This window comes from Schistocerca cancellata, chromosome 2 (genome assembly GCF_023864275.1).
Source record: "Schistocerca cancellata isolate TAMUIC-IGC-003103 chromosome 2, iqSchCanc2.1, whole genome shotgun sequence".
NCBI classification, from domain to species: domain Eukaryota; kingdom Metazoa; phylum Arthropoda; class Insecta; order Orthoptera; family Acrididae; genus Schistocerca; species Schistocerca cancellata.
The window spans coordinates 552,595,775-552,701,295 of NC_064627.1; the positions used below are offsets into that span (position 1 = coordinate 552,595,775).

Consider the following 105,521-nt stretch of genomic DNA (forward strand, 5'->3'; position numbering starts at 1 on the left):
GGTTCCATAAATGTATAGGAAGCATGAGTAAAATACTGTTTCCTGCAAAAGATGTCTGCTCTAGACAATATATGCAGATGGAATTTTCACGAAAAAAAATAAAAATGTATACATACTGTGAATATGTTTGTACTATATAACCTTGATAAAACCTTACACTCACATATAGAGGAGCCTTTTCAAGCCTACTGGTAAAGACAGAGGGTGATGGTTGACCACATTTCTATAACGCTAATGTATTTTAAAAACTTATTTATTTGTTACCAAACTTAAAAATAAATTTACACTATGTGAAGCACACATAAAACGTTTGACTCACTATTTTCTTCTTCATACTTCTTCTAAAGCCACTGGACTGATGGGTACCCATATGATTCTGGGTTAACAATTGAAGCAAAATTGCTAGTATCATGTTTCCATGAAGCTTTTTTGCCACCTTTCATGCACATGATTGTATCTGTATGATTTTGCGAAGTGATGTCAGCATATATTCATACCCTAACCCAGATTCATCCAGAGTATTCCATAGTAATGATGCCATACCCATAATGTACTTTTTTATATCTCTGTATGCTTTCAGTAATGCAACATTTGTGGAGAACACTGTAAGAACACGTCCAACATTTGTGAATGCAATAAAAGCAATATCCTAAAGTAATATTGATCCAAATTCGTTGTACAAGATAATGAAGATTGCCCTTTTAGGTGTCATTGTGAAATGCTTTAATGTGATATAGCAAATATTATACAACTCATTACATATTCCCTATGAGTGGTGAATAATTAATCACATAGTTGTGCAGCATTAATGTGTGTGTTGGAGTGTCCTTGGGAAAATTTTCCGAAGATTAAGATTCTATGCGAACATGTATCATCCCTCAATTCACAATTTCGTTTTGACTTCAGCAATCCATCATCATAATGGGTACGAATTCTTTAAATTTCTGTAGGCAGAGCATGTATCCGAAGTCATCTTCTCTAAACACCCACACTGCAAGAAGAACCAAACCTCCCAAACATGTCAAACAGTAGTCTGCAGATGTCATTACCCCAGCCTAGGTGTAAAGTATCACATGGGTAGAAAGCTAAATTAATAAATTATGGTAAACTTCAGTAGTTGTTACTTGTTGCTGAATTCAGTTGAATCACATTTCAGGGGCTCCCTGTCTTCTCGATTTGCAGAACTATAATATTTAATTGAGGTGCTTCTACAACATCAAAAAAAGTTTTGCATCACCTCGGTTCCAAGAGTTCCGGAGCCTGTACAGAAAAATGGAATAGAGGTCAACGTAAACATCATTTCCGCTCTTTTTATCGCTCATGAAAACCACACATTGTGTGCTGTACTACCATACAACGAGACCTTCAGAGGTGGTGGTCCACACTGCTGTACACATCGGTGCCTCTAATACCAAGTGCCCGTTTCGTTGTGGCATGCTAACCACGAGTTCATCAAGGCACTGTTGGTTCAGATTATCTCACTCCTCAACGGCGACTCGGAGTAAATTCTTCAGAGTGGTTGGTGGGCCACGTCGTCCATAAACAGCCCTTTTCAATCAATCCTACACATGTTCGACAGGCTTCATGTCTGGAGAACATGCTGGCCACTCTAGTCGAGCGGTGTCGTTATCTTGAAGGAAGTCATTCACAAGATGTGCACGATGGGGGCGACAATTGTTGTCCATGAAGACGAATGCCTCGCCAACATGCTGCCGATAAGGTTGCACTAACGGTCGGAGAATGGCATTCACGTATCGTACAGCCGTTACGGTACCTTCCATGAGCACCAGCGGCGTACGTCGGCCCCACATAATGCCACCCCCAAAACAGCAGGGAACCTCCACCTATCTGCACTCGCTGGATAGTGTGTCTAAGGCGTTAAGTCGGCTGGGTTGCCTCCAAACACGTCTCCTATGATAGTCTGATTGGAGGCATATGCGATACTCATCGGTGAATAGAACGTGTTGCCAAACCTTAGCTGTCCATTGGCATGTTGCTGGGTCAATATGTACCGCGTTGCAAACTGTCGTCAAAGATGGACCTCGCCATGAACGTCGAGAATGAAGTTGCGCACGGTTTGAGTCATAATACGACGTCCAGTGGCTGCACGAAAATTATTTAGCATGGTGGATTTGCTGTCAAGGTTCCTCAGAGACATAATCCGTAGGTAGCGGTCATCCACTGCAGTAGTAGCTCTTGGGCGGCCTGAGCGAGGCATATCCATATCATCAACAGTACTGTCTCTTTGTATTTCATCCATGTCCTTTCAACATCGCTTTGGTTCACTGGACGCCTGCACACTTCCCTTGTTGAGAGCCCTTCCTGGCTCAAAGTAACAACGCGGACGCTATCGAACCGCGGTATTGACCGTCTAGGCATGGTTGAACTAAAGACACAACACGAGCTGTGTACCTCTTTCCTGGTGGAATGGCTGGAACTGATCGGGTGTCGGACCCCCTCCGTGTGTTTGGCCTGTTCATGTATGGTTGTTCACATCTTTCGCCGGGTTTAGTGAGATCTCCGAACAGTCAAAGGGGCTGTGTCTGTAATACAATATCCACAGTCAACGTCAATTTTCAGGAGCTCTGAGAACCTTTTTCTAATGTGTGTAGTTGAACAGCTGTTTTAATGGGCGATGTTTATCTGTTTGTGATCGGTAACATGGGATATTCAAACAGTTCCTATGGAAAATCAATAGCAGTTGAATAACAGGATTCACTGCCTTTAAAAATTTTGATTTCCCCTCATCGCTTGCAGAAATACACTATGTGATCGAACGTATCCGGAACCTGACTGAAAATGACTTACAAATTCGTGGCGCCCTCCATCGCTAATGCTGGAATTCAATATGCTGTTGGCCCACCCTTAGCCTTGATGACAGCTTCCACTCTCGCAGGCATTGGGTCAATCAGCTGATGGAAGGTTTCTTGCGAAATGGTAGCCCATTCTTCACACAATACCGCACTGTGGAGAGGTATCGATGTCGGTCTGTGAGGCCTGGCACAAAGTCGCCGTTCCAGACATGCCAAAGGTATTCTGTAGGATTCAGGTCAGGGTTCTGTGCAGGCCACACCATTACAGGGCTGTTATCAAATGGTTCAAATGGCTCTGAGCACTATGGGACTCAACTGCTGTGGTCATAAGTCCCCTAGAACTTAGAACTACTTAAACCTAACTAACCTAAGGACAGCACACAACACCCAGCCATCACGAGGCAGAGAAAATCCCTGACCCCGCCGGGAATCGAACCCGGGAACCCGGGCGTGGGAAGCGAGAACGCTACCGCACGACCACGAGATGCGGGCGGGCTGTTATCGTCGTGAACCACTCCGCCACAAGTAGTGCATTATGAACAGGTGCTCGATCGTGTTGAAAGATGCAATCGCCATCTCCGAATTGCTCTCCAACAGTGGGAAGCATGAAGGTACTTAAAACATCAATGTAGGCCTGTGATGTGATAGTGCCATGCAAAACCACAAGGAGTGCAAGCCCCCTCTATGAGAAACACGATCACACTCCGAAATTTACTTTTGGCAATACACACACTGGCAGATGGCGTTCATCGGGCATTCGCCATGCCCACACTCTACCATCGGATCGCCACAATGTGTACCGTTATTCATCACTCTACTCACCGTTTTTCCACTGTTCGGTGGTGCAATGTGTACTCTCCTTACACCAAGCGAGGCGTCGTTTGGCATTTACCGGCGTGAAGTGTGGCTTATGAACAGGCGCTCGACCATGAAATTCAAGTTTTCTCACCTTCCTTCTAACAGTCATATTACTTGCAGTGGATCCTGATGCAGTTTGGAATTCCTGTGTGATGGTCTGGATAGATATCTGCCTGTTACACATTACGACCTTCTTCAATCGTCGGCGGTCTCTGTCAGACAACAGCCGAAGTCGGCCTGTACGCTTTTGTACTGAACGTGACCCATCACGTTTCCACTTCACTATCACATCGGAAACAGCGGTTCAAGGGATGTTTAGGAGTGTGGAAATATCGCGTACAGACGTATGACGTAAGTGACACCCAGTCACCTGACCACGTTCGAAGTCTGTGAGTTCCTCGGAGCGTCCCATTCTGCTCTCTCACGATGTCTACTGAGGTCGCTAAAATGGGGTACCTAGCAGTAGGTGTCAGCACAATGCACCTAATATGAAAAAGATGTCCGGATACTTTTGATTACTTAGTGTATAAATCATTTTCCATACTATTTTGTCATATACAGTTTTATTCTCTTCCTGATCACCTTGCTGTCCCTGTATGTAGGAGTTTTTATCATTGAATTTCGTGCGAGAATTAGTTGTTCCTTTGCGTTCATGTTAATACATCCTATTTTCCTGAAGTATCCCACTAACATCTTGAGTGGTATACATGTGATAAAATGCTTTCGGTCAACTGTGGATCTGTTTATGAACCATTCTACATGTTGTAGGTAATTCAGTGATGCTGAAACTTATGTATGAAGGATCGATGCGATGCTGACATTTCTTGTGTGGTCAGATTAAACATCTTTTAGTTCATATCTTATTTGTTGTAACAGAAAGACTAAAGCATTATGTGTAAGTTGCTAAGTCGCTGTAGGCTCTCCATCTTTTTCAGAAATTTTCTTAAAAAATAGAGTAAGCTGGTGCTTGGAATTATTAAACTATACTGATGCTGGATTGAATTCTAATCTCATTATTACAACACATCGCTGAAATGAAAGGTTTGTGGGAGAAGTTTTTCTGACGTATCATCCACTCATCATATTGGACTCTGGTTGTTATGTTGCATGAATGGTTTTTGTACCTTAAAAGTTTACTGCTCCTATTTCAGTTGTAGATGTATGAAGATTTCTTCACACTGAAAGTCGAATAGATGTGCATTTTGGTCTAGGGTCTGAACAGCCACCCGCAAGGTATATGCTGTTGTCAGACATTTCAACGATATTTTATCTTGGGCCGTTTGTAGGGAAGAACTTGCAGACTGTATGAATCAGTTTATCCTTAAGATGTGTACTCATTCCAGTATTACAGTCCGTGTTGATTGTGATAACTGGTAGTACATCATAGTACATCGACAGATTGAGTGGACCTGTCAAGTTCATCACTATTATTCTGCAAAACCTGGCTACTTGAGAGACCTAGTTGTGGTCTTATTGAATGTTTTTATCGAAAGTCTATTGTCTGTTCTGGTATTTTTTCCATTTTAAACTGTTATCATCATCGGGTGGTCTGACTTGCCGCGGGTTTTGACTGCACAGCCCTCCATGCTTCTCTGTCTTCTGCGTTCCTCTTCATTCGTTGGTACCCTCCTTGTGACCTGCTGACATCATCCAGCATCACGAACCTTCTTCTGCCCTTCCCTCTCTTTCTCGGAACTAAACCTTCAATTTTCTCTACTAGAAAGCAATCTCTCCTTACACTGTGGCCTATCCAGTTTAGTTTCCAGTTCTTCAACGTCAGCAGCGCCCTCCGTTCTTCTCCAACTCTCCTCAGTACTTTTTCATTCCCGACTTTATCAGTCCAGCTGATCTTCTCCATTCTACACCATATCCACATTTCACAAGCTTCAATTCTCTTCTCAACCTGCTTTCTCAAAGCCCACGTTTCTGCTCCATAGAAGGGCATGCTCAATACTAAGCACTTAACCAGTCGCTTCCTTAATTCCTTGTTTAAACAACTAGTTAGGAGTCTTCTCTGCTTTTGAAATGCCTCTTTCGCCAGAACCATTCTCACTTTGATATCTTGTTGGCAATCTATATCTTCGTTAATCCAACTTCCCATACATTTGAATGCTCTTACATGTTCTATGATTTCTGACACCAACTTAATTTTCACTGTTCTTTACTTTAGGCCTATGAACATACTTTTGATTTTCTTTTTGTTAATATTCATACCATGTGCTGCACAGGCTTCAGTCAGGTCATTTAGCATTGGACTTCTGAGAACCATCGGTGAAAGATACATAGAAAAGGGCAAAGAAGTGTGTGTTGTCTTGATTGTCCTCGAAAATGCCTTTGATAGAGTGCAGTAGGATAAGCTGTTCGATATCTTGAAAAAGAAGGGAGTAAAGTGGAAGGAGAGGAGCTTGATCGCAAATCTGTACCTGAATCAGAAAGCTCGGGTACGAATATGTAATGGGATCTCTCAAGACAGCACGATTGGGAGAGGTGGTAGGCAGGGCTGTTGTCTCTCGCCCATCCTATTTAACATCTGTCTGGAGGAAGTACTGGAAATCTGTTTCGATGGGATAAGAGGCCTCAGGATAGGTGGGCGGAAAATTTATGTATAAGATTTGCAGATGACATGGCGATCCTCGCAGAAAATCCAGAGACGCTGCTTCAAACGCTAAATGACATGAATGAAGATTGTGCAGCATATGGTATAAACTATCATCGTTTATACATAACTCAAACCCATTTAGATATTGTTTTATAAATGCATTTAAATCATCAATATCATATGAGCCGGGGGATAATACTACAACTGTACCATTTCCTACATTCAGTTCATTATTTGCCTTGATGGTATTAGGAATGCTGTTGTATGTTTCCAGCCTTACTTATGCACTACTCCTTTTTACAGCACTTAAATCAACTGGTGGAAAGTGTTTCACATGTATAACTGTCAACCTCTCTTTTAAAGTCAGGGCATACATCACCACTCCCAAACCTCAACTGATGCATAGATATGCATTGTGCTTGTGTTTATACAGCTTACAGGAGGAGTATGAAGTATAAATGCCCATATCGATATCAAAGTTTTTGTGATGTCGATAATTATGAAAGATATTACTGTTGGTAACGTAATGGCACAATTCTTCTGCGGACTGTAAGTCTCTCAATGAATCAAAGTAGTAGACATCCTTGGTTTTTTTTCTTTTTTCTTTTACACACGTCAGCCAAGTGGTTCCAGGTCCAACTCCGGCATGTAAATTTACAATCCTGCATTCTTCAAATTTCCACATACTCCTCAGTGCCATATTCTGCGTTAACACTCTACGAAACTGTGGTATGTGGAATTTTTTGCGTAATGTTATTACAACTTTCTGCGTCATAAACCTGCATTTTTCACTATTGGGGCAATGGCCTATGCTCCTCCAGCTAATGAACCAATAACTGAGAGCCCCAAAAGTGTGGAAATTAGGAATGAGATAATAATAATGATAGATCCCAAGGTGCTTTAACCAGTCCTTCTCCTTCTTATCCCTTTCTGTTTCAGGATACTTCTAGTCACTGACACTAATGACTGGATGCAGTTACTTAAACACCCTTCAGTTTCCTTCTTCTTACGTGGGTGACAAGTGGTGCTCATACATTATTGGAAACTTATCCTAGCACCCAGTTTAAGATTGCTACACATTGCTCTATCAACTGCAAATTCAATGTTGTCCTATACCAGTGTCCCTTCTCGCACGTATTTGTATGGTTTTATCAGCTAGATTTCCGTTTTCAGGATGACATTCTGCCAAATATTTATTTGCAGCGTGTGTGATATCGTGCTGTTTGTATGCCTGATCCAAGAGATTAATTCCCTTATCGCCATGTACTAGCCACTTTTATAGCTTTATTCCAGGTTACTAACGGCTATGTTGAGTGAATGCGTAATTTTACCGCTCATGCAGTCACCAAAGATACCACTGAAAATGAATAAAGTTATGATACGCGACACCAAATCCGAGAAGAGGAGGGTGATAATGCTAGATTTTAATGTAAGTGATGGCAACGAATATGTACTACATGATCTGAGCATTGAAGCACCTTTCAGTGCAGTGACTCAAATTAAAATCACCTTAAATCAGTGTTAACAGTGAATGATGGCTGTAAGACATTTTTGTTCTCACAACATCTACTACTCATTAGACTGTTCATTCTATTCAGCAGATCCTGTAATTCTTCTTCTGGGCGCCTTGCCACGGTTCGCGCGGCTACCGCCGTCGGAGGTTCGAGTCATCCCGCGGGCATGGGTATATGTGTTGTCATCAGCCTAAGTCAGTTTGAGTCAGATTACGTAGTGTGTAAGCGTAGTGACCGATGACTATTGCAATTTGGTTCCATAGGAACTTACCACAATTTTCCAATTTGTAATTCTTCTTCACTTTCAATGAAGACAGCAATGTCATCAGTGAATCTCACCAGCTTCCACCTTGAATTTTAATTCTACTCTTGAATCCCTCTTTTATTTCCTTATTTGCCTTCCACTCTGAATTTTAATTCCACTCTTTAGCCTTCCTTCCATTTCCATTATTGCCTCTTCGATGTACAGATTGAGCAGTAAGTGCGAAAGAGAACGTCCCTGCCTTGTTGTTGTTGTTGTGGTCTTCAGTCCAGAGACTGGTTTGATGCAGCTCTCCATACTACTCTATCCTGTGCAAGCTTCTTCATCTCCCAGTACCTACTGCAACCTACATCCTTCTGAATCTGTTTAGTGTATTCATCTCTTGGTCTCCCTCTACGATTTCTATCCTCCACGCTGCCCTCCAATTCTAAATTGGTGATTCCTTGATGCCTCAGAACATGTCCTACTTACCGATCCCATCTTCTAGTCAAGTTGTGGCTCAAATTTCTCTTCTCCCCAATTCTATTCAATTCCTCCTCATTAGTTATGTTATCTACCCATCTAATTTTCAGCATTCTTCTGTAGCACCACATTTAGAAAGTTTCTATTCTCTTCTTGTCCAAACTATTTATCGTCCATGTTCCACTTCCAAACATGGTTACACTCCATACAAATACTTTCAGAAACGACTTTCTGACACATAAATCTATACTCGATGTTAACAAACTTCTCTTCTTCAGAAACGCTTTCCTTGCCATTGCCAGTCTACATTTTATATCCTCTCTACTTTGACTATCATCCGCTGTTTTGCTCCCCAAATAGCAAAACTTATTTACTACTTTAAGTGTGTTATTTCCTAATGTAATTCCCTCCGTAACACCCGAGTTAAATCAACTACATTCCATTATCCTAGTTTTGCTTTTCTTTATGTTCATCTTATACCCTTCTTTCAAGACACTGTGCACTCCGTTCAACTGCTCTCCCAAGTCCTTTACTGTCTCTGACAGAATTAACAATGTCATCGGCGAACCTCAATGTTTTTATTTCTTCTCCATGGATTTTAATGCATACTCGAAATTTTTCTTTTGTTTCCTTCACTGCTTGCTCAATATACAGATTAAATAACATCGGGGATACACTACAGCCCTGTCTCACTCCCTTCCCAACCACAGCTTCCCTTTCATGCCCCTCGACTCTTATAACTGCCATCTGGTTTCTGTACAAATTGTAAATAGCATTTCTCTCCCTTTATTTTACCCCTGGTACCTTCAGAATTTGAAAGAGAGTATTCCAGTCAACATTGTCAAAAGTTTTCTCTAAGTCTTCAAGTGCTAGGAACGTAGGTTTGCCTTTCCTTAATCTTTCTTCTCTAGTCGTAGGGTGAATATTGCCTCACGTGTTCCAGTATTTCTACGGAATCCAAACCGATCTTCCCCGAGGTCGGCTTCAACTAGTTTTTCCATTCTTCTGTAAAGAATTCGCGTAAGTATTTTGCAGCCGTGACTTATTAAACTTATAGTTCGGTAATTTTCACAGCTGTCAACACCCGCTTTCTTTGGGATTGGAATTACTATATTCTTCTTGAAGTCCGAGGCTATTTCGCCTCTCTCATACATCTTGCTCACCAAATGGTAGAGTTTTGTCAGAGCTGACTCTCCCAAGGCCGTCAGTAGTTATAATGGAATTATGTCTACTCCCGGGGCCTTGTTTCGACTAAGGTCTTTCAGTGTCCTGTCAAACTCTTCACGCAGTATCGTATCTCCTATTTCATCTTCATCTGCATTCTCTTCCATTTCCATAATATTGTCCTCAAGTACATCGCCCTTGTATAGACCCTCATATACTCCTTCCAGCTTTCTGATTTGCCTTCTTTGCTTAAACTGGGTTTCCATCTGAGCTCTTGATATTCATACAAGTGGTTCTCTTTTCTCCAAAGGTCTCTTTAATTTTCCTAAAGGTAGTATCTATCTTACCCCTAGTAATATATGCCTCTACATCTTTACATTTTTCCTCTGACCATCCCTGCTTAGCCTTTTTTTGCTCTTCCTGTCGATCTCATTTTTGATACGTTTGTATTCCTTTTTGCCTGCCTCATGTACTGCATTTTTATATTTTCTCCTTTCATCAATTAAATTCAATATATCTTCTATTACGCAAGGTTTTTTACTAGCCCTCGTCTTTTTACTTACTTGATCCTCTGCTGCCTTTACTATTTCATCTCTCAAAGCTACCCATTCCTCTTCTAATGTATTTCTTTCCCCCATTCCTGACAATCGTTCCGTTAAGCTCTACCTGAAAGTCTCCACAACCTCTGGTTCTGTCAGTTTATGCAGGTCCCATCTCCTTAAATTCCCACCTTTTTGCAATTTCTTCAGTTTTAATCTACAGTTCATAACCAAAAGATTGTGGTCAGAGTCCACGTCAACCCCTGTTAGTGTCTTACAATTTAAAACCTAGTTCCTAAATCTCTGTCACCGTTATATAATCTATCCAGGCCTCTTCCATGTATACAACCTTCTTTCATGAGACTTGAACCAAGTGTTAGCTATGGTTAAGTTATGATCTGTGCAAAATTCTACCAGGCGGCTGACTCTTTCATTTCTTGCACCCATTCCATATTCACCAACTTCGTTTCCTTCTCATCCTTTTCCTACTATCGAATTCCAGTCATCCATGACTATTAAATTTTCGTCTCCCTGTCTTACTCCCTTTTTAATCCGAACATTTCAGCTTTGGTCTTCCACTCTTATGATTCCCTCTTAGCTCTTGTACAAATTGTATATTACCAGTCTCATCTTATAGTTTACTCCTATTTTCCTCAGAATTTCGAACATCTTGAACCATATGATACTGTCGAACGCTTTTCCAAGACTCATAGATTATACACATCATAAATAAACCAGAATCTCTTTGGATTTTCTACCAGGTATCGAGACAAAATTTTCGTTGTGGAAGCTATTATAAGCAACTTGCAGCGAAATCCGCTCTAAATTTCGAGTTTTTGTAGAAGATCGCCAGTCTTGGAGATTCTGGGTTCGTATAAATTTGGCATGCATTTTTCGTTGTTTCTGCAACAACGTTCTGACCTATTTTGTGTACCATGGGTGATCAGTTCCGTCGTTTGTTAATTTATGTGGCACAAATCTCTCAATTGCTGTCGATTCTGTTTCTCTGAGTTCAAGCCTCATGTGGTCTACGTTTACAATGCTAACGTCGAAGGAGTGCAGATTGCCTCTCAGGAAGGCATCAAGCGAATGTTTATCTACTTTTTCGAATAGATGTGTATTTCGTTTATTTTCGGTGGATTTGGGAGTTACGTTATTGAGTCTCGCTACGACTACTTGGTCTTCACTAACGCCGCTATGAATTTGATGTTCGTTATTAGCTCAGGATTTTTTGTATCTAAGATGTCAAGCGTGTTTTCACAACTGTATACTATTCGAGAACTAATTGCTCGAAAGAGTTTTCATAGAATGCGTTTGGCAAAATTTCTTATGTTTTATGCGTAAGTCGGGATCTAAACATGTATTTTTGCGAACATATTGAGGGTAAACTAAAGTCACCACCAACTATAATAGTATGAGTCGGGTACGTGTTTGAAATTAAACTCAAGTTTTCTTTGAACCTTTGAGCAATTGTATCATCTGCTTTGGGAGGTCGGTAAAGGGATCTATCTATTGTTTTCTTCCGGTTGCCGAGAATGACCTCTACCCATACTAACAGGTACTATCTTATCTACAAGATAACTACTTCTAACAGCAACAAACACGGCACCGCCAACTGTGTGAAGCCTATACCTTCCGGCAGACCCAGGACTGAAAAGAATATGGTCTGGCATTTCATGTACCACGGTTGCACTATTGTTTCACATTTTTACCTGTTTTAACATTAGTTAAGCATCCTTGTGGTCTCACATTTTAATATGCTCCTGAAGGTGAGACATGTCCTGAAACCGGGCAGTGTTTTCCTTTTTAGATATTAATAATTTGTACAGCTGTAGCAGATTTTATCATTTACAATGAATAACAGTTGTGGAAGTCCCGTGAAGAGAAAAAACAAACAGTATCGTTGTTTCATTGTACTGTTTCATTAATGTGTAAACAATCAGATGGTTCACTTTGCCCATCTCCACTCACAGACCTTTTACATCTACATCCATACTCCGCAAGCCATCTGACGGTGTGTAATCTCTCTGATTTTATCCTCATGGTCTCTTCGCAAGATATACTTAGGAAGGAGCAATATACTGTCTGACTCCTCGGTGAAGGTATGTTCTCGAAACTTCAACAAAAGCCGTACCGAGCTACTGAGCGTCTCTCCTGCAGAGTCTTCCACTGGAGTTTATCTATCATCTCCATAACGCCTTCGCGATTACTAAATGATCCTGTAACGAAGCGCGCTGCTCTCCGTTGGATCTTCTCTATCTCTTCTATCAACCCTATCTGGTACAGATCCCACACTGGTGAGCAGTATTCAAGCAGTGGGTGAACAAGTGTACTGTAACCTACTTCCGTTGTTTTCGGATTGCATTTCCTTAGCATTCTTCCAATAAATCTCAGTCTGGCATCTGCTCTACCGACGATCAACTTTATATGATCATTCCATTTTAAATCACTCCTAATTTTTGTTTGTCTGCAAGGCTTTGACTATGTTTATGTTTGCTGTGAAGTTCCTTTTGCTTCCGTAGCAGTTTTCTAACTCTGTTGTTGTACCATGATGGCTCTTATCCATCTCTTACGATCTTGCTTGGCACATACTCATCTAATGCATACTGTACGATGGTTTTGAACTTTGTCCACTGATCCCCAACACTATCTGTACTTGAGACATAACTTTTGTGTTGAGACGTTAAGTACTCTGAAATCTGCTTTTTGTCACTTTTGTTAAACAGAAAAATGTTTCTACCTTTTTAATATTTCTATTTACGGCTGAAATCATCGATGCAGTAAACGCTTTATGATCGCTGATTCCCTGTCCGGCGGTAACTGTTTCAAACAGTTCGGGTCTGTTTGTCACCAGAAGGTCTAAACATGTTATCGCCACGAGTCGTTTCTCTGTTTAACTGCTCAAGGTAGTTTTCCGATAATGCACTTAAAAAATGTCACTGGATTCTTTGTCCCTGGCACCTTGTGTTGTCTTGAGCAGAGGCGCAGTTTATTGTTCACACTTCGAGCGAGGTGAACGGCCGGGATATCCCCGCTCAGCTCCAGTGGTCGAGCGGGTGATGGGGGGGATTGGGAAGGGATAAGGGGAGGGGGAGGGGAGACCACCAGTGGGTCAGCGAGGCAGTGGTGCCGGCCTTGGCGCGGGCGTTGCTATCAGCTGGGCGGGTACCGCCTGCCGGCTGGCGGCTTGGTGGGGGGTGGGGGGGGGGGCATGCGGCGTAGCTACTTGTAGCCGTGTCTCCTCACTCGCTGCGCAGGTGCAGCCAGAGCGGAGGAAGCGGCGCGCTGGCGGCTCCACACGGGTGAGTTCCGCTGGCGCTCAGCTCGCGCTCACACACTACAGTCATGGAAAAAAGGGTTCATACGCTGTTGCTCATGTAGAATAACTAACTACAGATCACCACCAGATGTGTTATTTTCAAAACTAACGATAACCGAGTTTTGCTTCCTAATCTGTAACCTACAGGGTGAACATTAATTAAACTGGAAAACTGCAGGGACGGACACTAGACTGGAATTGGAAGAGAAAATGTCATGTGAACATGTATCCGGAAACTGACAGTGTGCGTGCAAGGATGATAATTCGTCCGCGAACACAATGCAGAGCTTCATCGCATCCATATCACAACCGATATTCAAAGCGTCCTTCATGGGACGCAATGCACGCGGTTGACGTGCAGAATACATGTAAACCTATATGCGAGTGCAGGCTTTCTCGGCGAATTTCATATATGAAGTCTTCACGGTTTGTCAGCCGAGTAGCATCGTCGTCTCGTAGCAACGTTTCGATGGAATGCGTCTCCATCATCTTCAGGCGGTGACTTCGCCTGAAGATGATGGAGAAGCATTCCATCGAAACGTTGCTACGATACGACGATGCTAATCGGTTGACAAGCCGTGAAGACTTCATATATAACATGTAAACCTACTTTGGCTTACACTGTGTTGGTGGGCAACTTGCCTGGAGCTTGTACTGAGCTTTGTCTCAGTATCTTGTAGACTCTGGTGTTCAAATCTGGTGTACTCACAGTCCGCCACCTCCTTGTACGTTAATCTATCTGAAAGGACACGTGATCACAGAGGACACATGATCACCCAAATGACCAAGAAGAAAAGGCTTGAAATGTGGTGTGATGTAGCTGGTATCCGTGAGAGTACTTGTTTTGGTATAATAGTGCTGCCTCTCGATTCTTTTCATCTGTTGGCCGTACACAAACAACATCTCGGCTTGTGTCCGACTTGAACACAGGACCATTCTGCTGCGTACTGTACCGTGCGTCAGTCACACAGCCTGCAACACGCAAAGAGCATACGGCACGTGGTCGAGGAACTCCCATTCGTCAGCGCCATCTACAGTGGCAAAGATGCATTTCCGGATACATGTATACCAGACCTTTTCTCTTTCATTTCCAGGCAGAAATCTGTCACTGAGCTTTGTCGGTTTTATTAATGTTTACCCTGTATAAAAGGATTAAATAATTATCCTTCTGCATAAAGTAAATAAAAATTCTGTACCAGATGGCTTCACATACAGCGGAGAAAACTATTCATACATTCTAGCTTTTTTTTCATGCTGCACATCGAAATTTTTATTTTTATTTATGCACCCAGACGCGTTTCGCCTTTTTTACAAAGCATCTTCAGTGGTGTCAGGTAACGTCTAATTCACAGCACATAAGCGAACTGCCTTTTTTCATCTGGGTAACTGATGGACACCTTACAGTTCACTTTCAGTTCACTGTTTACGTTACACATCACTGAACAGTGGTTTTCCTTTATTACATTGGACGCCCGCTTGTATGTTATGCATAAAATATAGCTTTTGTTCATAACCTCTTCCTACGTAATATATGCCTCTACCATTTTGGTAACTGACATACTATTTCGTTTTTTATCCTTGATCGTGGTTTCCATAGCTGCGGAAACTCACGATACAGTGAAATAACTTATAATAAAACAATTTTTCACTAAACATATGCGGCAAAATGAAATGATCGTGTGGAACTGCTGGCCCGGAGTGCCCTTACGGCGAGATCGGTCGCCCGTTGCAAGTCTTATTTCACGTGACGTCAAGTTGAGCGATTTCTGTGTCGGTGATAATGATGCTGACAACACAACTCCCAGTCCACTGGCGGAGGAAATCTCAGACGCCGCCGGGAATCGAACCCGCGCCACTGTATCGTAGGCGAACCCGTTACCACTCAGATAAACAGTCGGACAACATATGCAGTGTATCATTGACACAAACCATGTCCACCATCTTATCAAACTCTGTCAATTAAAATTTCTCACAAACTCCTCAAGCAAAATCTATGCTGGACAAATACGTCAAACAGCACTGTACACGTCAACTATTTGGCAAGCATAGTTAAGTTTGAGAAAATTTTTGATCGTTTACGGGGGCCTTAACAGCTAACTGACAACGACGACCCTATCCGTTATAACAGTCAATCACTTTGTTATTCTGATTCAGGTGTAGCTGCCGGACTTCCTCTTCCAGAAACGGTTGTTTTCACTCCCACCCAAACGCAATCTGTTTTTGAAATGTGCTTGGGTTATCAGGTTTTGTCTTGCTCCTAAAAATGTTCGGCTAGTTGGGACGCAGTGACTCTTCGTGCAGTGAAGAACAAGTTAAATTATTACAGCGAGCATAAAGCTGTCTACCAATAATATCTAACTGAAGAGGAACCGAAATTGTCCTTACTAAATCAGGAATCGGAGCGACCAAATTTCCAGACCCCGTTGTGCAAAATAATTGACGATCGGAAAACTGATGTTTGATCCATCCAGAAAAACCACTTTAATCCTTAACCTGTAAACACAACAATCAAAAATATTTTCAAAATTCTGGTTTCCTCTTCTGGTGGTTGCGACACACGCAAACGCAGCGACAGAGAAATACTAGTACAACTACCGTGTTCTTTTACAGCTCACCTATCTGTCACTTCGTGGATAGAGTAACAATGAACAGCTTGAAGACCGGTGACTATTTAGTAAAAACTTTCTAAGGCCAAGATAGGATGAATAATTCTTTATTTACAACAGGTTTCGACAGACTTCGCTGTATTTTCAGGTCTTTAACAAATGTCAATATAAATGTGTTCATTTTGAATTGGAACCTCAAGCCAATCGTAAAATGTGGCACATTATGCAAAAGTTACCTTTAAATTAAACATTTAAAATCAAAAAGCGCCTTGTCCCCGTAGCCATGTCCACATATGTAGCGCTCATTGATGATTGTTGCGTCGTAAAAATCGCAGCAGACAATAAAATGTATAGTAGCACAACTGTTTACATTAACTGGATATGCTCTAATCATTGTAAGGTACATGAGTTACAGTATATCGTATACGCCGTCTAAGGTGGATCGTTAATGATTAGAGCTACTATGCATTTTATTGTGTGCTATGATTTTTGCGACGTAACAATCATCTGTGAGCGCTACATACACTGAAGCACCAAAGAAACTGGTATAGGTATGCGTATTCAAATGCAGAGATATGTAAACAGGCAGAATACGGCGCTCCAGTCGCCAAAGCCTATATGAGACAGCAAGTGTCTAGCGCAGTTGTTAGATCGGTTACTGCTGCTACAATATCAGGTTATCAACATTTCTAAGTCCACATCTACACCTACGTGATTACTCTGCTATTCACAATAAAGTGCCTGGCAGCGGGTTCAATGAATCTCGTTCAAGCTGTCTCTTTACCGTTCGACTATCGAACGGCGCGCGGGTAAAACGAGCACTTAAAATTTTTAGTGGGAGCCCTGATTTCTCTTATTTTATCGTGATGATCATTTCTCCCTATTTGGGTGGGTGCCAACAGAATGTTTTCGCAAGCGGAGGAGAAAACTGGTGATTGAAATTTCGTGAGAAGATCCTGTCGCAACGAAAAACGCCTTTGTCTTCAATGATTGCCACTCCAATTCGCGTATCATGTCTGTGGCACTATCTCCCCTACTTCGCGATAATGCAAACCTAGCTGCCCTTCTTTGTACTCTTCCGATATCATCCGCCAGTCCCATCTGATGCGGATCCCACATCGCAGAGGAATACTTCAGAATAGGGCGGACAAGTGTGGTGTGAGCAGTCTCTTCAGTACACCTGTTGTACATTTGAAGTGTTCTGCCAATGAATCGCAGTCTTTGGTTGGCTCTACCCACAACATTATCTATGTGATCGTTCCAATTTAGATTATTTGTAATTGCAATCCCTAAGTATTTAATTGAATTTACAGCCTTCAGATTTGTGTGACTTATCGCGTAATCGAAATTTAGCAATTTTAGTACTCATGTGAATAACTTCACACTTTTCCTTATTCAGGGTCAATTGCCACTTTTCGCACCATAGATATATCTTATCTAAATCATTCGTTTTGGTCATCTGATGACTTTACAAGACGGTACATGACAGCATCATCCGCAAACAGTCTAAGACGACTACTGAGATCGTATCCTACGTCGTTAATATAGATCAGGAACAATAGAAGGCCTATAACACTTCCTTGCGGAACACCGGATATTATTTCTGTTTTACTCGATGCCTTTCCGTCTATTACTACGAACTGTGACCTTTCTGACAGGAAATCACGAATCCAGTAGCACAAATGAGGCGATATCCCATAGGCACGCAGTTTGGTTAGAAGACGCTTGTGAGGAACGGTGTCGAAAGCCTTCCGGAAATCTAGTAATATGGAATCAATTTGACACCCCCTTTCGATCCTGTCGATAGCATTCATTACTTCATGAGTATAAAGAGCCAGTTGTGTTTCGCAAGAACGATATTTTCTGAATCCGTGATGACTACGTGGCAATAAATCGCTTTCTTCGAGGTACTTCATAATGTTAGGATACAGTATATGTTCCAAAACCCTCATGTAAATCTACGTTAGTGATGTGGGCCTGTAATTCAACGGTTTACTCCTACTTCTCTTTTTGGGTGTCGGTGTAGCCTGAACAATTTTACAGTCTTTAGGTACGGATCTTTCCGTGAGCGAGCGGTGGTATAAAACTGCTAAATATGGAGCTACTGTATCAGCATACTCTTAGAGGAACCTGACTGGTATACAATCTGGACGGGAAGCCTTGCTTTTATTAGATGATTTAAGCTGCTTTTCGACACCGAGGATATCTTTTTCTATGTTTCTCATTTTGGCAGTTGTTCTTGATTGGAATTCAGGAATATTTACTTCGTCTTCTTTGATGAAGGAGTTTCGGAAAATCGTGTTTAATAACTCTGCTTTAGTGACACTGTCATCAATTACTTCACCGTTGTTATCGCGCAGTAAAGGTATTGATTGCGTCTTGCCACTGGTGTACTTTATGTATGACCAGAATCTCTTTGGGTTTTCTGCCAGATTTCGTGACGGTGTTTTGTTGTGGAAATCATTGAAAGCATCTCGCATTGGAGTACGCGATCTATTTCAAACTTCTGCAAAACTATGCCGGTCTTGGGGATTTTGCGTTCTTTTAAAATTGGCATGCTTTTTCCGCTGCTTCCGCAACAGCGATCTGACCCGTTTTGTGAGCCATAGGGGATCAGTACCATCCCTTAGTAATTTATGTGGTATATACCTCTCAATTGCTGTCTATACTATCTCTTTGAAATCATTCCACAACTTTTGTACGCTTACATGATCAGATAGGAAGGAGTGCAGACTGACTCTTAAAAAGGCGTTGAGAGCATTTTTATAAGATTTTTTAAACAGATAGATATAAGTGACTTTGAACGTGGAGCTATAGTCGGCGCTCGAGCAATGGGACACAGCATTTCCGAGGTAGCTATGGCGTGGGTATTCGCCTGTAGGACCATTTCACGAGTGTACTCTGAATATCAGGAATCCGGTAAAATATCAAATCTCCGACATCTCCGGAAGAAGTTCATGCAGCAAAGGGGCCAACGACGACTGAAGAGAATCGTTCATCGCGACAGAAGTGTAACCCTTCCGCAAATTGCAGCAGATTTCAGTGCTGGGCCATCAACAAGTGTCAGTGTGCGAACCATTCAACGAAACATCATAGATATGTGCTTTCGAAGCCGAAAGCCCACTCGTGTACCCTTGATGACCGCAATACACAAATATTTACGCCTCCCTTGGGCCCGTCAACACCGACTTGGACAGTTCATAACTAGAAACATGTTGCCTGGTCGGACGAGTCTCGTTTCAAGTTGTATCAAGCGAATGGACGTGTTCGGGTATGGAGACAACCTCATGAATCAATGGACCATGCACGTCCTCAGGCGACTGTTCAACCTGATGTAGGCTCTGTAACGGTGTGGAGCGCGTGCAGTTGGAATGACAAGTGACCCCTGATACGTCCAGATACGACTCTGGCAGGTGACATGTACGTAAGCACCCTGTCTGATCATCTGCATCCATTCATTCCATTGTGCATTCCGACGGACTTGGGAAATTCCAGTAGGACAATGCGACACCCCACACATCCAGAATTCCTACAGAGTGGCTCCAGGAACACGCTTCTGAATTTAAACACTTGCGCTGGCCAACAAACTACCCAGACATGAACATTACTGAGCGTATCTGGGACGCCTTGCAATGTGCTGTTCAGAAGAGATCTCCACCCTCTCGTACTCTTACGGATTTATGAACAGCTCTGCGGGATAACGGCCGCGGTGGTCTCGCGGTTCTAGGCGCGCAGTCCGGAACCGCGCGACTGCTACGGTCGCAGGTTCGAATCCTGCCTCGGGCATGGATGTGTGTGATGTCCTTAGGTTAGTTAGGTTTAAGTAGTTCTAAGTTCTAGGGGACTGATGACCACAGCTGTTAAGTCCCATAGTGCTCAGAGCCATTTGAACCATTTGAACTCTGCGGGATTCATCATGTCATTTCCCTCCAGCACTACTTCAGACATTAATCGAGTCCATGCCACGTCATGCTGCGGCACTTCTGGTTGCTCGCGTGGGCACGACACGATATTAGCAAGGACACGATATTAGCAAGGTGCACCAGTTTCGTTGGCTCCTCAGTGTGTGTGGACATGACCATGTGTACAAGATGCTTTTTGATTTTAAATGTTTTATTTATGAATAACCTTTGTATAACGTGTTTCATTTCATCCACTAACATGAATGTGGCCGTGAGTTTCCACCTCGAAATGAACACGTTTCACAGCAACAGTTTTTAAATACCTGAAGATGACAGCAAAATGTCGAAACCGGTCGTGTGAATAAAGAAATATTTATACGATCTTGGCTTTTGAAAGTTTCTACTAATGCTGAGAAAGTTTCTTTCTCAGCATCAGAAAATTCAGTCACCTGGTGAGTGTTATTAAATTTCTCGTTAGCGCAGACTCGACACGGCGTCTCCGAAAGACACTGTGCACTCTCGTTATACCTACCGGTAGTGGTAAAAAATATGGAGACACCAAAGACACAACTAATTACTATGTCTAATACGGTGTAGGAAAACGGTTGAAGTTCAAAACAGCTTCCATTCACCTGGCAATGGATAAATACCGGTCCTGCACGCTTGCCAAGTGGATCCCATACCCTGAGGGTATTTTCGTTCTGTCATTGCAACTACTTAAAATAGCATTTTTTTTTTCGCCAGACGCGACTTGGCTTTATTGAGGTAAAGCATCATCAGCGGTCTGTAATTAAATATATTTACAATTTGATTTGTTTTAAGATCGAAAAACAGTTCGTTATTAATATGTTGCTTTTAACTTACAGTGATTTTCGCTTGGTTTCTCACCTACATCGAAAAATGCCCACTGCTTTTTTGTCGTGTTGTCTGTGTTAGACACTGATACTTGTAGTCTAATTTTTAGTTGCTGTGCAGAACTAGGCGTTTCTTACGTTTTACACAGCACACTTTCTTGTGCAGCACTGTTTTCTGTTTATTTTTATGCTTCTAAGTATGTATTGTGATTTGTGTTTTGTAGTTTTGCCAACGTAACACTGCCACTGGTTTGTCTTTGACGTATACTCTTTTTTTCTTTATTTGTTAATTGTATGTGTGGAAGTTTATTTAACTATGTTGCTGCGAATCTATATACTGTGTAAAAGTAGTGATGTGCGAGAAAGGATGCTGTGTAAAACGTAAGAAATGCCTACTTCTGCATATCAACTGAAAATTAGACTACATGTATCAGTGTCTAACGAAGAAAAACACCAAAGATGTGCTAGCAGACGGTATTTCCCTATGTAGGAGAGAAAACAAGCGGAAATCACTCTAAGTAAAAACAAACATATTTTTAAAGAACTGTTTGTCGATCTTAAAAACAAATCAGATTGTAAATGTCATTAATTACAGACCACTGATGATCCTTTACCTCAGTAAAGCGAAACTTTACTGCTGAGGAAAGGACGCTATTTCTTGTAGTTGCAACGACAGAACGAAAATACCCTCAGGAATTGCAAAGCAACTACGGACAATATGGCCACACAAATGAAGAATCCTACATCATTCATCCTGCAAAATAGTGACCAGTTCAGATAACGATGGTGAAAGTGGATAGCGATCACCCATCTTTTCTCCAAAGTAGACCACAAAGGCTGTATAATACTGAGAGCTGGTGACTGGAAACTCACAATTCATTGCGATGCTCAGAAAATTGCTCCTCAACAACATGAGCTGTGTGGACAGAGGCGCTGTCAGCAAGGAACACAGCATCTCCACTGGGGATCTAACATGGTACCATTGGAGGGATCTGATCTGCCAAAATGGTCTCATAATCTTAGGCAGCAATGGGATCTCGCAGAATAAGGATCGGGTCCATGAAATACCACGATATGGTCTTCCGAATCATCTCCGAACCTTCACCATGCTTCACTTGGGACGTAAACTCGGCCAGAAGTTGGAAACAGTGTGAAACAAGTCTCATCCCACCAAACGTCATTCTTCCATTACTCCATAATCCGAGTTTTATGGCTTCGACACATCAGTTTCCTGTTACGCGCATTTGCAATCGCTGATTGATGTCGTTTTACTGCTGATAGAGTTCGCGAGTGCGACATTCAGTTCTGCCGTGGTTTTTGCAGGTGTCGTCCTCTTATTTTTCATCAGAATCCTCTTCAATAGCTGTCTGTCACCACCATCCACGACACATTTTTCTCCCCGTTGTTACGAAGAGGATGACGAAAAATGGTTAAAATGGCTCTGAGCACTATGGGACTTAACATCTATGATCATCAGTCCCCTAGAATTTAGAACTACTTTCACCTAACTAACCTAAGGACATCACACACATCCATGCCCGAGGCAGGATTCGAACCTGCGACCGTAGCGGTCACGCGGTTTCAGACGTGAGAACATTGTTGGTGCTCCTATGGTGGTTGATTCCGTAACGGAGGATATCGACGTGGTTGGTGTTTCATGAGGCACCGTATCGAAGATTTGTACTGCATACAGGAAAGAGGAAAAATGTCATCCTCTTCGCCGGCCGGTGTGGCCGTGCGGTTCTAGGCGCCTTTTCAAAGGAACCATCTAGCCATTTGCCTGAAGGTCTGAACCGTTGTCCTCCCGAATCCGAGTCCAGTGTGCTAACCGCTGCGCCACATCACTCGGTAATGTTGTGGAGAGCCGCGTGACACCAGTCTTCGGTCTGAACGTAACAATAACGACGACGTGGTTATGGTGACGACTATCACTGTTTAAATAGTCTGCTGTTCCTTGCCCATTACTTTAATCTTAGAAAACGTATCTCCATAATGTAAATACACAGTAACGGTAGAATACCTGAACTCTTAAACAGGGGTTTATAGGAGTTTCTAGATTTACATCCTCCCCATGAACCATGGACCTTGCCGTTGGTGGGGAGGCTTGCGTGCCTCAGCAATACAGAAAGCTGTACCGTAGGTGCAACCACAACGGAGGGGTATCTGTTGAGAGGCCAGACAAACGTGTGGTTCCTGAAGAGGGGCAGCAGCCTTTTCAGTAGTTGCAGGGGCAACAGTCTGGATGATTGACTGATCTGGCCTTGTAGCACTAACCAAAACAGCCTTGCTGTACTGGTACTGCGAACGGACGAAAGCAAGGGGAAACTACGGCCGTAATTTTTCCCGAGGGCATGCAGCTTTACTGTATGGTTAAATGATGATGGCGTCCTCTTGGGTAAAACATTCCAGAGGTAAAATAGTCCCCCATTCGGATCTCCGGGCGGGGACTACTCAAGAGGATGTCGTTATCAGCAGAAAGAAAACTGGCGTTCTACGGATCGGAGCGTGGAATGTCAGATCCCTTAATCGGGCAGGTAGGTTAGAAAATTTATAAAGGGAAATGGATAGGTTGAAGTTAGATATAGTGGGAATTAGTGAAGTTCGGTGGCAGGAGGAACAAGACTTCTGGTCAGGTGACTACAGGGTTATAAACACAAAATCAAACAGGGGTAATGCAGGAGTAGGTCTAATAATGAATAGGAAAATAGGAATGCGGGTAAGCTACTACATACAGCATAGTGAACGCATTATTGTGGCCAAGATAGATACGAAGCCCACACCTACCACAGTAGTACAAGTTTATATGCCTACTAGCTCTGCAGATAACGAAGAAATTGAAGAAATGTATGATGAAATAAAAGAAATTAATCAGATAGTGAAGGGAGATGAAAATTTAATAGTCACGGGTGACTGGAATTCGTCAGTAGGAAAAGGGAGAGAAGGAATCATAGTAGGTGAATATGGATTGGGGGGAACGAAAGAGGAAGCCGCATGGTGGAATTTTGCACAGAGCACAACCTAATCATAGCTAACACTTGGTTCAAGAATCATAAAAGAAGATTGTATACATGGAAGAAGCCTGGAGATACTGACAGGTTTCAGATATATTATATTATGGTAAGACAGAGATTTAGGAACCAGGTTTTAAATTGTAAGACATTTCAGGGGCAGACATGGACTCTGACCACAATCTATTGGTTATAAACTGCAGATTAAAACTGAAGAAACAGCAAAAATGTGGGAATTTAAGGAGATGGGACGTGGATAAACTGACTAAACCAGAGGATGTACAGAGTTTCAAGGAGAGCATAAGGGAACAATTGGCAGGAATGGGGGAAAGAAATACAGCAGAAGAAGAATGGGTGGAAAGTGCAAAATGGCTAAGCAGAGATGGCTAGAGGACAAATGTAAGGATGTAGAGGCTTATCTCACTAGGGGTAAGATAGATACTGCCTACAGGAAAATTAAGAGACCTTTGGAGAAAAAGAGAACCACTTGTATGAATATCAAGAGCTCTGATGGAAACCCAGTTCTAAGCACAGAAGGGAAAGCAGAAAGGTGGAAGGAGTATATAGAGGGTCTATACAAGGGCGATGTACTTGTGGACAATATTATGGAAATGGAAGACGATGAAGATGAAATGGGAGATATGATACTGCGTGAAGATTTTGACAGAGCACTGAAAGACCTGAGTCGCAACAAAGCTCCGGGAGTAGACAACATTCCATTAGAACTACTGATAGCCTTGGGAGAGCCAGACCTGACAAAACTCTACCATCTGGTGAGCAAGATGTGTGAGACAGGCGAAATACCCTCAGACTTCAAGAAGAATATAATAATTCCAATTCCAAAGAAAGCAGGTGTTGACAGATGTGAAAATTACCGAATTATCAGTTTAATAAGCCATGGCTGCAAAATACTAACACGAATTCTTTACAGACGAATGGAAAAGCTGGTAGAAGCTGACCTCGGGGAAGATCAGTTTGGATCCGTAAAAATATCGGAACACGTGAGGCAATACTGACCCTCCGACTGATCTCAGAAGCCTGATTAAGGAAAGGCAAACCTACATTCCTAGCATTTGTACACTTAGAGAAAGCTTTTGACAATGTTGACTGGAATACTCTCTTTCAAATTATGAAGGTGGCAGGGGCAAAATATAGGGAGCGAAAGGCTATTTACAGTTTGTACAGAAACCAGATGGCAGTTATAAGAGTCGAGGGACATGAAAGGGAAGCAATGGTTGGGAAGAGAGTGAGACAGGGTTCTAGCCTCTCTCCGATGTTAATCAATCTCTATATTGAGCAAGCAGTGAAGGAAACAAAAGAAAAATTCGGAGTAGGTATTAAAACCCATGGAGAAGAAATAAAAACATTGAGGTTCGCCGATGACATTGTAATTCTGTCAGAGACAGCAAAGGACTTGGAAGATCTGTTGAACGGAATGGATAGTGTCCTGAAAGGGGGATATAAGATGAACATCAACAAAAGCAAAACAAGGATCATGGAATGTAGTCGAATTAAATCGGGTGATGCTGAGGGAATTAGATTGGGACACGAGACACTTAAAGTAGTAAAGGAGTTTTGCTATTTGGGGAGCAAAATAACTGATGATGGTCGAAGTACAGAGGATATAAAATGTAGACTGGCAATGGCAAGGAAAGCATTTCTGAAGAAGAGAAATTTGTTAACATCGAGTATAGGTTTAAGTGTCAGGAAGTCGTTTCTGAAAGTATTTGTATGGAGTGTAGCCATGTATGGAAGTGAAACGTGGACGATAAATAGTTTGGACAAGAAGAGAATATAAGCTTTAGAAATGTGGTGCTACAGAGGAATGCTGAAGATTAGATGGGTAGATCACATAACTAATGAGGAAGTATAGAATAGGATTGGGGAAAAGAGAAGTTTGTGGCACAACTTGACTAGAAGAAGGGATCGGTTGGTAGGACATGTTCTGAGGCATCAAGGGATCACCAGTTTAGTATTGGAGCTCAGCGTGGAGGGTAAAAATCGTAGAGGGAGACCAAGAGACGAATACACTAAGCAGATTCAGAAGGATGTAGGTTGCAGTAGGTACTGGGAGATGAAGAAGCTTGCACAGGATAGAGCAGCATGGAGAGCTGCATCAAACCAGTCTCAGGACTGAAGACCACAACAACAACAGCATTATCCTAATGACCCGTTATTCGTATTCTGAAAACTCGCTTAGCTGCTGCAAAATTACCCCAGACTATTACTCAAACAGCGCGAACTTCTACAAACAATGTACCGACTAACATTTTCTACAGACCATAAGAAAACTACTAACGTCAGGCGGAAAAACAGCGCAGTGATCTGGTTAATGGAGGAATACACAAGCTATTTTTAACAGTATTCGAAGTGATGAGCTCCTACTACAACTTGCAAAACATTCTCGCAATATGCAACACATTCTCGCGACACACGCTAACAGCAAGATCGTATAACGTTATGGATTACGAAAAAGGTGCAAAAATTATGGTTTTGTGTGTTTAAAAGTAGCTGCAAGGCATCCAGTGAACGTGAGTACATGACAGACTACGTAACAACTTAGTACACACCAGAACTATATCCAATAGACTACAGAAATCCCAATAGTATAAGGCTGACATACAGAAATTCAGTTTTTCATGTTTGTTTTCTAGGAGCCACTCTTACAGTTGCAGTTGACAAGTTGTATGCCGAAGAAACAGCAACAAAAATGCAGAAAATGTGCCGGAAACAGCAACAATGAACGTAAAAACCACGTTGTGACGTAAAGTAAATAAGGTATTATAATACGATTTACAGACGATAATAATATGGAACCAAACAGAACACATGTAATAATGTTTTTCAGTGTTTATAAGTACGCTATTTTTGCATGTTTTAGAATTAAAGATCCCACTGATGATGGCAATACTATCGTTGAAAGTACACTTCTGGCCATTTCAATTGCTACACCAAGAAGAAATGCAGATGATAAACGGGTATTCATTGGACAAATGTATTATACTAGAACTGACATGAATTACATTATCACGCAATTTGGGTGCATAGATCCTGAGAAATCAGTACCCAGAACAACCACCTCTGGCCGTAATAAGGGCCTTGAACGCCTGGGCATTGAGTCAGAGCTTGGATGGCGTGTACGGGTACAGCTGCCCATGCAGATTCAACACGATACCACAGTTCATCAAGAATAGTGACTGGCGTTTTGTGACGAGCCAGTTGCTCGGCCACCATTGACCAGACGCTTTCAGTTGGTGAGAGATTTGGAGAATGTGCTGGCCAGCGCACCAGTCGAACAGTATGGCGATGACGAATACACGCGTCCAATGTGCTTTCACCGCGATGTCGCCAAATACGGATGCGACCATTATGATGCTGTAAACAGAACCTGGATTCATCCGAAAAAAATGCCGTTTTGCCATTCGCGCACCCAGGTTCGTCGTTGAGTACACTATCGCAGGCGCTCCTGTCTGTGATGCAGCGTCAAGGGTAACCGTAGCCATGGTCTCCGAGCTGATGGTCCATGTTGCTGCAAACGTCGTCCAACTGTTCGTGCAGATGGTTGTTCTCTTGCGAACGTCCCCATGTGTTGACTCAGGGATCGAGATGTGGCTGCACGATCCGTTACAGCCATGCGAATAAGATGCCTGTCATCTCGAGTGACAGTGATACGAGGCCGTTGGGATCCAGCACGGCGTTCCGTATTACCCTCCCGAACCCACCGATTCCATATTCTGCTAACAGTCATTGGATGCCGACCAACGCGAGCAGCAGTGTCGCGATACGATAAACCGCAATCGCGATAGGCTACAGTCCGACCTTTACGAAAGTCGGAAACGTGATGGTACGCATTTCTCCTCCTTACACGAGGCATCACAACAACGTTTCACCAGGCAACGCCGGTCAACTGCTGTTTGTGCATGAGAAATCGGATGGAAACTTTCCTCGTGTCAGCACGTTGCAGGTGTCGCCACCGGCACCAACCTTGTGTGAATGCTCTGAAAAGCTAATCATTTGCATCTCACAGTATCTTCTTCCTGTCAGCATCGTGGTGTAGCAATTTTAATGGTCAGTAGTGTAGTTTGGGAATAAACAAATATAAAACATAAGTTCAAAATGGTTCAAATTAGGTCATCAGTCTCCTAGACTTAGAACTACTTAAACCTATCTAACCTAAGGACACCACACACATCCATGCCCGAGGCAGGATTCGAACCTGCGACCTTAGCAGCAGCGTGGTTCCGGACTGAAGTGCCTAGAACCGCTCGGCCACAACGGCCGGCAAAACATAAGTATTTTGCATCAAGACGGATCCACAGTCACATATTGTTGTTTCTGTTATCCCCCCCCCTCCCCCACCACCACAGTGTGTATCAGATATAATCGTAGACATACTCGTACATGCGGATGTGGACATATAGAATAATGAGTGCAGTCACCCGCTACTAGTTACAAGAATTCTGCACCGAGTATTTCCACGAAATGCTAAGATCTGCATTACTGCCTAATAAAATACTGTGCAGTTAGGAGTATTCATTGTTACCTCTTCCAGAAATTGCAGATTAGGAGTGCAGCTTGCAGATACAGTGCGGAGACTCAGCTATTAGGGAACATCCAGGAAACAGCGACTACTGTGTTTTGGAACGACAGAGCTGCGCCTTTTTAAGCTGCGATCTGGAGTGAGGAGCGTGTTGCGACCCCCCACTCCACGATGGAGCAAGTAGAGTACCGGCTGATAGCGACCAGGTCAGCGGCCGCCCCAAGGTGGCAAGCGCTCGGCTTGCTGACCCACTGGCGGCGTCGTATCCGCACCTGTCACCTCCAAACCACTTTAAAGTCCCGGTCATTCACCTCACTAATCGGTAACTGCAGCAGCCGGGCAAGAATGCAAGGTACGTGATGCAAGCAGCGTTAATGGTTGCTCCGCTATCAGACACTTCAGCTGTGGTCAACGTTTCCTAATTCTGCCGAGTTATCTGAGAGATGTTAGTATTTCAGTGTGTCGAGGTTGATGTACTTGTTGCAGGGAGTATCCAACGTGCGTTTTTAATGTAATAAGGAAGCAGTAATTCTAGAAACGCATCAAGGTCGCTGCACAAACATCAGTGACGAGACAGTGACGTGACCGGCCCGTGATTACACCGGCCATGGTGCCACAGTGACGCCTATTCACATTGCTCAGTGTTTCTTCCGGCGTGTAGCAGTGCACCAGAGCGGCCGTGGTGGCTTTGTTCGCGGACGACGATCTCAAGCCGTTCGCTTTTGCATGAAGAAAAGGAAAAGCAAGTGAAAAAACGGAAGTTCATCCATCAGTTGTGGAAAAATAAAGCAACAGAAAGAGAATATGCCACTCTGCACAGTGAACTGATGGACGACCGAGAAAAGTTTTATAAGTATATTAGAATGTCAGAAAATTAATGCAAATTACTACTGAACAACTCGGAAGTTCATCTGAAAAAAAAAGAAAGATACTGGAAAAACCATCACATCAGGGGAATGGCTCACGGTCTACTTCAGGCTAACAAATGTGTAACATAATTAACATACACTTTTACAAAATGGTTCAAATGGCTTTGAGCACTATGGGACTAAACTTATGAGGTCATCAGTCCCCTAGAACTTAGAACTACTTAAACCTAACTAACCTAAGGACATCACACACATCCAAGCCCGAGGCAGGATTCGAACCTGCGACCGTAGCAGTCCCGCGGTTCCGGACTGTAGCGCCTAGAACCGCACGGCCACCGCGGCCGGCTGTCAGCTAAGTGTGTGAAGCGGCGTTAATAGATAATATTTTTTAGTGAGGATTTTATAACAAAAACTTCTTCCACCTTTGGTAAAACACACATACACACACACACACACACACACACACACACACACAGACAGAGAGATTGAGAGAGGGGGGGGGGGCGAGAGGGAGAGACAGAGAGAGACAGAGAGAGTTGTCAGTATCCCAACTGAGTTAAGAAATATCGTGCTCCGTCATCAGACCCATAGGACCATGGGATTCTGACTAGTTGTCGTTTTACCGAAATTTACACTCCTGGAAATTGAAATAAGAACACCGTGAATTCATTGTCCCCGGAAGGGGAAACTTTATTGACACATTCCTGGGGTCAGATACATCACATGATCACACTGACAGAACCACAGGCACATAGACACAGGCAACAGAGCATGCACAATGTCGGCACTAGTACAGTGTATATCCACCTTTCGCAGCAATGCAGGCTGCTATTCTCCCATGGAGACGATCGTAGAGATGCTGGATGTAGTCCTGTGGAACGGCTTGCCATGCCATTTCCACCTGGCGCCTCAGTTGGACCAGCGTTCGTGCTGGACGTGCAGACCGCGTGAGACGACGCTTCATCCAGTCCGAAACATGCTCAATGGGGGACAGATCCGGAGATCTTGCTGGCCAGGGTAGTTGACTTACACCTTCTAGAGCACGTTGGGTGGCACGGGATACACGCGGACGTGCATTGTCCTGTTGGAACAGCAAGTTCCCTTGCCGGTCTAGGAATGGTAGAACGATGGGTTCGATGACGGTTTGGATGTACCGTGCACTATTCAGTGTCCCCTCGACGATCACCAGTGGTGTACGGCCAGTGTAGGAGATCGCTCCCCACACCATGATGCCGGGTGTTGGCCCTGTGTGCCTCGGTCGTATGTAGTCCTGATTGTGGCGCTCACCTGCACGGCGCCAAACACGCATACGACCATCATCGGCACCAAGGCAGAAGCGATCTCATCGCTGAAGACGACACGTCTCCATTCGTCCCTCCATTCACGCCTGTCGCGACACCACTGGAGGCGGGCTGCACGATGTTGGGGCGTGAGCGGAAGACGGCCTAACGGTGTGCGGGACCGTAGCCCAGCTTCATGGAGACGGTTGCGAATGGTCCTCGCCGATACCCCAGGAGCAACAGTGTCCCTGATTTGCTGGGAAGTGGCGGTGCGGTCCCCTACGGCACTGCGTAGGATCCTACGGTCTTGGCGTGCATCCGTGCGTCGCTGCGGTCCGGTCCCAGGTCGACGGGCACGTGCACCTTCCGCCGACCACTGGCGACAACATCGATGTACTGTGGAGACCTCACGCCCCACGTGTTGAGCAATTCGGCGGTACGTCCACCCGGCCTCCCGCATGCCCACTATACGCCCTCGCTCAAAGTCCGTCAACTGCACATACGGTTCACGTCCACGCTGTCGCGGCATGCTACCAGTGTTAAAGACTGCGATGGAGCTCCGTATGTCACGGCAAACTGGCTGACACTGACGGCGGCGGTGCACAAATACTGCGCAGCTAGCGCCATTCGACGGCCAACACCGCGGTTCCTGGTGTGTCCGCTGTGCCGTGCGTGTGATCATTGCTTGTACAGCCCTCTCGCAGTGTCCGGAGCAAGTATGGTGGGTCTGACACACCGGTGTCAATGTGTTCTTTTTTCCATTTCCAGGAGTGTATTTACGTGCTTACTATGCGATGTGTAAGTGGGAAGAATTGACATATTTTTGACTCTTAATAGAATACGTGCCCACGAAATTTTCGGAATAAGCCTCTGAACGTGTGGATCGAAGCATATCCTATTGGAGTTACCGGAGTATTTCGGTGAAGCTCACGCGTCACATAAGCAAACAAATGACGAAACGCGTCACTTTCCCTCCCCTCCCCCCCCTCCCCCCCGTCACACCCCCGCCAGCCCCTCATCTGTCTCGCTCTCTCTCTCTCTTGTGTTGACGGAATTTCGCAACCGTCCCACGCTGGTGAATGGCACTTAGGAACTGCTCGAACAGAGGTGTTGAAGGAGACTTTGTTGGTGGGTTATTTATATTTCCTTGGGCTTTCTCCGATATATTTGAGTCCAAGGTGGAAGCAGTGAGTGCATTATGTCGGAGCTAAGTGAAGTTGAACGTGAGAACATTGTTGGTGCTCCTATGGTGGTTGATTCCGTAACGGAGGATATCGACGTGGTTGGTGTTTCATGAGGCACCGTATCGAAGATTTGTACTGCATACAGGAAAGAGGAAAAATGTCATCCTCTTCGCCGGCCGGTGTGGCCGTGCGGTTCTAGGCGCCTTTTCAAAGGAACCATCTAGCCATTTGCCTGAAGGTCTGAACCGTTGTCCTCCCGAATCCGGCCAGTTTCCTTCCCCAGCGTTCCCCAATCCGATAGGACCGATGACCTTGCTGTTTGGTCCCCTCCCCCAAATCAATCAATCAATCACTCAATCCACAATATTCTGCGCAAGCCTATCCATCTCCGAATAACTACGGCAACCTACATAATTTTGAACCCTCTTATTGTATTCATCTCTTTAATAGCGTAAACTGCGTAAAAAAAAGTACATTCCAGCAGTAAATGTAAAACAACAAACAAAAAATGACAAAGAGAGGAAGTGAAATGAGAATAAGCAAGCGACATAGGAGTAGGCAAGCGTAGTACACGTCTTAGCAGCGACTTTCGGAATGGTAGAACATGCACAGCCACGTGACCTCTGAAGTTGGTAGAGTATGGTGACGTGATATCAATTTTCGGCCTGAAACGTCAGCGCAGCCTGGTGTTTTACTGGTGCGAGACACTCCCCTTATAGAAAACACTCAGTAACGAAACAATTAAAGTGGTGACGGAGAAAACGTATCACACTGTCAGATATTTCAAGGCACTTGTACGTATACTGTCAAGTGTTTCAGTGTGACCTCGTGAATTATTTCGATACACGCTGTGTACCAAATCGAAAACCAACACATACGGACCGATACCTGCACAAACTATCACACCACCATCTGAGCCAGGGAAGAGGCATGATTAATACACTCGTAACGAGAGCAGGACGAATATGTGAGCAGCAGCACCTCAAATGCGAAATGCAACACCTGTAAAGTGTTCTGAGAAGCAATGGGTGCTCCACAAATTATATTAGAAGTGTAACAGAGCCCAACACTCGGCAAAGGAGAAAAGGGACCCACTTGCAATGTTGGGAATATACCGTATACCATGCACATGCGGAAACGTTTATGTCGGAATGACTGGACGATCAATCAACACCAGGATCAAAGAACATAAGCGACATTGCAGGCTGGAGCAGGTGGAGACATCGGCCGTGGCAGAGCACGCACTGAGTGAGACCGACCACGTAATAAAATTCGCCGACACGGAAGTTCTTGCTGTAGAGAAACACTATCACACCCGCTTGTTCATAGAAGCTGTAGAAATAAAAAACACGTGAACAGCTTCAACAAGAAAGAGGAAAGCCCTAAGGTAAACGGATCCTGGCTTCCCGTACTGCAGCGAACGTCCGTCGCAGGTAGCAAGTGGAGAACCGCACCGGAAATGACCGCGGAGAAGCTCTCGGACGTTGGCGCGCCAGGTACATACAGTCTGCGGCCGCGAGCTCGGCTCCAGTTCACCACCGGCAATATATACGGCAAACAGTTATCCTTCGACATTTGTTTCAAAGATCATACGTACAACAGCAACAAATCGACGGTGAGACTTCGCCTCAGTAAAGAAAAACGTTGTGTTATTAACGAGAATGAAAATTCAAAACTTCTGCGCAGAATTGGTAAAGGAAAACGCTTGCGTATCCTTGAGGAACTACAAATTTATTTTGTTGGACGAGGAGACCTGGATAAATTGTTAATGAGTACACAAGGAATGAAATGGTTCAAATGGCTCTAAGCACTATGGAACTTAACTTCTGAGGTCGTCAGTCCCCTAGAACTTAGAACTACTTAAACCTAACTAAACTAAGGACATCACACACATCCATGCCCGAGGCAGGACTCGAACCTGCGACCGTAGCGGTCGCGCGGTTCCAGACTGTAGCGCCTAGAACCGCTCGGCCATCCCGGCCGGCGCAAGGAATGAATATTTTAATATATTTAACGGCGTTTTATAAACATACATCTTTCCAGCTGTCGTCTGGAGCTGCTTACAGGTGCGAGTACACGACGGGTCGAGTTGAGGCCCAAATGAAAGGAAGACTTAGACTTTCTCTAGTGACGTAACAGCCTGAATGCTACCCTCATGCACAAGTGCCAGTAGTTCATGGTGAAATTTCCAGTATCAGATTCCAGAACGATGTATAAACCGTCATATATGGTGTATTTCATGCAGACTGCATTGCCCTGAAAACAAGTTTAGCAGGGGTAATAAAAACTATATACATTTTGCAGTAGTATTACTCTACATACAACTCACCTTCCAAGTGCAGCCTTGAAACCTTATCTGAAGTGAAAAATGCAGCTTTTATATCAGGTGGTTCAAACATAATACACAGGTATCTACATTTAGTCTGAAAACATGACTGATTTCCGTTTACTGTTGTTTACACAGAGATTGATCTTTAATTTTTGAATAATCGTTCATGAAAATATTTACAAAAATGCGACATCACTTTGAACTCATTTCTTTCACATCTTTGTTATAAGTAAATGTCTTAGAAGTCAACTGTCATTTCGAGAAGCTGTTTAAATAAATCTCTATATTTGGGCTGCTTGAGAATGAACCTTCAGTCATCAGATGTAAGTATCTGATGCAACTGGTATCCTCTAAGGACAATTTGAAATATTAAATCAGAGGCTGCTTTAAGGCACATCTCCACATAGTGAGTAAATATGAGGTAATGTCACTGTCTATCTCACGTGCAGTGAATTAGTTACCACTGGCAACAAGCTCTCTACACCTATCGCAACCATTAACGAATTTCAATGAAGAAATCGATGTGTAAACTCCTATGTGTAGCAGCTTATACTGAGGTAACAAAAGTCATGGAACACCTCCTAGTATCGAGATGATCTCCTCTTGTTCGCCGTAGTTCAGCGGCTCGACTTGACATGGACTCAACAAGTAGTCGGAAGTCTCGTGCAGAAATACTGGGTCATGCTATGCCTATAGTCGTCCAAAATTGCGAAAGTGTTGCCGGTGCAAGATTTTGTGCACAAACTCTCGATTATGTCCCATAAATGTTCGATGAGTTTCATGTCGGGCAATCTAGGCGGCCAGATCATTCAGTCAAATTATCCTGAGTGTTCTTCAAACCAATTGCGAACAATTGTGACCCCGTGATATGGCGCATTGTCATCCATAAAAATTTACATCGTTGTTTGGGAACTTGAAGTCCATGAATGCCTACAAATGGTAGGCGAACATTACCACTTCCAGTCAATGATAGGTGCAGTTGGACCACAGGACCCAATCCATTCGGTGGAGACACAGCCCACAAAATTATGGAGCCACCACCAGCTTGCACAGTGCTTGTTGACAACTTAGGTCCACGCTTCGCTGGATGTGCGCCACACTCGAACCCTTCCATCAGCTCGTACCATCGGGACTCATCTGATCAGGCCACGGTTTTCCAGTCGTCTAAGGTCCAACCGATATGGTCACGAGCCCAGGAGAGGTGCTGTAGGTTATATCGTGTTGTTAGCGAAGGCACTCGCTTCGGTCGTTTATTGCCATAGCCCATTAACTCCAGATTTCGCCGCACTGTCCTAATGGATGCGGTCGTCGCACGGTCCAACTTGTTTCTGTAGTATTTCACGCCGTGTTGCTTGTCTGTTAACATTGGCAAGTCGACGCAAACACCACTGCTCGTCGGACACTGCTTTGTCCATGGTGAGAGGCAATGCCTTGCATTTGGTGTTCTCGGCACGTTATTGATGCTATGGATTTCGGAAAACTGAGTTTCTAGTGATCGAACGAGGCCGGAGCGCACCGCCCGGCCGACCTATGGCGTGAAAGTGGAATCGTTGGTTTAACGCAGACACACACAACAGGGACTATTGACAACATAGGCCGCACGGCGAAATACCAAGATCAGAGAGGAAAACGAATCCGGATACCAAGACATAGCAACTATCAGCGACCACAGCAACGATGAATGAATAAACCATCACGAGCGCTGTCGGTACTGGACCGCGTTCTGAGCCTTTTTTTTTTCCTTTATTGAGATTCAATTCCCCCCGAAGGGGGCGGGCTGGCAGCAGCTTAGTACGCCGCTCGACGGCCTGCAGAATTTGTTTTTAAAAAATGAAGATAATAAATAATAAAAGCAGGCGATAAAATCGGTGATTTAAATGGTACAATGGCGGGAAATTTTGGAACTTAAAACATAAAACAAAGGGTTGACGATGCAAATAAAAAAAACAGGAAGCATACAGGTAAAATAATAGACAGACAATTAAAAAACTCGGCGACAGTCTGGTTTCTGTTCGTAAGAGATATAAAAATCACACGCAGCGACAGCATGATTTCTGTTCGCAACACTTTGGAAAGACGACGAACACTGCACACTCACTTCAACACTGCACTAAAAAGTTGGCAGAAATATGATACACCACAGCCGAGGGCAGGTGGAGGGAACCTGGACAGATGATGGGAAAGAAAAGTGGGAAGGAGAGGAAAAATGAATAGGGGGGAGGGGGGAAAGGAGCCGACAGAGGACGAGGACTCATAAGGGGGCAGGGGGGAGGGGGCTGGGCATAGGCAAGAGGAGAAAGGCAGAGGAGGGGAATGCAAAAGGACTCGAGGGAAGGGGGGAGAAGGGATGCAGAGATAGGGTGGGGGGGGGAACAGGATGGAAGGGGGGGAAGAGGGAGCCCGGGCAAAGGACAGAGGAAAGGAGGGGAAGGTGAGGATCAGAGTTGATAGGAGGGATAAATGGAAGGAGAGAGGGCATCATCTGGGAGGGGGAGTCGACGGAAGCCACCTTGGGAAAGGAGATGAAGGGTGTGAGATGGAGGATAGGGTGGGGGGGGACACAACAGTGAAGGCAGAGGGCGGGGTTGGAGAAGAGCAACCAGGGGATGAAGTGCATCAAAGTGGCGGGAGGTGTAGAGTATGCGGACATGTTCGAGGAATAGGAGCAGATGGGGAAAAGGAATCAGGTCATAGAGGACCCGCATGGGGAATGGGAGGCGTATACGGAAGGCGAGGCGGAGTGCATGGTGCTCGAGGTTCTGGAGGGACTTACAGAATTTGCGGGGGTGGGGTGGATATCCAGGTGGGACTGGCATAACAGAGGATGGGACGGATTAATAATTTGTAGGTGTGGAGGATGGTAGACGAGTTCAACCCTCATGTCCGGCCAGGGAGGAGTTTGAGGAGTCGGAGGCGGTTGTGGGCTTTGGATTGGATAGAGCGTAGATGAGGGATCCAGGTGAGGTAACTGTCAATGGTGAGACCAAGGTAGGTGAGGGTAGGGAGAGGCGGACAGCACGGGCGCAGATGGTAAGGTACGTTCTGAGCCCCTGCGCTGCCGGCTTTATAGGACCACCGTGAGCACCGATCGCCGCCGCGTCGGATGTGGCCCGCGAATAGCGCTGTTCTGACGATAGCAGCGCTCCCAAGTTATAAGGGCGCCGCCCAGCGGCTGTCGTCGACGTCCATGCCTTCTGGCCTTCCGGCTCTCAAAGGTGTCAAGCCAGGATACTAGGGAATTTCCTAACGATTTCCGAAATGGAATGTCGCATGCATCTAGCTCCGACTACCATTCCACGTTCAGAGTCTATCAATTCCTATCACTTGGAACGGAAACCTTTTAATATAAATTACCTGAGTGCAAATGATAGCTCTGCCAAACCACTGCCCATTTATACCTTGCATGTGCATGTGTGCATATCGCTATCCCATGCCTTTAATCACGACAGTGTATTTAAGACATTCTGAGAATTTGCTATTCAGTTACGTGTTCATGAACGTTCTCAAAATGCCTAACATGGAGTCGTTTCTCAGGACTTCCTACAGAAACCACACTGATCTCATTTTTAAAGCAAAGATCAATTTTTGTTTCTTGTCAGAATGTAAGATTCACGAAGCTAACACATGGTAACAGGGACCACATACAAGGTGCGACAATAAAGTAAGGAGACTGATGTGAAAGAAATGTTGCTTATCGTTTTAGTCAAGTTTAGTTTTGTCTCCTTCAAAGTAGTTCCCTTCTGATTGCACAAACATTTTCCAGCGCTTCTGCCATTGATGGTAACAGTTCTGGAACTCATCTTCTGCAATATCCTCCAAGACCCTCATCACAGCATTTTGGACATCTTGTGTTGTTTGAAAATGGTGACCCTTGGAGATAGAAAAAAGTCGCACGGAGCGATATCTGGTGAATAAAGTGGCTGTGGTAGTACTTCAGTTTGTTTTGAGGTTAAAAATTGCTGTACTAACAAAGCAGTATGGGATGGCGCATTATCGTGATGCAGAATCCAAATCTTTCTCATACCAAGATCTTCAGTTATTATTAGACGAACCATTTCTCGATTGATGTTCAGTTCTTCTGCAATCATTTCACGTATAATCTTCGATCAGATCGTACGAGTTCACGCATCCTGTCCAAGATGACATCTGTCCGTGAGGTTCATGGTCGTCCACTGCGGTCTTCATCTTCAGTATCCGTTCTGCTTTCACTAAACGAAAAACTTGAGCTCATGACATAACCTCCTGTCCAAAAGCTTTCTGAAGCTTACTGTAAGTTGTCGTCGAGGTTTCACCCAATTTAAAGCAAAAAGAAATGGCATACCGTTGCGCAATATTATGCGGTTCATTTCCGTGACGAGAGGCACAAACACGTGTTAACTTATTACAGCACAACTCACGATTGAGCAGTTGCATCGATTTACCGCTTGGAGTAGAAGCAGCTTACAGACCAAGGTCAAAGATATTGTGCCTACACAAGCCTGTAGGGTTGCCACATTTTGCAAAGAAAATCAGTCTCATTACTTTATTGTCGCACTTCGTATAAGTCTAAGGTGAGCAAACCTAATCTGTAGACGGTCTGAAATCTAATCTGTAGACGGTCTGCGAGAAACTTACGCAATAACAGTTACCGATTTATGTGGATATAACCAGTCTTTTTTTTCTAATTTTAATACAACTTTTTTTTGTATCACTTACGTTCAAACCACTGCAGGGTCACCATCAGATGGAGGTGTTACAGGAACATTATCTGGACTATGTGCTGCTAGAAGTTACGGTCTTGGTGACTGCAGTGCCCCGTGATATCTATGACAAATTCATTCTGATAATGCACGTTTTGCAAGTTGTTCACATACATACACTGTGTTTAGCTATATGGGCTGTGGGAAAATCTAACAACAGGAGAATCAAGACTTTTGAGATATTGTTTTACATATGCTCAAAATTTTGTGGGCTAATAAGGTAAGAAATAAGGAGGGGTTTCCAGAGCATCGACGGGAAAACAAATACGTGGTACATCCACCAGGAATAGGGGACGGGATGGCCGGACACTTGCTAAGGCATCAGGAAATAACTTCTGTGATGTTAGAGGGAGCCCTAGAGGTTTAACAAAATGGAAGAAAAAACAAAGAGGGATTGGAAAACTGCACAGACAACAAATGATCGCGACTGCCTGGAGATAATGCCGTTCTGCGTCAAACCACCCCGAATACTGATCGCCAGCACAGCTAACACAGATGGGGCTCCTAACGCAGTACAGCTGGCAGGTGTCACACTTCGGAAAGCCTCAGTATTCAGGCTGTATGGGATATTTGCAACTGATCTCTCTGGATGCGTTGGTGTTGCTCTTGCATCAGCACTGTCACACTTAGAAATACATTAGCGCTCTGTTCTCAACGCTCAGCGTGATCGTCATAAAAGCCAATTTATCCTCTTACCAAGAGGACGACGATATAAGAAGCTTACAAGGGAACCTCCCCATCGCACCCCCCTCAGATTTAGTTATAATTTGGCACAGTGGATAGGCCTTGAAAAACTGAACACAGATCAGTCGAGAAAACAGGAAGAAGTTGTGTGGAACTATGAAAATATAAGCAAAATATACAAACTGAGTAGTCCATGGGCAACATACGCAACATCATGGTTATCCTGGGTTCAGTGGCGCCGTGGTCCTGTGGTTAGCATGAGCAGCTGCGGAGTAAGAGGTCCTTGGTTCAAGTCTACTCTCGAGCGAAAAGTGCACTTATTTTATTTTTGTAAAGTTATGATCTGTCCGTTCGTTCATTGACGTCTCTGTTCACTGTAATAAGTTTAGTGATTAGTAGACGAAAGGACGTGCCTTTCCATTGGGAACCGTAAACATTTGATCCAGGAAAACACGTCTGATATATTATATACGACACTGGTGACGGCATGTGCGTCACATGACAGGAATATGTTGTCGACCCACCTAACTTGCACACTTGGCGAATGGGTAAAAGATTCTTCTACCTTTCCCGATTTAAGTTTTCTTGTGGATGTGATATGCACTCTCAAAAACGTGATGAAAACATAAGAGTGTGTCACATAAACTGCAACAAATGAATGCAACAGTTTCACAGTCGCACAGTTTTCTCTGTGCTCTGTCAAAACTTATGTTTTTAACGTTTTCAAATTTTTGCGTGTGTAGACCGTCAAATCCTGCATATGTCCAAGCAAATCTGAACATGTCCTGGAATTTTGGAGAGCGAAATTGATTATTTGTGAGTGCCTGAACTCTGATAATTGTCTGAAAATAAAAATTTTAAACTTTGTACTGGAGGGAAGACTTGAACCTAAGACTTCTTGTTCCGCAGCTGCTCACGCTAACCACAGAACCACGGCACTCCTGTGCCCACATCATCCTTGATGTTGCCTATGTTGCCCATGGACTACTCAGTTTGTATATTTTACTAATTTTTTTCATAGTTCCACACAACTTCTTCCTGTTTTCTCGATTGATCTGTCTTCAGTTTTTCAAGGCCTATCCACTGTGCCAAATTGTAACTAAATCTTAGGGGGGTGCGATGGGGAGGTTCCCTTGTTAGTATTATTTGCCGGCGCGGTCGGAAGCCTCGCGTACGGGGACCTTCAGCGTCTAACATTAGTGCTGGTGTCAGTCCATGTGTTCTAAGGATCTTCATGCTCAGATCTAGCAAGCGAACGTAGCAGTTGTTATGAATGACAAGGTCTTACATCAGCTACGATGTACCGACTCGAAGAGTATCATCGTCTCTGTCCGGAAGTTTTCGAATTTCTTTTTTTTTTTTCTTAAACCATGATCTAGCACAATAGGTATTTCGCTTTATTGAAGCTACCAGTTTCGTTCAAGGAACAGGCCGTCAACAAGGAAAAGAATAACGAGGGCAGCGGTAATGGTCTGCTGTTTGACCGAAACCGGCAGTCCCAATCATAATTTTTGAAAAAAGATTCTCAGGTAAAGTGACTGATGCAGCAGTTCTCTTGGAACTGAGTCTGAGAATCTGCTCTTGCTCCTTATCCTAAGAAACCTTGGAGCGGTTCCTAGGAGCTCTTGTTAGTGCGTCCACCCATGGCCCTTGGTGTTTCTTTATATAAACTCTCCACAGCTGTACCCGCCTCCGTAGCCCACGCCGCCAACGCACACTCGCGTAACGTCGCTGGATTCAGAGTTGGCCAGGGCTCGAAAATCGGTAAAGTGGAACACACGTGTCGCACGAATCTAACTAGATCTACGATTTCATGTGAACCTAGGATTTTCAGAAATAAACTTTTAACTTTAGAATGATTTTATCATAGTGGAAATTACGGTAAAATCGTAAGAAATAGGTACCGAAACGCAGTTAACGCAATTATTGTTCTGACAATGAAAAACATGAAATAGCGCAAAGAAGTTTACAACATAACATTTTAAGATGGCTTTGACGTGTAACACACGAATGTTTTCTACATTCTATGAAGACTTCTGGAATATATCGTCCCATTACTGTACAAAGAAGCAGAATTACTGAGGTATGTATTAATGTTCCAAATTAATATCTATAACCTATGAGAAAATTGAGCTAGTTACTTCATACATTCCTGGAATGGCGAAGATCGATCTGATTTTCGTGAAACAGACGAGCTGTGTCATCAATAAACACACGCAGCCCCGTTTGATCGCTCACAGCCCTCCATACACGGTTATCCATTGATCGTGACCGGGCCAAATATCTCACGAAATAAGCGTCAAACGAAAAAACTACAAAGAAAGAAACTTGTCTAGCTTGAAGGGGGAAACCAGATGTCGCTATGGTTGGCCCGCTAGATAGCACTGGCATAGGTCAAACGGATATAAACTGCATTTTTTAAAGTAGGAACCCTCATTTTTATTACATACTCATGTAGTACGTAGAGAAATATGAATGTTTTAATTGGACCACTTTCTTCGCTATCTGATAATGGCGCTGTAATAGTCACAAACGTTTAAGTACGTGGTATCACGTAACATTCCGCCAGTGCGGACGGTATTTGCTTCGTGATACATTACCCGTGTTAAAATAGACCGTTTACCAATTGCGGAAAAGGTCCATATCGTGTTGATGTATGGCTATTGTGATCCCAATGCCCAACGGGCGTGTGCTATGTATGCTGCTCGGTATCCTGGACGACATTATCCAAGTGTCCGGACCGTTCGCCGGACAGTTACGTAATTTAAGGGAACAGAAAGTTTTCAACCACATGTGAAACGTCAGCCACGACCTGCAACAAATGATGATGCTCAAGTACGTGTTTTAGCTGCTGTCGCGGCTAATCCGCACGTCAGTAGCAGACAAATTGTGCGAGAATCGGGAATCTCAAAAACGTCGGTGTTGAGATGGCTACTTCAACATCGATTGCACCTGTACCATATTTCTGTGCACCAGAAATTGCATGGCGACGACTTTTAACGTCGTGTACAGTTATTACACTGGGCACAAGAGAAATTACGGGACAATAACAGACTTTTTGTCTGCGTTCTATTTAGCGACGAAGCCATTCACCAACAGCGGTAACGTAATCCGGCATAATATGCACTATTGGGCAACGGAAAATCCACGATGGCTGCGACAGTGGAACATCAGCGAACTTGGCGGATTAATGTATGGTGCGGCATTATGGAAGGATAATTGGCCCCCATTTTATCGGTGGCAATCTAAATGGTGCAATGTATGCTGATTTCCTACGTAATGTTCTACCGATATTACTACAAGGTGTTTCACTGCATGACAGAATGTGCTTCCAACATGACGCATGTCCGGCACATAGCTCTAGTGCGATTGAAGCGGTATTGAATAGCATATTTCATGACAGGTGGCTTGGTCGTCGAAGCACCATACCATGGCCCGCACGTTCACCGGATCTGACGTCCACGGATTTCATTCTGCGGGGAAAGTTGAAGGATATTTGCTATCGTGATCACCGACAACGCCTGACAACATGCGTGATCGCATTGTCAATGCATGTGCGAACATTACGGAAGGCGAACTACTCGCTGTTGAGAGGAATGTCCTTACACGTTGCCAAATGCATTGAGGTTGACGAACATCATTTTGAGCATTTATTGCATTAGTGTGGTATTTACAGGTAATCACGCTGTAACAGCATGCCTTCTCAGAAATGATAAGTTCACGAAGGTACATGTATCACATTGGAACAACCGAAATAAAATGTTCAAACGTATCTACGTTCTGTAATTTAATTTAAAAAACCTACCTGTTAACAACTGTTCGTCTGAAACTGTGAGCATATGTTTGTCACTATTACAGCGCCATCCATCACAAAACGAAAAAAGCGATCCAACTAAAACATTCATATTTCTTTACGTACTACACGAATATGTAATAAAAAATGGAGGTTCCTATTTTAAAGAACGCAGTTGATATCCGTTTGACCTATGGCAGCGCCATCTAGCGGGCCAACCATAGCGCCATCTGGTTTACCCCATCAAGCTAGACAAGTTTCCCTCTTTGCAGTTTTTTTCGTTTGACGCTTATTTCTTGAGATGTTTGGCCCGGTCACGATCAATGGACCACCCTGTATAGTCTAGCAAGTGACTTTAGCCTTGGCAGCAGCAAGAATAGCCTTTCATGCCAGCTAAGAATTACGGAATAAGTGTTTGTTTATTTGGTGTTAAATGTGGAAGATTCTCCAAGTAATTTTAAGTTGTTTGTTCAAATAATCAGAATTTTATGAATAAACAATTAGTCAATTCAGTCGAGCGTGTGTGTCTTGTGTTGGACATAAAATATATGAGTATATTTGGAAACGTCTAATAGACAGCTTCAGCGCTACTATTGTAATAAATATTAAACGGTATTGGAATGGCGGAAACCTTGACAATTTAATCTCTCAGATAAACATAACTGTCCTTTATCACATGCAAGATTCATGAATACAGACGGTAGTTGACAAACGAGAAGCCAAGCTTAACATTTAATTGAACCAATCTTGGAATCTGCTCTTTAAACGAATGGCATGTTTAAAACGAATTTGTGACACGTGCGGGCTGACACTTTTGCGGAGACTGAATATGTTGACTTGGGGCCCAAGACACTTAAGGTAGGTTTTGCTTTCAGATTCGTTGGCTTCGGTAACTCACAAACATTTCAACCTAACGTAGACCTCCATCTAAGTCTGTGTCGCCGTGCGGAGTGGCCCACGTGGTTTGAGGCGCCATGTCACGGAGTGAGGGGCCCCTCCCGCCGGAGGTTCGAGTCCTCCCTCGGGCATGGGTGTGTGTGTTGTTCTTGGCATAAGTTAGTTTAAGTAGTGCGTAAGTCTAGGGACCGATGACCTCAGTAGTTTGGTCCCTTACGAATTCACAAACATTTGAACATTTCTTAAGTCTGTGTCAACAACCAGGACATTTTCTTTCATATTCGTTGGCTTCGCCAACTTTTAGACCATCTGCGGAATGTCGCTTATCCCAAGCTCTGCAGAAATGTCTTCCTGCAAAAGTTTCAATAACCAAAATTGTTCCAACCACACTGGAAACAACTTCCTTTTCATTTGCCCTTCTTGGCTAAATTTAGTGTTTAACTCGGCTTGTCGTTTGTCTGCTTGTGCCTGTATTCGTGTGCGTTTGGTGTGAACACTCAGTCGAAATTTGAAAATAACAGTAACCATCATATACGTAATACTAGAAGGTGAAGAGCCTTACACAATCCATCACTCAGGTGTGACATAGAAACAAGTGATGTGCTAGCTCATAAAAATTCGTAACAGCTTCCTAGTGATTCAAAGACGCAAATACGCACGCTGCATAAGAAAATTGTGTCAAGGGAACCTGATGCTAACACGCCTCAAAACCACGTGTATGCCTTGATAATAACGTCTTTTCGACCGAGTTTGAAGGTCCACACATTTCTTCAGGCTTTTCGTTCCCAGATGTAATCACTCGTTCATAATTAGATCCCCCCAGATATACCAAATTGTTTATATGTTAACTGATAAATTTCACCCACTGTTCCAAGCAGTCCGCGATACTTTCTATGGAATCTAGATCTGGCCATTTAGCATTCCAGTCAAGAAAAGTGAGTAAGCTCTGTGAGCACTGCTGTTGTCATGTTGGCAGACACCCTACTCTCCATGAGCATGCAGAAGGAAGCCCGCCACTTGTCCACCAGCATTCGTGAAATAAGACTCTAGTCATGTTCAGGTGATCTGAACGAGTGGCCCCAAGTCATGGTACGAAAAACTTGTCTGGACTGAACTACACCTTCGACACCCTTTACATCATTTGGAAAGCGCCAGAATGGTGATTCGTAGCACTAACTGTAAATGTCCAGTCTATCACTGTCCAATTGCTGTGCTGTTTGGCCCGTTGAAGAATTGAAGCTTTATGTGCTGTTATCAACAAACAGATCTTTTCTTTTTTTGCGAGATATCAGATTTCAGATGTGTGGTGTCATCCGAATTGAGGTAAAGTTGGTACCTCACGACGGAACTACGAGGTAAGGACAGTCGTCGCCAGACGCAATCACGAATGAGAGATGTCGACGAAGACACATCTCCAAAGGTTCCGTACGCCGTCATTGCGGGAAGCCTACTTATGTCAGAACGCAGCGCCGCTCAGTCCTAGTCTTTGATAACCGAGTCTGATAACAGCAACATAATAATTAATATCGGGGCACCGAGTAAGTATCATTAGTCAGAACTGTGTAAGAAAGTTAATAGTCAAATGCAGTGTGTTCTTTGACTGTCATTCGGTGCTGTTCAAGCGTCACTGTGTTCAGTGATAATAGTGAATATACAGGGTGATATTACAGCTTCTTAGGGGTTGTAGATGAAGTTTTGATAAGGAACAGATATTCGGAAATGTACCGTTTGGATGTAGAATCAGTCTGAGGATCGGATCACTTTCAAATCTCCCGCTTCACGTAGTCACATAACTGATTCAGTGAGCTCTGACCCGTGTGCCGTAGGAGCACATTTCATGGGCAGTGTTTAGAGTACGTGCCCTCGGGTTCTCCTCTACATGACGAAAGACTTCCTGTTGAAAGTCAAGAGTGCAGCGCGTCCGTGGTGCAACACAGACAACCCTCCTACACTCATGCTCATAAATGAAGGATAATTGCAGAATGTGGTGCCACACACATGGCACTACACAAAACTGGCGCTAACAGCTTAGGCACATAGGGAACACACACGACACAGATCTGTAAGTCCACGGTATTGATGAAAAGTTGAGAAAGCCGTCCTGGAACACATGTACTACAAAACGCCACTGCTTCCTGCGCATGTACCCCGACATCACTATGGGATAAGATCACCATGCACAAGTACACAGGTCGTCCAACGGGTTGGCATACTCTGGATCAGGTGGTCGAGCAGCTGCTAGGGTATAGCCTCCCATTCTGGCACCAGTGCATGTCTGAGCTCCTGAAATGTCCTAGAGGTTTGAAGACGTGCAGCGATACGTCGACCGAGAGCATCCTAGACGTGCTCGATGGGGTTTAGGTCTGGAGAACAGGCAACCCACTTCATTCATCTGATATCTTCTGTTTCAAGGTACTCCTCCACGATGGCAGCTCGGTGGGGCCGTGCGTTATCATCCATCAGGAGAAAGGTGGGACCCACCGCACCCTTGAAAAGGCGGACATACTGGTACAAAATGACGTCCCGGTACACCTGACCTGTTACAGTTCCTCTGTCAAAGACATGCAAGTGTGTACGTGCACCAATCATAATGCCACCCCACACCATTAAACCATGACCTCCATACAGGTCCCTTTCTAGTACATTAAGGGGCTGATATCTGGTTTCTGGTTCACGCCAGATGAAAACCTGACGAGAATCACTGTTCAGACGATACCTGGACTCGTCCGTGAACATAACCTGGGACCCCTGTTTCAATGAGCATGTACTGTGTTCTTGACACCAAGCTTTACGGGCTCTCCTGTGACAAGGGGTCAGTGGAATGCACCTTGCAGGTCTCCGGGCGAATAAACCATGTCTGTTCAGACGTCTGTAGACTGTGTGTCTGGAGACAACTGTTCCAGTGGCTGCAGTAAGGTCCCGGGCAAGGCTACCTGCAGTACTCCGTGGCCGTTTCCGGGCACTGATGGTGAGATATCGGTGATCTTGTGCTGTTGCACACTGCGGATGCCCCGTACTGTAGCGCCTGGACACGTTTATTGTCTGCTGGAATCGTTGCCATAATCTTGAGATCACACTTTGTGGCACACGAAGGGCCCGTGCTACGACCTGCTGTGTTTGAACAGCCTCCAGTCGCCCTAGTATTCTACCACGTCATAACGTCACCTGATAACACCAGGGTACCAATCAAATCACACCAGACGTTCACTGAGAACCTTATTTGACATGTTGATTGCCTGGTGTTATGTGGATTCTCCATCGCCCCTCTATGAACAATGCTGGTGTTCATGATACCATTGCATATAAATGTAACCACATCTGTAAATAAAGTGTACTGCACGACGCCCCTTTGTACAGCCAATCGTTCGCAAAATTGTTGTCTTCTTACAGAGTCACCTGCATGCAGATGTTGCATAGGTTGCACATAGAACGGGTGCAAGCCCTCGGAATTAACGTACGCCACAGTCGTGTTTGTGGCATATCGAGCTGACGCCAATGCGCCGTGTGTCGGTGGCGAGTCTCTGTTGTACCAGTGCGTGATGACTGGGTGTTGTGTGACGTCCTTAGGTTAGTTAGGTTTAAGTAGTTCTAAGTTCTAGGGGACTGATGACCATAGATGTTAAGTCCCATAGTGCTCAGACCCATTTGAATCATTTTGTTGTACCAGTGCAATAATGTCTTCTCTTTCCTCGGCTGACCGGTCAGCTTCACGTTCTGATGTTGCGTGTGCACTGGGTAGTGTTCTGGATTGATATAATGCTGAAAAACTTGGGATATACCCTGGCACAGGGGGTTCATCGATCAGAGAAACGTCTGTGGTCTTCTGTCACAGCTGCACGGGTACTGCGTTTACAGTATTTGTACACAAACAACATGTCTGCATGTTCTGCATGGGTGAATGTATGTGGCATATTGGTATTTACGGATACAATGGACCTGCTCAGTGAAACAACACTCAAGTACTACACCCAACCGGTCGTTGTGGCCGAGAGGTTCTAGACGCTTCAGTCTGGAACCGCGCGACCGCGCAACTATAGCGCCATCTGGTTTCCTCCTTCACGCTAGACGAGTTTCGTTCTTTGAAGTTTCTTCATTTGATGCTTATTTCGTGAGGTATTTGGCCTGGTCACTATCTACGGAACACCCTATATATGCGATTAACAACTAAAAATAGTTTTAGTGAAATCATATATGCTTTAAATCTCGTTCTACAAGATAGCACAACTACCGAATGTGTAGCAATATAATGTGTGTGTGTGTGTGTGTGTGTGTGTTTAAACATATTTAATAGTGCGTGTAGCTGAATGCGTCTAGCAAGTGTTTCAATTGGACAAGACTTAGACGACTTGCCGATCCCTGATCTAGCACAGGCAGTTTAACGTGGAATCCGAACCACGTGTAATTGAGAGGTAAAGGCTAGATTAATAGAAGAGCGAAAATTTCCATGGGCCGACAGGAATTCGATTCCGTCACCTGTCGATTTTCACGCAACTCTTTCCCACTAACCTTACATATGTAAAAAAATTAAAGGAATTCGCATCCAGTGACGCCTGTGGGCTGAGGATGACACGGAGGCCGGTCGGTACCGTTTTGCCTTCCAAGGCCTGTTCGGACGGAGTTCTTCTTCTTCTTCTTCTTCTTCTTCTTCATCTTCTTCTTGATGCTGCTTTGTATGATGCTCGAAATTATGAACAGTAAATGAGACTACACGGTCTATATAATCCACCAAACAAATATCCTCTGCCACTCTTTAAAATTCTGAGGTTCCGACTTAAAACATTGAACTTTAAATTCCCAATGGACACCTCATTTTCTGTACAGGGTTTCGAGCATCCTTCAAAGACGCATCAAATGATTCTCTAATTTGTTTTATTTCTTACTTTTAAGCAAATGGTGTCACAGAATAATTGACCTTTTTCTTCAAAGCTTGTAGTTCCAAAATTTTTTATTGACAATATCATACCAGTGAAATGTCTGATGCGAAAATAACTTCCCTTTGAAGAAATGAACTTCTTGATACTTCATTTAGATTGTTACCAGCTGATGTTTGTGAAATATTTATATTTTTACTCAAGTCACTCATTAAGTTTTTCCGAATTACCCTAATTACTTCCAAGCAGTTTTGCAAAACTTTGCAAAACTATATCTCACGCTGTATAGTTTGATACCCCATCTGCCCATTTCTAACTCTTCGTCCGGCTAGAAAAATTGGGACAAAAATTCATTGTGTAATATCTAGGAAGTTTGAAAAAAAACTTAAGGTAATCATCTAAATCTAATATAATAATCAATTCTGATTGCCATTTTGTCAAATTAAAATCACGTGCCAATGGTAGACGGTTTCGATCAGATCTGGATCATTGTCAGATTATGTCTCTGCAGTGCAAAAATTTAATTCTCCTTAGAGGTTAACAGACGCCAAAGTTATGCAGTCAATGTACAGAATATATCATGGATGCGCGATCATAATAAAAGAGAAGGAGCTATGTACCATTATGTGGTGAGTATGGTGAGCATAGATGACAAGCGGTGCGCTGACAAATGTCGCCAGATACCTCCGGCTAGGGCTGTGCAAACGATATCGCGTTCGAATAGCCTCGTGATACGCCGCTGCATTCGATACAGTATCGAGCTTGTTCGAACAATCACATGACTTTTGACTCGCTCGGCGGGTGTGCAAGGAATACGCAGGAATACTACGAACTAGACACAACAGTAAGCTATGACTCTTCATAACTGGAGACTGGGTGAAACAGTGGAGAAAATAGCATTGAATCCTACCAATGCATAGACTCCTATTGTGTTTGATCAAATTTACGAGTTCCCATACAGTATTTGGTACGTATGAATGTATAAACATTTATGCTGCATTTTAAGGAAAGATATTATTTATTAGCTGCGGTTGTTACGGATGGCCTGCACCCTAGAAGATATTTCAGTCAGTGTTTCAGTTATTTTTCGTTTTTAAAGAAGATTAAAAACGTTAAGACAGATCGTTGTGATAATACCAACAAAACCCACTAGATGGCAGGCCGGTCAAAAGATCGAAAAGAACCCGAGATTTCTCGAAGTGTGACTTAAACTGTTCGAACAGCGGGAGTCGTGCTTAAATAGAGCCCTTCCTCAGGCAATTGCTGAATAGCGTCAAAAAAGGAGAGAAAAGTAAAAAAAGAGCTACGCGTTATGAAGGGGAAGCTCCGCCCCTCACCTGTTGAATGATCTCATCGGGAGCCAATAGCGCTTAACGTACAATGGCAGCATACGTCAAAACGTAAATATCAATCTAGATAGAAAAGAAGAACAATATGAAAGATTACAGAAACGTAAGTTTGCCGTAAGAATAATTACTATTCTATTTGCATATCGATTGATGTTTTAAGTTTTCACATACGTTACGATCTTATGTTAAGCTATTGGTTCCCGATTACATTATCTAGAAGGCCAGGGGCGGAGCTTCCGTTTTATAACGCGTAGCGTTTTGGTGCTGCTTATCAGTTGCCGGAGGTGTACTTGCGGCACACGTCAGCGTTCCGCTCATCGTCTCTGGTCGACAACTAAGGTGAGAAAGCCCTCTATATCCTACTATGTTCTTGTCTCCATATTTTATTGGAATGGGGAGGCCACGACAGATTTATTTCAAACTTTGTACAATTAGAACGCCATCAAAACAAAATAATCTGATAAGGTGAACTACTTCGACAATTCCGAGAAAACCGCAAGAGAAGTTTTATATGTCTTTTATGTAATTGATGTATCTGTGCGTACGTGCTGCACGTTAGAGTTCACGGTGGTCGAGTGGTTATCTTCGAGGTATGTTAGACAAACGTGTAAGAGGTGACAGTGCACGTCCCGCTTAGTCTTAATTTTTAATCTATATTTGTTTCGTCATTGGCCATATCATTTAATTTATGACGTTTGAGATGCAGTATAATTAAAAAAACACATGTATTTGCGTAAAGTTTTAGTCAATTTCATGTTTTTGACTACTTGCTATTTTTAGTATTAGGACAAACATATTTATAACTATCGATAAATAAATGAAGACATACTTAGTTTTCCTGAAAACGTATGCCTGTCGTGATTTGCGAAATCCATTATACATTCACTCTGGTAATGTACCCGGAACTAGTTAGCACATCGACGCTTCAAGCAGCAGACACAGAGGCAGGCCCCATTTGGCAGTTAACCTGCGTAGTGGTGAGACGCTGCTTAAGCAAAATGTTCAAATGTGTGTGAAATCGGAAGGGACTTAACTACTAAGGTCATCAGTCCTTAAGCTTACACACTACGTAACCTAAATTATCCTAAGGACAAACACACGCACCCATGCCCGAGGGAGGACTCGAACCTCCGCCGGGACCAACCGCACAGTCCATGACTGCAGCGCCCAGACCGCTCGGCTAATCCCGCGCGGCGTTGCTAAAGTAGCAAGAAGTATTAGTGTAGGTGCAGTCACAGAACTTACACTTATATTACAAAAATTAAGTTTTTAGCTGGAGTCGACCCACCGCCTTACATATGTTCGTCTTCGGAAGCTCGAACGCTAACCACTTTCTTTTATTTTGTTTGATCTCAGTTTGCTCGTGATGGATCGTTTTATGTGCTCGGGGTGGACGTCCCATGACGTTTGTTCAAGTCAGTCGTCATTGCATTGACTCTGGTTTTTTTTTTTTGTTACAGAGGGCTGCTAACCCTCTGACCGAACACTCTGAGCTACCCTGTCGGCACCACTAGACCACCATTAATGTCTGTAGCCTACGCATAGATACACCACAGACATATGAACCTTCCCTGCGATTTTCTCGGAATTGCCGCAGTAGTGCCCTTTACTACTTGCACATTATGTTGTTTTAATGACCAACTAAGGGTGAACAAAGTCTGAAATATATCCGTCATGACGTCCCCTGGTGAGTAGATGCATTGTATAAATTTGACAACTTTTAGCCCCGCGGGATTAGCCGAGCGGTCTGGGGCGCTGCAGTCATGGACTATGCGGCTGGTCCCGGCGGAGGTTCGAGTCCTCCTTTGGGCATGGGTGTGTGTGTTTGTCCTTAGGATAATTTAGGTTAAGTAGTGTGTAAGCTTAGGGACTGATGACCTTAGCAGTTAAGTCCCATAAAATTTCACACACATTTGAACATTTTTGATAACTGTTACCCTGTAAGGAGGACTACTATTTTGCGTTCCAGAGACATGATCTGAAGATGATCTGCATATGATCGAAATGGGTTACCACTGACACGTCATTTTTAACTTCTAATAAAAAGAATTGCAGTCAAGAGTGATTGTCATTTAAAGTTATGTAACCAGAGCGCTATTTCATTCCGCTTAAGTTTCAAAAAATTATTAAATCACGCAAATGGTGAAAGTGTTAACATACTGAGGATGTACATTATAACTGCCAAACGTAATCATTCCACATCTCACTGAGAGATGGTAGTTACGATGCACGGAACGTGGGAAATAGCTAGCCAACCATCTCCCTTCTTGTGTTTTAGGTATTCGTGACGAATCATCATGTCTTCATCAGAAAAGAACGCTGTGGTCACGCCGGCCTGGGTGGACGAGAAATTCGTAAAGGAAGCGCTCAGTGAAGCGGAGGGCAAGCAGGTAGCAGAGGTATCGTGCGTGAGGGTGGAGCCGGCGGTGAAGGCGGGGGCCAACTTCATGAGCTCGCTGCTGCGGCTGTCGTGCGAGGTGCGGGTGGCCGGCGGCGGCGTGGCGGAGGCGCGCAGTCTGGTGCTCAAGGTGGGGCTGGGTGCGGGGCCCATGGCCGACCTGGCCGAGGAGGCGCAGGTGTTCGTGCGCGAGGCGCGCGTCTACCGGGAGCTGTTGCCGCGGGCCGAGCAGGCTCTGCGGGCGGCGGAGGGGGGCGGCGGCGGCGAGTGGCGGCCGCTGGCGCCGCGCACCCTGGGGGCGGCGACCGGGCGCGACGGCCGGCCCGCCTGGCTGCTGCTGGAGGACTTGTGCGTCAGCGGCTTCCGCACGCCGCCACCCGGCGCGGGACTGGACCGCGCGCACTGCTCGCTGGGCCTGCGCGCTCTGGCGCGCCTCCACGCCGCCTCCGCGCGCCTGCTGGAGGACTCGCCCTCGCTGCGGACGGACCCGCTGCTCTCGCGGTCGCCGCTGACGAGCCGCGACGCGTGCGACCAGTTGGCCAGCATCGTGCCGCGTCACGCGCTCGCCCTCTCCGCCGCCCTCGCCGCCAGCGGACGGGGCGCCCTGGCCGACAGGTACGAGGCGGCGGCCGAGCGCATCGTGGGCCGCCTCAGGCAGCTGGACGGCGGCGGCCCGCCGGCTCTGCAGGTGTTGCTGCACGGCGACCTCTGGAAGAACAACTTCCTCTTCCTCTACTCGGGCCAGCAGCCCACCGACGTCCGGCTACTCGACTTCCAGGCAAGTGGTACCGCACTGCCTACTCTTCTAGCTTAGCGGGACGGTAACACAATGACTAAACGTCAACAGGACGGTATGCAACCTCACCATCTAGTGGAGCCGTGTTCACACGAGCGAAAACACCAACAGAACGTCAGTCTTCTTAGACCAGTAGCGAACAACAAAAGTGAGGTTATGAGATACCGCCCACATTACAGAAAGTCAGATATACACTGAAACTTCCTGGCAGATTAAAGCTGTGTGCCTGACCGAGACTCGAACTCAGGACCTTTGCCTGTGAGGACGGGGCGCGAGTCGTGCTTGGGTAGCTCAGTTGGCAGAGCACAATCTGCCAGGAAGTTTCATATCAGCGCACACTCCGCTGCACAGTGAAAATCCCACATTGCAAATATACACTGTCCGTCAAAATTACAAGATCACTTTTCGAAACCCCGTAAATGTCTCCCATTCCAACGCTTAAGCATATAATTTGACTCAAAGGTACCCGTTGATAACCTTCCTCTGTACTGGTGCAAAAAATGGTTCAAATGGGTCTGAACACTATGGGACTTAACATCTGAGGTCATCAGTCCCATTGAATTAGAACTACTTAAACCTAACTGACCTAAAGACATCACACACAGCCATGCCCGACGCAGGATTCCAACCTGCGACCGTAGTGGTCACGCGGTTCCAGACCGAAGGTCCTAGAACCGCTCGGCCACAACGGCCGGCTACTGGTGCAAAAGCGTGGCGCCCTGCAGCGTCACCGTCCGGCTCGGTGATACTTCAAACGCCAAGGTTTCGACATTTACGGAAAAAAGGCTAGAGTTCAGTAGTTCATTTCAGGTATAAGTTGACTTAATGATGTGATCTTGGCACCAAATTTCGCCAGAATACTGCCAAGTGCCACCGGGAACGTGTTACTAGATGGGAAGTTGGTCACAGCTTCTCTTACCAACATTTCAACCCTTACTTTTTCGCCCCTGCGGTGGATCGCGATGTCCAGAGTTGAAATCATGCGGTTTCCTTATGAGTGGCCGAGACATACCGCCGCTCAGACTCGACACGAAAGGGCCTCTAGGGGGTGGCATGGCATAAAGGGCGTCACTGAAACAACGCCTTTCCTTGGGGTGTTCACGCTCATTCATTTCAGGGTAGAAAATGACAGTTTGCTGCGCAATAAACAGAAGGACGACGTTGTAGACTGCCTTTGGCACTCTTGACGTCTCCTGTGCGATCCATCTGACTTGATAGACATTTCGGAACAGCAGTCTGAAACGTCTCTATGGAGTCGTTTCATAAGACGCTTGTCGAATTCGGTACAACTTACTCACTTCACTACCTGATTTTAGCTCAGTTCATGAAATCTTCCAGAAAGACTGAGCACTCAAATACGGCCTATTGAATAATATATGTGTGTTTTAATGTGGGGTTTCGGTTTTGTTTTGCGGGAAACGCTGAGTTGGTCATCGTCTGCTGGGAACAGAGAGGTTTACCCATCTTAGTCGAAGGCTGTGTCGAAGGTTGTTTTTTGTGTGTGAGGTTGGTGACGGAGGGCTACCCCTCTGGTAGCTTCCGCTGCACGGGGAGCTAGGTAATCTCGAAAGAGAAAGGGGCACACTTCGGTGAATGATTGGTGAGTACGGATCGTAGCTCTTAAGGGGGGTTTCAGGTGATGGGAAGCAGGTTGAATTAGGACTTCGTTATGTTTAACTGTTGAAATACTTCAGCTTAACTGAAGCGTGTAAAGTTATTTTCCGAATGTGCCATGATTATATTGCTTTAAATAGGCGATTTTTGGGTGTTTGAGTTAAAAGTGCGGAAGTTACTTTGTTCATTTTTAACAACGATGAAGTAGAATTTCAAACGGTAAATCTGATTAGGAAAAGCTGGTTAGGATCACTTCAACCGTACGTGAGTGTAATACTGTATCGAAGCGAGTAGGATTTTTAATCTTATTTTTTGTGGAAGTTGCTTTTGTCTTTGTGTACCGATTTTGTGCCACGTGTTTGCTAATCAATGCCCCTTCTGGCCCACCACGGCAGCGCAATACGCTTTATTTTAACTGCTTGTTTAATGAGCTATAATTTCTGCAAGAATATCTGTTCTTCCGTGCGCTTTCTACAAAGCAGCGCAACAGTTTGATTCGGAATGCACCACGTGCTCTAGTTCGACCGTCTGCAAGCAGCAGACGCAGTTAGTATGTTGAATAATTATCGCACAACCTCGCGCATTGGTTAAACCTCTGTCCAGAATACTGCATGCGTAGAATCGTAATGCGAACCTCACTGAGATATTTTTATGGTATGAATGAAAAGCAGATGATAGTATCATTGTCTCCCTCCCTCGTTTTCTGTGTTTCTTCTTGCTGTAATTAAATTGTGCTCTGATACATTCGCACGCAATTCTTACTTAAATATTTCTAGTCAGGCACCAGTTATGTGTAGTTAGGATGTGCAACCAAATACTTAGATATAATTAATAATCTACGTGAAAGATAAATTCTGTATTGTTGTTCTTACCCACTTACTCCGATTTCCAATCCTGAATTAATCAAGTTGCTTCATGCACGACATGGAGTGCATACTTGTAATGAAGTTATTAACGTAATTAAACTAATAATTTTCCAGCTCCGTTTTTTTTAAATGGTTAGGAAGGGCTTGGGCTGGTGGCGACCCTGAATTTCCGAATTTTTGTCATTAATTCTGTGAGAGAAGTAGCTACAAATGCGAGATAACGTATATGGTCATCAGTCTACTGACTGACGTAACGTGTATCCACAGGACATGTGGCCTGTAATTGAAGAAGTGTCATGATGATCTCTCCATTGGCAAAAGATTCCGGAATTGGTCATCAGTCTACTGACTGGTTTGATGCGGCCCGCCACGAATTCCTTTCCTGTGCTAACCTCTTCATCTCAGTGCTACTTGCAACCTACGTCCTCAATTATTTCCTTGACGTATTCCAATCTCTGTCTTTCTCCCCCTTGGCAGACCCCTCGCGGAGATCCGAATGGGGGACTATTCCGGAATCTTTTGCCAATGGAGAGATCATCATGACACTTCTTCAATTACAGGCCACATGTCCTGTGGATAAACGTTACGTTTTACCATGAGAAAAAAATTGAATAATCTACGAAAGGATAACGTTCTACGAGTCGGGGCGTGGAATGTCAGAAGCTTGAACGTGGTAGGGAAACTAGAAAATCTGAAAAGGGAAATGCAAAGGCTCAATCTAGATATAGTAGGGGTCAGTGAAGTGAAGTGGAAGGAAGACAAGGATTTCTGGTCAAATGAGTATCGGGTAATATCAACAGCAGCAGAAAATGGTATAACAGGTGTAGGATTCGTTATGAATAGGAAGGTAGGGCAGAGGGTGTGTTTCTGTGAACAGTTCAGTGACCGGGTTGTTCTAATCAGAATCGACAGCAGACCAACACCGACAACGATAGTTCAGTTATACATGCCGACGTCGCAAGCTGAAGATGAACAGGTAGAGAAAGTGTATGAGGATATTGAAAGGGTAATGCAGTAGGGGGACGAAAATCTAATAGTCATGGGTGACTGGAATGCTGTTGTAGGGGAAGGAGTAGAAGAAAAGGTTACAGGAGAATATGGGCTTGGGACAAGGAATGAAAGAGGAGAAAGACTAATTGAGTTCTGTAACAAGTTTCAGCTAGTAATAGCGAATACCCTGTTCAAGAATCACAAGAGGAGGAGGTATACTTGGAAAAGGCCGGGAGATACGGGAAGATTTCAATTAGATTACATCATGGTCAGACAAGATACTGGATTGTAAGGCGTACCCAGGAGCAGATATAGACTCTGATCACAATATAAGAGTGATGAAGAGTAGGCTGAAGTTCAAGGCATTAGTCAGGAAGAATCAATACGCAAAGAAGTGGGATACGGAAGTACTAAGGAATGACGAGATACGTTTGAAGTTCTCTAACGCTATAGATACAGCAATAAGGAATAGCACAGTAGGCAGTACAGTTGAAGAGGAATGGACATCTCTAAAAAGGGCCATCACAGAAGTTGGGAAGGAAAACATAGGTACAAAGAAGGTAGCTGCGAAGAAACCATGGGTAACAGAAGAAATACTTCAGTTGATTGATGAAAGGAGGAAGGACAAACATGTTCCGAGAAAATCAGGAATACAGAAATACAAGTCGTTGAGGAATGAAATAAATAGGAAGTGCAGGGAAGCTAAGACGAAATGGCTGCAGGAAAAATGTGAAGACATCGAAAAAGATATGATTGTCGGAAGGACAGACTCAGCATACAGGAAAGTCAAAACAACCTTTGGTGACATTAAAAGCAACAGTGGTAACATTAAGAGTGCAACGGGAATTCCACAGTTAAATGCAGAGGAGAGAGCAGATAGGTGGAAAGAATACATTGAAAGCCTCTATGATGGTGAAGATTTCTCTGATGTGATAGAAGAAGAAACAGGAGTCGATTTAGAAGAGATAGGGGATCCAGTATTAGAATCGGAATTTAAAAGAGCTTTGGAGGATTTACGGTCAAATAAGGCAGAAGGGATAGATAACATTCCATCAGAATTTCTAAAATAATTGGGGGAAGTGGCAACAAAACGACTATTCACGTTGGTGTGTAGAATATATGAGTCTAGCGATATACCATCAGACTTTCGAAAAAGCATCATCCACACAATTCCGAAGACGGCAAGAGCTGACAAGTGCGAGAATTATCGCACAATCAGCTTAACAGCTCATGCATCGAAGCTGCTTACAAGAATAATATATAGAAGAATGGAAAAGAAAATAGAGAATGCGCTAGGTGACGATCAGTTTGGCTTTAGGAAAAGTAAAGGGACGAGAGAGGCAATTCTGACGTTACGGCTAATAATGGAAGCAAGGCTAAAGAAAAATCAAGACACATTCATAGGATTTGTCGACCTGGAAAAAGCGTTCGACAATATAAAATGGTGCAAGCTGTTCGAGATTCTGAAAAAAGTAGGGGTAAGCTATAGGGAGAGACGGGTCATATACAATATGTACAACAACCAAGAGGGAATAATAAGAGTGGACGATCAAGAACGAAGTGCTCGTATTAAGAAGGGTGTAAGACAAGGCTGTAGCCTTTCGCCCCTACTCTTCAATCTGTACATCGAGGAAGCAATGATGGAAATAAAAGAAAGGTTCAGGAGTGGGATTAAAATACAAGGTGAAAGGATATCAATGATACGGTTCGCTGATGACATTGCTATCCTGAGTGAAAGTGAAGAAGAATTAAATGATCTGCTGAACGGAATGAACAGTCTAATGAGTACACAGTATGGTTTGAGAGTAAATCGGAGAAAGACGAAGGTAATGAGAAGTAGTAGAAATGAGAACAGCGAGAAACTTGACATTAGGATTGAAGGTCACGAAGTCAATGAAGTTAAGGAATTCTGCTACCTAGGCAGCAAAATAACCAATGACGGACGGAGCAAGGAGGACACCAAAAGCAGACTCGCTATGGCAAAAAAGGCATTTCTGGCCAAGAGAAGTCTACTAATGTCAAATGCCGGCCTTAATTTGAGGAAGAAATTTCTGGGGATGTACGTCTGGAGTACAGCATTGTATGGTAGTGAAACATGGACTGTGGGAAAACCGGAACAGAAGAGAATCGAAGCATTTGAGATGTGGTGCTATAGACAAATGTTGAAAATTAGGTGGACTGACAAGGTAAGGAATGAGGAGGTTCTACGCAGAATCGGAGAGGAAAGGAATATGTGGAAAACACTGATAAGGAGAAGGGACAGGATGATAGGACATCTGCTAAGACATGAGGGAATGACTTCCATGGTACTAGAGGGAGCTTTAGAGGGCAAAAACTGTAGAGGGCAAAAACTGTAGAGGAAGACAGAGATTGGAATACGTCAAGCAAATAATTGAGGACGTAGGTTGGAAGTGCTACTCTGAGACGAAGAGGTTAGTACAGGAAAGGAATTCGTGGCAGGCCGCATCAAACCGTCTCATGAAACATGATATCACCCCTTGGGGGTGCAGTGTGATCGCAGTTTTTCCTCTGGTGCAGAGCGTGGAACCACTAGGGACCGTTCAAAACCATTCGACGAAATCTGAATATGATCCGATGCAGCGAAATTTCACTCTGCTCTATGCTTTTTCAGTGATTTGTTCCATACCCTCCTGTGACGTGATCACATGCATGCATAAAACAGGAAAACACCCCTCTAAGACCTCCCTCCCCTCCAGTTCAGCAAAACCCTCGGTGGTATCTGACCACATTTATTGTTTTGAAAATGTGCCTGTTCAGAGAAAACCTGCAAAATACTCCTAGGCGCCTGCAGGCACACAACTGGCCTCGTAGAAGTGTCAAGTGGTTGCCTGCCTCCAGGCACCTCGAGTTTTTGAGGAAACCTTCGCCGTTTTATTCATGCATGTGTCGACGTCACACCTCCCCCTGATCACGCCACGGGAGCGCGCGAAACAGGAGCACTGAAAAAGCGTGATGAAACTTCGCTGCTTCAGATCACGTTCACATTTCGTCGAATTATTTTGAACGGTCCCTAAAGATTCCATCCGGTACACGAGAGCAAAAATCGGGATCACACTGGACTCCAAAGTTTTGAGACCAAATTCAATGAGACTGCAGCCTCGAAATGTTCTTTGAGAACGGTAGAAGCGCGCAGAATGTGTCGGGAGTGCCACAGGTTGTCCTTCTGCTCGTCGAACCACGAACTGATGTTTCCGACCTTAAAATGTGTGGGAACCAACTTCCCGAGGGGAGTGGTGGTTTCATTGGCCTCCATTATACCGGGTGATCAAAAAGTCAGTATAAATTTGAAAACTGAATAAATAACGGAATAATGTAGATAGAGAGGTCCAAATTGACACACATGCTTGGAATGACACGGGGTTTTATTAGAACCAAAAAAAATACAAAAGTTCAAAAAATGTCCGACAGATGGCGCTCATCTGATCAGAATAGCAATAATTAGCATAACAAAGTAAGATAAAGCAAAGATGATAATCTTTACAGGAAATGTTCAATATGTCCACCATCAATCCTCAACAATAGCTGTGGTCGAGGAATAATGTTGTGAACAGCACTGTAAAGCATGTCCGGAGTTATGGTGAGGCATTGGCGGTGGATGTCGTCTTTCAGCATCCCCAGAGATGTCGGTCAATCACGATACACTTGCGACTTCAGGTAAACCCAATAATCACACGGACTGAGGTCTGGGTACCTGGGAGGCCAAGCATGACGAAAGTGGCGACTGAGCACACGATCATCACCAAACGACGCGCGCAAGATATCTTTCATGCGTCTAGCAATATTGGGTGGAGCGCCAGCCTGCATAAACATCGTACGTTCCAGCAGGTGTTTATCAGCCAGGCTGGTGATGATGCGATTCTGTAACATATCGGCGTACCTCTCACCCGTCACGGTAGCAGTTACAAAACCAGAATCACGCATTTCCTCGAAGAAAACAGGCCCGATAAAGGTAGATGTGGTAAATCCAACCCATACCGTGACTTTCTCGTCGCGCAATGGAGTTTCCACGACAGTTCTAGGATTTTCGGTAGCCCAAATTCTGCAGTTGTGGTCGTTGACAGACCCTCGGAGCGTGAAATGAGCTTCGTCGGTCCACAACACGTTACTCAACCAATCGTCATCTTCTGCCATCTTTTGAAACGCCCACACCGCAAATGCCCTCCGCTTCACTAAATCGCCAGGTAACAGTTCATGATGCAGATTGATTTTGTACGGATAGCATCGGAGGGTACGCCTAAGTGCCAACCAAACAGTAGTGTATGGAATGCCAGTGCGACGGGCAACTGCAAGTGCGCTGACTTCCCCGTGCACAGACGAACCAGCCACAATCTCCATTTCTTCTTGAACTGTATCAGCAGCATTACGCCTTGTGCTCGGTCGGCCACTACGGGGTCTATCGTCTGAACAACCCGTGGCTTCGAAATTCGAAATCATTCTCGCCACAGCTGCATTTGTCAACGGACCTTTACCCGTTCGAATCCCCTTCCTTTGGCGATAGGATCGTAACGCTGTACTAGCACATTCCCCATTCTGATAATACAGCTTCACTAAAAGTGCCATTTCAGGTAACGCCAACATGCTGCGACTGCTGGCGCATCTGATTCTCTCTCTCTCTCTCTCTCTCGTTACAGCTCCTTTTATACACGATTGTCATGAGTAGTCACTGACGTTTTGCTGTCCAGCGCCATCTGTCGGACATTTTGTGAACTTTTTTTTTGTTATAATAAAACCCCATGTCATTCCAAGTATGTTTGTCAGTTTTTACCTCTCTTTCTACATCATTCCGTGGTTTATTAAGTTTTCAAATTTATACTGACTTTTTGATCACCCGGTACTTTCCCTTGAGGGTTTTCGTTTCGATTCTGAGCAGCTGAGTATCTGAAATGTTTTCATCGGCCACTCCTAAGAAAACTACGTAATTTAAACGCTGGATATCGCGGTTATGTCCTGCACCGCAGAGGTCTCAAAAGGAGGGCTGAAATGTTGGTAAGGGGGGACTGTGACGACCTTCACATAGTGTGACACGTCCACAGCGGCGTGGGGCAGAGTTGTGAAATTTGGTGCCAATGTCACATCGTCAAGCAACTTTACACTTCTAAGCTCTGCCTTCTTTTCGCATGTGTCGACTCCTGGCTCTTTGAAGCGTTGTCGAGTCCGTGGGTGGCGTCCCAGTGCCCCACGCTTTTGCACCATTACGGAAGAAGGTCGTAGACATCTTTGAGTCAGATCTAAAACTTATGCGTCGGAACGGGAGACAATTACGACGTTTCGAAAAAGTGATCCTTTAATTCTGTTGCGCAGTGTTGTATCAGAAATAAGGAAGTAGCAATGGTAGAGCTTATTAATATCCGAAGCAAAGTTCATAATCTACGTTCTTGACGAAGGTCGAATAATAAATCTCCCACAGTGCTGAGGAATGAAAGTGTATCAAGGTGTTATCCACACAGTTCAAGACACCGACAAGTATCCGTCCAACAAAATGTACGCTTACAAGCCGGCCGGGGTGGCCGAGCGGTTCTAGGCGCTTCAGTCTGGAATCGCGCGACCGCTACGGTCGCAGGTTCGACTCCTGCTTCGGGCATGGATGTGTGTGATGTTGTTAGGTTAGTTAGGTTTAAGTAGTTATAAGATCTAGGGGACTGATGACCTCAGCTGTTAAGTTCCATAGTGCTCAGAGCCATTTGAAACATTTTTTTACACTTACATACGCGCCAAACGGAATTTAAAAGACCGTATGTAGAGTCACTTTACCTCATCCATTATGTTTCGTTTTCGTTTCAAGTACCAAACAACGTTGAAAACCACCGTATTTTTATCCCTAGCGCTAACATTTTCACAGTTGAAATTAAAGTTGTTTTAACTATTTTTGTTACTGTGTATGTGCAGTGCAGGCATTTTCTTTGTCCGGTTATTGTAAAACGTAAATCCTTTTTCGCTTACGGATATTTGACCTCTTTTGTCGAAGAACAGTCACAGAAAACATTTGTAAGTCCTCATGGAACATAACCAATCTTTCACGAAAATAAACATAAAATAAATACTAAGGAAATAGAAAAACTTAAGAGACTGCTGGTACCTAAGTGATTTGAGTGAGAACAGATTAACTTCCAACGTTAGCAGACGTCGTCATTGTCCCCCAGAAAAGTCCCTTTCCGTTCCGACCAGTCCCGTTGACGTACTGTGCGCATGCCGCCGATTGAAACACGCTGTGGGAGGTTTTGACGTTCCGTTCCACGATGTCCAGAGCGGATCGACCTAAAGACACTGGACCCGTATTCGGGAGGAACATGATTCAAAACTGCCATCCAGCCATTCTGATGCTTCCACCCTCATATGATTTCATTGAGTAACTACACTCCTGGAAATGGAAAAAAGAACACATTGACACCGGTGTGTCAGACCCACCATACTTGCTCCGGACACTGCGAGAGGGCTGTACAAGCAATGATCACACGCACGGCACAGCGGACACACCAGGAACCGCGGTGTTGGCCGTCGAATGGCGCTAGCTGCGCAGCATTTGTGCACCGCCGCCGTCAGTGTCAGCCAGTTTGCCGTGGCATACGGAGCTCCATCGCAGTCTTTAACACTGGTAGCATGCCGCGACAGCGTGGACGTGAACCGTATGTGCAGTTGACGGACTTTGAGCGAGGGCGTATAGTGGGCATGCGGGAGGCCGGGTGGACGTACCGCCGAATTGCTCAACACGTGCGGCGTGAGGTCTCCACAGTACATCGATGTTGTCGCCAGTGGTAGGTGGAAGGTGCACGTGCCCGTCGACCTGGGACCGGACCGCAGCGACGCACGGATGCACGCCAAGACCGTAGGATCCTACGCAGTGCCGTAGGGGACCGCACCGCCACTTCCCAGCAAATTAGGGACACTGTTGTTCCTGAGGTATCGGCGAGGACCATTCGCAACCGTCTCCATGAAGCTGGGCTACGGTCCCGCACACCGTTAGGCCGTCTTCCGCTCACGCCCCAACATCGTGCAGCCCGCCTCCAGTGGTGTCGCGACAGGCGTGAATGGAGGGACGAATGGAGACGTGTCGTCGCTTCTGCCTTGGTGCCAATGATGGTCGTATGCTTGTTTGGCGCCGTGCAGGTGAGCGCCACAATCAGGACTGCGTATGACCGAGGCACACAGGGCCAACACCCGGCATCAGGGTGTTGGGAGCGATCTCCTACACTGGCCGTACACCACTGGTGATCGTCGAGGGGACACTGAATCGTGCACGGTACATCCAAACCGTCATCGAACCCATCGTTCTACCATTCCTAGACCGGCAAGGGAACTTGCTGTTCCAACAGGACAATGCACGTCCGCATGTATCCCGTGCCACCCAACGTGCTCTAGAAGGTGTAAGTCAACTACCCTGGTCAGCAAGATCTCCGGATCTGTCCCCCATTGAGCATGTTTGGGACTGGATGAAGCGTCGTCTCACTCGGTCTGCACGTCCAGCACGAACGCTGATCCAACTGAGGCGCCAGGTGGAAATGGCATGGCAAGCCGTTCCACAGGACTACATCCAGCATCTCTACGATCGTCTCCATGGGAGAATAGCAGCCTGCATTGCTGCGAAAGGTGGATATACACTGTACTAGTGCCGACATTGTGCATGCTCTGTTGCCTGTGTCTATGTGCCTGTGGTTCTGTCAGTGTGATCATGTGATGTATCTGACCCCAGGAATGTGTCAATAAAGTTTCCCCTTCCTGGGACAATGAATTCACGGTGTTCTTATTTCAATTTCCAGGAGTGTATCTGTGTTACTAGAGTGTATTACTGACCGCTTCAGAACTCAAAGGATTTTGTTGGCAAAATGTCTTAGGTAAAGTCTGAATACTATTGAAATATGGAAGAGTGCAAAAAGGAAAAAAGAGTCGTTTCAAAAGATGGAGAGCAGGTCATATAATTTTTAGAGCCCCAATAAATATAAAAAAAAACAGTTATGCACCTGTCGCTAGCCCTTCTTAGAAGTCGAAAATGGGCCATATTTAGTTGTTAATAAAACTTGCAAAGTTACGTTCCTCTTATTGTCGTGTATTCTACTAAAGCCTTACCACGTATCATCATTCTGCTCACCAACAAAATTATGTACGCCTAATTCGGAGGAGAAATCCTCCCAGTGTCCCCTACAGACTCTAGGAATCACTAAGCAGAATCCTCCGTTGTAGTGTGCGATGTTTTGAGCTTCTTTCAATAGCTCCTTAAACATTACCTATGCGTCTTCTGTGCGTCACAAAGCCTCCGTTTTATTTGCAAACTGACGATTACCTTTCGATCTTCCTCAGGGTACTGCAGAAATGCGACAACTACAATGAAAATTTCTTTCTGTACTCAACTACAAAACCAAACCTGGGTACTAAAGCTGGTACAACTGTGTGTGTAGTTTGTAGAACATATGCTCATTTTAAATGGTTATTCAAAATACAATAATAACTAATCACATTACACCTAAAATTATTTTACGAGAAGTTAAATAGCTGTAATACTCTGCAGCACGATGACTGACGTGCAGTCCTACGGGACCTTTTACATTGATCACTCATACATCTTTCTCTGTTTCACTCTTCAAATGCTTTGTGCTGTTCACTTAATCAACTGTCAGGACGTGCAACAGGAAAAACAAGTATGTAAAATCTAATGCGCCTAGGACATCGTCATAATTGAGGACGAAACTATTATCAGTTTGGGCGAGGATCGGAAAAGGAAATTAGCCACGACTTTGTTGCATTGACAACGCTGGTGTTGAGTATGTTGATAGAACGTTTTATGTTCTGAAGATAAGCTGTGCATAATAAAAACCGCAAGCAGTGTGGAATTAATTAGTGATAGCACAGATGACTAAAGAATTTCACCAATCACCGTTAACTACATTGTAATGCCCTGTCGTAATTTACAAATTTATAAAATGGTGAAGAAGATGAATTCATGTTATTGCGAAGATATGGAGTAGAAACAGTAAGCAGAAACGTGTTTATGGGCACGTTCACGCGCTGCCCGAAGGAAAAAATGAATTGATGATATGTTTTCAGGTATTTACTCGAATTGACTACACCAACCTTCCCCACTCGTACTTTTCTTACTCCTTATGTATGCTCCCTACACGGATTCCAACCAAATTCCGTTTCGACACCTGGTACCCGTCACTCCCTAATACTCCCACTTAGTTTTTTATTATGTGTCCGTGCCATTCTTTGTACAGTAACGTATGTACTTGTCGTTTTCCTGAGATTCCGTGCAGTCATCCTCTAAGCCTCGCTTGTTTTTCCTCTATCAATGCCTTAGCCATGCACCCTGATTTAGCTTCATGATCTTCCTGCTGATTCCATTTCCAAGCAATACTTACTGCTGAATTCTGATGGTTAAAGAATTGTTGTAAACTGCGTATTATGAATTTATGTCGTATACTGAGGATCCAACAAGAACTGGAACGCGTTGTTCTTTCTACAGTGCGTTGTTGTTCAATGGCAGTTAACAATATATCTACAATTAAACCTTTCAGGAGATGGTAAGACACAAATTTTCGTCGTAAATTGTTTGGGGTAGGTGTGGCATAATGAGCAGCGACGTAGATTTTTTTTTTCTAACCTCCGTGTTTTCTAATAGTTTCTGATACTTTCTTACCAAAAGGAATATTTTTTAATAATGGAAGTTATGTAAAAATCAGTGTACTCAGACTGAGGAGAGACTTAATGAGACTGGGTTTATGTACAAGAGTACTTACACTGCTTGTAGAAAGACATTTTGCACATTCTTGTTTCAAGTTTTGTATTTCACATGTTGTAAATATTCTGCTGCTGAACAGAAACAGAGATGAAGTAAGAATGACGTTAGGGCTTTACTGAAAAGTGAGAATGATGAAGTAATTTTTACCTTGTGAAGAGAACTATGCTGTATTTTCATGGCGCTATTTCTAATGGAAATTTCATAAGCCGATATCCTTACTAACTGGACGTGGGGCTTTCCTTTTTGCCTTATACCATGTTCATGGATACTGAAATTTTTCCTTATGCAGACTACCGTCAGAACAACATCACTAGCATGTGGACAAGGGAAGAAAATGTGGGTTTTAATAGAACTGTCGTAGGAATTTCATGGCCGTCCACTTCGTAAATAATATTCTTTGCGAGCCAATTACAGACGGCAACTTCCGTTGGAGCGTGCTCCGTTCGCGTATACCACATTGAGGCACACGGACCGTCTGCACAGGTCGCTTCGTTTCTGAGCGTTCAGCAGGTTGTTGAACTTGACACCGTCAACGTTGACTTTCGAAAGCATGGTCCGCTTGCCGACGGCTACGGGCTTGCGATACTCCATATGGGCAACCGTTCGACTTACAAGACTGTTGACGTTATCATAAGTCACCAACCTGTTTGATTGTATGAGCACAGTCACACACATTTTGTTTCGGTTATATGTGAAACATCTTCAGTGACCTGATTGTATATACATCCTGTTTGTAGCAATGTATTTTTTCTTCTGAATATTCTAAGGCTCCCTTAATTTATATTGCCTTCCTCCTTACAAAATGTGTTGTTACTGTACTGCAAGTATGGTTGTTTCCACCAGCTGAAGTGGCGTCTGTGTTCCAACACCATCTACAGCAATGGAAATCAGTATTAAGGCAGGGTTCCTACGAAAGTAATATACAATTGCTGAAGCATTCATATATCGAATTTATTGTGAATGTAGTAGATATGTATAAGTAGATATAAACAATCTGGACGCAATTACATAATTTCCTTCACAACACGGGTAACAAACCAAGGCGTTTCCAATTTCCTGCATGGAAATTGGTGTTAAAGCACTCGCTGTCCTGTTGTGTTATTACACTGTTAGTATTTTGTCCAATTTCCGTTCTTCCTAATTACCTCAAAAATTAATTTCTCCATTGATTTTATTATGGTTTGTAGTTCTTGAAATGAAATTATCGCCTATTCCTCTCTCTTTTCACCTCACATATGGCCACAAATTGTCTTACATTGCGATAAACACGCCTTGCAAGTGTTTCCCAATGTTTTCCACGGACTTCTAATCAAGGCTACGGGCAGGTCAGGGCAAACAAGACATTGATATCATTATCTTTAAACATTTTTGTCGTTCTGCAGAAACATGCACAGGTGCCTTATCTTATTGAAACATTAGACTTTCGCCCCCTAGGCCCTCGTACAGTCTAATTCGTTCTGTCTATAGAATCTGAGTTCATTCTAGTCCTCACTCAAGCAATGTATGGTTTACCTTCAGCGGAGAATGCTGCCCAAATCATAATCTTCCACCACCAAAATTTCTGCTCGTTCTTACCTGCTGCTCTTTTCTCAGATCATGCCAGTCATCTTGAAATCCATCCGGACTACCTAAAATAAGCATCTTCTTATTAATGAAGATAAATTTATCCCATTCTCAAGTCCATGGCACATGTTTCTCAGCAAACTTCAATCTAGCCTGTTTATGCAGGCGTTTCTGAATGCAAGATGTTTTCATTTGACAAAATTTGTCGTACACGTCTGGCTGTTACTGGTAAGCAAAAACGTAAAAAGATTAACGATTTGTGGCTTTTCATTTGCGGAAATGTAACCGTTTCGATGTCTCGGACTATTTTCTACTTTGCCTATATTTTCCGTTCTGTCCATATCGTGCGCCGAATCTAACGAAATTATAAATCACTGATTTTTAACGGTTCAACTTCTTGGCGACTTGACGATTAGAGAGTGCCGTTTCCTTCTACGCACAGATTTTTACTTTTTCATCACATGATAATTGTTTTCCGCGTGGATATGTCACAATCGTGGTTTGTATACACAATACACACTGTCGATAATGTTTTCTGTTTCCAATCTGCAGAAATGGCACTTACACACACACCAAGTTCCAGCCTCTAGCACCTGAATCGTTGATATCTTATTGTATACTGTATTACTGACATCGCATGCGATATTATTTGACTGCTTTTGTCAGTATACTGGATCTCATACTATTGCGTACATACTGGACACAGTTATTCCAACCGGCAATTTTGATTTCCCTACAAATGTCCATGTCTTTATACCGATTTCCAATACTATGTACTTGTCTGAAGAGCATACGATTTGTATTGGCAAATTTTCCTCATTTTATTACCCACTTTCGTAGCACTGCCAACTGATGAAGGCGTTTTTGCAATGCCTGCATTCAATTGTTTCATTGTTCCCGTCACAATTTTGAATAAAACCAGAGTGAGTGTTGACACGATCCATGATCTTTCGTTGTGTTCAAGCAACAGGACTGTGTCTTCTTTGAGGTCGAAGGCTAAGACGTACGCTGTTCTTTACTTGTTACAAACATTGCGCGTACCACGCCCAGGAGGATATCAATTTAAGGCAGTTGGCGGTGTATATGTGCTTATCTGTTTCTGTTAAACTGTTAACCTAATCAGGAAGCAAAGATCAACGTGTTTTCTTCTGTGAAGTACCTCTCATTGTGTTTACCTAACAACAAAAATGTTGGCTTACTTTGCATGTGTTCACTCCTGGGAGCGTATTGAATTTTCTTCTGAGGCTGTGCACCTGAAGTAAATAAAGTGTTTATTCGTCAGAGACGAACAATGAGAATCTTGTGTAAATTAGATAACTATTCACATTGCCAGAATCTTAGAATTCTTTGGCTCACTTCCCAAAACATTATTTTCTGAGTGGATTTTGTTACTGAGAATAGTAATCAGTCACGGCTGAACTGTGGTTTCCACACTTACAATACAAATCAGAAAAGTAACTTTCATGTAAACTTTACCTGGTGGTCTAGGGTTCAAACTTGATTATTTACTGTGGTGTGTAGATATTCTACAAGTTTCCATACAACTTACAGATTTTGAAATCTCTTTCAATTAAAAAACAACTAAAAGCATTTCTCATCAGCTACTCTTCCGAATGATCTGCATATGTAGAGGCAAGGGTTGAAAAGTTCTGTTAGCAACAGTAACATCTAAATATTAAACATGATCGTTTCCGGTTACAGTTATTAAAATTTATTTTAATTTTTATTTATTGTGGTTGTAATTTCGAGTATTACTCGCCTTCATGCAGATACTGAAATGCAAATATGCATGCTAGCATAAATGTAGCCTGTTTCAACGATCAAGCGAGTATGAACGGTGTCAAATCAAGGAGTACATAAATATAAACACAAAACCAGATAATGGTCGAAAAATACATCTATCAAGTGGGATCATACGAGCGACAGACACATGTTAAAGCGGTGGATTTTATCTGTTTTCGTGTTTATTCATGTAGTCCACGATATGGATATCACTAGTACTCGTTTGATGTTTCTTTTTTTCTTTATTTCTGTTCCATTCCCTCCACTCCAGATGGGTGGTGGTCGGCTGTCAGCGGTACAAGATTCCGCTTTTCAGCCAAGGGCTTTAGGAACATAAACAAAGGCGAAACACACCTGATTTTTTTAAAAGAAGGGAATTCCACGTCTTTTTAAAATTTATAAAAAGATAAAGTTTCTTGCTTTCTTGCCGTTTACAAAAAAAAACATTAAAGCTGTTGATTTTATTTGTTTGGATTTAAAATCTAAAGACTAAAAGATTAAAAGAAAGATATATTTTTAAAATACTGAGAAACTGTGATGTTCTAAAAAAAAGAAAGAAAGAAAGAAAAACTGGCTGCATTTTCACTAAAATCTGAAGGGATTTCACTGGGAGAAACGGATACGGGGAACAGAAAATCTACATCTACATCTACATCCATACTCTGCAAGCCACCTGACGGTGTGTGGTGGAGGGTACCCTGAGTACCTCTATCGGTTCTCCCTTCTATTCCAGTCCCGTATTGTTCGTGGAAAGAAGGATTGTCGGTATGCTTCTGTTTGGGCTCTAATCTCACTGATTTTATCCTCATGGTCTCTTCGCGAGATATATGTAGGAGGGAGCAATATATTGCTTGACTCTTCGGTGAAGGTATGTTCTCGAAACTTTAACAAAAGCCCATACCGAGCTACTGAGCGTCACTCCTGCAGAGTCTTCCACTAGAGTTTATCTATCATCTCCGTAACGCTTTCGCGATTACTAAATGATCCTGTAACGAAGCGCGCTGCTCTCCGTTGGATCTTCTCTATCTCTTCTATCAACCCTATCTGGTACGTATCCCACACTGCTGAGCAGTATTCAAGCAGTGGGCGAACAAGCGTACTGTAACCTGCTTCCTTTGTTTTCGGATTGCATTTCCTTAGGATTCTTCCAATGAATCTCAGTCTGGCATCTGCTTTACCGACGATCAACTTTATATGATCATTCCATTTTAAATCACTCCTAATGCGAACTCCCAGATAATTTATAGAATTAACTGTTTCCAGTTGCTGACCTGGATTCTATATGGATGAAGGTTGTGATTAACGTTGTTTGGATCCCACAGATATCAATTATGGAGATGAGAGTAGATCTTGGATTTCATAGTGGGAGGAAAGACAAAAGTGAGGGGAAGTCTGCTGGGTTGATGAGGGGTTGGGAGGGAGAGGGTGGGTGACGAGGAAAAGAGAAGAGTGAGGAAGAAGAGAGGGAAGAGTGAGGGGGTAGGCCCCATGTATAGTGAGATGGGTAGGGTAGAGTTACTGTTGACAGGATGGATAAATATCAGGGCGAATTTTATTGTCTGGTTTTAGAAGTCGGTTGAAGTTACGTTGGGATAAAATACGGAATTTATGTATGTGTGGGGACAGTGGGATGTATTGGTAAAGGCGCGGCAGCATATCGGAATTGATGATCTGAGGGTAAACAGTAGGGTTAGGATTCTAGCTTGCTGACAGCATAGGATATGTGGTGATGTTTAATGTGCAGCAGGAGGGGTCGAATATGATGAGGTGGTAGGCGATACAGGTAGGCGAATGATGCAAAGATATAAGGCTGAGTGCATTACGTTCACGGATTTGGAGGCACTAGTAGGTGGAGCGATACAACCATGTCACATTTTCTTAGGGGAGAACTGGTGAAATAAAGGATTTGTGTGCCAGCCGGTGTGACCGAGCGGTTCGAGGGGCTGCAGCCTGGAACCGCGTAACCGCTACGGTCGCAGGTTCGAATCCTGCCTCGGGCATGGATGTGTGTGATGTCCTCAGTTAGATTTAAGTAGTTGTAAGTTCTAGAGGACTGATGACCTCAGATGTTAAGTCCCATAGTGCTCAGAGCCATTTGAACCAAAGGATTTGTGGATGCGGAGGATAGTTGAGTGGTGTAACCCCCGAATTCGGCCAGTCAGTAGTTCAGTCTATTGTAGGCTTCCTCTTGGGTGGTTAGTACCCGAGGCTTCCATCTCAGTTGCTGTTTGACGGGTGGTCCAAGATATTTTAGAGTATCCGTTAACTTGCTTGAGTTATGGACTAGCGGCTGTATTTACGCCTGTGTGCAAACTTGCACTTGGGATTTGTCTCTGAAGATGAGAAAAACAACGAATAAAAAAACAAATTTTGACAACGTTAAGCGTAAGCGACCATGTTTTGTAATTACATGATTACTATGGTCTCATTCAACATTGAACTGTTGTTCACTGTAAAGCTGCCTGGCAGTTAGTAATGTACTGTCAACAGGATTCTACATTAAGAGATACTGATAACATTGTTTCAAATACCACTGCATTGAAGCAAATATTACGCTACAAATAGAATATGAAGGGTAAATATCTAGTGTAACTGAAGAGGAATACCATTAGGTAGTGTACTGACAGTCCATTGTTAATACAGCGAACTCATTATGTTTCTACGATACCCATGTCTTTTGTTAATGTGTAACGTAAGTTGTCCTACATCAGTCAAGGTTATCCTATTTGATGGGATCTGCGAAACGCCATTAATGAATTAATGAACAGTCTCTTTACCTTCTACTTTTCACCAGATAATAACAGATCCCACTTCCAAATCCACAGATGGTGAACATTGGAGCTCCCACGATAGATGTGGTGCACTTCCTGTACGCAAACGCCAGCGAAGAAACCCACCGCCAGCACCTGGAGCAGCTGGTGTCTGAGTACCACGACACACTGCAGGCCACCTTGAAGGCGCTGGGGCTGCACCAGCAAGCTGACGCCTACCCACTGCAGGAGCTCCGGAGGGACATGGACCGCTGCGCTCCCATCGCCATCCATTGCGCAGTCCTCATGGGCGTCATACTCGGGGTGGAGGCCCACGGAGTCGACATACAACAGAGCTACAGAAGCGAAGACAAGCAAGCTGAAATACTCGCCAAGGTTTACAGCAACCCTACATACCTCAGTTGCATCGAATACTTGTCTCCTCACTTTCAGAAGCTGGGAGTGCTCTAGTTGACCGCAAACTCGGGTGCAAAATGTTTCTTCGACTGAGGTACTAGTAATATTAATGAAAAATGTTTCGACTTACGCGCCCAATTGCCCAAAGACAAATATTAGTTCAATATTTTTGACTATCTTAGATTAAATTTAAATTGTAATATCCATGTTGTCTACATCTTGCTCTACATCATTGGGGAGAAATAAGATTGCACCACAAAGCAACTTAATTCTTGGAGGGCACCATACCGTAAGCAAACTGAAATTAATGTGCATACAGTGCAACGTGTTGATATGTTCTGTGAGAAGAAATGGGCACTGACTGCTTCATTAGACCACCTAACAAAGTTTAAAAAATTCTTGTAAATGAAAGTGCTAGCATTCTGTCTTGTGTATGCTGCAGGTGAGTCATGCATACAGAATGTTTAGTTAAATTAAAATGTACAATGGAACTGATTACGCAATGGCAGTGAAATGTTAAAGTTCATCAGCTGCCTCAGTTACAAGAATTACTGTAGCTACGTACCAATTTTTATTGCCATTAATGTTTAAGAACACTTGAGACCAGACTATGTAAATTTTGTGTTTTCATTAATTATAAGATTTACTAGTGTGCCAGATATGTGACTACTCGACATTTATAGACTTTTCAAAAAAATTTAAATTGTTTTGAAAATACACTGATTTTTGATTAATTTGCCAGTATTACTGAAACTTTTCAGATTATATTTGCATGGTTGCATTTAATCTCTCCCACTGTAGACTTACTTTCTGCTTTCGGAACATGGCTGTCCGATCTATTTTTGTTGATGTGCACAATGGACTATGTCGGACGGCAACGGCTGACTCCAGCAAGGGTGTGTATCATAACACTGTCGTGACTGAGGTGGCATCAAGTGTATCACGTCATAACTGTCTTTACATCACAAGAGCCCAAATGGCTCTGAGCACTATGCGACTTAACTTCTGAGGTCATCAGTCGCCTAGAACTTAGAACTAATTAAACCTAACTAACCTAAGTACATCACACACATCCATGCCCGAGGCAGGATTCGACCCTGCGACCATAGCGGTCGCTCGGCTCCAGACTGTAGCGCCTAGAACTGCATGGCCACTCCAGCAGGCTCAAGAGCCCACAAGAGAGCATCTACCCAATATTCAATTCTGAAGTCTAGAAATTTGTATCACTAATTTAATTCATAACCTAAGTCCTGACACCGAAATGATGCTTCCCATAAAGTCTCATTTTCCCTTGTTTGCATAACATTCTACTAATATCGCACAGGGTGTGAATCAAGCAGATATGTCAATAATACCGCCAATTCAATCGTTTGTTAAAAATGTCGTAGCATCAGGTGATTTCCATTGCCAACTCTTTCTTTGCTCTGTTTTTTACTGTTTCTGTCGTAGGTACAATAATATTATACTTAACACATAAAGTGAAACACATTTGGGTCCCATTCACAGGCAGAAAAGCATGGCGATCGGTCGCCACGACCGTGTGTGTCTATCATCGACCAGTGTGACAGCATCCACCACAAGAACAAAACAAATCAAAACAAGTAATCAAGGAAAAAGAGATTGAATAAGAAGTGGTGTAATCTGTATAATGGACCTTATCGAATTATTCAGATACCTCATGCTGGAAGTTACCTTCTCAGAGATGAAGAACATAGAAAAGTAAAAGTAGTTTATCCTCATTTTGAGTTAAAAAGATATTTTAGTTAGTTTATAAGAAAGAATTTTATATCAAGAGATTTGTAAAGTGATACAAGATCAAGACTGTTCATATTTTCTATTTAGATTAGTAGATTAATAATTTGTAATCGTTAGTGTTTTCTTAATTAAGTTTAATTAAGTCAAGATGGTTTAATCAATGAATGTAAGTTCAATTGAGTTATTAATTGATCAAACCATAAAAAAGAATAATATATTGGAATTTTAGTCGATTAATTATGTGTTTGTTTTAGATTAAGATGAATGTTTATTTGGAATATTGTCGACATGTTTCGTGATAACAAAGGCACCACATGTACACACGCAAGCACAATGAAAACTACAATCAGGATTAATGGGGATAGGAGATTAATTTTAAAATAAGATCACTTATTTTGGGGAAAGCAAACGAAGTTGCTACGGAAAGAGACCAAGTAACCATGAAGGTACCAGATAGTGAGAACTATTTTAAATGACATAAGCAAAACAATTAAGTGATAATAGTGTGAACAATCCATGAATAATAAGCTAAAGAAGTTTCCATAGAATAATCACACACCATTCAAACTATTGGATGACATTATTAGGCAGAAACAAAATATACTGTCGTTAGTAAACAGTGAACCATTAGTGTTGGGTGGGCGTGTGCACAAAGAGAGGGAGTGTAATAAGTGTTTCAGATTTATGACTGTGATGTTGCGGACAGCCAAGCTGCAGGCTGCACTAAGCTGTGGTTCAGTCTACTGCTGACGTCACCACAGGAAAACGAGATCAACCCTCGACCGGCGACAATCGGATCGTAATCGCTGCATTGTACGATCTGATGCAGTAGCAGCATGGCCAGCGGTTCGGAGCGGAAGAACAGGCTTCGAACTGGGCCATGTCTCGCAGACCACATGGTCCAGTGCTGTCGCAGAGACAGTGCGATGATGCGATGTCAACAGTGCAATAAAATTGATTATTTGAGTTATGAACATTACGTTCATTTTCTGTAAAGGACGATGTATATGTATGAATGGTGTACACTTCAAATTTGTAAATGTATGTGAGAATGGAAAACCCAAAATAAGGACCCAAAATAAGTAAGGACTTCGAAGTAGGAATGAAATACCCACTTCATCGTCCGGGGGGTAAGTATAACACGCCAACGACCCCCTCACAGTCAATTAAGACAGAATATCATAATATGAAGTAGGAAAGAGTTATCTTGGCAAATACGACATCTTAGCCGATAAGCTAACACCAAGAAGTTTTGATAACTACAACATTATACATCACGGAGAGTTTTTGTTATGAAAAGAGGAAGAAGAACCCTCAGATTTAATTAATGGACAAATAGGCAAGTGATAATTGCAATTACAATCTTGAAAGCTAAGTCCAAGGTCACGTTAGTCAGTCAACGAAGAAATTCAATGCGCCTACAATATTCTTTCACAGAAGAAGTCGCTTGCTGGCTCTCATCCTGTAAAGACGTGCGAGAACAATTCTTGTCTTAGTTATTGAGAGTACGGAACGCGACGAGATTTTTTTTAGTTCAGGAGTGTTTCTTGCGTGACGTGATTCACGAACTTCGGAAACTGATTTTCTAAGCACAGACAGGAACTGATAGATGCGTTTACCTATGTATAATGGGTTAATTGAACGTTATTGACGAAACTAGTGAATATTGGACTTGACTTTCAAATAGTTGGAACTAAAAGAAGAGTGGATAGTATATCAAAGGACTACACTCAAATAGTCTCGAGTAGGACACAATTACACGACTTCACGAAGATAATGCAATTACGCTGAAGAGTCAAGTTGTCGTAATTGTCAAGAAACTTTATTTTAATAGAACTGACTTTACCAACCAACTGCGTGTGCATGTGGTGCGAAAGTCATGAAGTATTTAGTGGCCAAGGAACAATAAACTGTTCGTTCCAAGTGAAATATCAAGCGTTGACTACATTATTAAGTGATTTAATCAATGATAGTTAACCAACGATTGTTCAGCAGGGACAATTTAATCTGAATATCAAAATACCTAATTGAAAAGAGAACTTTTGAACAATTTGTTTTTAACATTACGGCGTAGGTTCACTCAGACGTGATCTCGCTTCGGACAGGTTCAACAACTCAATAGCAATGAGCCAACAACGTACGAGAAGACTGATAATTACAATGTTTCCTTGCAATTGGTGGTGTGTATGATGCGGATGACATAAGATTTAACAACTACTGCATATCCAGGCAATGAATCATTCAATCTTAAATCAGAAGAAACATCCATTGTACAAGTTCGCATTTCTGTCTCCCGTTCACCAACGGCGACCTACATTATAGGCATACATTTTTTCTCCCAAAAACGAAATTTTCCATTATTTTACTGTTACATTCATCTTTTGGGGTTGCTACCACTCTTGTTTACTTGGGGAATATTGTATATATTAGCTGTTGGATGGTCACTAGTACCAAATTTATCAGTCATTGATTTCATTTCATCATAGAAATCTTCGGACTGCCTGTTGTATATGTAACTATCTACACTCCTGGAAATTGAAATAAGAACACTGTGAATTCGTTGTCCCAGGAAGGGGAAACTTTATTGACACATTCCTGGGGTCAGATACATCACATGATCACACTGACAGAACCACAGGCACATAGACACAGGCAACAGAGCATGCACAATGTCGGCACTAGTACAGTGTATATCCACCTTTCGCAGCAATGCAGGCTGCTATTCTCCCATGGAGACGATCGTAGAGATGCTGGTTGTAGTCCTGTGGAACGGCTTGCCATGCCATTTCCACCTGGCGCCTCAGTTGGACCAGCGTTCGTGCTGGACGTGCAGACCGCGTGAGACGACGCTTCATCCAGTCCCAAACATGCTCAATGGGGGACAGATCCGGAGATCTTGCTGGCCAGGGTAGTTGACTTACACCTTCTAGAGCACGTTGGGTGGCACGGGATACATGCGGACGTGCATTGTCCTGTTGGAACAGCAAGTTCCCTTGCCGGTCTAGGAATGGTAGAACGATGGGTTCGATGACGGTTTGGATGTACCGTGCACTATTCAGTGTCCCCTCGACGATCACCAGTGGTGTACGGCCAGTGTAGGAGATCGCTCCCCACACCATGATGCCGGGTGTTGGCCCTGTGTGCCTCGGTCGTATGCAGTCCTGATTGTGGCGCTCACCTACACGGCGCCAAACACGCATACGACCATCATTGGCACCAAGGCAGAAGCGACTCTCATCGCTGAAGACGACACGTCTCCATTCGTCCCTCCATTCACGCCTGTCGCGACACCACTGGAGGCGGGCTGCACGATGTTGGGGCGTGAGCGGAAGACGGCCTAACGGTGTGCGGGACCGTAGCCCAGCTTCATGGAGACGGTTGCGAATGGTCCTCGCCGATACCCCAGGAGCAACAGTGTCCCTAATTTGCTGGGAAGTGGCGGTGCGGTCCCCTACGGCACTGCGTAGGATCCTACGGTCTTGGCGTGCATCCGTGCGTCGCTGCGGTCCGGTCCCAGGTCGACGGGCACGTGCACCTTCCGCCGACCACTGGCGACAACATCGATGTACTGTGGAGACCTCACGCCCCACGTGTTGAGCAATTCGACGGTACGTCCACTCGGCCTCCCGCATGCCCACTATACGCCCTCGCTCAAAGTCCGTCAACTGCACATACGGTTCACGTCCACGCTGTCGCGGCATGCTACCAGTGTTAAAGACTGCGATGGAGCTCCGTATGCCACGGCAAACTGGCTGACACTGACGGCGGAGGTGCACAAATGCTGCGCAGCTAGCGCCATTCGACGGCCAACACCGCGGTTCCTGGTGTGTCCGCTGTGCCGTGCGTGTGATCATTGCTTGTACAGCCCTCTCGCAGTGTCCGGAGCAAGTATGGTGGGTCTGACACACCGGTGTCAATGTGTTCTTTTTTCCATTTCCAGGAGTGTATATTGATAACACAACTAAATTTGCTCACCATTTGTTGATTCCATAGCTCTATAGTGAAAATCATCACTACATCAGTTCTTTAGATAAATCAAGTATTCCTATTCCAACATAAAGTGTCTTATTTAACACAATTTTTATTTTATTCATATGGATAGCAGCAAGATTTTCATTACATGTATTCTCTATTTAACGTTTCGCTTTGCTACAAGCACTTCAAATTTTTCTCCATCCAAAACTAATTTTATGTCTACATTGCTTTATATACTTCCCATCTTTTTCCAAATATAAAATTATTCATCAATTTGTAGACATCTTTTTCAAAATCATTCTTTGCCTTAGTTCTCAAATCTGTGTTCAAATTTATATATTTTTTGACTAATGAAATTCTTTAAATTTTAAAGCTTTATCAATTATTATTCAAATTTATATATTTTTTTAACTAATGAAATTCTTTAAATTTTAAAGCATTATCAATTTTTGCTATCTTTGTTCCTAGATACAAATACTATTTAAAATTTCTATGGTGAACTACATAATTATGTTTGCCTTGCAAAGTGGTTAATAACTAGCTTTCCTTAGATCAAGATACAATTTTACTTGCATAAATAAGTGCTAAATCTTTATGGCATCATGGAAATTTTTTGGATATTTTAGATCTAATTGAACATATATCCAAGTGATGACCTGCTAGAAATTTCACTTATTTTTGTAAAATTGAATGATATTGGATCATCCCAGTCAGACCTTTCATATGGTAAATATAGACTCATAGCTTAGTCATATAAATTATTTGCGTTTAAATATGCTAAATATTTCATCCACTTTCTTACATCATAGTACTTCATATATTTATTATTTGCTTTCACTTTCTTCTTACAATATTTCTATATACTCGCTCTTATTAGTTTTTCAAGTATTAAAATCATATTGTAATCATGTATTAATTCAAGTGTTTGTCCAGACATATTTACCACACCATCAATAGATAAATCACATGCAGAAAATGCCAAGATAGGTCTAAACAATAAGCTTTTATACAAGTTTGTATAAAATTTTCAAATACATCAGCCAAAAGAAAACATCAGTTTTAAGATATCAAACATGATATTCCTAGAGATTTTTGTATTAATTTTTTTCGAAACTTATTGTGTATGATTATAGTCTTCATCACTTATTTCACAGTTGTTCATTTTTTTCAAAAGTTCATGTCTTGATGGATACTGTTTTTCTTCCAATTTCTTCCAACTATTCATGTAATCTTGCAGATAGACAACTTTCTTAATTACCAGATTTACTAGAGTTTTGGGAAAAAAATGTTTTTCATTTCATCCTTTTTCAAATTTGATGAAAGGTTATCAAGACTTGAAATCATAAATGAAACTGTGTCAAAAACCTTCATCTTCATGTTTTCTGTCTTCTTGCCAAAACTAATATATCTGTCTTTATTATTTGGTATTAAATCTATATCCTTTCTATCATAACCAAGTTCTTTTACAAACAAATGAGAATCATATCCAGATAAATGATGTAGATAAATAGATATAAATTTTGGGTGTTTTCATTGTAAATTACAACCATTATATAATGGATTATATATTTTGTAGTCCAATGTTCATGATGAAGCACTTTTTTGTTCGTTTGTGAATAATGACATCTACATAATGAACAAATTTTTGATCTTGCATGTCTTGATCGTTTTTTCTGATGTAAATGGTCTCATTTCTTAAGTTGCAGAATAACTTCTAGTTTCTACAACCCCTTCTTTCACAGATTTAGTACATTATTTATGGCAATTTGGCTCATGATAAACAACCAGATCTTTGTAGTGTCCAGTTATATATTTAATATAATAAAAATCATTTGGCTTATGGTTCTTATATATCATTTTATATGAATTTTTGGGGTCAGGTTGGGCAGTATCTGTCTTCAACAGCAAAATCTCAGTATCAGCATAAATAATGAACAGAACTTTCTGTCATCATCATCATCATCATCATCATCATTTAAGACTGATTATGCCTTTCAGCGTTCAGTCTGGAGCATAGCCCCCCTTATACAGTTCCTCCATGATCCCCTATTCAATGCTAACATTGTTGCCTCTTCTGATGTTAAACCTATTACTTCAAAATCATTCTTAACCGAATCCAGGTACCTTCTCCTCGGTCTGCCCCGACTCCTCCTACCCTCTACTGCTGAATCCATGAGTCTCTTGGGTAACTTGGCTTCTCCCATGTGTGTAAATGACCCCACCATCTAAGCCTGTTCGCCCTGACTGCTACATCTATATACACTCCTGGAAATTGAATTAAGAACACCCTGAATTCATCGTCCCAGGAAGGGGAAACTTTATTGACACATTCCTGGGGTCAGATACATCACATGATCACACTGACAGAACCACAGGCACATAGACACAGGCAACAGAGCATGCACAATGTCGGCACTAGTACAGTGTATATCCACCTTTCGCAGCAATGCAGGCTGCTATTCTCCCATGGAGACGATCGTAGAGATGCTGGTTGTAGTCCTGTGGAACGGCTTGCCATGCCATTTCCACCTGGCGCTCAGTTGGACCAGCGTTCGTGCTGGACGTGCAGACCGCGTGAGACGACGCTTCATCCAGTCCCAAACATGCTCAATGGGGGACAGATCCGGAGATCTTGCTGGCCAGGGTAGTTGACTTACACCTTCTAGAGCACGTTGGGTGGCACGGGATACATGCGGACGTGCATTGTCCTGTTGGAACAGCAAGTTCCCTTGCCGGTCTAGGAATGGTAGAACGATGGGTTCGATGACGGTTTGGATGTACCGTGCACTATTCAGTGTCCCCTCGACGATCACCAGTGGTGTACGGCCAGTGTAGGAGATCGCTCCCCACACCATGATGCCGGGTGTTGGCCCTGTGTGCCTCGGTCGTATGCAGTCCTGATTGTGGCGCTCACCTGCACGCCGCCAAACACGCATACGACCATCATTGGCACCAAGGCAGAAGCGACTCTCATCGCTGAAGACGACACGTCTCCATTCGTCCCTCCATTCACGCCTGTCGCGACACCACTGGAGGCAGGGTGCACGATGTTGGGGCGTGAGCGGAAGACGGCCTAACGGTGTGCGGGACCATAGCCCAGCTTCATGGAGACGGTTGCGAATGGTCCTCGCCGATACCCCAGGAGTAACAGTGTCCCTAATTTGCTGGGAAGTGGCGGTGCGGTCCCCTACGGCACTGCGTAGGATCCTACGGTCTTGGCGTGCATCCGTGCGTCGCTGCGGTCCGGTCCCAGGTCGACGGGCACGTGCACCTTCCGCCGACCACTGGCGACAACATCGATGTACTGTGGAGACCTCACGCCCCACGTGTTGAGCAATTCGGCGGTACGTCCACCCGGCCTCCCGCATGCCCACTATACCCCCTCGCTCAAAGTCCGTCAACTGCACATACGGTTCACGTCCACGCTGTCGCGGCATGCTACCAGTGTTGAAGACTGCGATGGAGCTCCGTATGCCACGGCAAACTGGCTGACACTAACGGCGGCGGTGCACAAATGCTGCGCAGCTAGCGCCATTCGACGGCCAACACCGCGGTTCCTGGTGTGTCCGCTGTGCCGTGCGTGTGATCATTGCTTGTACAGCCCTCTCGCAGTGTCCGGAGCAAGTATGGTGGGTCTGACACACCGGTGTCAATGTGTTCTTTTTTCCATTTCCAGGAGTGTAGTTCACTCCCAGTTTTTCTTTGATTTCCTCATTGTGGACACCCTCCTGCCATTGTTCCCATTTACTAGTACCTGCAATCATCCTAGCTACTTTCATATCCGTAACCTCAACCTTGTTGATAAGGTAACCTGAATCCACCTAGCTTTCGCTCCCATACAACAAAGTTGGTCGGAAGATTGAACGGTGCACAGATAACTTAGTCTTGGTACTGACTTCCTTCTTGCAGAAGAGAGTAGATCGTAGCTGAGCACTCACTGCATTAGCTTTGCTACACCTCGCTTCCAGTTCTTTCACTATGTTGCCATCCTGTGAGAATATGCACCCTAAGTACTTGAAACCGTCCACCTGTTCTAACTTTGTTCCTCCTATTTGGCACTCAATCCGTTTATATTTCTTTCCCACTGACATTACTTTCGTTTTGGAGATGCTAATCTTCATACCATAGTTCTTACATATCTGATCTAGCTCTAAAATATTACTTTGCAAACTTTCAATCGAATCTGCCATCACAACTAAGTCATCCGCATATGCAAGACTGCTTATTTTGTGTTCACATATCCTAATCGCACCCAGCCAGTCTATTGTTTTCAACATATGATCCATAAATAATATGAACAACAGTGGAGACAGGTTGCAGCCTTGTCTTACCCCTGAAACTACTCTGAAAGATGAACTCAATTTACCGTCAACTCTAACTGCTGCCTGACTATCCATGTAAAGACCTTTCTGTGTATACTGATATACTGATAATTTTTAAAACTCATGTGTTCAGCTTTCTTTGATAATTTAACTTAGCAATGTGATTTAATTTTTCTTTACTATTGAAGAGGAGTAAACACATATCACAAATTAATTTCACTTTGTCATGTTTTGTAATTTGACTTGAAACAAGCCTAGATAATTTTTTTTATATGACAGTAGTGTGAACTACTTTCATTTGTGAAACAAGGGGATTTACATGATTCTGTCTTTTAGACTGTGTTACTTTTAAGAGAGGCAACTGATAATTTTCATCAAATGATTAAACATTACTAGACACATTAATTTAGTTTTACTTTTTGGAATATTATCAATCACTACAGGAAATTCAGAATTTTCGAATTTCTGAGCAATACCATGACCTATATCTCCAAATTTTATGACTCTATCCGCATTTTTATTCACAGGTTATAATACAAATTTTATCACACATAGAAATTATATTTGACCTTTATTTATTACACTAATACAATCTTTCTAATATTTTATTGTTTCTGGCAAGCCAGTACCAGATAAAGCTCTTAATGGAACATACCTATTAATTCCTAATTCTAGGCCAATAATTCTATTTAAAGACCAATCAGAACCACAAGGTTGAAAAGAAGACATTTGTGATAAAACACTTTGTTCAACAGTCTTAAATGAGGGGTTCATGCAGATATAATGTAGGCCACAAGTACCCATTTTTTATATTTTTCTGTTTTTGGTTACTTCATTACATTGTTTTTTATAACCTATCATTATGGTACTTCTAGCAGGTGTCATTCAGGAGTAAAACAAACGGTGTAACTTGTACACAACTATTTTGAAATTAATTGAATACAAAATTGGTGTAACTCACTTTGGATTCATTTATTGAAGAAAATTTTAGTGATTCTGATTCGGATTCTGATGAAAAATGTGTTTCAAAAGCTCCTTCATACAAAAATAACTCTGATTATGAAACTGCCCAAAGGGAGCTTAAAAAGGGAAAATTTGAAAAGACAGGACAGTGCTGAAACAGCAAGACTACAAGCATCTGTTGTGCCTATAACTGATCCACAAAGTAAAAGAGATAATCCTACTTTCACAGATCCTGGAAATGATGGACAAATGCCAAGTACTTCAACTGAAACAAGTTCCTGTCCTTGACATAGATGAAATTCCTGATCTGGATGCAAGTGGAAACATTATTGATGTTTCCAGAATGAGATTTTCACTCTGCAGTGGAGTGTGCGCCGATATGAAACTTCCTGGCAGATTAAAACTGTGTGCCTGACCGAGACTCGAACTCGGGACCTTTGCCTTTCACGGGCAAGTGCTCTACCATCTGAGCTACCGAAGCACGACTCTCGCCTGGTCCTCACAGCTTTACTTAATCCAGTATCTCGTGTCCTACCTTCCAAGTTTCATTATTGATGTTGAAAATGACCCTCCTGCCATTCAAAAAAAGGCTGGAAAGAAAACAAGGAATACTGATTTTTGGGAAAGAAATGAGAAGAAGATAGAATGTGTTACTGGCAAGTACATGAAGTTCAGTTTCTATCATTGCAGTTCTTCTAGAAACTGTGAGGTTAATGTTGCTGCAGAAGACAGGCAGTGCAGTTTTAAAAGGTTCTATTCTGTTGGCAAAGATGGTGAGTTAGATCAATAAAGTTTTATCTGTGGACTGGTGCAACAAACAGTGAAAAAGCGGTCATATGGAACAACAGAACCACATCTTGCATTCACTTGTACATACACCTTAAAGAAACAGGGTGATACTAACGTTAATGTGTGGTTTCCAAAACAACTTTCATATTTCGTGTGGCTTTTTAAGCTTCCTTTTGGCAGTTTCATCTTGGTAATTTTTACAAACAAGAGGAGAAGTCGCCTCAGACAATCGTGGTAAATGTGAACCTGCAAATAAAACTCTTGCAGAAGTCAAACATCAAGTCAAAGAACACACAGATTCATTACCAAGCTACCTGTCACTAATCCAGAAAGGAAAATCGAAATCGAGAATACCTTAATCCTGAACAGATCATTGCAAAAATGCAACGTTTGTATTTGGATTGGTGCAAAGAACAAGATTACAACCCCATAACGGAATCTCCTTACTGTCAAGTATTTACTTCAGATGTCACTCTTTCATTCCATCCAGCACATTATGATATGTGAAAAACTCGTGAAATTAAGAAAACAGAAATAGCACCTTTAACTGATGAAAATACTGGAACTATCACAGCAATAACTGAAATGATAACGTCCCAAATGAAGGAAGATGTAGAACTGGCCAGATATGATCCTGAGATGTTTTTTGCATTTGATTTTTTTGTATCAAGACACTTTTGTGGTGTGTGACCAGGATTTCTCATATGTAGATAATGGGATGCTGAACAAACAATATATTTTTGATTCTGAAAGTCTTATTAGAATTTGGGGGGGGGGGCATAAGAAAGGAAATAAATTTCGAGTCACTCATCCATAGGAAGACAATTTTAAAAGCATCAAGCCTTTGAAAGCTATAACTGTTAAAAATAAACTATGTATGGATGGTGATAACATCACCTGGCATAAGATACAGTGGCTGATATTTCACAAGGAAGAAAGCTTTTGAAATCGATTTCTGTGAAACAGTAAATCGAGATATGCCATACACATCCATGAATTGCAAGAAAACCAAAAAAGAACATCAAATACATCAACCAAGTTTTCTCACACTTTTGAAATTATCTGAGATGAAAAAACTGACAATAACACATGCTAAAGCTAAAGATTAAGAAAACTGATAAAATATCTTCCTACCATTCATCACAGCTTTTATGAAGATCTTATTAACTCACAGGCTACGCTTCCAGAGTCTGGTACAGGAATACCTTTGAGTGAAGAAGACGAAAATGAGTGATTGCTTGTTTCCTGGGAGAAATTCCTAGACATTTTTGTAATATTACCTTAAAAAGCCAAATTATTTCGAGCAATAAAATCAGTAAAGAATGAAGTTGTACTTTGCATCTCATGGTTGTAGCAAACTGTTAAATAAATGTTGTTTATTTTCTTTAATACACACTGTTTATTTCCATCATTTTTCTTACAACTATGACAATTTAGATTACTTCACTCTAGCAGTAAATACATATTTTATCTGTAGAGAGCAGTAATGATGTATAAAAGTACAAGTTGGAGGTAAAATGGGTAACCCACAATTTTGGCACTGAAAACCCATTTTATAACTTCAAGAAGACAGAAAGTATATACATTTAATAATATCACTACAAGTAAAAAGAACAATATTTTTAGCAGTAATGGTTAATTTATATGGTTTCTTAAAATTTCACTCCCTTTTTCTAAAACCAGAAAACTTGAGGGTAACACCAATTTTTACAGCAAACCCCTCTAATTTTTTTTAATTGTCTCTTTCTCTTTAGTGATTCTGTAGTTTCCTGTTTTAAATATAAATTCTATAATATTTTCATACGCCTGCATCGTGTATGCACTAAAAATTGTAATTTCAATTTCAAGCCATGTTGCATTCTTAGATAATGTATCAGAATTTTCAGAATAATAGGCTTAGATGCATTGAATAAGAAGTGTGGGTCAAGCAAGGTTAGATTGTTTTCGAAATTTATAGTCCAAAGTCTGTTTTCAAATGCTATGTCATTGATATCATCTAATTATTCTTATGTTTCATAATTTCTCCATACACCATTAGAAAAAGGAAATATTTCTTTCAGTGGTTTGCTTTATTATTTTGCAAAATTTAATCTTCATTGGCAATTATAGAATAAGCTAATCGTTTCCAAACATTTACACTGCAGTGTCTGTTAATGAATATTAGTAGATCAGCTTTTCTTAATTTACTATACACAATTAAATTATTTTTTCCACAATAATCACCAAATTGGGCAATCGTGAATCACTCCATTTATCACTCTTATTTAATATAAAAAAGTTACTAAGGCATTTTAAAATGGGCTTTCTTATTTTTGATGCATTCTAGAGTAATTTTTTTACATTTACTTGCGTGTTTGTCTAAACGTGATAGATCTGAATAATAATATTCTATTTCTTTTCCCTCTTGACAGTCAACACATCTTTTTTTCATGTTATGTGCCTTAGTCTGTTGTTCATCGTTTTTCATTGACAACAATAACTTTGAATGTTCTTAACTCACAATTTGTCATAAATCTTTTCACAATAATATATAGAAACGTTTTTTCCACTCGTAGACGGAATTTGTCTACTATTGAACACTCTTGTGTGATTTTCATTTATACATTGTCTACACATTCTCGTATAATCACCTTCTGTGTATTTTTGTAAAGTAAAATTGTCGATTGTTTCCTGGGATATGCAAATTTACGCATTTTAGATTGAATGGCTTCCACTTATCAAGAAAAAAATTTCTTAGGTTTTTAATTTTATTAATCAAAATTATATTTATTAAATGGAGTCAGTCATCAACTTTGCCAGCAACAAGCTTACATATAATAATAAAAAAGTGTGTATGATTATTGACAAAAAGAATAACCTATGGTAAAATGTATGTCAAGTTGCCAATCTTTTAGGATATAAACGTCGTAGGAATGCAACTAGAGACCATGTACCTAATGAAGATAATAAAACTTGTAATGAAACTGAAAAATAGTTCACATGTTTATGAATATATATAACCTTGTACAGTGTTCATTAACAAAAAAGACATAAATTCATTAGTAGGAAACATAGGACATTCACTTCAGAAAATGGCAATTAAAAGATCATTAGTGATGTTGATTTAAAATTAAATTTAGTTTCTTGATGAAAGGAACAATAATTCATTAGTATTAGTATTAATAATTTTGAGAACAAAAAAATTGAGACAGAGTTCTCTACTGGAAAACACAGAATAGGATTACTTCAAAAAATACAGAATTGTGTTTGAATGCGATGAAAATGGTCATAATGCCCAAAATATAACACAAGAAATAAAAAGACAGAAATTCATAGAAGAGCAACTACCTTGAAAATTTATTCACTTCAATCCTGATGAACTTAAATTTTAATATCATCATTGAGGATCAATAAATAAAATGAAAATACAGGCCAGATGTTTATCAATGAAGTATGTTTATAAAATAATATTAAAAAATATTTCTAATGAAAATTATTTTTAATAAATGGAGTGAGTCATAGACAACATCAACAATAAAGTTACACATAATAATGATTATGGATAAAACAATCTATGGTATTGTGCAAATCAAGTTTGTGATCTTTTAGAGTATGCTTATTCTCGAGCTGCTGTAGAATTCCATGTTAAGAAAAAAAATTGTAAAAGATATGAAAATTTCAGTATTGCTACAGTAGCGCTACCAAAATAAACACAAAAATAAAAAAAAAAGTTACCAATGAGCCTGCCCTATATATAATGACTTTTGCAGTAAAGCCCCTTGCTTGGCTTTCTTAACAAGTTTTACCATCAGTTTGCAAACATGGAGAATGTAAATAAAGAGATGTATCAAGGTCAATTTAAATTGAATTGTAGATAATGCTTTACACATAGTACAAGAAAGAGACATTGGTACTTTATTACCTCATGTTGTTCCTCAAAGATTCGATCAGAATTGAAACCAGTTTTTATTCTTTTCAAATTATTTGATGAAGACTTTGAATATAATTGTTATGTAATTCAGGCATAACAAAAATTTACAAAGGAAATTGTATAGAATCTAAGATAGAACTCCAAATTGTGAAGGAATGTTAGAAGGTAATTATTCAGTAAATTTATACCATAGAATGAAAGAAACTTTAAGAATTGCTTGTTGACACAGTTATTTTATTACTTTGCAGAACTATAGGTAACACACCAACAACTGATTATTGATATAATTAGTCTTCATCAGATATATTTTTTAATGTCATTTCTACACTTTGGACATATAGAATTGTCTACATCTTCCCACCACTTATTAATTTGAAAAACATGGTTATATTTTGTTTTATGAAATGAAAAATTTTGCCCAATTAAGCAAACAGAACAACCTTTTTTCTGAACTACATAATATTTCATAAGGTTTTATTATCATCCCAATGTAATTTATTCTGAAATTCCCTCATTAAATGTTCAGATAATATTCGGTTATATGCTATAACACTGCAATTTATTTTATCTTAAATTCACACGTAGAGTCCTCAGATAATTTTTGGTCAACTGGTAAGTATTTCCTATTTAATTTATCTTCTTATTCTCACATAAAGTCTTATAATAATTCTTGATATGCTGATGTAATATCCCAGCCCACTTTATTTTGATATTATCTTATACATTTTTCAGATAATATTTGATACCTCGATATATAAGATCAATTTAATTTATCTCATGAGTCACTTATGAAATTTTCTATTAAGTCTTTCTCCAACAGATGCTTTTAAATCATTAAAAGCTGAATAATCATTAATATTATATTTCTTCATAAGTACCTGAAAATATTTATTGTAGAATTCTTTGCCAATATCTGTTTGTAAATTTCTTGAAGTTCTCTACATAAATATTTTTCGAAAAGCATGAACTACAATTTTATTAGTCTTATCTTTAATTGGAATAGATCAAGCATATTTGGAAAAAATATCAATTAGAGCTAAGAAATATTTACATCCTTTATTTATTTGTGAAATTTCTTTTTATTTACCAGTATCCATTTCTACTAGATTGACATGACATAAATTGTCTACATCTAGTGATATTACATGTATTCTTTTAAAAAAATTTCTCATTGGTGTATGTAATTCATTAATAACTTTTTCAAAAATATGTCCTGTAGGACTAAGTACTTCTTCAATGTGTATGCAGACAGTAATGGTGAAGCAGTGAGAACTGATACAATGTCTGCACTGCACACAGTAATCAGACTTCACCCCATAACTCATAAAAATTATTTAACGAATTTACTCTTCTTAGTTTTACATATTACACAAATTCTTCCAGTTTTTTGTCTTCTATATTTTGTTGTTATTCTATTTGGATTATGTGTGTCGGCAAACAGTTTCAACATTATAGGCATCAAATATAGCAGTCTTAAGTTTCATTTCTTTGATTATCAGCAACTTTATCAAGTTTCATTTCTTAATTCGAACTAATTAATGGCTCTAATGACTTAAGTTGAATTTCTGGTAAATTTATCTTATTTCATGTGTGATTAAGGCTTGTTTTCATATTATTTATTTCTTTATTATAATGTTCCATGATGCCACCATAAATCCTTATTCTTTGCTTAATAACTGTGGGAGTCTTAATGTATTCAGGTTTTCTAGCAAGACTAGCTTACTCATTTTCTAATTATTGTTTAGTAACTGCATCATAAACATTCACAGGACATTTTGCATCTACTAGCATTCTACCTTCAAAATCAATGTTACCTTTAGATGCTTTAAAAATTCACTTAATTCATTTTGAAACTGCTTAATTACATTCTATATTTTTCCATCTACTAATGATCTTAATACTGTACATGTATTATTGACATCAGCTAGAATCTTGTTGAAGTTTTTAATCAAATTTTTTGTTTTTCAATTTATTTATTTCATAGTATTTGACTGAGAGTATGCAGTTTTTCATTCTGATTCCTATTTTTAAAATTTTTTATACGTTTAGTTGCTTTTTATGTTGTAAGGCCATGCCTTAGTTCAAGAAATATTCATTTATTAGATTCAAAATATCATTAAACTTATGATTATCTGACAACAGCTTTAACTCAAATAGACACAGATGGCCACAAATGTTGTTGTTGTTGTTGTTGTTGTGGTCTTCAGTCCTGAGACTGGTTTGATGCAGCTCTCCATGCTACTCTATCCTGTGCAAGCTTCTTCATCTCCCAGTACCAACTGCAAATTCTGAATCTGTTTATTGTATTCATCTCTTGGTATCCCTCTACGATTTTTACCCTCCACGCTGCCCTCCAATACTAAATTGGTGATCCCTTGATGCCTCAGAACATGTCCTACCAACCGATCCCCTCTTCTGGTCAAGTTGTGCCACAAACTTCTCTTCTCCCCAATCCTATTCAATACCTCCTCATTAGTTATGTGATCTACCCATCTAATCTTCAGCATTCTTCTGTAGCACCACACTTCGAAAGCTTCAATTCTCTTCCTGTCTGAACTATTTATCGTCCATGTTTCACTTCCATACAAGGCCACACTTCATACAAATACTTTCAGAAACGAATTCCTGACACCTAAATCTATACCCGATGTTAACAAATTTCTCTTCTTCAGAAATGCTTTCTTTGCCATTGCCAATCTACATTTTATATCCTCTCTACTTCGACCATCATCAGTTATTTTGCTCCCCAAATAACAAAACTCCTTTATTATTTTAAGTGTCTCATTTCCTAATCTAATTCCATCAGCATCACCCGACTTAATTCGACTACATTCCATTATCCTTGTTTTGCATTTGTTGATGTTCATCTTATATACTCCTTTCAAGACGCTATCCATTCCATTCAACTGCTCTTCCAAGTCCTTTGCTGTCTCTGACAGAATTACAATGTCATCAGCGAACCTCAAAGTTTTTATTCCTTCTCCATGGATTTTAATACCTACCCCAAATTTTTCTTTTGTTTCCTTTACTGCTTGCCCAATATACAGATTGAATAACATTGGGGAGAGGCTACAACCCTGTCTTACTCCCTTCCCAACAACTGCTTCCCTTTCATGATCCTCAACTCTTATAACTGCCATCTGGTTTCTGTACATATTATAAATAGCCTTTCGCTCCTTGTATTTTACCCCTGCCACCTTTAGAGTTTGAAAGAGAGTATTCCAGTCAACATTGTCAAAAGCTTTCTCTAAGTCTACAAATGCTAGAAACGTAGGTTTGCCTTTCCTTAATCTTTTTTCTAAGATAAGTCGTAAGGTCAGTATTGCCTCACGTGTTCCAGTATTTCTACGGAATCCAAACTGATCTTCCCCGAGGTCGGCTTCTACTAGTTTTTCCATTCGTCTGTAAAGAGTTCGTGTTTGTATTTTGCAGCTGTGGCTTATTAAACTGATTGTTCAGTCATTTTCACATCTGTCAACACACGCTTTCTTTGGGATTGGAATTATTATATTCTTCTTGAAGTCTGAGGGTATTTCGCCTGTTTCATAAATCTTGCTCACCAGATGGTAGAGTTTTGTCAGGACTGGCTCTCCCAAGGCCGTCAGTAGTTCCAATGGAATGTTGTCTACTCCTGGGGCCTTGTTTTGACTCCCGTCTTTGCTTAGAACTGGGTTTCTAAGCTTGATGTTCATGGCAGTATCTATTTTACGCCTAGTGAGATAAGCCTCTATATCATTACATTTGTCCTCTAGCCATCCCTGCTTAGGCATTTTGCACTTCCTGTCGATCTCATTTTTGAGACGTTTGTATTCCTTTTTGCCTGCTTCATTTACTGCATTTTTATATTTTCTCCTTTCATCAATTAAATTCAATATTTCTTCTGTTACCCAAGGATTTCTTCTAGCCCTCGTCTTTTTACCTACTTGATCCTCTGCTGCCTTCATTACTTCATCCCTCAAAGATACCCATTCTTCTTCTACTGTATTTCTTTCCCCCATTCCTGTCAATTGTTCCCTTATGCTCTCCCTGGAACTCTGTACAACCTCTGGTTTAGGCAGTTTATCCAGGTCCCATCTCCTTAAATTCCCACCTTTTTGCAGTTTCTTCAGTTTTAATCTACAGGTCATAACCAATAGACTGTGGTCAGAGTCCACATCTGCCCCTGGAAATGTCTTACAATTTAAAACCTGGTTCCTAAATCTCTGTCTTACCATTATATAATCCATCGGATACCTTTTAGTATCTCCAGGGTTCTTCCATGTATACAACCTTCTTTCATGATTCTTAAACCAAGTGTTAGCCATGATTAAGTTGTGCTCTGTGCAAAATTTTACCAGGCAGCTTCCTTTTTCATTTCTTAGCCGCAATCCATATACATCTACTATGTTTCCTTCTCTCCCTTTTCCTACTACCGAATTCCAGTCACCCATGACTATTAAATTTTCGTCACCCTTCACTATCTGAATAACTTCTTTTATTTCATCATACATTTCTTCGATTTCTTTGTCATCTGCAGAGCTAGTTGGCATATAAACTTGTACTACTGTGTGGGCTTCGTATCTATCTTGGCCACAATAATACGTTCACTGTGCTGTTTGTAGTAGCTTACCCACATTCCTATTTTCCTATTCGTTATTAAACCTACTCTTGCATTACCTCTATTTGATTTTGTGTTTATAACCCTGTAGGCACCTGACCAGAAGTCTTGTTGCTCCTGTCACCGAACTTCACCAATTCCCACTATATCTAACTTTAACCTATCCATTTCCCTTTTTAAATTTTCTAACCTACCTGCCCGATTAAGTGATCTGACATTCCACGCTCCGATCCGTAGCATGCCAGTTTTCTTTCTCCTGATAATGAAATCCTCTTGAGTAGTCCCCACCCGGAGATCCGAATGGGGGTCTATTTTACCTCCGGAATATTTTACACAAGAGGACGCCATCATCGTTTAATCATACAATAAAGCTGCATGCCGTTGGGAAAAATTATGGCCGTAGTTTCCCCTTGCTTTCAGCTGTTCGCAGTACCAGCACAGCAAGGCCGTTTTGGTTATTGTTGCAATGCCAGATCAGTCAATCATCCAGACTGTTGCCCTTGCAACTACTGAAAAGGCTGCTGCCCCTCTTCAGGAACCACACGTTTGTGTGGCCTCTCAACAGATACCCCTCCGTTGTGGTTCCACCTACGGTACAGCTATCTGTATCACTGAGGCACACAAGCCTCCCCACCAATGGCGAAGTCCATGGTTCATGGGGGGATGGCCACAAATAACTTCATTAAAATTTTGTATTCATTGTCTGGCATAGTACAACTCACTTGAGCTAAGATATTTTACCACTTCTTGACGAATATTTCCTCCAAATGAATCAAACACATTTTTTTACCTTTATTCTTGTAATAACAGATTCATTGTGAGACAGCATGATCAGATGTATTTAAACTACCAATTCCAGAGTCATATTGTCTAAGATGATCAAGTGTTTCCTCAGTCATATTCCTTTATTTATTTATTTTCTGTTCAGCTAATTCAATCTATACAAGATGTAGCCTCGTTAAGTTATTAAATACATTTTTAAGGGGTTTTTGCATGCGCCTCTGTCAGCTGCTGTCTTCTGCCAGTTGAAGCCTGCAACTTTCCTTATCCCAGCGATCAGGTAGTCTCCCTGGAGGTCTTCGTTTTTCTCTGGGACTCCACCCTAAAACAGATTTTGTCCATCTTCCATCCTTCATTCGTACAATAAGTCCTACCCACTGCCATTTTAAAGTCATAACCCGCCCTATAATATCTTTTACTCCCATTATTGCTCTAATTTCTTCACTTTTCTGTCGATCTTTCTTAGTGAGACCTAACATTAACCTTTCTATAGCTCTCCAAGCAGTTCTAAGTTTCCTTTTGAAAAATTAATTTAAAGTCCAAGATTCACACCCTACTTAAAGACCAGTTGGACACACTGATCAAAAACTGTCTTCTTTAAGTAGAATGGCATGTTAGATTTGGAAACTGTTGCACTCCTTCCATAAGCCCACCAACCCAGTTTAATTCAACGAAAACTTTCAGGTTTGAAATCCCCTTATGCATCAATTAAATGCCCCAGATAAACGTATTCTGTAACATTGTTTAGGATGTTGCCATTCAGTGTTACTTGTCCTGCAGCTACCCACTTATTATGCATAACCTTAGTTTTAGAGTGATTTATTTTAAGTGCAACTTCCTGACAACGATCTGTTAAGTCTTTTATGGAGTACTACATTTCTATCTTACTGTTAGCTAGGACCACTATATCGTCAGCAAATCTCAGATTGGTGAGCCTTTTACCATATATCGTTATTCCTCTGTTGTTCCAAATAATTTTGGACATAGCCATCTCGAGAACTGCTATAAATAACTTCAGGGATATAGGATCACCCTGCTTTACTCCTTTTACAATGGGAAATTCGCACTTGTTTTTCCTGTGTTGATAGATGTTACAGACATGTCATAAATGCACAATATGTTTATAAATTTTGTTTCCACTCCTTTGCTCGTCCAGTGCTTTTATGACTACAGTGTGGCTGACAGAATCAAAGGCTTTTTCGAAGTCAATGAAGACTATGCATAGTGGCGTTTCACAGTCATTGGCTCGACTGATTACCTCATGCAGTGTATTTATATGGTCAATTGTACTGAAACCACTGCAGAATCCAGCTTGTTCTGTGGGCTGTGCAGTCTCCACTAACATTTTAAAGCGACTTATCAGTACTTTAGTGAACACTTTATATATAACAGAAAGTTCTTCAGATGGTGAATACTTCCCTTCTTATGTAGTAAGATTATGTTCGCTTTGTTCCAGCAGGTCGTGGTGCTGCCTTTCTGTATACACCAAGTAAAGACTTTAGCCAGATGGTTTTCTGTTTCTTCCCGCGTAATCTTCAGTATGTCAGTTGTCAGACCATCATGACACCCTGCTTTGCCATTCTGCAACTCTTTTATAGATTTTCGTATTTCTTTGGGGAGGATTTTGGGGACTACACCATAATCTGTGTAAGGTTTTCCTAGTGGTTCATGTGTTCTTTCATATAATTTACTATAGAAATTCTTTACTAGCTTTAGAATTCCTTTCTTTTCCATTATGCGCCCATTATCAACATCAATTGCTGTTATTTCGTTTTTACCAATCACAAGCTTTTGTTTAGCTTTGTTGCAGCTCCTTTTATTCTCTGACGCAAATTTTATGGTGTTTTCATTGTATTTTTGGATGTTGGCTTTCATATCCTTCCTTATATATTTACACAGTTCTGAATATTCTATCTTGTAACAAGCAGTTTTAATTTTTATCTCTTCACCTTTTACGAGTAAAGCTTTGGTTTCCACCCTTAACTTACCTGGTTATTTAGTAATTGTTGTTAGTCTACCTATTTATTTTGCAGTTTACATTATTGTTTCAGCTACGTTGTCTTCTGTTGACTCTTCAAATCTCACTCAAAGGGCATACTGAAAATCCAATTTCCTTTCATTCAGTTTATCTATACCTATAATTTCTTTTTTCTGTGATATTAGTTTCCTACACTCTTGTTGAGTATGAATGTTTATTTTCGCTCTTACCAGTCTATGGTCACTACCACTTTTAAATTGGTTTTAAAACGAAACATCTTTGATCAGTCATATAAACAACATCTATTAATTTGATCTTTAATTACTTAATGCCTTAGGATATACATGAATTATTTTTTACAGTTTTTTATTCAAGTGCTGGCTTTCTTCTCCATGGTTCAATCATGTCATTTTTGTTCTTCTACTCTTTACCTTTCAGTTTTTTATTTATTACTGTGTTTGCTGCTAAACAGACTACTGTACTGGCAGCAGCTGAATATGGTAATGCCACCTAAAGTAATGGAAGAAATCCTCCTTTGTGTTTTGTTAATCCAGAACGTTGTTTCTTTTTTGTTAGGTATTAAATAACTTTTTTCACAAGAGTTATACCTAATGTAAATGTAAATGTAGTGAGTAAATTACCACTAGTGTTATTTATCTGACTGCTACTGCTGCTAATTTTTCTCCAATTGAAGGATCAGAAACAAATCTTCTTTCTTTTGCAGCTACTGGAAGTTTTTTATCTGCCTTATGTCACTTTCCTAAATCTTTATTATCTCTATTTGCAATATCATGTTTTTTGTATGCTTCATCTTGAGGATTTATTCCTTGATTGCCTCTAGCTTATGTTTCATCTAATTTCCTTCCTGGACCACAATAATTATAGCCAGGGAGATACAGTTCCAAAGGGAATTTGTTATTGAAAGTATTAACTAACACTTTTCCATATGTTTCATTTTTATAAAAGGTGTGTAGGAAGTTATTCAAAAATATCAAATATGGAATTCCCTTAGGATTATTGATAGTAAAATCACTACATTTATTTGTTAACATTTCTGTTATTCCCACTTATTCATTACTTTAATTTTTATTTCCAGGTGATTCTTCTCTGTGAATAACTGATAATTCATCGATTAAATATCTAACATCATTCACTCAGACATATTCAATTGGGAATTCTGCATTATATTTTTATTAAGCGCAAAGCTAGTTACTCATTTTCTTCTGAAGAATCTGTATTTTATTGTAACCATCTTAATTTAGGGGAATGTTCATCAACAATTTCTTTTATCAGATTACATTATTACCTTCACTTGATTTTATTTATTTCGATTCTTTTTTTAATCTAATACTCTTGAATGGTATAAAATATCTGCAAAATTTGATAAATCAACACCATCAACTTTCTATACCCATGTCATATATAGAAATGTGTTTTCCAAATGATAGATTCATTAGCCATCTGTACCTTATCACCAACTGTTAATTTATCTCTATCCAATTTTGCTGACAAGTTACCTTAGTTAAAAATACTGATAGCTTTTGATCGAAAAACTGTCTCTTCACTATGGTTGATATATTTCTAAACTCTTTTGCTTATAGTTATTTTTCTAATATCACCCTCCTTAATTTTTTTAACAGCAAACTCAGCTTGAGTCATCTTTCTTCTATCTTTAACCTCTTCATCACATTTGGCAATATAGATTGTATTTCTTATTCACTTAGCGTAAAGTCATATTGAGCACTATCATAATGTTTAATTTGTGGTGTCATATTTCAAAAACGTTTACTAAGGATAAAAAACATTAAGAAAACTTATTTTTAATTTATAGATTTTAAAAAGCTAATATTGCATTCTGCTTTTACACTTATCATAAAATAACAACCACAAGTATATGTTCCACAGGTATCTTCATCACTAGACAATGAATAGTTTGTGACAAATTCTTTCTAATTCTTCATATACTGTTATATGGTAAAGAGCTTCTTTAAGTTCATTTTTGTGTTCATATAAAATACTATCACCATGGTCTAAAAGATAAGCAATATCATCTTTTAAAGTGCTGCTTTAATAAGTATATAAAAATACTAACATATTACTTTTTGTTGTTAAAAAACATTTTCTTCTAACCTTCCTTCATTTTATGATTTTTTCTTCATTTAAGTCTATATGGCATAATTATTTAAATGTGTTCTCCAGTTGATTCTTTTTATTATAACATTCCTGTCCATATAACTTTCTGTTTTCTCGATTTTTATAATACAGTTATCACTGTTTTACTCTTCTTTTTCTAAACACTACGTATTTTCTTTATTCTTATGCTATGTGTTTATTTCCTTCTTCCTTATTTATTCTGTATTTGCATTATAATATTCATTGTTTCATTAATTTATTTTTTCTATTTTGTTAACATAATATTTTTTATTCTCTAATTTCCTTGATCTCAGATACTGATATCCATTAATCAACTTATTTATATCAATTTTTTGAATTTCAGTATATTCTTTATCAAACAATTCATTTCTATGAGGTCCTGTTACCACTTTTGTAGGTTGTATACAAAATTTTTCTAAATCAGTAGGACTTATATTGACATAAAGTGAAATATTTTCACTTCTTGTTCTCTTAGAATCAGGTTAATGACCTCCCATTTTATTTTGCAACAGCTATGTAGTAGATCCAATTTATACTATATTATCTATTGTATTAATTATTTCTATTTTGCAATAATTTTGTTCAGTCATATATAATTTATATGTAGTTAATGGAATCTTTTATAAGATATCTGTATTTCCCTTTGTTAGGTTTTCTAGTCATATCTATTGTAAAATGAGATCATTGCAACATTTAGTACAGATTTTTTTTAAAAATCATCAAATTTTAATCACTACCAGCAAAACTCATGGTAGATACTATTTAAATGTGCATCATCTTGTATAAAAATATCTTTAAAATTTACATATTCCCTTAGTAATTGCAAGGTATTTCTTAATATGTCTGAGCTAAATAAAATCAACCTATTCCTCTATGTCTTCTTCTAGTATAATATTTTATAACTATGTATTGATTTCTAAGAATGAAATCATCAAATACTACAAATGAAGTATCTTTGTATTGATCTAGTAGTATAATTCCTTCATTATTTCCAAAAAAATGAAGTAATATTCTCATTATGTTGAGCTTTTTAAACATTCTCATAAATTCTTGATATTTTCTTTGATTTAAACTATTAGAATAAATATGCAAATGATTTATCTTATTCAAGTTCAACAATCCTGCACCTAGAATATAGCTATGAATCATTAATGTTGTTTTTCCACAATAAGTTGGTTCTATTTCAGCATATCAAAGAAAGTTATGTAAGAGATTACCATTTGTATTTTTTTGTTCTTCTCTGGAATTCTTATTTTTCGTTACTAAAGTGTTTTCCGTTATCTGAACAATATTTTATTAATATTAAATGAGTCATTAAATGTGTCATTAAATTGTTTCCATTGAGTGGTAAGTCATCTGTTCTCAAAAACATGTAAAAGTTTTAATAATGTCACATTAGTCGGTTTTTATATGACATTTCAAAGTCCAAATATTACACAAAAAGAATAAATTATATTGTGATGGAGAAATGACAGAAATTCCTGTGGGCCAATACAGTTTGAGAAGCTTGGAAAAATTTATTCAGCCATGAAAGCTACATATTCACATTACAGTACATGAAATATTAATTATAATTATCATTGAGAGTGATGTTAAATTGTACATGGATGTAAAAGATAATAATGGAAGTGATCGTGGATGTGGTAACCAAATTATTGAAACTAATAAAAACTGCTGCTAATGATTCGAATTAATCAGCACAAATTTTAATCTAGCTGATGGAATGTTTGTGAAGCATGCTGATCATTTTCATTGAGAAAGTTATATTATTGCTTCTTCAAGGCTAATGCTGAATTTGATGGACCAACAAATCGCAAACCACATTATCCTGTATATATTCCAACTTTCTGAATTATACCTGGATTAGAAATAACTATAACTGATGAAAATAATAATTTGATTCACTTCAGTGGTGCGACTTAAACAGTTATTTTACAGTGTTTCAGTAATTTTTTGGCTTTAATAAATAATGAACAAAAGTTCTACATATTCCCTGTGAATGAAATGTCAAAAAATTATTTAGCTATTCCTAATAAGGATACAGTAATTAATATAAATACAGGAGATAGACAGCTTCATCCTGATCATCCTCACTTGCACATGAGCTTCAGTATTATTAGAGTTGATTATCAAACTTTTACAGCAAAATATGTTAAAAAATTAATTGTTAATTACATGGCAAAGCTGTTAGATTTCATAAGTGTAATGAAAGGAGATGATGTTATATGTGGAATAGAAGATCTTTTATTTCATGTAGTTTTGTTGTATTTAACTTCGTCTCTTGATGATAAAATAACTATGGAGCAACATACACTCGATAATGGTAAAGTACACAGTAAGAAAAGTGAAGTGCTCTATCCATTAAATATGCTTGGTGGTTTCTTTAGGGAGTACAGCAAGTTGAAGTACAAAATACACTTCCAAAAGAAGGTAAAATTGTAGTAGAATCTATGGAAATATTGGTACCTGTTGTTAAATATTAACCAAATTATGAACTTCAGCACCAAGAAAATATAATGAAAAATCTTAATATTCCAGTACCTTTCTATAAAATACAAGCAGCTGAGGTAGCAGGATTAAGTGGGAAGAACAATTTCAAGTTAGATATCATGACATGCTATTATTCAGTAAACTTTGAAATAACTTATTTTATTTTCGTTGTGTTTCAAAATAATCAAAAAATAATCAGTTGATTGATTTTTCAGTGTATAATCACGTTAAAAATCTGAAAATTTGCATTCCGATTAGAAGGAATGAAATATTTCCTCATTAAATGTGGAATTTGGATCCACCAAATAATTATATGAAGGCATATTATGTATTTCTTGTTGTAAGGCTGTGTAGATATAAATCCATTTCTTTTGGAATTAACTGTTCTGTGATAACATGACTCACAAAAGAATATTGCTACTACTCAGAGCACTACTATGAAATTATATGCTACATTCGATGATAAAATAGCGAAGGACATGAACGCCTCCTCAATTACGTATAGAAGGAAGAAATCCACATTTCATGAAAAACACTGAAAACCTACTGAAAAACTTTAAACTGAAAAATTGAGTATCTAGTGATACCAGTTTTGTTCATTATTATTTTTCTGAGTAGCCATTTTCATATACATTATGTCAACATTTTGAATTTTTAAAACTGGTTAATATTTGGCTGAGAGAGAGACGAAAATCCGTCTCTTCAGCAGACTGACTGGTGGGAAACATTTCTTAGTTTCTGTCGCTAGAGTCACTTGTGAGTGACTGAAGAATTTATTGCTATGTGGTGCTACATGGTGCTATCAATCCACAGTTTCCTGGATGTCAGCAGAAGCTGGATCTGGTTCAGGAAACCACCAACATATGTCTCATTTTTGTTGTCAAATCAATTTCAGTCCTCAGATACCATATATATATATATATATATTCCCACATGGAATGTTTCCCTCTATTATATATATATATATATATATATATATACAGGGTGTTACAAAAAGGTACTTTCAGGAAACATTCCTCACACACAAGGGAACAAAATATGTTATGTGGACATGTGCCGGGAAACGCTTACTTTCCATGTTAGAGCTCATTTTATTACTTCTCTTCAAATCACATTAATTATGGAATGGAAACACACAGCAACAGAACGTACCAGCATGACTTCAAACACTTTGTTACAGGAAATGTTCAAAATGTCCTCTGTTAGCGAGGATATATGCATCCACCCTCCATCACATGGAATCCCTGATGCGCTGATCCAGTCCTGGAGAATGGCGTATTGTATCACAGCCGTCCACAATACAAGCACGAAGAGTCTCTACATTTGGTACCGGGGTTGCGTAGACAATAACTTTCAAATGCCCCCATAAATGAAAGTCAAGAGGGTTGAGGTCAGGAGAGCGTGGAGGCCATGGAATTGGTCCGCCTCTACCAATCCATCGGTCATTGAACCTGTTGTTGAGAAGCTCGCATTCGGGAGGATGACTGTTCAATCCCGTCTCGAGCCATCCTGATTTAGGTTTCCCGTGATTTCCCTAAATCGTTTCAGGCAAATGCCAGGATGGTTCCTCTGTAAGGGCATGGCCGATTTCCTTCCCCATCCTTCCCTAACCCGAGCTTGTGCTCTGTCTCTAATGACCTCGTTCTCGACGGGATGTTAAACACCACTAACCTAATCTGTTGTTGAGAAGCGTATGAACACTTCGTCTGAAATGTGCAGGAGCTCCATCGTGCATTAACCACATGTTGTGTGGTACTTGTAAAGGTACATGTTCTAGCAGCACAGGTAGAGTATCACGTATGAAATCATGATAAGGTGCTCCATTGAGTGTAGGTGGACGAAACTTAAATGAGCTCTAACATGGAAATTAAGCATTTCCGGACACATGTCCACATAACATCTTTCCTTTATTTGTGTGTGAGGAATGTTTCCTGAAAGTTTGGCCGTACCTTTTTCTAACACCCTGAATATATATATGATTTGTGAATGTTTTTTCCTTGCCCTGGAGAGCACAGTGATTACCAAATGGATTATTTTTTACTTTCCAGTACTACTGTTATTTGCTATCACGAGCCCATCGCAAAGAAAATGATAATGCCCATGCATCAGCAGCTATATCATCTACACAAGTTGTTGCCGAGATGCCACCTGAAGATAAAGATGGATGGATCTATGGATGATGGTTAAGATCCATGTTGGAGTCCAACAGTGACATTCAGTAAAAAAGAAAAATTTCCTTTAAAAGGGCTTTGCTGAAATTTTGCGTAATTTTGGGGCCTGAATTATTGTTTTAAAGTAGTTCTCGTGCACTCAGTGCTGTAAGCGATGTAAAGTAAAGTGCTTCTTTTTTTACCTTGCTTTAATTTTAGGTAAACGTGAATAATTTATTTTGCTGATAAGGTACAGTCATCAGACACTGTATATACTTGTCTATCGAAAGTGAGCCATAAATTAGGAATGGGCTAGTTGATAGAATTCGTAAGTAAAGCTACAAATTCTGTTTCCTTGTCTATGGAAATCATACATGTACCTTTAAATGAATCATAATTAGTGTCAGTGGACACAGTAACAAATAATATTTCATGTTACTTACATGACTTAATTGTAGAATTGTTTAGTATAAGAATGGTGTTCAATTTATATTTACATGTACATTTAATGTTCATTCCATTTTAATTGCATATGGTATGTCAAAAGGTTGTAAGAAGTGCGTTATGTGGTGGGGTGCAGCTTGCGATCCCATTGGCTAATAACGTATGCTAACATCGGTGGACATGGTGGTGGGAGATGTGCTCTTGGGAGCTGCTGGAAGAGTTAAGACGGTTATCCTACGGCCATTGGACAGTGAACGCTGGTTTGGTTTTTCTAACCTGAGAGTTGATGTTACGACGATCAGAGACTTGTGTTTCTCGCATTCGGGGTGCCGGCTGGTGGTACATTCTGAACAAAGACCTATGATTGTGACTTCGGCTGTCTGAACATGGAACTGTATTTCGTTGTACACGAATTTTAATTTACGCATCTGAGCGTGGTATTAGAAGAACTGGTGTATAAACTCACTTACTGTCGATGTGTGTGAAATTTAGACATTTTGTCCACAAGAATCCTATTGCCCCAGTATACTTCAACTTCAGATTACGTTTCCAACTGTCGCGCGATTTCACTCCCACACCCCGATGCACCTGTTGCTATCCATCAGAAGACTTTCTGCAGGAATTCCGAAACATGTACTCTGTCTTGAAAATGCACTAATCGAGTCATGCAAATGACTGAGTCGACATTTGTAACTTACTTTCTGTAGTCTCTACTATATCGTCCGTGAACACTGTCAGAGAGACATGTAAAGAGATATTTTAAAATTTCCGTCTGGACCAGCAATCGAATCTACATTTCCTAGATTTCACGATCATCTGCCTTAAATTTTTGCCTGTCGAAGTAAACTTTCTGATTCAAAGTTATATTGTGACTTTCATACGCAGAGGTTCCTCCATCATCGAAGTATTTGCCTATTTCACTTCCATTCATGTATCAGTTCTGGTAGTGGCTCGCGTTGGATGATGTTTCTCGCTTAAATCATAGCGTATCACTTTAGACACGTCTTAATACGGTCACTACGATAAGTATGAGGAGATTCACGCAGCTGTTACTTCTTGTTCGTATGAGTAGCTCCCAAAAGGCCAATGAGATGGAACTGAAGAGCCAAAGAAACTGGTATACCTGCCTAAGATCGTGTAGAACTCACAAACACGCAGAAGTGCAGCAACACTACATGGTATGGACTCAGCTAACGTCTGAAGTAGTGCTGGAGGGAGTCGACGCCATGAATCTTGCAGTGCTGTCCATAAATCCGTAAAGTACGAGGGACTGAAGATCTTTTCCGAACAGCACGTTGCAAGGCATCGCAAATATGCTCAACAATGTTCATGTCTCTATAGCTTGGTGCCCAGTGTAAGTGTTTAAACTCAGAAGAGTGCTCCTGGAGCCACTCTGTAGCAATACTGAATTTGTGGAGTGTCGCATTGTCTTGCTGGAATGCCCAAATCCGTCGAATGCACAATGGACATGACTGGATGCAGGTGATCAGACAGGATACTTAAGTACGTGTCAGAGTTGTGTCTAGACGTATCACGGGTCTCACGTCGCTCCAACTGCACACGCCCCACAACATTACAGAGCCTCCACCAGATTCAACAGTCCCTTGTTGACATGCAGGGTCCATGGATACATGAGGTTGTCTCCATACCCGTACACGTCAGTCAGTCTGCTCGATACAACTTAAAACGAGACTAGTTCTACCAGGCAACATGTTTCCAGTCATCAATAGTCCATTGTCGGTGTTGACGGGCCCAGGCAAGGCATAAAGCTTTGTGTCGTGCAGTTATCAAGGGTACAGGAGTGGGCCGTCGGCTCCGAAAGCCCACATCGATGATGTTTCGTTGAATGATA

At 41.6% G+C, this 105,521-nt stretch overlaps 1 protein-coding gene across 1 annotated transcript; it reads left to right on the forward strand.

Annotated features, from left to right (window-relative positions):
• Positions 1 to 13,434: 13,434 nt before the first annotated feature.
• LOC126156259 (uncharacterized) lies at positions 13,435 to 73,920 on the forward strand. Its single transcript, XM_049916297.1, has 4 exons — positions 13,435 to 13,513; positions 52,714 to 53,077; positions 53,177 to 53,611; positions 73,021 to 73,920. Exons 2-4 carry the CDS (start codon positions 52,733 to 52,735, stop codon positions 73,414 to 73,416), a joined length of 1,176 nt encoding a protein of 391 aa, XP_049772254.1. The 5' UTR covers positions 13,435 to 13,513; positions 52,714 to 52,732; the 3' UTR covers positions 73,417 to 73,920.
• Positions 73,921 to 105,521: the final 31,601 nt, after the last annotated feature.

What these genes read in the sequence shown, in the direction of transcription:
- LOC126156259 (XM_049916297.1), top strand. Translation starts at nt 52,733, where the DNA reads ATGTCTTCATCAGAAAAGAACGCTGTGGTCACGCCGGCCTGGGTGGAC. An exon ending in CCGAGCAGGCTCTGCGGGCG is followed by an intron (nt 53,078 to 53,176) that starts GCGGAGGGGGGC and finishes CTGCTGCTGGAG; the next exon opens with GACTTGTGCGTCAGCGGCTT. An exon ending in TCCGGCTACTCGACTTCCAG is followed by an intron (nt 53,612 to 73,020) that starts GCAAGTGGTACC and finishes CCAAATCCACAG; the next exon opens with ATGGTGAACATTGGAGCTCC.